The 116,738-nt window shown below is 38.1% G+C and overlaps 3 protein-coding genes across 4 annotated transcripts; 1 reads left to right on the forward strand and 2 right to left on the reverse strand.

Annotated features, from left to right (window-relative positions):
• Nucleotides 1–29,550: 29,550 nt before the first annotated feature.
• PPID (peptidylprolyl isomerase D) lies at nt 29,551–39,160 on the forward strand. The gene is made up of 10 exons (XM_063310488.1): nt 29,551–29,727; nt 31,610–31,750; nt 32,668–32,774; nt 33,623–33,811; nt 34,297–34,419; nt 34,763–34,869; nt 36,227–36,365; nt 38,005–38,091; nt 38,172–38,214; nt 38,689–39,160. The coding sequence occupies exons 1-10, from the start codon at nt 29,643–29,645 to the stop codon at nt 38,775–38,777; spliced, it is 1,110 nt and encodes a 369-aa protein (XP_063166558.1). The 5' UTR covers nt 29,551–29,642; the 3' UTR covers nt 38,778–39,160.
• ETFDH (electron transfer flavoprotein dehydrogenase) lies at nt 37,362–57,496 on the reverse strand. 2 transcript variants are annotated; one of them, XM_063310487.1, is made up of 13 exons: nt 57,228–57,496; nt 50,885–51,031; nt 49,954–50,183; nt 49,440–49,521; nt 48,419–48,537; nt 48,134–48,211; nt 47,499–47,645; nt 44,662–44,802; nt 43,370–43,513; nt 42,784–42,952; nt 41,798–41,899; nt 40,198–40,419; nt 37,362–40,036 (listed from the first exon to the last, which is right to left on the reverse strand). In XM_063310487.1, the coding sequence occupies exons 1-13, from the start codon at nt 57,259–57,261 to the stop codon at nt 39,873–39,875; spliced, it is 1,779 nt and encodes a 592-aa protein (XP_063166557.1). In that variant the 5' UTR covers nt 57,262–57,496; the 3' UTR covers nt 37,362–39,872. The 2 variants fall into 2 exon arrangements, with proteins under 2 accessions (XP_063166557.1, XP_063166556.1); XM_063310486.1 differs by having other exon boundaries at nt 41,717–41,899; nt 57,228–57,483.
• A 2,798-nt stretch (nt 57,497–60,294) lies between these two features.
• RXFP1 (relaxin family peptide receptor 1) lies at nt 60,295–104,445 on the reverse strand. Its single transcript, XM_063309644.1, has 18 exons — nt 104,321–104,445; nt 99,130–99,285; nt 89,631–89,720; nt 86,736–86,841; nt 82,674–82,745; nt 79,330–79,401; nt 78,973–79,044; nt 75,148–75,219; nt 73,384–73,458; nt 72,710–72,781; nt 72,419–72,490; nt 71,562–71,633; nt 69,052–69,123; nt 68,242–68,313; nt 63,802–64,031; nt 62,789–63,199; nt 61,433–61,651; nt 60,295–60,882 (listed from the first exon to the last, which is right to left on the reverse strand). The coding sequence occupies exons 1-18, from the start codon at nt 104,367–104,369 to the stop codon at nt 60,590–60,592; spliced, it is 2,277 nt and encodes a 758-aa protein (XP_063165714.1). The 5' UTR covers nt 104,370–104,445; the 3' UTR covers nt 60,295–60,589.
• Between the last annotated feature and the right edge of the window lie 12,293 nt (nt 104,446–116,738).

The raw sequence follows: 116,738 nt of genomic DNA on the forward strand, positions 1-116,738 counted from the left end.
TAGTTTAGTATACCTGCAGGGTCGTTAGGAATGCTTTAAAGTAGTAGTTTGGCATGCCTGCAGGGCAGTTAGGAATGTTGATTAGAATTGTTTATTAGAACAGGCTGAACCAAGGACAGCTCAAATGGTGCTATCAGCTTGTACTGAAGGATTTGTGACTGGAGGTATAGAAGCTGTGAGAACATTGGGGGTGGGGGCTGGTGTGATAGTGGATAATGTAACTGCCATTTGCCCAGGCTTTTTCTCAGTCTAGTCTTTGCAGTGGAAATGATCATTTGTATTAATAAAGAACTCTTTTATATCCTTTGAGGGCTTGTAGTAAGAGTCTCCGAATTAATAGAGAAAGGATCATGACCATCACAACGCTGTCAAGTGGTAAATAAGGACAGTTGCAATGCTTGCAAATCATTCTGCAGCTTTTGAAAAATAATTGTCCTAACAGTCAGGAACCACGCTGAGACAAGGTATAGGTCTCTAGTGTTTATTACTGCTACATTAGACAGAAAATCCTAACAAACTGAAGAAGCATGGGAAAAACCCAGACAGATAAACCCCAAAGTCAAGGCGGGTCTGATCTGTGTCTCTTTGAATGGCTGCTTAACTCCTCAGTATTACACATGCGTTTTCCCCCCTGGATAGGGGCCCCCTCCTGCTCACCTCCTGCTCACCATTCCCTCCTGGACAGGGCCCCCCTCCTGCTCAATACAAAGAATATGGTTTCCTGAATGATGCACTTCACAATGTGTACCAAGTTTTATGGTACTAGAATTAGCACAGTCTAGTACAGATTGCTGATTTAGTAACTGTCTCATTTAGCAACTGTTTGCAGCTGTGATGGTGATGAAAAAGTAACTTTGCAACCAGTCCACGCATTAACAACCTTCACAGCTCTGTAAAGCAAAGGAAAGCTGAGGTAAGATCATAAACACAGTCACGGTTTCACTTAGTGACTGCTTCACTTAACAATCAAGCTGTCGGTCCCAATTGTTGTTGCTGAATGAGGACTACCTGTATTCATATGACATGCATAACCATACTACAAGACAACTTTAAAACAAAAAATTATTCCAGATACTTGTAGGAAAAAGCTTGTAGGAAGAAACAATTGTGCAGGGAAGCTGCCGAAGAACATGCTTGTCCCAAACTATGTTATGATTAAGGCTAAGTGTGATGTTCAAATGTGCCTTATCAGTTGAATAATTAGATCCTAGGCATATAAATTTAAATCTTTTAAATCTTAAAAGATCTAAATGTCTATTTTTCATCTATTTTCCAAACAATTCAGGAATTAGGCTGCCCATCTCTTTTCTTCTCTCTTCACAGCAACTCCATGAGGTAGGTTAACTACAGAATTAATGACTGTCCTAAGCTCACTGTACAAACTGAGTTATGATTTTTAAACATAGATTTTATCAAACTAAATAGTATAAAATGAAAGAAAATGTATTTACTTTGATAACATTGTGACACAATAAAGTTAAAAGAATAAAAAGAAAAGATGGTATCATAAATGAAACAACTCTAAAAAGTTTGACCAAATTTCTCAAAGATCAATAATCCACAGGCCCTGGAGCAGGGTAGGTTATGTCCCGTATTGTTTTGTTGTTCTTCAGTGTACTGTTAAATATTATGCATTTTTTCTTATGCTGTTGTTCACAAATCTCTATATTTAAATAAATTCCAAATATTGGAGATGAAACTATAAAGAATGTGTGCATTCTGACACTCAAGAAGTGGTGTAAGGCCATTTAACAATCCTAAGGATTGCAGTCCAAAAATAGCAAAATAGGATTTGCCCAGACCATGAGTTACTGTCCCAATTCTTAAATTATATCTAGAATTGATTGACTGATTGATTTATATTTACTATAGCTGCCCACTCCCATAGACTCTGCCATAGTAGCAGGGCAAATATTAAATATTCTCTGAATTATTTATTATATTCAATCTTTTTTTTCAGTAGTATTCTGTATTTTTTTTTATTTTAAGATAAAAAGAGACCAATTATACAGCCCTTAAAACAAAATTCCACTCTGATTTATAAGAACAGGCCATTCAACAATTATGCTAAATAAATAATGAATATCAATTTCACTTAGTTTCTTCTAATACTTGCAAAAATTAATTGCTGGCTTTGTATTCTGTTCTAAGGCTAGAAGCAGCAATTAATAACTTGTAAGCTGAGTATCTAGGGAAGATTCATCAAATGAAAGCTAGGCCTGAAGCTGAAAAACAAAATATACTAGTTCAGCACACCACAGTACTGAGGGCAAGAGATTGAGTTAATGGTACGAGATCACAACAAGCAGGTCCAGGCAATCAAGAAACAGTTTGGACAAAGTTACACACAAATGAACGGAAGACTTCAGTTGTTAGCAAACTGTAATGAGCAAGTCTATATGCTGACACAGAGGTGTTTTCCTAGAGTCCCTACTGTTGCTAATCCAGTTAGAAAATGGGGGAGTTGTTTATCTTGCAAGCCCTATGTTTCAGGTGTCACTCTGTCTTGTCTCTGGCACTCATCTGTTGATGTTCTCTAGGACCTAAAGAGGATAGGCAGAGCTATTTGCTATCCTCTTTTCTGGCCCTGCTTCATTCCAGTCTACCATAAACCTGTCGGTTTCTTTTCAGCTCTGATCAGACTCTGCATCAGTTTCTCTGCAGTGAAATATGACAAACTGAAACTTCATCTGATTCCATCAAAATCTCTAACAGATGTTGAATAATCCAAATAATAAATGTTTAAGTTGAGTAAAAAGAAGCACTGTGACATAAATCAAATTCAATTTTAAATTCTATAAAAGTTTTAAAAACTCCACCAGAACTCAACTGGTCCAAAATATTAATATTACAAGAGGCCCAGTTTACCTCCAAAATAGATTTATTAGCTATTTTTAAACTGGAGTTATTCCATAATATGAGCATCTCATGAATAATGACAGCCAAATAGCTAGATATGTTATAAAATAGGATCCCATTGTCTGCCATGATTTTGATGGTGATCAGGTTTTCAAGGTGAGCCCAGAGAGAAGCTGTGTTCTAAAATGTCTTATCCTAATCAGTAATCTAAATTAAAATAAATGCTTAATTATTATTAGCCTATAAGTATATAAAGTTAAAACTACTTTTCCAACAACTGCAGTGTATGCAATGAAAATCTTGAATAAGGCACCTGCCACAGAATATTATTTAACAGTATATAAAATCACTAGAAATTATGTGAAATAATGTAAATCAAACTTGATGTTAAACTGCGAGTTGAAACAACTTCATGGGAATAAAAGTACCCAAAAAATACTTTCCCAAACTTATCATGAATTAAGGATACAGTATTATATTGTTTCACTGCAGAGAGAACGTTTATATACGTACATTACATTTATATAAACCACATATTAGCGATGATGCATTGAAAAAGTGCATCAGAGGAAGTTTCATGAAAGTGTGTATAATAATACTTATATAAATTGCACAGGACACCATCAGTTGTGAAAAGTATGTAACAAAAGCTGTATAACAATTGTGGATTTTATGAGGTGTTTAAAAACACGATTTGACAAGAAATTAGATAGAATATTATATGCAGTACACAGATTTAAAGATTAGCAGAGCTTTCAGAAATATGTGACTGTTAACAAACAAGCAGTGTTTTAAGTCTTTTGCATCAAAATTAAGGTTTTGTTATTCCTTAAGGACCAACCAATTTATTTATATGTAAGCTTTTGTTAATCTCAGTCTATGATATGTACTGTATCTGATAAAGTGAACTGTAAGAAACAAATGTTTTGGCAGTAATATACTGGCCAGTCTTCAATCCTTAGAAATATGCTATGAATTCTACACGTTAATGAAAACAAATTTATATTTCACTACATACAAAAATTTTGGAATTGTTTTGTTAATATTTTAAAGGTTACATAGCTTCAATAATGTTACTTTTTTTTTATAAACATATGAAGATCTGAGGACACTTAAAAATTTGTCTTCCTTGCCATAACAGCATAGGGTATAGCCACAATACCATTTGTCTTTCTGCATCTTCTTCACATTTCTATAGATACAAAGCTGTTTCAATAGAGCAGATGCCAGTTTCTGAGACAAATGAAGGACCCCATTTCTTTCAGATAATGCCTTATTTCACACAGATAGATGTGGACAGTTTCCAAGAACACAGCACTCAGCAGAATGGATGTCACGATATATCCAACTGAAAGTTCTTTGCCTGTCATTGAAACTGGGCTAGGTTTTGCTGCTCCTGGTTTTACCTTCCCCTCCTTTCACTCCCCAGCCTCTGACCTCAGCTGTGTATTTCAAACAATAATGATTACCTTCTGTGTTGGTCAGATTTTTAAAGGTCCCTCCTGGGACAGTACAATGATGAGTGAAAACATCCTGCATCCCTAACTGCACATTATGCAAATTCCATTTCTGTCCTTCATTACTGGCTGATGTCAGCACCTAATCTCTGTGCTACATCTGGAAGATCACAACTCACTCTTCCGGAACACACCTAGGATTGGCATCCTGAAACATGTGCTTGCTTCCCCTTTCTGGCTTATAGTTCCAGGGAGGAGCACTGAAAATTCATTCCATCGCTGTGTCACAAACATCAGAATAATGGTAATTTCTGTAACAATTCTCTTTAACAAAAATTTGAGTACAATGACCAGCTCAACTGAAATTCTTGTTTCAACTTCCTTCAAGTGACATACTGTAGGTAAAATGTTTTAATTAAAAATAGTCCCAAGCAAACCTTGGTACAAAACTTAACAGAAACTGGGCTGCAATTCAGACAGTATTTCATAACTTTCTCTTTTATTGAGCTGAATTTTTAAACTACTATAATCTACCAAGCAAAAGAATCCAAACAGTGATACTAAGAGATTATGGCTGTGGCTATATTAGATGCTATGAGTGAAAAAAAGGTATTGTATGGTAATTAAGAGAAGAGTAGCCATGGAAATTTAGCCATTAATCAGGACATGTATTTTGTTTCAATCTGTATTATGTCCCTCTGGTGGGAGGAGATGGGCGGTGACAAGTTTGATAGATAGATAGATAGATAGATAGATAGATAGATAGATAGATAGATAGATAGATAGATAGGTAGATAAATACGTTATGGGTTTGCACATGAAGATTGAGTAAAAGGGAAATACCAAGGAATAAAGGTTTATTTTCAGTATCCTTTTGGGGTTCAGAATTGAATATGCTTCAGATCAACTCCACATAACTTGCACAAACCCTTTTTGCTTCTGTTCAAAGAAACAGAACAAAAATGCCAAGCCTCATTTTACACACAGGCTTGCAACATTAAAACACTCTGGAATTGTGTTTACAATCTCAGCTGGCAATGAATGTTCGGAAATCCTGTCTGATGGGAAAGTTAACTTCAACCTGGAATTGGTTCCAGGTTGTTTTCTAGAACTCTTGGTCAAGGCATACAGTATGATTTTCATATTAGATGAGTTCTGATTTCATAATCAGAATGGAAGATATTTTTGAAAATATACTGAGAATGAGTACAGGGAAAAGAAGTTCAACTTAGTCTTGCTGAGAAAATTCTCAAAATAACCAGATAATTATGATTATACTGCGACATTAGTTGGCTAACCTCCAATGATCCAATACAGATTATAAATCATAAAATTAAATTTGAAGGCAAAATGGTGTTATCTTAGAACAATTTTGGGATATTTAGCTAAGGCATTTCTAATGCCTGAACGCTATTCAATTTATGTTCCAAACTGGACATATAAAAAATTACAGGATCTAAAGAACTGTCATAAATAGGAAAACTGCCTCTGGCACTGTTCTGCAAACACTTGTGTTCAAAGAACGTTGTAACAAGTAGATTGTATGACCATTCTCATATTTCTGAATGCCTGAACATAAAGTTCTGTAACCTCTTGCGAAAGATGAGGGTGTAGTTTCACTTTTCTTGCATAATGTTCTAGTGCAAAATCTATGTATTTCTTCTATACAATATTCTTCCTGTATGCAGAAAATGTAACCAACCTATAAGAATAAAAGTTAAACTGCTGGTTTCTTGACCCATAGTAGGTCTCTGCACAAAAATACTCAAGTCTCACCACAGGTTTAATGCTGGAGTTTTTTTAAGTCTCTATAATCCAGTGCAAGGGACGCGGTGGCGCTGCGGGTTAAACCGCTGAGCTGCCGATCGGAAGGTCGGCGGTTCAAAACCGCGCGGCGGGGTGAGCTCCCGTTGCTCGTCCCAGCTCCTGCACACCAAGCAGTTCGAAAACATGCAAATGTGAGTAGATTAATTGGTACCGCTTCGGCGGGAAGGTAACGGCATTCCGTGAGTCATGCCGGCCACATGACCACGGACGGGTCCTTAGGGACAACGCCGGCTCCAAGGCTTAGAAACGGAGATGAGCACCGCCCCCTAGAGTTGGACACGACTGGACTTTACATCAAGGGAAACCTTTACCTTTACCTATAATCCAGTGCAAAAGTGCATGCAGTGAACAATGATTAATACTTCCATCCAAGAATTACAGACTGTTTTTTTAAAAAAAGTAAAATCACGAAGTTTACTCACATCAGGAAGTATAGCACAGTGCTACAGAAATCTTTTTTTTTTTTTTTTACTAATTTCCATTTCTTTGTAAGCCATACTGTAGTACAATCCTAAACACTTCCTAGGAGGCAGCCTGCCTTTACTGAACGTAATAAGCACTGACTTTGAAATAAACACAGATAACCATTGTGTAAAAAAGGAGAAAATACTCTCCACAGCGATAGGGAGACCTATCACAGACCACTGTGATAGTTACATATTAACCCCCCAAATAAATTAAAAACAACTTCCTGAATTGTTGTTGAAATTCAGAGATTTTTAAATTGTTGTTGAAATTCAGAGATTTTTGAGATTCAGAGAAATTGTTGTTGAAATTCAAGAGCCAGTTTGGTCTGGTGGTTAAGGGGCTGGGCTAGAAACCAGGAGGCTGTGAGTTCTGGTCCTGCCTTAGGCATGAAAGCCGGCTGGGTGACCTTGGGCCAGTCCCTCCTGCTCAGCCCAACTCACCTCACAGGGTTGCTGTTGTTGTGGAGAAAATAGGAGGAGGAAGGAATATCAGGTATGTTCCCCGCCTTGAGTTATTTATAAAAATAATAAAGGCAGGTTAATAAATAAATAAATGCAGCTTTAAAGAAAGTACTAACAAGGCCACGTGTTAAATCTTAAGTGACCTAGTCTGAGAGACAGCAACTATAGAATACATCCTGAGTTGTGACAGTATTGTTTGATATGACATGGCTTCTTTCATTATGTTACTACAACAGAATATATTTATCTCATATGGATCTTTCTGCACAAGAGATGTATCATATTAACTACAAAAGATGCACAGTTTCCTATTGAAGTATACAGAAGCAGTTAAGTGAGTCGGAAGAATAGGAGCAGTAGAAAAAGGAAGAAAAAAAATATGCATGTTTCCTTCATATGCAGCATGAAAGATTCAACCACTCTCAGTACAGTGATCCTATTTTTGATAATGTCAGATATTCTAGGCTTCGTAACACAAACCCCATATTAAACTACACATTTCTATTTAGGCAGGTTCTACCTTGAAGTTTATTTCTAGGGAACAATTAGGCTAACTTTTTTCCCAAATGGAATTAGGGACACATAAAGTATCCAGACTGCTTATAACACAATCTAATTCCACGCTCCAATGCGAAATAGAAAATTTCTGAATTTGATGGATGCATATCTTTACCCACTCTCAAGATATGTCAGTCCATTTGCCAACTCGAAGCATCTCCTATTATGAAGCAATGGCAGTGAAACATGTCTCTTTGGGTTTCCTGGCAACTAGTGAGGTACTCAGCCTTCACTTACCTTTTAGTTCCTCAGGTGGTCTCTGGGCATACATGGCACCAAAAGCACTGAGGGGAAAACAAATGGTTGGTTGCTGGAAGCCTGTATTTCATTTCAAAATGTTTTTATCTGATTAGGTTTTAAATCCATTTCAAGTATGAGCAAGAAACATCATGGGCACAGAAAGAGCCACTTCATTGTCTCTTCCAGTCAAAATTGTAGCCATCTAGAGTAGTAAGTCATATGTAGCACACTATTCAGCAACAACTATTACAGTATGTTATCACCAAGCTTAAGACAGCAAAGGATGTCCCCAGGTGCAGTATTTAACAAACACATCTAAGGTGGAAGCAGGATGAGGCTTAGTACGTGCAAGAAGATGTAAATACACAAACTTCCATATAAAACAAGAATCTAGACAAATTTATCTCAACATTAGATGAATGCTGACAGGTTGCTAAGAAACCCCCTACAGAGTGAGTAAAAGTTATGAGCTGGAAAAACAGCAAGAAATGAAGAAGGAAATGTTCCCTCAAAGCCTACAGAATTCTACTAAAGTGTGTTTCTATGGTTACCAGAAAGAGTTCTCTTTTCAAAATCAAATTCTAAGATCTAAAGGTTCTGCTTTAGGGACAATGCTAGTGGCATGGTATGAAATGTATGGTGAAATTGTCCCTGATTTGGAGTGCATGAGTGAGGTTGTCTCTCTAAATGGGACTCTAAAGCACAAAGGTCTCCAATTTTAGAATTTGACTTTTTAAAAAAAGAAAGCTATTTCTAGTAATCACAGACACACACTGTGAGTATAAAACACCCAACTTATACATCTGTCTGTCTGTCTATCATGATTATAATTTATTACAACTTATCTTCCATGTACTCGTACTTCCATTTAAACTCTCTACTGGGGTAATATTTTAAACAGAACACACAATGGAATAGTGACCAGCTGTGCAATGATTTTTGCTTTATATCTTTTATGTTAGATTAGCATTATTTATACATGAATTGTTTATTAACTGAAAGTCAACAATTTAACCATTGGCATGTTACAAACCAAAAGTATCATTGACAAATTGATGTTTCCTTAGATAGAACTCCAAACATAGAAAAAAGTGGCCTCGTACAGAATGAGCTTGCGGCAGCCACAGATCTGAAAAATAAAATGAGTGGCTTGGTTGCAGTATTTTTGATTCAAATTCTCCGAGTAGTTCAAAAATCAAGAAATTCACAATTTTAATTTTCTGTAATACTCTTCCCAGAAAGATACTGTGTTCTTTTTAATTCAAGCATTACAGTAGTATGTTTGGAGTTTGTAAAGGTTAAAAAACATATTTTTCAGAGAAAATATGAGCAAATACCAAACAAGCTCAAGGACGACTTATTTGGGAGTGGACATATTGGTGTTCAATACTCCACTGGTTCCATGATCCCCAAGGGCAGTTCTCATTTCTATCTTGGTAGACATTCAAACATAAATTCTCAGTGAAAATCAGGAACTGTAAATTTAACAAAAGACAGATATCATGATAGAATTTACCAACTCTGTGGCAGCACAGAAGCCTGTATCAGCAGAGAAGGCAACTGACACGTGAAAGAGAATTAATGCTAATCAATACCCTTTCATACATTAAGCAGGAACTAGCATTGTCTTTACTCTTAATGTCTATGTGAACATTTGAAAGGAAGCTGCAGAACATCAGAGAATGATGTTAGCAATAATTGTAGCTTCGGATCATTTCCCTCAATAAATGAATTGATGTCATGAGCACTGATAGTGAGCAGGAGGGGGTCCCTATCCAGGGGGAAAAACGCATGCGTAGTACTGAGGAGTTAAGCAGCCATTCAAAGAGACACAGAGCAGACCCACCTTGACTTTTGGGGTTTATTTGTCTGGGTTTTTCCCATGCTTCTTCAGTTTGTTAGGATTTTCTGTCTAATGTAGCAGTAATAAACACTAGAGACCTATTCCTCGTCTCAGCTTGGTTTCTTGACTGTTAGGACAATGAACAAGTATAATGTTTTTGACTCATTTGTTTAGTTGGGTTCTCTTTATCTAGTTTTAAGACTTGTGTCCAGGGCCACAACTGGGGGGGCAAGCGGGGTATGTGCTCCGGGCGCCGTGCTGGGGAGGCGCCAAAATGACCCCGGGAGGGGGGGCACCAAAATGGGCGCAGAATCCATGTTTGCCACTAGTTGCGGGCCTGCTTGTGTGGAAAATGTATCACATTTTAGGTCATATTTATGCAGACTTACTGAAAACTCAAAAGGGTTCACAAACTTTTAAGCACCACTGTAGATGATAGATAGCTGGAATATAAATATTTCATATTAATAAACTAGCCTTTTGTAATCAAATGCCCTCCAAATATTTTGATTACAGTTCTCATCATCTCCAGCCAGCATGGCAATTGGATGTGGAGTGACAGAAGTACTAATAAAAAACATTTGGAAAGAACCACAGAAATAGGATCAACGCCTATCTATTTATAGTTCAGTCATTAAACAAGCTATAATGACCACAGGATTATGTCCAGTGCACTTTTCTTGGCAGCAATATGGAAATAATTTGCTATTGATTTCTTTCATTTAAAAAAAAAAAATGTCAGTCTAATCTACAGCTCTGGATTTCTCTGATGGTCTTCTGTGCACGTATTAACCAGATAGCCATGCTTATCTTTGGGGGATTGGCTAAGGTTGGCTAGGTGCTACCAACCTGCTCTGGCCTAAGATACATTGATCCTGTGAAGTACACTAAACTGCAGTATAATTAACATTTTGCTTCCCTGTCCTGAAATAACATGTCTAATTCTATGACGTTTTTCAAAATACAAACTCTAATTCAGCCTTATCCAAACTGGTACCCTCAAATGTGATGACTGAGGGGTTATGTAAGTTGAGGTGCAAAAGTGGAGAAGCTGGAGAAGATAGCTCAAAGTCACAACACCCCCTTTATAGCTGCATTTCTAAATGCACTTATGGTGCATTGTGTCACGGAACATATTAGGACTTCCAACTAAAATATCTGTGATTGTGCTGCAAAAAGAGTTAAGATATCCATCAATTTATATAATTTATATCCACACACATAGGAATTTTCTGTGGCCCCAAAAGGACAAGAATATTTCTTTTAGGTTCAAAGTCTATACAGTACTCCCTTAGGACTTATCACCCCATGTGCTATTTCCTCAGATCTGTTAACTCCAATATTCCTCTACAGAAAGCAGACAACACAGGAATAATGCCATATTATACTTGTTAAGGGATTTGTTCTGAACATTTCAGATAATTAACCTCTTGCAACACTCACTTTTACTGGGAAAGGCCAATTCAAAAGTATAACCAGCAGAATCAGAACCCAATATTAAGTCTTCTTTGCTCAGCCCACAGAATTCATTAATACATTTCAAAACAGAACCAAGTCTGTTGATGAGGCTGACCTTACTTATCTTTAGTCATACTGTTTACCCTGGTGATTTTAATTTATCTCCATGATTATACACACTTTTTTTATGTCCACTTGCCCTCAGTCATGTCTTTCTCACAGTATCATTTATCACATTGTGCTCCTTTTCCAATTTTCTGCAAGAAAAAAGAGTTTTACAATTTTCATATCATATTTAGAAAAAAAGTGCTTTATACACAAAATATACCCATCTTAAATACAAGCTGGTTTGTCTAAAGCCATAATGTGTTTAATCATGATTTACACTGTAGGACACATTGGCTACATTGGTTGAAGCTGCATAATATAGTAAGCAAAAACCACATTAAGGTTTAATATGATGTGCAAACCCAGGCTTAGTATTGCCTAAGCCTCAATAAAATTCATTTACAGCTTTCTTTTCTTTTACTGGAAATGGAGTATTGCCAAATACTTAATAAAGTGTTCTCTCACATATGGCTTTATTTTACACTGATAGACTCTCTAAGCACGGCAACATGGTCTGAAGAATGATTTGCAATCAACTGCCAAATGAATGAGCTCATTTACTGAAGCCAGCATTATTGTTAACAGCTAGAGATCCTGAACAGCAGCAATAAAACATCCATTTAACTGAAAATGATACAAAGGAATGAAATATTTAAGCTGAAGTTATTTAGTGCTCTAGCCTATTATGTCTTGAGCTGTTTTTTTATACAATGTTTTATTTTACCAAATTTATTGCAGAATCTTTTAAAAGTATTCTGAGGTTTTACTTACCTTATTTATTTATTATTCAGGCTTAGAAGCCAAACTGCAACCTACCCATATCAAAGACTAAAACAGTAAATAACAAATACGTAACAAAGTTATTAATCCTACTGACCTGAATAATCACAAACTACAAGGAATTACATCTTCTTTACTCCCTGAAGGCTTCTTGGAATAGCCAGGTCTTAATGGCCTTCCTAAATCCTGATAGGGTTGAATCTTCTCTAATCCTGACAGGAATGCTGTTCTATAGGATGAGGCAGCTATGGAGGAGGCTCTCAGATGGTGTCAGCCCTTTGAGGTAGACCAGATCAGGAAACCAACTCCACAGGAAGACTAGAACTATATTTCATTGAAAAAGTCTATAATAACAGAATCTTGAAAATCTGATTGGTTTATAAGGGGGAGGGGAGGAAGAGCACAGTGAGTCAGGAGGAGTTAATGACGGTAATTGGGACCAGAATTTCCATCGCTAAGTGATGCGGTCATAAAGCGCATCACCAGACCGCATAGCTTAGCAATGGCAATCCTGACAGTCCCTGTTACCGTTGTTAAGCAAGGGTTGCAGTTCATTAAGCAGGGACCTCACATGACCATGACTTGCAACTTTCTGCTGGCTTCCCACAGGCAAAGCAATGGGGAAGCCAGCAGGAAGTCGTAAGTCCCAGGCAGTTCACAAGCAGGCCAGCGGGCAGGTGAGTGCTATGGAGTGCAGCCGGGTGGGGGGGTGCTGCAGGGCAAGTGTGGCCGGGAGGTGCTGTGCAATACAGAAGGGCATTTAGGTGGCTGCCGCAGTGCAAGTGTGGCTGGGCAGGGGGTGGGTGTTATGGAGTGCAGGAAGCTGTTGCGAGACAGCACGAGCATGGCCAGGGGGGTTGCAGGCCAGCACGAGCACAGCAAGGCATGCATGCACTACAGAGTGCTGGCAGGGGGATGCTGCAGGCAGGCGTGCACTATGGAGTGCTGGCAGGGGGATCCCTGGGACCTTGTACTCTGTAGCCAGGCTTCTCAGGAGAAAAAGCAGCAGGAGTGGGAGCAACTTACAGGAATGACTTGCAACCTTCCCTGCTAGCTTCCCCATTGACTTTGCTTGTGGGAAGCCAACAGGGAAGGTCATAAATGGCATCCCGTGACCACGAGATGCTGCAACCATCATAAGTGCGAGCTGGTTTCCAAATGCTGAGATCACAATCCCATGACCACGGGGGTGCTGGGACAGTCAGAACTTGTGGTTGTAAGTACCACTTGTTTGGGTCTGTCATAATTTCAAATGGTCACTGAACAAGTAGTCATTAACCGGGAACTATCTGTATCTCCCTTCCCAGAAAAGTTTCTGTCCTTTTTCTTTATGTAACAGTTTCTGAATATTTGCTTCAAGATCAACTCCCTGGCTCTCTACAAACTGTAACACTCTCTCAGAATAGGGACCTGAAGAGAGCACCTCTTCCTGAGAATTGTTGAGATTCGGGTGGCATACAAGTTTAATTCTTCTTCTTCTTCATCGTCATCATCATCATCATCTTGGTTTGGCAGATCCACTGAGAGCAGGCAGTCCTGAAGAGATACTCAGGTCCTAAATCATATAGGTCTTTAATGGTGACAACCAGCTCCTTGATTGCACCTAGAAAATAACTAATACCCAATGCAGCTCTCAAAGTAGTAAAGTTACATGGACAAAATGAGGAGCACCATAGCTACTCAAGCTTCTGTACTCTGATCTAGCTGTAGCTTCTAGATAGTCTAATTGAGAGCCCCAAGTAGAGCACACTGCAATAATCCAACTGAGATGACCAAGACATGAGTGACCTTGACCAGTAAGTTCAGGAAGAGGACTCCCTTCAAACCTCTAGTGGTTCAGAAATGGTCATAATTGGTGCTTAGCTGATTATGCAAAAGTCCTCTTGGCTACAGCTACCTCCTGCTCTTTCAGCAAAAGTTTTAACTGCAAGAAACCCCAGGATTACAAACCAGTCCAGAATGAAATGCAGGACCCTGTCAAGAACCAATAATGGAATATTTCTAGCTTCAGATGGTCTCTGAATCCCAACAAGGCACCATAACAATCATAACAAACTACTGATCCCCAACTCAACCCCATCCTAGTTCAATACTTGAGGGAAGAGTGAGATCTTCACAGCCTTCTGGAAGGATAAAAGGGTAGAGGCCCCCAAAACTCAGGTGGGAAGCTATTCCAAAGGGCCTGGGCTGCTATGGAGAAGAGACTGCCTCCAAAGTCTCACTAGATGACAATATTTGAGAGAAGGGACTGGAATGCCCCCACCCTATCTAACCTAGTGGGATGGACAGATACCCTGATGGAGAGGCAGTCCCACAAATAACCTGGCCCTGTGCCATGTAGGCTTTAAAGGTAATAACCAGACATTGAATTGCACCCAGAAAGAAACCAGAAGTCAATGCACCTCGTGCAAAAGAGGTGTAATACAGGCAAACGGGGGGGGGGGGGGCTCCCAGAACTGCACATGCTGCTGCATTCTGAACTATTTGCAGTTTCCGGTTGGTCTTCAAGGGCAGCCCCATGTACAGTGCGTTGCCACAATCCAATTGGGAAGTGATTATAGTGTGAGTGACTGCAAACAAGGCATCCCAGTCCAAGAATGAGCACAACTGGTGCACAAGATGAATTTGTCCAAAGGCCCACCTGCCATGGCTGCCACTTGTTCCTTCAGCAAAATCTGTGGGTCCAGGAAGACCTCGAATTGCACACCAACTCAGTCTGGGGGACTGCTACCCTGTGAAGAGTCACAGATGTCATCTTTCCTGACCTCAGGTGGCCAAAAAACCCAAAGCCACTCTGTCTTACCAGGGTTGAGTCACAGCCGGTTTATCCCTATCCAGGCCTTTACAGCCTCCACACTCTGGGAAAGCACCTGAACAGCATTACATGCCTGGCATAGAGTAGAGATAATCATTTGGTATCATCAATGTACTGAATTACAAACAGCTCTATGATTATTTATAAATACCCCGGGACAACATTTTTTAGGAGTTTACAAAATCAAAAGTTTAAATGGAGAACTCAGAGATCTACAGCAAATACAAGGAGAGCACATGGCACTTGAGGAAGGAAGCATGGGAAGAGAGTTAGTTATCCTTAAACCAAAAGGCAATACCAGAATGACCTGAATCCTGCTTAAATTCCAAATACAGGACTCAAAACAAGCAAACCATGCAGAAGACAAATGTCCCTTTCCTTTGAGACCCAAAAACTAAGTATCACATTTACAGTCAAACTACTGTATGGAAATAGCTTTTGGACTCAATTTTATCTGGATGATAGCTTGGGTATATGAATGTTCAGGGAAACACAGAACTTCTTTCTCTGAAGAAATGAGTCAAAAGTAGTCCAAAGATAGGGAGAAGATAACATTGGTCCTAGAAATGTAGACTCAGCACCAAACAGAAGCAGTACTAGGAAAAGATATGAAGAACCATCTGGGAAAAGATGAACCTATGTGCTGGCACAATTTAACCCAGGGTTTCTCAACCAAGGTTCTGTGGAACCCTAGAGTTCCATGAGTGATCACTAGGGGTTCCCTGGGTGATCATGATTTATCTAAAAACTTATTTCAAATTCGGGCAACTTCACATTAAAGAGGTACGTTTCATTCTTTATGTTTAGTTTAAGAACACTGTTAATGCATATATTCAGGCCTACACATGAAACAAATATAATAATTTTGTAACTTCTGGCCTATATTTGAGTCTGAATGTGCAGGGGTTCCCCAAAGCCTGAAAAATATTTCAAGGGTTCCTCAAGGGTCAAAAGGTTGAGAAAGACTGATTTAACCTAATGCTAATTCCTCCCATATCAAATAATCTGCACAGAAAAAGCAGATTCTCCTTTATATTGCCACTTCTTCTGACTCTAGTATAAACAAAAACTGAGCCGGCAGACAAGGGCCTATAAAGTTAAAACAAAAACAAAACTCAATTGTGAAAATTTAAATACATAGTAACTAAAATTATGCTTAAAATGAGACTAGTAAATGTCTTCCTTTTTTCATGCAAAATGAAGAAAATTCTCCTTGGTAAAGTGAAACAAGCACAGAAATTCATAAAGTATCCTTATGTCTTCCACATGGGAATAATTGTTCCATATGTATATTTACACTAGGGCAGGAATTCACCATTACATACTGATTGGAGTTCAGCCACTTGAAAGAAATCCAGCAAGTTCCTCATGCTAGTAGTAAAACTGAAAACAATCTTCTAATTTAAATGCAAACAACAGAGTATGTCCAAAAATTAAAACCATTCCAAATGGGTAAGGAAAACTCAAACAGTAGTAGACTCCATTCAACCGCTCAGAATTATGAGACATGTTCTAACTCAGTCCACTGCACTCAACCCTGTTTGGCACGGCTGGCAGAGCTTCTCCATAGTTTTTGATGGGTCTTTCTCTGTTCCATCTCAGTGTTGAAACTGGGATATTTTTACATCAAAGTTAAGTGTTTCAACACTGAATTATAGGTCTTCTCAGCTGAAGGAAGCATGTGTGTATGTGTGTGCGCGCACATACACACACACAGACAAACATACCACACACACACACAAGTAGTCCTCGCTTACCGACCATTCATTCAGCAAACGTTCAAAGTTATGACGGTACTGAAAAAATAACTTTACAGACCATTTATGACCTTCACAGTGGCCCTCAGTCATGTAATCACCATTACAGTCAGTATGCATTGTCTTGTGCCTGACCTGTGTTTTTTTTCTTTTTTTCCCCACTTGCAAAGCAAAGACATTGGAGAGAAGGATTGCAAGAAAGTAAGCTGTTTGCTCTTCTACGCATCTGAAGCAATGTGATCATGCCGGCAGCCTGAGGCTGGGAGCACAGACATGCTACTCAAACAGCATGCAGTACTCTCTTGAAATCTCTTTTTCTCTAATCTCTCTGCTCTGCGGTGGTGCAGGGGGAAAAAAAAGCAAGCTATTTCTATAGGCAATCTCTCCTTTGCAGAGCAGAGAGATTGGAGAGAGAGATTTCAAAAGAGTAAGCTGTTTGCTCTTCTACACCTCAAGAGCAATGAGATTGTGCTGGAAGCAGGAAAGTGTCAGGCAAAGGTGTTATGTAGTTCATAGTTACATAGTCTGTAGTTACGACAGTGATGAAAAAGTAACTTTGTGACCAATCCTAACATTTATGACCTTTGCAGGTCTGTAAGGCAAAGGAAAGCTGAAGTAAGATCATAAACACGGTTGCGGTTTCACTTAGCATCCTCTTCATTTAATGACTAAGTTTATGGTCCTAACTGTGATTGCTAAATGAGGAATACCTGCACTAAGTTGGTTATTCCATTTGGTGGCAGAGCTGTGACTATTCTTGGACTTTATTACAGACAGTCCTTGCTGAATGACCATTTGTTCAGCGACCAAAGTTACAGTGGTGCTGGACTGCCACCTTGCTTGGGGCGAGAAGGGAAGTAATCACTCCTGGAGATGGCTGGTGCCCTAAAATGGCCCTTTAGGTATACATGAGTGGTACCATGACTATCATCGTCATCTGGATTTTATATTATATTTATGCTTACATTATATTTGTATTTGATATTTACTTATACTTATGGTGTTTTAATGTCTCTTATCAAAGAGTCCCCCCTTTGGGGGGGAGATGGGCAGTGTCAAAATTTAATAAATAAATAAAATAAACTCCTACTCCTGCTAGTCAAGTATCTAGGGGGTACCATAATCTACTGCCTGAAACATGGAGGATTTCAAGGAGACTTTCTCAGAGTTCCATTGTGAGCATTGTTGTGAGTTTAAACAGATCTTTTATGATGTCTGTCAAGCTATTCTGCAAGATATTTGGGACATTGCAGAAAATATCAGCTTTAAAATGTGTCATCTGGCTGAGGACGTTGTGGAAGAAGGTGAGGATTTTAACAAAGAAATAGATGTGCCTACTGACAGCGAGCTTGAAGCCTTTGTTGAAATGCGAGGCAACGATTACATTTTGGTGTTGAAGGGGTTAAACGGACAGTCTGAGTTCCAAATTACAAATGGAATTGTTTTTTGGATGGAACGTTATGGGAAATAAGAGGTTCTGTTCTGTGGGAGTTTTTTTGCTGAAAAGTCTGAGTTTCTAAGCGGGGCAGTTGGGCTGTCTGATTTCTGTATGAAAAATACCTTGTGTGTAATATGGAGATATGTAAATGCTCTGGTATATTTTGAAGTGGGGTAAAGAATTAAGAATGTTTATTTGGATTTATATTAAGGCTTGTATGATTCCATTTTAATTCCATAATTTGGGTTAAGACGTACTAGATTGTTTTGAAGGTTTGTTTGATTTTTAAGATTTATAAGATATAATAATAATTCCTTGGGTTTAGGTTTAATAGGGTTAAGATTGTTATAGTATTATTAATTATAAAAGTAGACAATTTAAATGTTTTTATAATATGATTTTTATTATAGAGGACAGAAATATATAGAATAGTGGTAGGAAGGAAATAATTAAATAAATGTTTTTGGGAGGGTTGGAGGCTTATATATTTCTTTTTCTTTTAATATAACGGGAAGGAGCAGTTGTGTTTAGTTATTTTTATAATGTGCCAATGGAATGATTTATAGAAATAATGTGATCTTGGTTTGATATAGAGTAAAGGATTGATTATGGAAATTGCTGTATATTCTTGTTGTTGAAAGTCTAAAGTCACCTCTTTATGTAATCTTCAAAAATTCTTTTATCTTGTGTTTCACACTCTTTTAGTTTTTATAGTTTTTTGCTTTTTTTAGTTTTTATCTTTGTTTCAAACTTAATAAAATTCTTATTAAAAAAAAACAAAGTTACAATGGTGCTGAACGAGGGGGACTTATGACGGGTCCCCGTAGTTGTGGCCGCTGCAGCGTCCCCATGATCACATGATTGTGATTTGGGTACTTGGCAACTGGCTCACAATTACAATGTTGCAGTGTGCCACGGTCACATGATTGCCATTTGCGTCCAATAAGCAAAGTCACTGGGGAAACCGACAGGAGGTCACAAATCATTAGTTGGATGCAGGGTGCTGCACCTGCATGGGATTCATCTAACAACATCACCTGGGACTGCTGCAACTGTCATAAATTGGCATGGTGACGTGACATCAAACTTTATGACCATTTCACTTAACAACAGAGTTGCTGGTCCCAATTACCATTGTTAAGCAAGGACTACCTGTAATTGGTTCTACTTTGTTTGTTTAAATATTTTGATTCCTAGTCTATATATGGTTGAATTATGATGCCTAATTTTTAATTCTGATTGACTTTATTTTGTCTATTTTATCTGCTTTAATCCAAGTTATAGATCTGGGGAATTATATTCTCAGAGTTGGTTGATAGAGTGGTATATAAGTCCCATATATAAATAAATACATGTGCCATGATATTAGAACCAACGAACATCCATTAGAGTGTGCTAAAATTTTTCAAGTGCTCTAATGTGAAATTTTAGGTATTAAAAAATATGTGTTGATTATGACTCACAAAGCTTCTCCTTTATTATTTTCCATCAGTGGTCTACCCATGTAACTTATGTGGTCTTTGAAATTAAATATCTGAGGATTATCAGTTACCATAATGTCATGAAGTCTGGGTTAAAGAAAGCAGAGTTAGCTTGAAGCATTTATATTTTGTATTATCCTCCACACAATATACCTGTAATTGTAAATATATGTTCCTTTTGTCAATCTCTTGATATTAAAGGACATTCCATTTTAATTGAAGACATGAAAACTGTTCATGAAAAACCTAAATAAAATCTGAAATGACAAACTGAAGAATTAAATATTTAATTTGCTAAGTATATTGCATTCGGAGCATATTTGGATCATCTCACTCTGTTTTTGGTATTTTTATAAATACCAGCAAAGAACTACAGTAAAAATAAAATTTGGTTTATGTGCTTTACAACCCTCTAAACCAGCCTTTCTCAACTTTTTGATCCTGGAGGAACCCTTGAAATATTTTTCAGGCCTCGGGGAACCCCTGCACATTCAGGCTCAAATATAGGCCAGAAGTTACAAAATTATTATACTTGTTTCATGTGTAGGCCTGAATATACGCATTAACAGTGTCCTTAAACTGAAAATAAAGAATGAAACTTACCTCTTTCATGTGAAGTTGCCTGAATTTGAAATAAGTTCTTAAATAAATCATGATCACCCAGGGACCACAGAATCCTGGTTGAGAAACCCTGCTCTAAACATATGAAAGTATCAGAAGACAAAATGCCAGACATAAAATAAAACCAATGTGTGTCAATGTTTCTTTTACAGTACAGATAGTCCATACTTTCTAAGTTTTATATCTGATGATCTACACCATAACCAGCTGGACTGGTCTGATTACCAACTTATAAGGAACTAAAGGCATTTATGTTGCTATGCCCTTCCCTTCCTTTCACCATAAGCAGAAAAATATATTAGCTACATGACAATATAGGTACACCAGAAGCAAAAATATACATGACAATATAGGAACCTTCAACGCAAGGTCAAGCCAAACATGTCTCAAGTTGCCATACAGCCCATATAGAATAGGACAAACTGCCTGCATTCAACCTCAGAAGACAGAAAATTTATAAAGAATATAGTATCCCAAATAATGTACATAGCATTTTTGAAGCTGGCTTAAATTCCAGTCTCTCACTTTAGAAACTGGTATTGAGAATCAAAGGAATAGTTTATATAAGTAGTTGTGTATGAAATTATGTCACCACAGTTCAAAAAAGATATTGTAAAGCTACAGTAGATGCAGAAAAGGGCAAACAAAATACTCAGTATGCTCAACTAGCCCTTTACAAAAAATCATATAGCAAAATAGGCTAGTGACAGGACAAAGAGCCCTCCGGACAGAAAGTTGAATAACAACAATAACAAAAGTATTAAAGTCATGCAAGACATAGAAAATGTTTATACTGAGATGTTTTTATCCCTCTATCATAATATTAAAACTTTGAATCATTCATTAAAGCTAAATATGTGGAGATTTAAGATACATAGATGCACTATGCATAGCTAAGTTTGGGACTAGCTATCACCAGATGTGGTGATGGCACTGTAATTTCAACAGTTTAAAAAGGAACTAAGCAAATCTGTAGAGGGGTGTTTATTACCCCTAGAACAAAAGGCAGTATGAACTGCTACATGCTAAAGAGAAAGAGTAAAAGACATTTATCATCCACTTATGAGCATCCCAGATGCATCTTATCCACCACTGCAATATAGAATACACGACCAGACAGACCTTTGGTCTGATCTAACAATGCAATTCTCCATTCTTCTGACAGTCTCACACTAAATGACATAGGAAAAAAGCAATTGTACAGACACTGCAGAAAGAATCCGCTCAACTGACTTAAATAAGAAAGCTGTGAAACTTCAATTATAATCAAGTGGAATCAAATCTAGAATTGTAATGCTCTGGAGGAGCCAGGAGGACAGGGCTTTCCAAAACACGAGGCTGCTGAGCATCAGCAGTGTTAATTCAGGACAATTCAAATTAATAAATAAGAGTAGTGTACAGTGAGTTTCTCTGTTAATCTCCTCTGAGAGCTTATTTGGCTGAAAATATATTTAATAACTCAACAATTAATTTACTAACACTCGAAGGTCATAACTCATCACCCTTTTTTAGAATTATTCAGCATTTCAAAAGGACAGAATCTGGCAAATAGATCACAAGATGTAACGGTCACAATGAATGGAATAGGATGTCATGTGAAAGTGTGCTGTCTACACATGTGATGTCATCACTCTGGCTTTGACCACTTTTTTCACAAAGGAAATGAATAACCAATTTCTGAACCATTTATTCTGCAAATGCAAGAGAAAAGGGAACAGTAAATACAGAGATGTGTGAAAAGTCATAGGTTACGAAAACAACAAGTTTGGTTTGCATGTATAATGAACCAGAATTCTGGCTTCTTATGAACAAGCAAGCCAATGAAAGCAACTAAATAAAGGAGGAAATCCCTATCTATGATTTATTTATCATTATGTCTGAACCAGGAGCCCTGGCTTGTATTCTTTTTTGACAAACCAAGATCATACATCAGAATTTGTTCTTAGCTTACAATTCCAGCCCATTAACAAAGAAACAAATTTAATATCCTGGCTTGTACATAACACCAAACAAACCATGAATGCCATCTTCTTGAATTGTTTATCCATTTCAGTTTGCAAGAAGAACCAAGTAGAACCAGGCTACACTATCTGCAATAACATTCTTGGTTGCTCATTCAAAATGAGCCATAATTCTAATGAATGGTAGTTTACCATGACATGTAAACTGGGCTACAATACAAAAACAATACAGCCAAGGTAATTGTTCAGACTTGTTATGTATGTGAAACCATTCAAAACCAATACAGGATATAGAAACTGCATGTGTTCTGAAAGCAGAAGTACCTCTATAATACTTCGAAGTTATAGTGAAGATTGAGGGTTCCATTCTCCCATTCTTAAAATGCACAAAGCTGTATCACACAAACCTTCAGCATCCAAAAGCTGTTGTATGAACAGTGATGGCCACTAATAGATTCTTGTGTGGATTCCACATGTTGTCCAATGAGCATACATGGTTGGCATTATACCTCAATGTTAGACTATAACTGGTTCATTTAGCTATGCAATTTCAAAAAGAGACAAACTACCTTCCAGATTCTCAAATTTGCTCCTCTTTTTCTTAGACTCCAAAGTACATGCACTTCTAATTAATCAAGAAACAGTCCTCTTACTTTGGTGTTTGGGTTCAGTATTGGAAGCCAATCATTTCAACCAGAAATCCTCAACTGGCTATCCCATGCTTTTTTTTCCAGCAACCTAGTTTAAGTGAAAAAAAAAGTTCCTTTGTTTCTACTACTGTTAAACTACTGGGAACAACATCAAATAGCTCCACTGGTCTACTTTCTGCCTACCTCTGGTTTATGCAGCCCAATAATGTTCATTACTTCGTTCCTAAATCTGATATGAGTTATGTGGGAGCACCTGTAAGGAGAATGTAGACTTATGCCACATATCTTTAATATGGGCTAGAAAACAAAAACTGAATAATGTTGTTTCTTTTTGATATTTGGTATTCTTGATGTGTACATTTGTGTCATGCATGTGTGTGTGCATGCATATACAGAAGGAAAGTATAAATCATTTGCTCTATAAGGCTCTTTAACATGTTAGTTCCCGTAAGTACAGCTTTGCACAAGTGTAATATAAAAATACAGACTTCGTTACTATTATCTAGTGCTACCTATCACTCTTACATGCCATTTTCATCCCACAGCCTTCCCTGTTTTCATTTATTGGTCATAAGACCAATAAAGTCTTCCACAGTGCAACTGCACTTGGATGTCCATGCCTGTAAGAGAGTGCAAACAGGGAGCTATCATGGCTGTAATGTAAATATCTGTAAAACAGGGCAGTAACTGCCAGCCTAATTAAGACATTCTTGAACGGTTCTAGATTGTGCAAATATATCAATAGTCAACTGAATTCAAACTCAATTGATTCAAAACCATCTTACTTTTACACTCAAGTAGCATATAGTAGAAGATAAAAACAGATGATAGAGTTAAAACATCTCAATTTTTAAAAATAATCTTACAATAGAAAACATGCACACATGCATATAAGAAATGAATTAGGAAATACACCTTATCATTTTTTTCAAACGTATATTAAGAACTTTATATAAACCTGCATTTCTCACTATTCACTGAAGCTACACAAGCATAACTGCACAGGAGAACATTCTAGTAACCAAAGTGGGGCATATATTCAGAAACATATATAGGAATGGTTGTACAGTAAAACACAGCAATCATGTAGCAGTACTACCACAAGACCATTATAATCTTATTCCCATACATCTTCTAGGAGTCCATGGGCAGTCACATGTTCTTCCCCTGCTATCCCTCTCCTTTCCTTTCTCACCTCAAGGATGAGCAGAGTTGAATCAGGCCAGCCATTCCCATCCTGGTGTCTTCCAGCTGTACTGAGCTCCTGTTATCCCCAGCACATAATGGAAGTGGTTATCCAGTATTTCTGGGGAGTGGTCCAGCTTGGGGAAAGTTGTATTAGATATTTGTTCCCTGAAGTTCAATGCAGCCCAAACCCAATTTGAAGCACAGTCTTATGTATATCTATTAAGCAATCCTGTTGAATTAAGTAAGACTTCTCAGATATATTTGTAAGACTGTAGTTTAAGCACTTTAAAAGATAGGAGATGCCCTTATGCCAGAAAAGTAATCTGCATTCCAAAGACAGAATCCTGGCTCATCATATTATCCATGAGGACAGGCTATTACAAAACAGTTACTGAACATGTGCAACATGTCTTAACCATTTAGGAGCCGTTAAAAAAACCAAAATCCTAAACCAGCCAGATTTTTCCTGAAGTGTGGTACTGTACTCCCTTAAACCAAAACGACCAGCAGGAAATTATAGCATACAAGATCTCCTTTCTCATCCTTCGACTTTGGGTTAGGATTTAGGCCAGCTTATGCACTTCTAATAATAAAAGTAAGACTCTGAAGATCACGGAGGGACTGCATAGGATACAAAGAACTGGATGTAGATGAATATTCCCCACGCACTCCGGGGTCTCATGTCTTAGGCAGTGGGTGTCCTATCAGAATGACCTGTACACCAAGGAAGACTCAAAAGTAACGACTGCATTTCCTCACCTGAAGGTTGAGCATTCCTTGGACAGTCTAAAAGGGGAAGAGGTCGAGCCGCCACTACTAATACGGCCACCGCCCCTTTTGTTAAACAGCTTCTGGAGCAGCGTCGGAGCCATGCTATTGCTCTTCCTCCTGAGCTAAGCGGAGTATGGGAGTGGAATCAGGGCACGCCAGCGACAGATCACTCAGCCAGCCACGGTCAAGAGTTCCTGTCTCTGCAGCGTCAGTAGTAACCCCCATGCCAGCTGCAAGCTGGACATCCAGACTTGCGCTAAGCAGCGCTTAATTCATTCTCTTTCGGAGCAGGCGCCTCCCTCTTTTCCTAGACTGGCATTAATGGAGCCGACCAGTCATATGACTGGGGGAAAAGCCGAAAGTGTTTGTTCAGTCTCGCGCGTAGCGCACACACAGCGCCCCCCACCTTTCGCCATTGGCTGTGGCTTCGGAGCTCGGCATCTCAATCTGGGAACCGAACGCGCAACGCTCACGCTGCGTTTGCCACTGGGGATTCTAAGCTTCGCTCAAGCTGGGCGCAAAGCTTCGAAAAGCTTCGAGAGCTACTCTTAAAGGAACACGAGCACCTCTGTTGGCTTTTTTTATTGAAAAAAAGTTTCGGAGTACCTCGAAAGGAATTATGCCAAAAATATTTATTTTTGCACTTTTAATATTTTGCAGTAATGAGTCGTTATCATAGCACAACTAGGAGTGAGTCGCTCGAATCTTTCTAGGTGAATACTTTAAAAAAGGACTTAAATGTGTAACAATCCGTTTTATATTGATGCTGATTCCCTTCCTAAGTCCCATCTTGGTTAGGACATATTAGAGCAAGAACTAGTATGTCCATGTGAATTAATGTAAACTGACAAGCATTGATTGTTGTTTTCAGTAAAGTCAATGGAATTTTCAAATAGCTACAAGGGAAGAAGAGAACTGAAGCTGACACAGGGCTATCAGATCTGGGCTGCAAACTTTGATTGTTAGATAGCAGCAGAAAAATCTAATTCTTTGATGGTCAGAATTTCCCCTGTTCCCCCTGGTGGGAGGAGATAGATAGATAGATAGATAGATAGATAGATAGATAGATAGATAGATAGATAGATAGATTTTAGAGCCCAGGTCCGGTAGCTTTAATTTGAAAGAAAAAAAATGAGAGGCCTTTTCTGCAATATGTTTATTGTTAATTTTTCTACTAATATTCTCCAAATATTCTTAAAAATAAAAACAAAAAATCAATCACACTGGTGAGGAAAACTAATTAGAAGTTCCTTAACATAGACTCCAGAGAAAACTGTAGCTTCATTAACACTTTGAGACCCAGTAACCCGTCACTCCTCCACTTAGTTTCCTTTCCCATTCCTTTCATAAACTCTTCCTGTCTGCTGCAATATCTCCTGGGATTTACAGTATTATGCTTCATCCTGTCCTTTCTTAGATAGAACCAACTCTAGGATTAGAAAATACATGAATTCCAAAGATAGACTCATAAACACATATAGAGGACCCCACCCAAAACTGCATAAACATAATACAACATTTAAAGGGTCTTCTAGCACATCTTCATCCTCCAGTTGGCATCTCTTGGGTTAAGTTCACATCAGAACTTTCAGCTTTTTCATTGAACTGCTGTCATGCTATGATGCGGGAGCCTCAGCATTCTGACATGCAGCAGTCATCACATCAGCAGTAGAAGGCACTCCCACCTCACTGTATTCTACTGTATTCCAGTTTCCAGTGGAAACTTTTTGAGATGCTTGGCATTTCTAATTAAAGCAGTACTATTTTTGGTGTTAACTAGTTCAAAGGAAGACTCAGAAATGCTCTGAAGAATAACTTAGTGAACATTTGTACATGTTGGCTGAAGTTTGTCACCAGCCAGATTGTTAGCAACATATACCATCCCCAACTTTAAAGCTCTGCTGTTTTAAGTGTATGTGTGGAATCAGTTACAACTCTATTGAGAGTCAAATATTTCTTTGGAGGTTCACAAATCTAAAACCACTTTGTCTTGGAAGGATTCAATCTGAGTATGTTTCTTCCCATCCAGAACCTGTGGATGGTTGAAGCATAGTTATGGGTTGTATGTGAATTTTTAATACTTGTTAACGCATAAACATCCAAATGTTCTATAGCCCACACACATCCCAAAGATGGATGAATGATGGCCCCTTGGAAGAGTATAGTTATAGAACTAGCAGCAAAGGAAGCATAGACTGGAGCACATCTTCATTAGTTTTAAGCCACTAAACAAAGAACCATCCTGGATGGAATATGGCAAAGTGGAAAAATAAAAACTACTATTCAAAAGTATTTGATCTCAACTTGAGTGACCTAACAGTGAGCTTTGAAACTCATTCTTGATTGTATTAGAACATGATCAAGAGTATTGATAAGGCTGATCAGCCAGATATCTCCCTAGAGCAGCCTTTCTCAACTTTTTGACCCTGGAGGAACCCTTGAAATATTTTTCAAGCCTCAGGGAACCCCTGCACATTCAGGCTCAAATATAGGCCAGAAGTTACAAATTATATTAATTTCATGTGTAGGCCTGCATATCTGCATTAACAGTGTTCTTAAATTAAAAATAAAGTATGAAACTTACCTCTTTAATGTGAAGTTGCCCAAATTTGAAATAAAGTTTTTAAATAAATTGTGATCTCCCAGAGAACCTAGTGACCTTTCACGGAACCCCAGGGTTCTATGGAACCCTAGTTTAGACACCCTGCCCTAGCGGTATGCTTGTCACTGTTGTCACACACAGTTTCAATTTAGGTTAGTTGTTATTTAATTTTAACCCAGAAATAACATACTAACATTTCTTTAGATATATCATGAGAATGAGACTCTTTTCATAAATGACATCTCTTGACTTACTCAGAATGATCATTTCTGATTACCCCTTTCCAGAGTCAGGCTGGAAGAATGTCTTTTTTAAAAAAAAAGATACAGTACAAGTCTCATACTTAAATCCAATTTTAAGTTCCATCTTGAACAGAATATTAATTTCAGAAAGGGAGTACTTTTGCAACAGGGCACTTCCAGGAGACCAGCCATTCTATTGCCCAAATTATCGCATCCCACAATTAAAGCAGCATTTGAGTGTTCCAATATTTAGGGTACAGGAAACAAAAACAATAGGAACGGACATTTTCACTTTCTTATGAGTCTGAAGTATTTGCATATAACCATTACCAACCATAATTTGCCCTTCTTGGCCAGCAAGGAAACACAGAAAAACTTTACCATTCAGTGCTCTACTACTAGCCAATAGAAGGGCCTCATCCTGCCTCTAAATTTCTTGCCAATACATCATCCAAAAGGGGTGTAGGAGGGAAACACAGAGCAAACTGTAAGACCCTTGTCTTCCTGCCATGACTGTTCCAGCAGGTCTAGTTTTGTGTTCCTTCAGATAGTTTTACGTTAAAGTTCCCAAGTAAAATGTAGACTAAAAGATCAGAAGGGGTTGGTAAGTTTAAGCAACACAATTTATTCATATGTTATCAAAACATATGCATAGTTATACATAAATTTTCAAAATAACTTCCACTGAATTCAGTAGGGTGTAACCTGGATAAGCATGCATTGAATTGCATCCTTATTTGTATATCCAGATATCTCTGGTTTGCTTGCAAGCAGGAAAGAGAGACATACCCAAATCCAGCTGTCATTCCCCTATTTCTAGTATTTGGAGGCATGATCTCCCAACTCAGAGATAACATTAAGGCTTCAAGATCATAGCCTTTGTAGATCTGTCTTTCATACATATATCTAACACTGTACAGTAAATTATATTTCTCAAGCTTTTAAACATTCCACTCCTTCCTAAGCATTAGCCTTTATTTAAACTTCTGATCCTAATGTTTGACAGAGGTAAAACAAATCTGCCTCTCTGTCATTAATTATTTTATGCGTTTCAGTGTGATGCCCCCCTTTGCATTTTTTCCAATTCAAAAGTCTTAAACATTATAGCTTTTTCTTCTATAGAAAGTAGTCAACCCTGATTATTTTGGTTGCCCTCTTCTGCACTTTTTTTTCAGTTCTAATATATCCTTTTCAAATATGGCAGCCAGGACTCTATATAGTATTCCAGATGCATTTGTATCATAAATTTGTATAAAAGAATTACAGTGTTAGCAGTTTTATTTTCAATCACTTTCCAAATGATCTATACTATGGAATTTGCCTTTTTCTTAGCTTCAGTACACCAAATACATCTTCGACTTGTCTCCTATGACCCCAAAATGTTTGTCCAGATTGGTTACACCCAACTCACCTCCATCAATGCATCTGTGAGGCCTGATTTTTTTGCCTCAACGTGCATCACTTTACTTTCATCTTGCATCTCAACGTAAGACTTTGAGGGGGGGGAAAAGTCAACCCTGTCATTTCTTGCTCTTGGTGCAGATCAAGGCTTTGGGTCGGTAATGGATGCGTCACACAAACTGCTAGCCTTGGATAAATGAAATAACCTAATTCCCTGGGTTCACCCAACACACAATCCCAAACCAACCAAACACATTGGAGCCGGGTGGGGCTTTGCGAACATCTTTCTTATTTTCTCCCGTCCTCACAAGCTTTGGTGAAGCAATATAGATGCAAGAAAAACACAACTCTGTAATCATTCAGCCAAGATGGCCAGACCTTTGCTGACCGCGGCTGCACTGCTTCCTTTATATAGCCAGCAGCCAGCCCGCCCGGCCCGTTGAAGGGTGGATAACCGAAAGCGTAGTCTGGCAACCTAGCAACACTTGCCTTTGAACCGAAAGAGCGGGCAAAGGGCCGTAGTGCGTCCCGCCCCTCTCCAGGCAGGAAGGCGGAGCCAGGTGACTGAACCCCGCAGCGGAAGGCCGAGCGGCAGAGACAGGGAAGCGGCGCGAAGAGCGGGCCGGCGTTCTGGTTCAGCGGTAGCCGGCAGCAATATGTCTCACGCCTCTCCGCTCTCGAAACCGTCCAACCCAAGCAACCCCCGAGTCTTTTTCGATGTGGACGTTGGGGGCGAACGAGGTGCGGGTGGCAGGAGAGGAGGCGGGGTGGCCACGCGCGTTCGGAGCGGGGGGGGGGCTGGCCGTGGGATGGACCGGGTGCATCGGACCCTCGTGCAGGAGGGACGCCTGCGCCCAAGTCTTCGAGCGAGGTGCGGCTGGCGAGGTGCAGCTTCTGGGCAGAATCTTTGCTAATAGTGGCAAACGAGGGGGGGCTTTTCGGACGGGCCGGGCGCCAAGCAGTGGCCGAGGGTAGAGAGGCCCGGGGAAGGGGGGCGTGCGTGCTGCTGTCCAATGTTCTGCACCGCAGAATAAGTTGGATCGCTGCAGCGCCGCCGGGTTTTCTTTCGTAATGTGTCCCACCCCGCGCGCTCCGTTGCCGTGTCGCGCGCTCTTGCAGAAGTCTCTCTTGCAGAAGTCTCTCGAACCCCACAGCCTTGGAACTCGACGCTGGAGGCCGCTGTGTTCCTTGTGGCAATACCACAGCGGCCAAAGCTTCGAGGTGGTTCACGTAAGATTGCATAGGGTGGCGGCGCGGGTTGGACAGCTTCCCCCCGCGAAAGCCCCTTACATGCACAACTAGAGAGAACCATGTTTGTTTGTTACCCACAACATGAGGGTACTCTATTCTCACCTCTAAAACCTGAAGATTATGGTCAGATAAAGCCTTCGCACTCGGTTTTCACTGTCTAAACTAGCTTTCATCGCAATGAAAAAAGGAATGTGCTGTGATTTCATGGGCTGTGTCCGGACTGGGAAGGGAAAATAACGAAGCTCAATGCACTGCAGAACTAGTGTAAAATATATCTTCCATTGGATCAGTCGATCACTTATAGATCAATCTTGCATGTGTGTACTTGGAAGTAAATCCCACTGAAATCAGGTAGATTCATTCCTGGGTTAGTGTAAGATTGTTGTCTCTTAGCTTAATACTTATATCTGCCCCAATGATTCTAATTCTTGAGCAAATTCATATTGAAATATGACAATAATAAAAGAAAAGCTCCTTAGCCACCCTACCCTTACTTGTTTTGTTAAGCCAAACCTTATAAGACAGTTAAAGGCAAAGGTTTCCCTTGACATTAAGTCCAGATGTGTCCGACTCTAGGGGGCGGTGTTCATCTCCCTTTCAGAGCCAAAGAGCCGGTGTTCATCCATAGACACTTAGGAATGACTAATATGAGCAATTTTAATAAATTTTGCTATTTTCTGCAGAATTCCATAATGCTTCCCATCTTCCTATTATCAAAAAAAAAAAAAAAAAAAAGAATTCCCAACTACACATTTTAAATTAATACCATGAAAGTGCATTATTCCATTGGCATATACCATACTAAATTTTCATAACATGGAATATACTAATTGCAGCCAGTATATCTCACATTATGAATGTACGAAGCCCTATAAATTGCAGTCATCAAGAAACACGGTTTCTGTTTTAACGATATTCAATAAAAATAGCTTATATTTTAAAATGAATGTTAGTTATTATCTGTTCCCCAGTGTACTTGTTAAAACAAGAAACTAAATATTGTTTAAAAAAGTATAACACTTTATGCTGGTCAGATTTTTATCCATAATAGTAATAGAAGTTATCAGCAGTAGACCTTGGTTATTACTGAAATCTAATGGCAACTGAGTGGATTTTAGATTATGTGTATTTGAGTTTAGGTAAAGCTGAGTTAGAGTCTCACATATACTGAAAAGCTGCATTGCTTGGTCTGGAACAATAACTATATATTTGATTGGCAAGTGGAAAACCAGAGTTCAGAATCCTTTATACATTTAAAGCGATCTTGATACTGGCAGAATTCAGTGAATGGATTGAGTCCTGAATTTATTGGAAGAATGGTGGGATACAAGTTTGTTAAAATAAGTACAGCTACAGATTTCTGTCATTCCAGTTGGTCGAATTGTATTAGAACTGTTTGCAGATATTGTACCTAAAACTGCAGAAAATTTCCGTGCGTTGTGTACTGGAGAAAAAGGTATTGGGCCTACAACTGGAAAGCCTCTTCATTATAAAGGATGTCCTTTCCATAGAAGTAAGTATTTGTTCTTGTATGAATGAATGAAAGTTTATTACAGTCAAAGGACCCAAGAACAAACATAACAACAAAGAAAGAAAACAGCATATATTTTGACATTTCATGAGAAACAAGTCATTCAGCAAATAGTTTCTTCCTACATTTAATCACAGCAGCCAAAAATTTGGCTACCACCATAGTCACATTGAGTCTAAAGTCTTGTATTGTCATTTGGGTTTGCTGCAGCACTGTTATTGGTATCCTACTTTAGTTTAAAAGAAAACTGATGGAGTACACTTTTTAAGAAGACAACATGATGATATAAAGTAATATAAACACCAGATGACAGAGACTTGTTTGTATCCATTAAGAGCATTTGGCTACTGAAAAGCACTTAAAAGTTGCACAATGCAAGGCATATAATAACAGTGCTCCCGGTATTATAATACTGCTAAGTGTATCCTATATTGGTTTGGGAGTCCCTTAGCACTCAGGAGTATCTTTAGGGAGATGTGAGATGAACTAAGTTGGAAATCAGCCAAAAACAGAATTTGCTGCCTTTGCATAAAGAGAATTGCTTAGTACAATTGATATAATCCACCCTCAAAACAAAATTATTGGAACATGCATGTTTTGTTTTGAGCTTGGAATAGCTTATTTCAAAGTTGTTCCATATGACCAGAACACTAAAAATGCTGTTTGAAACATAGTGTATTTTGTTCCTATGAGTTTTGTTTCATGCTTGGAACATTTTGCATACCCCTAGTCAATTAATTTAGTTTGCTAAATGATTGTGTTTGTGTGTATAGAGATCAAAAAAGGAAGTAAAACAGCAAGTAATAAAAAAAGGGCAGCTGGTGCTTAGTCTGGGACACTTACATGATGAGATCTTAGAATATTGTTTAAGCTCTTTTTTACTTTGGATTCAATTGTAGTTATCAAGAAATTTATGATCCAGGGTGGAGATTTTTCACACCAGAATGGAACAGGTGGAGAAAGTATATATGGAGAAAAGTTTGAAGATGAAAACTTTCATTATAAGGTAATAAGTTTAATAATTAAAATTTCCTATGGCCACAGTACTAATGAATTTTGGACTTGAAAGCAAACAAAACACCATATTTAAAGCCCTTTAAGGAGACAGAAATCAGGGAGAAGCAGAGCTTTTAGGCTCCCCTACCTTCCCAGCTAGAGGTTGGTGTTTGTTCGTTTGTTTTCCCAACCTACTTTAAGGAGATTTCTTCTATGAAAATGAAAGGAAGAAATAAATAAATACATTCCTTTACACCAAGGGCTAGTATCGGTATGCTTTTGGTTTGGCATAGGGATTAGGAGGGCTCCCTTTTCATTTTCTGCTGAAATGCTACCTTTCCCTTTTATGTAGGGTAACATGGAATTTTTGAGAATGAATCAGAGTGCAAACTCTTATTCTGGAATGAGAAATCCAATGTATAAATGCTTTTATTTCTATCAACAACATACAGCATTGAGTGTACATGTAATGTATGTATACGTATACTCTATAGGATATATAGGACAGGTTCTGCTGAAGAATGAGTTTTAGCTATCTTCATGAAGCAAGGAAAACATTTCAATCTTTTAAGTAAATTTAATTTTATCTCAAGTTCTTACATAAATACTAAATGCTGAAGAGACTTGTCTTTTAAATAAGTCACATCTTAAAATCTCATGATCCTACATTTCACTTTATTTTTATATCTGGGTACACAACATTTTGGCTGGGTGAAAGCTTTTCTTGGCTGTGTGTCTGCTGCAAATATGGCTTGCACAATAATGAATTGCAGATTACCTGTTTAGTAAGTTATCTATGATTTTCAATTTTCCAATGAATGATTCTCATGAGAATAACATTACTGTTTTCTTATATAGCATGATAAACCAGGTTTGCTCAGCATGGCAAATGCAGGATGCAATACGAATGGTTCACAGTTCTTTATCACAACTGTCCCAACCCCTCACCTTGATGGGAAACATGTGGTCTTTGGGCAAGTGATCAAAGGCATGGGTATTGCAAAGCTGCTAGAAAACATTGAAGTAAAAGGGGAGGAACCTGTCAAGGTAAGGTAGAATCCTCAGAAGGTATATTTTTCATATTATGAATTTTAAGAGACTTTACATACGTTTTCATTCCTTTTTAAAAAAAATAGGAATCAAATTATTCAATAATCAAGTTTGCTTGCTTTGATAGTGATTCGTCTTTTGTATTTATATACAATCTTTACTGTGCCCTTCCAGATGTTGCTTAATTTCAACTCCAGCATGCTGAGAACATGTTGGTTAGGGTTGCTGGGATCTGTAGTAAAGCAAGAATTAGGGTGTTATAGATTCTCTATGCCCATCTTAGACAAAACAGTGAATCAGTTTGCAGTTTAGCTGCTAACATTCAAGTAAATTATGATTTTTAAAAAATATATTTTTCAACTAAAGTTTAAAAAGTTAAGTTCAAGGTTTTGAAAACATTTGGGAAAAATGACAGGCATGTTTTCTGAAAACGTAAACAGTTTGCCTTTGAAAAAACCTGCATTTTATTATTTATTTTACAGTTGTGCATTATCACAGAATGTGGTGAGCTAAAGGAAGGAGATAACTGGGGGATCTCTCCCATGGATGGTTCTGGAGATACTCATGCAGACTTTCCTGAAGATTCTGACATAGATTTAAAGGAAGTAAGTGTTTCAGTTCATTCCCTGGGTTAATATTAAAGAAGCTTTGTTAAAAGTTCATTTTAAATTTTATTACTGATCTTTTCTGAAGTAGAAAACAAATAACACAAATTTGTCCTGGTCTTGATTTCTGTCTTGACAGTCTGCAGCTTCCAAAACTTTAAGGCTAGATGGAGTGCACTAATTGTTCTTCTGACATGTTACTTCATTGCATGTCTTGACATGATATGAAGTTATACCCAATAGTGTGTAGCAGACTACTCACAAGCTGTTTTCCCAGAATTCTTTGTAGAACAAAATGAAATGATATGATGTTAAGTTCATTGCATTTGTTTCTTTTTTGCAGGTTGATAAGATTGTGACTGTAGCTGAAGATGTAAAAAATATAGGCAATACTTTCTTCAAATCACAAAATTGGGCAATGGCAGTCAAGAAATACAGCAAGTCCTTGAGGTAAAATTATGTACTGTCTTTAGAAAAATACTCTCTCTAGAACTGTCAGGTCTGAACTGCAAAAATCTGGATGACCATTGGTAGGCAGCAAAGAGATACAGAAAATGTTAGCATTCGCTGTCATCTAGTGGTCAGTCAGATTTTTGCAGCCCAGATTTGGTAGGTTATACTTAGTTGTCCACGTACACTCATTTTTTGATTAGAAAGTGAAATTGTGAATAGAGAAAGTAGTCCTTTTCTCATTTTTAATACATTGGTGGGTAGCACATGGCCCTCATAATCACTGAAATGGCAACATCAAAAAACAATATAATTTTCTGCAAAAAATGTGACAGGAGTGTGTAAGCTGTTGGAAAGGTTTAAAAGAGGTTAAAAAAGCCAAAGGACATCCCCCCAAAATCCAGGCCCCACCTACTTGTATCATTTTACTGCACTTGTTTTGCCCATTGCAGTGTTTGATCACTAGAATAAACACTGTTTATTGCAAGCTTCTTTAATTTCATTTATGTAACTTCGGTGTACTTTATTCAATAAAATGGGGATGAGGAATGGGGAAAGACAGCTATTTGAGTCAAGACTAAATTATTTAAATTTAGGTCCCATTCAAATCATCCTAAGGATTTGCTTCAGTATTTAGTGAGACTTGACTTAATCAGGAGCATGCTTACCCCCAAACTCTAACCAGTTGTGGTTGGTTAATGTGAACATGCATACCACTGTTTTATCTGCACCTACCATGGCTCCTTAATCAGAGTTGATTTCCCCTGGTAAAGCATCTTATCTAGAGCACCAACCATTTCCAGTTAATACTAGCTCATGTTTAAAAGGTTACTGATTTTAAATGCCAGTCTGTACTAATTAGAAATTATGGCTGCTTTAGTTGTCAGCCAGGGAAATACAGGATGTGGGCTAAAATAATACAGCACATGTTCACTAGCTGAGTGGCGTAGCATGTTGTAGTAGTAGTATGTAGTAGTAATAATCTGGCTTAATTTGCAAGCCATTGATTCAATGTTGCTGGTTAGTAAATTGGTTACATAGGTAGTCTTCATTTAGCAACTGCAGGATGTTCTGGTGAAATGGTCACTAAGCAAACCATGTGACAGACAGAGACTGCAAAGATTTCTGGTTGCTGCTGTCTCATTTAGATAAAGTTCTCTCATGCAGTAACACCAGTGTTATTCTTACTCTGGCATGCATTGTCAGGTGCAGAAATTTGGGAGTAAGTGTGCACATTGTTCAGAAAATGATTTTTTTACTACCTTTATTACTGTCATATTTGCAAACAGTCACTATCCGAGGTAGTTACTAAATAAGGACTACCTCTACTGTAAAATCTACAATCTTATTTATACAGGTACATTGAAGCTTCTAAAGCTGTGGCAGAGGAAGAAAGTTCAAAGCTGGATACAGTAGCATTGACATGTTTCCTTAATATTGCTGCATGCAAACTGAAGATATTGGAGTGGCAGGATGCAATTGAAAACTGTGCTAAGGTAAATACTCTTTCCACAAAGTAAGTCTGTAGGTTTCCATGAAATCACAAATGTCTTAATCACCTGCATTCCCCTTTAATATTTAATAAGGCTGTTTTGTAGCAAATGAAAGTAAAACAGCCGATTCAGAGTGCACATGCCATGTTCAATTCAGAGCACACGTGTGTGTGCCCATTTCATATATGTGGGCCACTTCTTTAAAATAGTCACATCTTCTGGCATTATGTGACTGCTGCTGCCTAAGACCAGGAACAGATTCAGGTTTTTAAAGGCGTTCCTGGCAGGTGTGACTTGCTCATACTTCCAGTCAGTTTCTTCTCTTTCAATATGAATTGTTGCACAGCCCCAATAAATTATTCAAGTGTTTGCCTTACATGTTATAACTACTGAGATTATATTCTTAGGATTGCTTTGCCTGTAGCAGATATTATTTCTAAAATCTTTTTTGTATAAATATTCAATAGATGTTTCTTTATGTAAATATTCTATGTGCTATCCCATTCATACCATTGGGACGCGGTGGCGCTGCGGGTTAAACCGCTGAGCTGTCGATCGGAAGGTCGGCGGTTCGAAACCGCGCGGCGGGGTGAGCTCCCGTTGCTCGTCCCAGCTTCTGCACACCAAGCAGTTCGAAAACATGCAAATGTGAGTAGATTAATTGGTACCGCTTCGGCGGGAAGGTAACGGCGTTCCGTGAGTCATGCTGGCCACATGACCCGGAAGTGTCCTATGGACAACACCGGCTCCAAGGCTTTGAAACGGAGATGAGCACCGCCCCCTAGAGTCGGACACGACTGGACTTTACGTCAAGGGAAACCTTTACCTTTACTATCCCATTCATATGGGGTATAATCATGCTGTAGTGTATATTCTCAGGACTTTATGTACCCAGTGATCAATGTATAGTAACAGCATTTTATAAAGGGCTAGATGAGCATGGAATACTTATGCAAATACAGTAAGCCCTCAATTTAGCAGAGTAATAGGGTGGAAAGATTGCCTGTTAAAGCAGAATATTTATTAAATCCAGATGGAAGTTTACATGTGTATAATATGGGAATGGGACTTTGCATGCACAAAGTAGCAAACAAGATTTTAAATCTGCACAGAAGCATACTGTACAGTGTACAGATTTTATCTGTTGCACCTGAAGTCTGCTAAACCAGGATCCATTAAATTTACAGTATATGCTCAATACAGTTAAACCCCAAATTGATTATTTGTGGGAAAGGGTACCTGTTAAATCCAAATGTCATAAATTCAATGTATGCAACTGACATTTTTATAATTATGTAATTTATGTAAGTTGACACAAATGATAGAATTACATCAATTATGTAATTACACCAATGATGTAAATTGCTGCTTTGGAAACAGTGGATTTTGTCTATTATTTGGTCAGTTACATCCAAGTTTGCTTAACAGGAGTCAGAAAATTGGGGTTTTACTGTACAGATGGAAGATGTTTTGGACTTCATTTTCCATTAGTCATATTTTAATTGACAAGACTACAGAACTTCTGGAGAACACCAGGTTTCCTAAATCCTGACTGAATCTGTGTACATCTAAATCAAGCCTTAATAGCTAGAAATGGGTTTTATTGGTGCAACGTATTATAACTAATGTTTTAATTTTACAGGCTCTGGACATAGATCCTACAAATACTAAAGCACTTTACAGAAAGGCCCAAGCTTGGGAAGGAATGAAAGATTATGATAAGGCATTGGTAAGCGTAACCATTTTTAGCATTAATATTGCAGCAAGCATACATTTACATTTTGCTCAATTACATATTTAACTTTTCAGGTTGAGCTTCAGAAGGCTAAAGACATAGCACCTCAGGATAAAGGTAACAGTACCAAATTATCTTCACTAATGAATTGACCTATTGCTGTTGATAACTAAAATTTTCTAGGATATTTAAGCCAGCATTACAATATTCATTTGGTGCAGGAGGTCAGGGAGAGTTATGGAATACATATGCTAGACTATCCAGGGTTATATTTGCCATTCCCAGCTCCTGTTCTGTGGCATTTTGAACTGTTTATAAATAAACTGTGACTGGATTCACACTTCATGCTAAATTGTAATGCATCTTGCATGGTTTTGAATTAGCATAGTGTGGAAATCTATCTTTGGTTAGTAAACCATGATTTATGGAGATATTTTCCCTAGATGTAGGCTGAGGTAACACAACTTTCTGAATATTTGCATTCTTATAATATTACTTACGAAAAATACATAACAGTATATGTGTTGCATATACACATTCACAATGACATTGAATGTATGACTTTAAATGCTTTTTTTTTTATTTCCACAGCCATCCAAATGGAGGTACAGAAAGTCAAGCAGAAGATAAAAAATGAGAAGGAAAAAGAGAGGGCAGCATATGCAAAGATGTTTGCATGAACACGGTTTTCTTCTCCATTTACGGTGATAAAGAGGCAGGATTAGTGTGAGTCATTGTGACAGCATGTTTACGTCTGTCATGTGTTTCATCTGTCATACTGTTTTGTAAGTTTACATTTTGGATTTTTTTAAAAAATACACTTTCAAACCCTTGTTAAGCTCAACAGAAAAGCACTTGTGGTTGTATTTCAGCTTAAACTGTAAGAAACTACAAAATAAAACATCAGAATGATGCTGCAAGGAGCTTATACAAGTTCAGTAACATACTACTTTACATTCTGTAGATTGTTTTTCTTCCACCCTCACTCCCCTAGTAACCTTCATTACTACAGAGTGAAATTTGTTACAGAAGTTGAAGAAATAAACAGAATTTCTAACTCTCATGTAGAGAATACTTAATTTCATTTTAATATAACAAAATGAATTTATACCAGAGGTAGTGTTGTTCTATTCTGTTTCTTGTAAATACTGAAATATTCTCCAGAGTAGTCTTTAAAGATCAATATCTCTGAAACTGGGCTATCAAGAGAAAGATACAATAGTTACAAATATCCTGTATTCTGGATTACATCCATTATTAGTACCACAGTAGAGAACAATTAGGATAAAATCAGACTAGTCTTACCAGGCATTCTCTGAATAGTAAAACTACATTCAAATAAAGCTTTTCTATTTACTGTTTAAGGCACCACCAAGTTCAGGCTGCAGTAGAATACTAACTTCAAAGCTGGTGTGTGCAGTTTTATTCAGCCTGGTTACTATGCAATGCTTTAAAATACTCTGACCAAGATTTGTCCATTGATGATAAAACACCACAGGTTAAATAGTGCTGATATTTTTGCATCCATTTTTTGGGGGGGGATTCTGATTTATAGAAAGTCAAAACAGAATTTTTTCAGATATTTGACTGAAACATTAACGATCATGCATCTGAGAATCATTTTGTTGCTTTGGTAGCATGATCTGAGGACACATGGCCTGTAGATTACTCTGCTTTTCATAGAGAATGGGCCCTTTAGACACAACATTTTACAGTAGCAAATCCTGATCAAATCTAGCAATGCCGATAGATTTAAAAATTTTTTTTGATGAAAACTACATTCCATTATAAGCTGGTCCTCCTCCACCTTCTGGTACAACCCAATTAATATTTTGGCTGGGGTCTTTAATGTCACATGTCTTACAGTGGACACAGTTCTGAGCATTTATCTGTAATCGCAATCCTTCTCCAGTTTCCACAGGAACATACTCATAGACTCCTGCAAAATAGAAAATTAGCTTTAGTTCAAGGGACAATAGAACTCAATCAGAAAAGCCCTTATTAATGAAAAAAAATAACATTCATAATTGGTAAGGACAATTAGAAAGTGGACTAAAGTTGCCTTTTCAGTCCTCTGCTTCTCCCAAAACTGCTAGTTACCTGCAGGGCAGAATCGCTGCTCAGGTCCATCATATATAGCTAGGTTATGGCTGACAGGAATACTATCATCTTTCAGAGTTAAATGAGGAGGTTGGTTATGTTCATGATTTGTACCACTCAAAGCTACTGATGAAAGCAAATCAAAACTGATTTTTCCATCAGGTTTTGGATATTCAATAGGTGCACAATCTTTGGCTGGCTTTAGCTGCTTTGCATCTGTTCCTAAGATAACAATAGCACAGGAGAAAATTGATCAAACAGTTTAGTCCAGTTGGTGACAGTATAACAAAATTAAAGCAAACAGTGAGCTGAAATACCATTTTAAATAGTTTTGCTTTCCTTGAACACTTGGCATATTTGAGATATTCTACATTGCTATAAAGAATAATTTAAATGGCTCAATATAACCACCTTTGTATCAGATAATACGAAGCTATTTTGCATTATGGGAAAATACCTTTCAATTGCATTGGGTTAAATAAATCAAATGCATAAACAATACCTTTTTAATTACCACAAATGTGGCTCAGTTTTCTGTACTAAGATGCTAACTGGCTGTGTCTATAATTTCAGGCTTCAGTTAAATTTAATAATAATCTCCAATAGTGAAGGCAAATTTAGTACTAGGAATTGTTAAGAATTAGTTGAGAATAAAAAAAGATGGCATTATGGGTATCTCTGCTGCAAGTACATTTGGGAGAAGTTGGGGAAAATTTCCTGTGAGAAGGGATAAGGCTTTTTTTTTTCCATTTAGAAAACAGAACTAGAGGTTCATAAAACAATACTTGATTAGAAGTATTTTTCCTATTATGGTACAATTCCTGGCTTACTCAGTTGGAACATTTATATGGCACACAAATGTAGAAACAGGCTGCCCTAATTATACCCAGAGCAGCTCTTTTTGACAACATGCTGGCCACCTTTGCAAGGCTGATAGCCTTCCACTTTCCAGCAGTCTTTTTTCATAGTACATTTTAAAAAGCCAGGGCAGCCTGATTACAGTCAGAGTAATCATAGATAAATGATTATGTTCCCCACACCCCCATGCACAATCACAGAGGGGAAGAAAACCTGGAAATGGATTCTTTGGCAGACTTTCTATTCAGATTTTTAAATTACTATGTTTAGCATGATGCACAAATGCAGCCAATGTTTACATTTTCTTTAATTATTCAGGTAATATTTATGCAAATAATTAACAATTTCTCTTCACATAGTATGTTGATTATTACAAGCATGAATGTCTTCCTATATACAATTAGGCAAAGTTCATGAAAGGGAGATTTATCAATGATTCCCAGTCAATGCACTAGAGAAAACATCTGCACAGGCACCACTTCTCTAATACTTAATGCCCTGTTTATGAATCATAAATGGCTTACACAATCATGGACTATATGGGAGTTGATGGTCCAACCAAACACTTAAGATCCTAGTTATTTAGTTGTTTTTTATATTAATTCTGAAAGAAGCCATCAAATTGTATGTTATAAACAAAGCAAGAGTTCTAAAAATTTACCTGGGTGCTTTAAGGTCCAAGGTTCAAATCCTCTTAGTAACCAATAGAATATACCAGTATAAATCATTCCTCCATATACACCCAAAAGTCCATGACAGGAGGGGCGAATATTCCTGACTCCATAAAGCTCTTTCCACACCCATGATTTTTTCAGATTTTCTTCATATTCAGGCACATGAAGACCTAAGAATAAGCACCTAGTTATTAAAAGGCTTTGCAAGATTAAAAAAAAACCTAGCACCCTAGTTTTTCATAAGGATCAAATTTTTTCATATTAAAACAATTGTTTTCACCCTGGGAATAAGTAAATTTAAACTACACTGGATATTGAAAAAGAATAGGATAATGCTAATGTAACCTGGGACAGGCTCATGGCTGTCATGATGGCAATGAACTCCCAAGCTACCTCTGAACCTGCCCCCAGAGGGGGCAGATTGAAGTCTTCCAGGTCCCTAAGTCTGGGGAACTCCACTGCCAGACCATTCACAGAGTCAAGGAGCTTAGGCAGGGAGGCTGCTGTACAGCAGAGAGGCTGGTACAGTAGCAACAGTCACAACTGAACCCGAGAGCTCAACTTAACAAATAGGGTTTCTCACCCAGCAATTTGTGGGGCAGTGTCCTTGGAACCCTCCCAAGTATCTTGGATAACAACTGGCACCCCACCACCCCTAGTCCCAGGTTGGTTGATGCCACACACAAACCCTAGCTGGGCACATCTCCCCCCTCTGGTTCCAGCCATGGTTCAGTGATACATGCCAGCTCAGCCCTCTCATACATAATCAAATCACAGGCGAGGATGGCCTTATTACAGACTGACCTGGTATTTAGCAGCATCCAAAAGCCCAGGGCTTTTAAAATATTGATATGTCCACATGTGTTTAAAAGCAAAAACTTACATGGGGTGTACTTACTTTTTCACATTATCTGAATTTATTTGCTCTTAAGTGCTCCACTTAATAAATTCTATGCATCTGCAATATGACACTGATTAGGGCAATAAAGTAGTGACAAACAGAGATTTTACTGAGTTGTCAAAAGTTCCTATGTTCCAATCATACCCCTCTTACCTATTGTTTTTGATTGGAGATTTTCATTGATTAGTTGGTTGAAAATGGCTTCTGAAGCTAGCATACCACTTTTCATAGCAGTGTGTGTACCTTTAATCTTGGGAACATTCATGAAACCTGGACTGCATCCAATAAGAACTCCACCAGGAAAGGAAAGTTTGGGTATGGACTAAATATGAAAAGAAATGTTATTAAGAGGACTATTGCAAAGTTTTGGAGCTGAAACAATGGCTTAATTTCTTCTATTTGTAAATTTAAGCAATTGAAATCCTGATCAACTAGTATATTGCCGAGGTGGTTTCCCCAGCCCTCCCAATTCCAAGTAAGTAATTGTCCTAACTGCCAGGAAACACGCTGAGACAAGGAACTGGTCTCTAATGTTTTATTGCTTGTACATAACAGGAATCCTAACAAACTGAAGAAGCGTGGGAAAAACCCAGCTATATAAACCCCAAAGGTTAAGGCGGTCCCGATCTGTGTCTCTTTGAATGGCTACCTAATTCCTCAGTGCTATGCATGCGCTTAACAGTCTGGATGGGAGCCCCCTGCTCGCCATCCTTACTCATGACAAATCTTATGTTATTACCTGATAACCCCCTTCATTAAGAGCTCGGGCACCATAAGCAATCCTTTTTCCTCCTTCGAAGGTAGGCTGAACACTAGGGTGATGCTTCCATCTCTGAAATTCCTTAAATGGGCTCAAAAAAGGGTTCTGATAATCTAAACCAACCTATAAGACATACAAGTAAAATCCAAAATGAACAAACTTGTTTCAGCCAAAACATTACTTGAACACAATCTTTTATTAATTGATAGATATGCATGCCTCACTTTTGGTTACAGGGTTACATTTCGTAGTTATAGAATTATTTCTTGTGATTCTCATGTTGTCCTCTTCTTTTGGTAATTAATACAACTTGGCATATAATGACCCTGTGATGTGTAATTAACCATCAATCCAGCCACTGAAGATCATAGGTATCAGATTTGATGGATCTGATCCATCAAAACATCTCATATATGCAGCTGATTTCAAGGACAAGCTGAACCTTCTGTTTCTGGTCACTTCTCAAAATCTTCTAGGTTAGCATAACATTGTAATGTTTTCTTATTTAAAACATTTCAATACTGCAAGGCATGTTATGCTGTGTATAATTTAACATGCAATAATTGCATATGCAATGCAGTTAAAATACAGCTTATAAATGTTCTCTTTGAGTAGCAAGTATATTGTGATTTTGCTTAGTGTTACCTGAAAGGAAGGCCAATAGGACTGAAATAGTTAACAGGTATCTCCAAAATGGCAACCAAAAGAAAGAAAAACATTTATGAAGGAAAATTAACAATGTTAAAATAACATATTAAGACGTGGTTTACAAATCACAATAGCTAAACCAAAAATCAAACTACATTGTGTCTTAGTGTGTAGTATGAACCAGGTCATCATTTTAAGTCACAGTGATTGGTTGATTTTCATTTGCTATGCTACAGGAACACAGACATTCTGGTTTGTAAACCATGGTTCCTGATTTAGCTTGTATGAATAATTTTCAGCTGGAAACAACCAAAATGTCCATTTAGAAACTGAAATGATTAAAATGAAAGCTATACCTTGGAACTGAACAGTTTTATTGAAGGAAATATATTTCCTTATGTAATAAACATCTCTACTGAACAATAATGAGTCAGAGATACTAAGGTAGGTGTGTGTGTCTGTTTAAAATCCAGAACGCATTTTCATTCTACAGTCCTGAACCGTGAGTTTTATTATGCATCACAGACCTACTGTAGATACTATTAAGCGGAACACCTTGCTTCGGTTTGCTAAGAAACTTGTTTTGTTTAGACATTAACTTACAACAAATATAGAATACTTACTACAAACCCAACAGCTACTAATGGTTCACCCTCATTTAGATGATAAAGAAATGATCCTCCATATGTATGTCTGTCCAAAGGCCAGCCAACAGTGTGCTCCACTCTTCCTGGTTTCCATTTATTTTCATCAATAAGCCATAGCTAGAATAGCAAAAATATATGATCAGAAACTATGCTGCTAAGGATACACCACTGAAAAGTGTTAATACGTGTTCTACTACAGATTAAGGTTACTTAATGATGAGGCATTTGAGAAATTTAAAGGTTTTGTGATATGGGCAAATAGAAAATTCCCTAGGCCTGTATCTGCACTCACATTGGATAGAGGAGGAGAGTACCTTTCTCACAAATTCAAAAGGTTCCTAGTGGAAAAGGGGATAGAACAAATTCTTTCTAACCCTTACACCCCTCAGCAAAATGGTGTTGCTGAAAGAACGGGCAGAACCTTGCAAAATGCGATGGAATGCATGCTTAAAGGTTCACATTTATCTTTTAAGTATTGGGGAGAGGCAATATCTACTGCCTGTTATGTACAAAACAGATTGTATAACTCTGTGATTCAGGACACTCCATTACATTTGTTTTATGGTGTGAAACCAAAGGTAAACCATCTTAGAGTGTTTGGTAGCACTGCTTGGGTTCATATTCCAAAACAACAGAGAAGGAAAGGAGGCCCCACAAAAAGAAAGCCATCCTGTTGGCTATGAACAAAGCCAAAGGAGCTACAGGTTCATAATGGGAGAGAAATTAATAATTAGCAAAAGCGCTTCTTTTGCTGAACAAAACTGGGGGAGATTAAATTCTAGCTCTCCAGTTGATCTGACCACCACAAGAGAACAGCAAGGACTTGCTGATGGTGATCTTTTGCCTGATGAGGACATTAAACCAGAAAAGCAAACTGAAGATCTGTCTGATGAGACAGATGCTTCTCAGGAAAGTGATAGGCGTCAAAATTTAAGCCCTGTATTACCTCGCAGATCTCAGAGGAGTAATAAAGGCGTTCCTCCATCACATTTTCAGGCTGAAACAGTAAAGGCTTTTCACATATTCATAGAACCTGAGTCCTTAGAACAAGTGAATGCTTTACCACCTGAGATTGCACAAAATTGGCATTCTGCCATGCAACAGGAGTTAGCATCCTTGAAAGAAAATAAAACATGGAAACTGGTAAATCTACCTCCCAACGAACGCTGTCTAGGTTGTAGGTGGATTTTCAAACTGAAAAGGGATGCTGATGGCAAAATCCAAAAATATAAAGCAAGGTTAGTTGCAAAAGAGTTCACTCAAAGGAAAGTTTTAAACTTTGACAAGACTTTTGCACCAGTTACTAAAGGTGAATCAATTAGATTACTGTTAAAAATTGCTGCACTCAAAGGAATGTCAGTTCATCACTATGACATTCAAACTGCATTTCTCTATGGTGATGTAGACCACAAATTATATATGCAGCAACCCCATGGCTATGAAAAAAAAGGGAGAATCTGGTCTGTGAACTGCAGAAGTCAATCTATGGGTTAAAACAAGCTGCTAGATCCTGGAATCAAAAATTAGATGAAAAACTGCAAAATTTTGGTTTTAAAAAAGGAAAAGCAGATCCATGTGTATATATGAAGAAAGACAAACAAGGCTGTATGTATCTGTGCATTTATGTTGATGGTTTGCTGCTGTTCACACCAACAGAAAAACAAAGGCTTGATTTTGAAGCCTGCATGAAAAGCCATTTCACATTAAAAAGCCTTGGAACTGTAACAAATTACCTAGGTTTGGAAATACACAGGGAGAAGGATGGTAGCTTTCTGTTCAACCAAAGGGGAGATAATGTTAAAATATTGTGAATGGAAAGACATACAGAGTTGTCAAAGAAAATTGTTTTGCATCTTATTCTGTAGTATAAAAAGGGGAGTGTTAATATGTTTTCCACTACAGATCAAGGTTACTGTCCTAACAGTGAGAAATCACGCTGAGACAAGGAGTAGGTCTCTAGTGTTTATTACTGCTACATAAACAGAATCCTAACAAACTGAATAAGCATGGGAAAAACCCAGACATATAAACCCCAAAAGCTAAGGCGGGCCTGATCTGTGTCTCTTTGAATGGCTGCTTAATTCCTCAGTACTACGCATGCGTTTTATGGCGGGCCCTTCCTGCTCGCCATCAGTACTCATGACAGTTACTATGGTAACTAATCATTTTGGCCAGGTGAAGAGGGTGAATTTAATTGTCCCCTTTTCACGTGTTAATGGTTGCATTGCCTAGGAGAACTTGCCTGGACTTGTTTTAGTTTCAGTTTTCCCTTCTGTGTAGGCTTGCAGAGAATATGCAGCTGAGAGAAATCTCTCCTCTCAGCAAACAGCCTTTAAATATGTTTGTTTTCTGTAAATAAAATTATTTTTATAGAAATGCCTGGTGTGTGACTTTTCTGATCTCTCCTGGGCCAAAGGCTTTCTAGCACTCTGCCAACAAAAAGTGAGTGTACTATTTACAATTTTGCATAATACAGAACTGAACTCAGGTAGTGAAAGCAAAAAACAAAACAACAGCTTGTGTTTCATAAAATTGCAAATAAAAGTTTTGTATTTGAAACCATAATAGCGTACATTCACTTTATAATTCTGAATGAGTAACTGAGCTATCAGATAAGGTTACAGAGATTTGGTAAATGTGCAAGTATAAGCAAGTAGAAAATGTGCAAGCAGGAAATACGGATGTTATTATCAATATATTGCCAACTTGAACTAACAAAGTACTAAACAATTTCACCTAAAGAAAAATATGTCCTTATGTAACATCTACAAGATGAATAGAACCAGAATTACGGTAACTGGTATATAGCATACCTCCTTAAGCCCAATGCCGTAAGTTTGTGGTTGACAATTCTCCCTTAGATTATACTTGTTGTACAATTGTTTTGCAAGATGACCATGACAACCTTCTGCAAACATTGTAATTTTGGCATGCAACTCTAAACCTCTTTCAAAGGTACCCTATAACAATAAAACATATAACATCATTAGATAATACACATTTTAATTTTATGTATAGTCATAAATACACATCTTTGTTCCGCACACTGTTTTCTGTATTGCTCTGGAGAAATCAGTCACAACAGGAAATACATGTATGATCAGAATCAGAATGGAGTGGGTTCCAAAACACTAGCTCAACAAGAATTAAAATATTTTATGAATTAACTGGCATTGACTTGAGACTTGGGTTTTGGCCAAATCAAATTGATACCCTAAAACAACAACCACATAAAATCAGCACTGACCATGATGATCTTAACTCTGGCACTTGAGTTCATGTATTTACTATCTTCTGTTACTTAAATGTCTATGTTAAACTAAAAGACTTAAAGCTGCTCTACAAACTTAGTACTAACTACATAATCACTTTTTTACAATATTCAAGTAGTAACAAACACATCTTGTGATATTCTATTAAGTGTGTTAACAAGAAATTTAACATTTACCTTAGGCGCTCCATCTTTTTGGATGCCAACGTCATTTGTGGCAATCCCTTTCACACTTCCATCATCATTGAAAAGAACCTATAATAATGTCAAATACATATAATTTCAGAATAATTATGATTATGATTACTATTATTGTTGACTTGGTCAGATTCAGCAGAACTCTTTATTCTTCAAATAATATTCTTCAAATAATACAAAACGAACTATTGAGATGTTATATGAAATTTACTGCAAGTTCAACAAATTTCACATATGCACACAAAATAGTGACAGTGTCATTACCTCAGCTGCAGCATAGCCTGGATAGACTTCAACACCAAGTGCTTCTGCTTGTTCACCCAACCAGCTCACAAAATGTCCTAGACGAGCTATATAATTTCCATGATTAACCATGGGAAGGCCTAGTTAAGAGAAAGAAATACATCAGAAATGCTTTTACTACCCAACATAAAACCAAATTAGTTCAAAGTTTATCTTTTGCCATACAATTTCAGATGATGAGTATAGTCATTGTTTATGGTTTAATTATAGTGCTGACTAAACAGTCATGTGCATTAGTTCACAAAACTATCATGCAAAAAGTATGCAAAAAGTATTACAGGCAGTCCTTGTTTAATGACCACTTGTTCAGCAACAGTTCAAAATAACAACGGCACTGAATAAGGGGCACTTACTACTGATTCTTGTAGTTGCAGCTGTTGCAGTGTCCCTGTGATTACGTGATCATAATTTGGGCACTTGGTAACTGGCTCAGTGTTACAACATTGCAGGGTCCCACGGTCACGTGATCGCCACTTCACTGCCAGCTTCCGATAAGCAAAGTCCAGGGGGAAGCCTGCAGGAGGTCCCAAATGGCGATCACATGACCGTGCGGGATTCGCCTAACAATGGGAATTGACGTTCTAACTCAGTGTGGTCACGTGACATTGCACTTTATGACCATGTTTGTTTATTTATTTTTCAAATTTATTATCGCCACCCATCTGCCCCGAAAAGGGGACCCTGTTGCTTAGCGACAGAGTTCCCAGTCCCAATTACTGTTGGTAAGCGAGGACTACCTATACTAAACTGCCTGCTAAGTGTTGTTACCAGAGAAAAATTCTGATATACTAGAAATGTCAAGTAGATTGGTAAATTAAAATATTGTCTTCATTAGTATTTTATAAACTACAGTAATACAACACTCCATTAATATAGACATGTTACTATTTTCTTGAGTAAAGGAATAATTAATGTAAACATTTTATACCTCAATTCAAAATGGCAATTTGCATTAAGGGAATCTCTTATTCAAAAATGCTACCTGGAAGAATGGGAACTGGGATTCTATAGTTCTTTGTTAAGATTCCAAATTTGTCTTCTGTTACAGGAGTATGTAGCGGAGCCTTCGAAAAAGTAAAATGAAATATGGTGGTGTTAATGACGAAACATCCAACTTCTCTTCGCAAATCATTTAAATATTTTGACCATTACAAATGTCCTTTAAATTCGAACATTTAATAGTCTGTTTAAAATATGAAGTTACAGAATACAAAAAGACACCCCCTTTATGAAAAAACATAAACAGGAACATAACAAACTAACATCAAGTCGTTTTTATTCCACTGTAGAGATCCATTACTGAAGGCAGTTAGCTAAAAAAATATTTTTATTTGAATTGCACTGATTATGATGATTGTCCTCAAACACTTACTATTTCATAGTACTCAAAGTATATTAATTTAATAATTAACTTTCAAATCATTAGTCTGTTTTGTAACTAACATTAAGTAGAGACTAATTAGAACAGGTAAAGCCAAACAATGAAATTCTCTTACTCCTCGTTCTTTCCAATCTGGAAAAAGTTCTTCCAATGCACGAGGCTCAAGACAAGCTCCAGAGAGGATATGTGCACCTATCTGAGCAGCCTTCTCCACCAGGCAAACACGGATTTCTTTGCCACGCTCGCTAGCTAGCTGCTTGAGTCGAATAGCTGCAGAAAGCCCTGCAGGACCTGCCCCAACTATAACAACATCAGCTTCTTCTGCAAATCTTTCCATGCTTATCCCTTTAATAGAGGCAAATAAAGCAATCAGATGTGGTGTAGATCTATTAAAATCAGTTGTTCTCACCTTCCTCGATCTCAGACATTAACAGCAAATTCATACAATGAAGTAAAACAAGTTAAATGCATGCCAGAACTTCTGTTTTGTCTTGCTGGAGAATGATTAAGTGGCCACCTACATTAGAATTCTCACCCTCAACTTAGCAAAATTGCAAAGTAGGTTCTAAAACCTTGTTTTTGTTGGATGTGAAAATAAATCCATTATTTTTACAGACCATTAAACATGTTGCTGGAGGGATCCAGGACAATAACTTAAAGGCTATTAGGGTTCATAAACACAGAGTCCACAATGCAACTTCAAACAAAATACATCACAAGCCTATGTTTACTTTCAGAACCACAGTGACACAATAATTACTGCAAATGTTCTCTACCTTATTTCTATTTAGAAAAATGATCATATTGCAGTTTTAATTCTCTATGTCAACAGTAAAGATAAACTATTAATGAAACAATACAAAGTTATTGTTACATACTGCTACATATTTATAGGATATCCTCCCAAAGTATAACTAGCCAATCTGCTCACACTTATCTCTGTAATTTTATTTGTAAAATACAATATACTCTTTTTACCTTTAGACTACTCTTTGGTTATGGAAAAAGGTTTAATATATATATTTGATTTAAACACTGCCACTTACCTTCCCACCGTTTGTCTTTGTCCCGGGGATGAATGGTATAATGGGTGGTGATACGAGGAGCTGGGGAACCAGAAGTCCATCTTACTGCATATAAAGGTAGAAGACTGTCCTTTCTTGCAGACTTCAAGGCACAGAGAAGATGAAGTGCTGGAGTAAAACAACAACGCTTATTTTGTGATCAGATTTTATTTTAATGATTTCGTTTAGACTGGACAAGTGCTTAAACACTCCACCATTATATGAGAAAGTATACAGATAGTCCTCGCTCAGCAACCACAACTGAGACCAGAAACTCCATTGCTAAGCAACATGGTCACTAAGCGAAACATCACGTGATTGCTACAGGCTTATGACTTCACTTCTGCTGCAGTTGTTAAGCAAATCACCGCAGGCTGTTAAGCAAGACTTCATGTGTTTGAGACTTGCAATTTTACTGCCAGCTTCTCCATTGACTCTGTCAGAAGCTGGTTGTGAAGTGTGAAAATGGCAATCATATGACCATGGGACGCTGCAATAGCTGTAAATGTGAGGACTGATCCTAAAGTTACTTTTTCAGCGCCACTGTAACTTTGAACAGTGGCTAAACAGGGTAGTCTACCTGTATCGTATGAGAAACAAATAACAATAGTATATACTTGACACAACATCAAGAGATGTAAAAGTTAATAATGATCTCTTGTCAATGTCATTTTCTTAATGGATACCTAAAGTAAGACTAAAAGCTGATGTTCAAAGAGCTTTGCAGCTTTCCCAAATATCTACTATATTCCATGCATTTTTCATGGAGTACAGCTATGATCCAAAGAGCACACTGGCACGTAAACTTGGCTAATATATTTAATTGGGAGAATGTAATCCAATTTCAAAGGAGTCAAACTGTTTTAATGGCCATGAATTAAACTGTCAAAATAAACTTTTTTTGGAATACACATATGTTCTGTAGCAGGATACACAGGAACATTAATAGCAAATAATTTGCACTGAATTTCAGGACTACTTATTAAAACTGAGAGGAAAAGCCAGAAGAATGATTAATACACATTTTCTACCAAGTTATAAACTATCGCCAAAGGGAAGAAGATCTAATGTTGATTAGTAAACTTAATTCTTCACATCTTGGTTAGTCATTTTTAAACATTTTCTTCACACCTTGTTCTTAATGTAGTATCCTTATAGATATGCCTTTATTTACATTACAAAGCCAGTAGGAGTAGCTAGGTCACAGTATTTAATTGGGAGGAATTACAGAGTGTGGAATGTCTGTATAGCCTTGGAGCTGGACAACTTTAAAAAAGTAAGCTTATACACTAATGTTTGACTATACAAAATATGTACCAGTGTTTGACTACAATCAGATAATAGCTGGTTAAATAATAGTATTATACTGAACAATTAACCTATATCTCATTCTGTAATTTTTAATGATTTCTATTTTCTAATAGACTTCTGGATAACATACATTAAACAATATTCTTAAAAAAGTATACTGCATAGAAAAAAGGACAGCTGCATTGTTTCTTTAGAAAGTTCTGCATTGCTTATGTTGCTTATTACAGTGAACCCCTGGATTTGTTCTTGAGGTCTCTAGTTCTCATCTGGTAATGACTCACAACGTAACCAGCAGGTGGCTGTAGGTGCTATGGTCTGCCGATGGCATCTAGCCCAATCTTTCATTTTTGTTTGTTGTGGGCTAGTTGTTTCACTTCTATTAGTCTGAATCTAAGTTTCGCTAATCTTCCTCATGCTTCAGCCAATTTTCTTTGGAGCTGAATGCTGTACTTTCCAACCAAGAGAACAGGTTTTCCAGATTAATCAATGGGACAATAAAACATATGTGCCCAAATCACCACGTGTGTCCAAACAGTTCTAAGTTTCATAAGGTACCATGGGTTGGTTGCAGCACCATTCTTTGTTTCATTAGTCTTTTATCATTGATTGAAATCCCTACTATTTGACACAGGTATTGCATTTGGAAAACTTTAAACTTCCAAATCATTTTGAAGCAAGGTTGAAGACTCTCCTTTCTTGAAAATTTATATGACCATTGCCTGTTTCCATGAGTTGATATTTCCTCAGGCTACCAGACCATTTGAAGGAATGAGTGGAGCTGACAGTTTAGTGTATGACCACCAGCCTTTAGCACTTCTGCAGTGGCTTAATTTGTTCCAGCAACTTTTTAATTGATGGATAGCAATTGTTATTTCAGAGAATCTGGGGTCACATTTTTCAGTGGTTTCATCTAGAACTACCATCAAGTCGGTAGTCTTACTCAAATATCTTTCAGAAGAGGGCAATTGTAAAGAAGCTGGAACTACTGAAGTCAATGACTCAGCTATTCAATTCCAAAGTATACAAAAGTGCTATCTGTCTTTCTGGTGTTGTCATTTGTTGCTGAAATTTAGGTCTGAAGGAGTATAATGTGGTGTAGAAGCTGCAGTATTTGTGGTGACGTGCAGCTTTTTCAAGTTCTTCTGCAATGCTATTCCAATAGGCATTCTATTCTGCTTTGAGAAGGTATGGACTGACTTACTAAGCTGTCAATATGGTGTCACATCTAGATACTCAAGGGTGGCAGATTGGTTGGTGAGCATCTGCTGGAACTGTTATTTGCAAGTAGGCTCCTGTATTTTCAGCCATTATTTATTTCTCAAATTTATACCACCGCCCATCTCCCCCCACAGAGGGACTCTGAGCGGTTTACAATAAATTAGTCCGTTAAAAATTAAAAACAATAATCATAATAAAACATCATATAATACAATATAAAAATGAAAAGAAAAAAGAAAAAACCAAATGATCGTAAATACAGGGGGAGTGCTCTAAAGTGACAGCCATCCCCAAGAATGACTACCTGCCTTCATCAGCCAGGAGGGGCATGGGTCTAGATGACAAATGGTGGCATTGACAGTCTGGAGGATCCTGTCAACTGCCTCGGGTCCAACAGGATCAAATTGTTCCCAGATAACTGGGCAAGAATGTTCCCTTGGCATCTCCACAGACGCTGCTTCACACTTGGAGTCCAACTTGGATCGGATCTGAGTGATTTTATCCGGCAGATGCTCAGAAAACTCCTCCACATGGCCCTGTAGGTGGGACACTGGGTCCACCTTCCCCAACAGGAAACAAGTGATCTTAAACAGGGCCATCAGACAGCATTCTGCGGAGGCAATAAGAGCAGAGTAATATTGATGTTCTGCCGCTCTTACTGCCAAAGGTAGGCCTTAATAGCGGCTCTACCTTGTGTTCGGTTGGATTCAGTCTTTGTCTTCCTCCAGCAGCGCTCTAGACATCTCTTAACCCTATTCAAAACCCTCAACTCTTCCGTAAACCACAGGGAGTGTCAGGTTGGATGGGGCAAGAGAGGTTGCACAGGTGCAATTCTGACCAAGGCCCCTGCCGCCTCCCTATTCCAGGCTGCGGCCAGGACCTCCGCTGGACCGTGCAGTAGATCCTTGGGTATAACCCCCAGCTCCTTCTGAAAACCCATTGGGTCCATCAGTTGCCGGGGGCGGGCCAGTCGAATGGGTCCTGCCTCCCTGCGGAGGGGGGCAGCATAAGAGAATATCAGGGCCACCAGGGCGTGATCTGAACATGACAATGGGGACAGGTGTAACTCTCCCCTCAGATCACATTGCCACTGCTCCGACAAGAAAACCAAGTCCAGAGTGAGGCCACTGTCTTGAGTTGGGTCCCAAATAATCTGGGACAGGCCCATGGCTGCCATGGTAGCCATAAACTCCCGAGCCACCTCCAAGGCACGCCTCGGGGATGGCAGATTGAAGTCCCCCGAAACCATAAGCCTGGGGAACTCCACTGCCAGCCCCAAGATGGCCTCTAGCAGCTCAGGCAGGGAGGTTGCCACGCAGCATGGAGGCTGGTACAGTAGCAGCACTCCCAACTGTTCTCGGGAACCCAACTTGAAAAACAGGGTCTCACAACTGCCCACTTGTGAAGCAGCACCCCTGAAGGACACCAAAGACTCTCGGATGATAACTGCCACCCCTCCTCCCCTGCCCTGATGTCTCAGCTGGTGCCACACCTGAAATCCAGTTGGGCACATTTCTGAGAGGGCCACCCCTCCCTCTGCACCCAGCCAAGTCTCGGTGATGCATGCCAGGTCTGCCCCCTCCTCTGTGATCAGATCACATATGTGGGGGGCCTTGTTGTTGACTGACCTGGCATTAAGCAGCAGCCAGAGATGCTTGTTTGAGTGTGGCCATAGTATAAGCAGTTTCAATAGGACTCGTAGGACTGCATGTATAAGGTGGTCAGAACCACAGTCAATTTAGGATTAGTTTATTTATTTTATTATTTATTAATAAGATTTATATTCTGCTGGTGAAGGAACTTCCTAGTCTGAAACTATGATTTCCATATAGACCTTAACTGTGTTACTTCTCAGCTACCCACACCTTGGAATGAAAACAGAGAACAGAGGAGAGGAAGAGGCAAAAATACTCCAACAAAGGGAACTTCCAGATGGGAAAGGACATCTGATAAAGCAGAGGTAGACAACTTTTTGGTGGCCAAAATCTGTAATATTTGGGGATGGCTAAGGGCCATAAAGTGGGTGCAGCAACATTACACAAATGACAGAACTGTCATTTGTGTAGAGATGTCTGTTTTTTAATGGTAGTAAGTCTATATAGGGCTTCTATTACAGATTTTATTTGATTCCACACCTTAAAATGGCATGCTGTTTTCAGGCATCATGGTCAAAGGAGGTCCTGGGATTGCAAGATGCAAGAAAGGTGACACACAGGTTGCAAGTAACCCTGGGACTGTACATTGCCCTGCCCTGCAATTAGAACAGTAATATTGACTATGTTCTGTCCCTACCAATCAGAGGATGCTCTAGCTAGTAGCTTGCAAAAGTGATCCTTTACCATGTTTTGTTATTTGGTGGACAGCAAAAAGAGAATGCAGCTGGCCAAATAACTTGGAATCAATTCCTTGCTCTGAGAGGAGCATTTCTATTATCATCAGAGGAGAGCTTTAGTTTGCCTACCTCTTAGTTCCTGTTTCTTTGTTGTGGCTGTGTGTTGGCTTCACTGTGCATGCCAGCATCAGTAAGGGGATAAAAGCAAATTTGAGGAAATGGCACTGAGGAAACAGGGCAGCAGGATAGTGGATAAGGGAGTGACACACAAGGAAATGTGCAGGGAGGGACAATAATAGTCAGTAACTGGCTAGCAGCCAAGCACTGACTAGCTGCCAGTTTTCTTCATTCAGCTGTTGGGCAAAACAGGGCTAGTGATTGGTTAGAGATTCTCTGCATGTCCTAATCTATAATGCTCTGATTTCTAAAAAGATCTGAACTAGTCCAAATACCATCAAGTGGTTTGAATTGAAATCAGGAGAATTTCAGAATAGAAAGGCTGTCATCTTGGAGTCCCCCCAAACAGGTTCTTTTTTCTCACTAGCATGTTCTGATCTCTTGTTTCTTACCATCTATGCAAGTTTCTGTTTTGCAAGTTATTTTTCTCCATCCATCATAATTACACTATTATGAATGCACAGAGCCCTTAAAAGTTTTGTTCCACAATAAGACTGATCTCAGTTCAAACAAAACTACCGCATTTTGTAAGCCAGTAACCTTTGCCCTAATTTTATTTTTGACCAATAGGGGAAAGGAAGAAGAAACCTGAAAGATTTGTGAGAATCCTTCTAGAGAAATCCTTGATTATTGTAATTGTTTTCACCAATTGTTTTATTATCATATTTATTCCCATGACTTTTGGTCTCCCAAGGTCAGAACTCTACCCATTTCCCATATTGTTTCACCACATTTACAAGTCAGAGTATGGCTTGCACATTAATACTTATTCATTTTATACACCTTGTCCCACAGTTGCATCCATCTAGTTATGTATGCATCCCAGTTTGCCTTATTCCACCAACAGCTGTCAAATCTAACTACTTCTCCAGATACTATTTTGGTGATCAGGGCTAGTATCAAACTGGAATCACACACAGATGTAACATCACACATATAAAAACAACACATCTTTTCTGGAGAAAAATGCCTGGGTTTTGTTCACTGCTTCTAGCCTTGCTTCTCACTTTTAGTGGGAGTCCAGAAACTGCACTCTGTAATAGAAAAGAAGATACCAACCGAACTGAGAACTTCCCTTCCTCTTCCATTCTCCCGAGATTTTTAATGCAAAGGTGCCTTTAACAGGCACGATTTTATGTGAATTAAATGATATTCGTTAAGGAGAGAGAAGTGTAGTTTATACACCGCCCTTAATAAAAAAATTGCCAAAGTCACTGCAGGGGGGGAAATTTCAAAAGACAAAACCATCACAACCTATTCAGAAAACAGAACGAAAAGATATTTCACCTTGACGTGAAAGCCCGCAGGTGGGAAAGAGCATGGCGCTCAGTTAGGGAACCTTCAAACAAGCCAGAGAAGCAGGAGCTCTCCCTCTGGGATTTCCAAGAGACTCCTTCCTATAGCTTAAAGGACTTTATCTCGTGTGTGTCCAACGGTTCAAGGAAAAATCACAACTGAAGTTTCATCTTCCTCCAGTTCTTCTCAAGCAACAAACATGCTTGCTCACGCCCACATGCTCACGTCGAAGTCGCGGGGTTCGCATTACAGCTCGGAAAATGGAAGCGCCACATAGAGCAAAGAATATTTTCCTTAAACTATCATTCCCAGCATGGCCCGCAGGACGGGCCTTCCTGGTGTTCACAAGAAAAACTGAGAAGCCGTTCCTGCGAAGAGTAGTTCATACGTAGATCATGGTCACTCAAAACCAACGGACGAGCCACGGCAGGTAGCATAAGGTCGCTTTTTGTTTTTCTTCAGTAAAATAAGAACTAGTTTCCCACTTTAACCTCCACGTTAATACAGAAAGGAACGAAGCGTCTCAGATGTTAGGAGCACATTGTCAGAGCTGCTTGGAATTTTTAACGAGTGATCAGGCCAGGGGACATACTCTACACTTTTTTCTATCTTTAAGGGCGCACTGCGGAAGCTGACTTGAGTGAAAAGGCGGGTGTAAAAATGCTGCAGGAGCGTTGATTGGTTGAAGCGCGCCTCTGAGAGTTGAGTTACCCGTTCTTCGTAATTTTGCGCAGTGTATATCCACTGGGGAGTGTAATTCAATTTCGTTGGCAGATGGACGCTCGGCCCTCCCGCGTCATTGGACACGTTGTTGGGCGACGTCCTCACTAGAGTGGGGGCGTGGCTCTTGAACTGCTGCCCACGTGCGGCTGCTGGCTCGGCAATAGAAAAGCAGCCGTGGACGCGGGAGGGATCGGTGGTATCATTTGAGTCGGGAAGGGACGCTGAGGGGGTGAGATGTTCCCTGGCAGAGTCGTCGCAGTATCTCATGGTAGCGTTGGAGATGCAGCTGGGGGACGTGACCGTATCTCCGTCTCTCTTTAGCCTATCTTTGCCTCCAACGCTGTCAAGGAATCAATCTGTGCTTAGTGTGATGTATCCTGGTCTCTGGTTTAAACACACCTCTTTCAGAAAAAAATTTCTGCTGCAGCATGCTCTCCCACATACTATGTAGGTGTAAACCAGGAGCTATTTTTTATTTTATTTTTCCATTAGAACTTGCATTCATTTTGTAAGTTACAGCATTTTAAGAAATGTAAGCTACATATTTTTGTATTTTGAGCACTCGGTTCAAATGTATCGTGCCAGATTAAAGTCACCCCAAAGGTTCACTTGCATGATAGAACACAGTAGTTTTCTGTATAAAAACTATTTTCTCATTTTTGTGTCCATGTATGATCTTTAATACTTCGTTCATCTCTTAGTTGACTGAAATTTGCGGAAACTATGTTGTAAATGAGTATATAATCCGCTTTATTTTCCATAGAAATTGCATTGAAGTTGTAAGCAAAGAAATCCTGACTCAGGGTGACAAGTCAATTACTGTTTCTAACAGTCAATAATTTAATGCAACTACAGTGTGCTTCTCTGTTATTAAAAGTTACTGGAGTGACTTATGCTTTCTCTAGCAGTTTATATTAAGTAACAATTCACATTGCTTTAAACTAATATATAATTGTGATTTTTGTTGGGAGAGGTGTTCTGAGAGTAGGAAACAAACAAGATGAGCATGAACTCTTAGTAAAGGAAGTCAAACATTTAATAGAGATAATGGTAACATAACTCATGTAACTGAAATATAGCAATTGAAGGATGAAATTTGTTAAAAACTAAGCAAAGGAAAAAAATGCACTGTATGTTAAATATATATATTCCTGCTCAGGAATCAAAATGAATAACTTAGTATTGTGGGCTGTTTGTATGTGGAGAAGGCAGTCCTATAGGTTACCTTGGTGCCAAACCATATAGGGGTACATAGGTTAAAACCAGCACTTTGATGCAAGGACACCCACTACCACAAGCCATGGCCTTGGCCTTCTCCTGTCCATCTAACAATAGCTATAAGTCTGTGAGGAACCCATATCACAGACCTGTTCTTTCATGGTGAGGGGACCACCCTTCAGCGTTATCACCAGACCCAATAGACATCCATCTTCACAAACAGTAAGTCCATCTTGCTTGGGTTCAACTTCAGCTTGTTTCATCCCATCAAGATAGGAATAGCCTCCAAACACCAGTTCAATACTTCACTGGCACTTTTGGCTTAGCCTGGAGTAGAGACTTCCTAGTCTCACCTGCAGCTTAGGTATTCCCTGGAGGTCTTTCGTCAAAAGTATTAATCAGGCTTTTTTTTTTTATTATTATTTCTTTCTTTCTTTCTTTCTTTCTCAGATTTATACTACCGCCCATCTCCTCCCACAGAGGGACTCTGAAGCGGACCTTAGCTTCTGAGCTCATACAAGAATAGCTAGGTGCTGCTGCTTGTTTAGAAAGTCTATGTACAGAAAGTGATGGGTCAGATTAGTCATGACTACCTTGTCTAAGTGGTGTCTACGAGTGTACTATGAGCATGCTCAAGCTTGAATTCTCATAGTATAATGAGACAAGAAAATGAAAAGTAGTATTACATAATTGTATGAAGGCTATACTTTATTTCGCAACTTAAGGATATCTTATCTACAAAATTGTGTATGACATGTTTATAGTCTAGTTCAAGGTATTCCAAAATTCAGTAAAAGTTAAAAAGTATACAACTTTTATTCTTATATAACTTAAGTCGAAGGCATTAATATTTTGCCAATGCAAAATGCAACTGCTATTCCTCTCTGTATAGTACTTCAGTTTATAACCTGTAGCTGACATAATAAAAAGTGTGGGTCTCCTGCATAAAAACATTGAATGGTCACAAGCAATTTTCCTATTTAGTAAAATTTACAATTCTCTTGACTTTTGTTTATAAATATTTAATAATCCTGGCTTTTATATTAATATTTACAGTACAATGGTTGCATAAATATTTTACAGTACAATGCTATTCATTTCTTATTCTCAACTGTAGAAAAATGCTGTATAGACTGAAGTATAATACTGATCGTTCTATCACAAGCTTTGCAACTTAAAAAAATATTCTTTAGAATTGTCAAATTACAATGCCGTTCAATTTTATTTTACTTTCTTTGCTTCATATACAATGTCTACTGAAAAAGCAGCATAAATATTTTTCTTTTAATTTCCTTATTCCTCTGCCAGGCTCATATAGCAGGCTTTCAGAAAGGGCTAATAATTAATGTATTTTTGAACACATACTGTGATTTAAAGCAAAATAGAATGTGAACAAATTATTTTCATAGATATTACTTTATTCTTGCTGAGTCTGTAGTTGTCAGTGCTCCATAGGTCTCTGTATAAAGGGCAGGCTTTTTCAGCTCTGGTGACATATCCTCTTTAGGCCACATTTCTATCCATATAAATGATGGGCTGTATATTTTCTGATTGCTTTTACTTACTGAAGAATTTTTTTGCTTGTAATTCTGCCAAGCTTGACAAATCATTTCTTTGAAAGGTCTGGTGGTTAATGTATAGAGAAGAGGATTCAAAGCACTATTTATAGGTAAAATAAAAATTACAACCCAAGAAGTTATAGAACCTAAAAAGAAAAAAAAATAATGAACCTGTATATACTGTACATAATAAAGTACAAGCTATAGAAGTGGAATTTTATTAGAGTAGTAATTGGTGTGAATTTACATCTAAAAATAAACTCAGACAATAAATAGAGTGCTGATTCTAAAACAACAGTCTCTAAGCAACAAGAAAGGCATCAATATCAGGGAATCTCAAGGTTTGCAGAGGCAGCCTAAAAATTTACACAACGAAAAGGGAGAACGTCTTCCAAAATCGAGGACTCAGTATCCTTGGTACCTACTGCATTTTGAGAATCTAGCAGTTAAAAAAGAAATGCAGAATGAGTTAGATATTGGAAGACTTCTGAGTTCGTTAGAGCATCAAGGTGGTGAGGGAAGGTAGGGCTGTGTGAAAGTCTGAAGAGATACATGTGTTGATTTTGAGGATAATGACAACAATTTCTTGCAGGTCCTGCATTTCTCCTATCCACTCATATTACTTAGGATATTCTAACCACATAGTTCTCACTGCAAGCTGAAAAATAGAATAATTGAAAGGGAAATCAGCAATACCTGGAATTTCTACTTGAAGTAAGGAAAGCAATTTTAGTGTAAATATAGGTATCCAGCATAGTGCATCAGTAAATACAATGAAGAAGAACCGTTTGGCAAGGGTCATCTCTAGCTTTACATGATTCTGGACTTCCACTGAAGTAACAGTTGTTTGATGAATGCTATAAAACATACTTCCGTAGGAAAACACAATGATGATAAACGCTACCAAGTTAATACCTATTGTGGAAGGCAAACTGTGTTTTAATTCCATGTAGGTGGCTGTTGTTGTCACATCACAATGTAAATTTCTTATTGCATCAAATATTGATATGCTAGTGTAAAATATCCAGTAATGAAACCTAAGAACAGTATTTATTTGATATGCATAAGTGATTTTCACTAACAACCAAAGTAATTGCAGTACTATTGAAGCTTGCCTAGCCTCATTAACTTAAAGCACATCATTCCTATTGAAAGAACTTTTAGATTATAAACATTGTATAGAAATATATTTTAACTTATTGATAAACAATCTCTTCACAATTCAGAATTTTAAAATGCAAGTAATATGGTTTTAGATTTCTTTGTGTATCAAACTCTCTTTAATGTATAGAATGGGCATTCAATTGATACCCAATACAGGATTGGACAATATTGGGGCCAAACTTCTCTTTCCCTGTCAACTGTGATCTCATTCATATTTGGCTCCTCGGGTGATGCAATTTGCTATTTAAAAAAAAAAAATCTGCAAGGCAAAATGATCTTGCAGAGAATGGTAGCATTTAAGTTGCTGAATAATGTGATTTCTCTTGATAGTATAATTTTAAAAAAACAAAACAAGATGATGAACAGCCCAAGGCAAAATTGGGCTTGCAAAAATTGCAAAAGAATTGCAAGAATTGAAAAAGTTTAAAAAATCTTAAATGTTCTCATCTGAGCTAAAAAAATCCACTCTATAGGAACTAGCAGCATAATTTGCAAAGACTATTTTGTCAGAATGACAAAAGTTGTGTTGCATTATAAACTCCACCCCTTTGGGGCATGCATGGGATATTATGGCACATGTGAAAAAGAGGCGGAGTTTGTGTCACAATGCCACTATGCTGCTTGCTTTTCTCTGACTAACTTTGCCATCTGTGGACACTGCCAGGAACTAAGTGTGCCTGTTTGGCAAAGCTTTCCACAGGTGAAAATGGCGAAAGACTTGCTCTCTTGTAGTCATTTACCTTTTTCCTTGGGAAATGGAACTGACATAACTTCATTTATGCCATGACTTAAAGTTTACTTAGTGATGATATATCTTACCTGCAATTCATACATAAGGAAACAATTATGATTGTGCAATATACTAGAATGAACATGGAGCTTACTTACCCAAAAAAATGATGACAGAATAAATCTGAGCTCCAATGCTTTCAGATTGTTCAGAGTGAAGAGGGAAACAGACACCATTGGTGCCATAGTAGTTTTGGAAAAAATTCTTATTGCTCAGTGGAATAAACGCAACAATAAATCCTGCAATCCATATGACAATCAAAATGAAAATTGTCTTGTATTTTCCAGGCTTGAAAAATCTGAAAGGGTAAACTATGCAGATGTATTTCTCCAAAGTCAGGTAGGTTAATAAGAAGACTGACACTTCTGTGGATAAAATGGCGACAGACCCCACCAACTGGCAGTGGATACTGCCCATCCATAACTGAGCATGTTTGTTGTACTCCCCACGATATTTGAGATCAAAGGCACCAATCACAAATAAGTATATTCCCATGAGGCAATCTGCACCTGGGGAAAAATGTATGTTAGTGTATCTTCTTTTAATATGTTAATGTGTTAACATCATTTGCATGGTAATCTAGTTCCTGCTGAAGAAGCAGAGATGCTACTCTGATAGCAAATTCGAGCTGTCACTTCTCCCCAAGAAACCTACCTAATTCAATACATGGTGAGTGGGGGTTACAGGTAGTCCTCATTTAGCAATCACAACTGGGACCAAGTCAGTCATTAAGTGAAATAGTCACTAAGTGAAACTGCAACTGTGCTTACAATCTTCAGCTTGCTTTTGCTTTATAGATCTGCGAAGGATTGGTTGCAAAGCTACATTTTCATCGCTGTTTTAACTGTAACTGGTTGCTGTACGAGGCAGTCACTAAATGAGGACTACCTATATACTATTTGCAATATCCTCTTTCTCATTGCATCAAAACCACTGGAAGAAAAAAGTATAAACTGACTGTCCTATTTCCACTTTCTGCAGACCAGCCAATCTGAGTTAGGCTTGACAGTAGTGGTTCTTCTAGTATAGAAATCTTTCCCAATTTCCAGTTTAGGATTGCTGGGTTAAACAACTTTTTTAAACATGCATTTTAGTAGAAAGGGATACTCACAGCAGAGGGACATTATTGATAGGGCATGGAGCTTGTTCTCTGACTGAATATAAGGCCGCATGCAAATAACAAAGATGTTTCCAAAGCAAGTAATAATAGACATAACCCAGATGAATACTCTCTGTATAATGCTGGCTAACAGGTTTTCGAAGGATGAGATGCCATCAGTATTCGGCTTACAGCTACGTACATGAGGAGCAAAGCCACAATACTGAAATTTTTTGAAGTATCTGTGGGAAAAAGGAGACTTCTGTATCAAACTGAAACTTGTGGAATGGAATACTTTATAAAACTATATATTCTATGAGCTTCAGTAGGAGCTTTCTGCTTTCTTTACAATGATGAAAGTGTTAACACTGAAAGCTCTGCATCTTTCATGCATGTGTATGATGTCATGACACATGTACAAAATGGACAGGGCTTGCATTGCACTGCCACAAGGCTGCTTTTGTCACCCTCACCCCACCCCACCCCCAGTCAGTCTCACTCTGTGGATGCCACTGATACTTTATTTGAAGTAGTAAAATCTAAATTAACATTAATTTTCTGGGATAGGTAAATAACATTTTGATGGAACAACTCTGAGAATTACCTATATTTAATGTACATGAATATTCTAGCTACAGGATTTTATACTTCATTGAAAAAAATGGCATTAGCCAAGGCTATAATTACAGCCCTCTGTAAGTATCTGAGGCCCATTCCTACTTCTATATATACAAATGCCTAACCCCCAAAAAACCCTCCCCCCCAAAAAAATGTCAAACGACTTCTGAAATAAAATAAGGTTATCTTTGGTTTATTTTTCCCATGCAAATTTCTAGCAGAAGCTACTAAGAAATTATGGAAGGTCTCCATTTGTTGTTTATTTGTTTAGTCGCTTCCGACTCTTCGTGACTTCATGGACTAGCCCACGCCAGAGCTTCCTGTCGGTCGTCAACACCCCCAGCTCCCCCAGGGACGAGTCCGTCACCTCTAGAATATCATCCATCCATCTTGCCCTTGGTCGGCCCCTCTTCCTTTTGCCCTCCACTCTCCCCAGCATCAGCATCTTCTCCAGGGTGTCCTGTCTTCTCATTATGTGGCCAAAGTATTTCAGTTTTGCCTTTAATATCATTCCCTCAAGTGAGCAGTCTGGCTTTATTTCCTGGAGGATGGACTGGTTTGATCTTCATGCAGTCCAAGGCACTCTCAGAATTTTCCTCCAACACCACAGTTCAAAAGCATCAATCTTCCTTCGCTCAGCCTTCCTTATGGTCCAGCTCTCACAGCCATATGTTACTACAGGGAACACTATTGCTTTAACTATGCGGGCCTTTGTTCTCAGTGTGATGTCTCTGCTCTTAACTATTTCATCGAGATTTGTCATTGCTCTTCTCCCAAGGATTAAGCGTCTTCTGATTTCCTGACTGCAGTCAGCATCTGCAGTAATCTTTGCACCTAGGAATACAAAGTCTTTCACTGCTTCTACATTTTCTCCCTCTATTTGCCAGTTATCAATCAAGCTGGTTGCCATAACCTTGGTTTTTTTGAGGTTTAGCTGCAAACCAGCTTTTGCACTTTCTTCTTTCACCTTCATCATAAGGCTCCTCAGTTCCTCTTCACTTTCAGCCATCAAAGTGGTATCATCTGCATATCTGAGATTGTTAATGTTTCTTCCAGAGATTTTAACTCCAGCCTTGGATTCCTCAAGGCCAGCTTGTCGCATGATGTGTTCTGCATACAAGTTGAATAGGTAGGGTGAGAGTATACAGCCCTGCCGTACTCCTTTCCCAATCTTAAACCAGTCCGTTGTTCCGTGGTCTGTTCTTACTGTTGCTACTTGGTCGTTATACAGATTCTTCAGGAGGCATACAAGATGACTTGGTATCCCCATACCACTAAGAACTTGCCACAATTTGTTATGGTCCACACAGTCAAAGGCTTTAGAATAGTCAATAAAACAGAAATAGATGTCTTTCTGAAACTCCCTGGCTTTTTCCATTATCCAGCGGATATTGGCAATTTGGTCTCTAGTTCCTCTGCCTTTTCTAAACCCAGCTTGTACATCTGGCAATTCTCGCTCCATGAACTGCTGAAGTCTACCTTGCAGGATCTTGAGCATTACCTTACTGGCATGTGAAATGAGTGCCACTGTTCGATAGTTTGAACATTCTTTAGTGTTTCCCTTTTTTGGTATGGGGATATAAGTGGATTTTTTCCAATCTGATGGCCATTCTTGTGTTTTCCAAATTTGCTGGCATATAGCATGCATTACCTTGACAGCATCATCTTGCAAGATTTTGAACAGTTCAGCTGGGATGCCGTCGTCTCCTGCTGCCTTGTTATTAGCAATGCTTCTTAAGGCCCACTCAACCTCACTCTTCAGGATGTCTGGCTCTAGCTCACTGACCACACCGTCAAAGCTATCCCCGATATTGTTATCCTTCCTATACAGGTCTTCTGTATATTCTTGCCACCTTTTCTTGATCTCTTCTTCTTCTGTTAGGTCCTTGCCATCTTTGTTTTTGATCATACCCATTTTTGCCTGGAATTTACCTCCAATGTTTCTAATTTTCTGGAAGAGGTCTCTTGTCCTTCCTATTCTATTGTCTTCTTCCACTTCCGTGCATTGCTTGTTTAAAAATAATTCCTTATCTCTTCTGGCTAACCTCTGGAATTTTGCATTTAATTGGGCATATCTCCCCCTATCACTGTTGCCTTTTGCTTTCCTTCTTTCTTGGGCTACTTCTAGTGTCTCAGCAGACAGCCATTTTGCCTTCTTGGTTTTCTCTTTCTTTGGGATGTATTTTGTTGCCGCCTCCTGAACAATGCTGCCAACTTCTGTCCAGAGTTGTTCCGGGACCCTATCTACTAAGTCCAGTCCCTTAAATCTATTCTTCACCTCCACTGCATATTCCTTAGGAATATTAGTGAGCTCATATCTAGCTGATCTGTGGGTCTTCCCTAATCTCTTGAGTCTGATCCTAAATTGTGCAAGAAGAAGTTCGTGATCTGAACTACAGTCAGCTCCAGGCCTTGTTTTTACCGACTGTACAGATGTCCGCCACCTTTGGCTGCAAAGGATGTAATCAATCTGATTTCGGTGTTGTCCATCTGGTGAAGTCCATGTATAAAGCCGTCTCTTAGGTTGTTGGAAGAGAGTGTTTGTTATGCAGAGTGAATTGTCTTGGCAAAATTCTGTCAGCCTATGTCCTGCTTCGTTTTGTTCTCCCAGGCCATACTTACCTGTAATTCGAGGTGTCATTTGACTGCCCACCTTAGCATTCCAGTCTCCCGTGATGAAAATAACATCTCTTTTAGGCGTGTTGTCCAGTAGGTGCTGCAGATCCTCATAGAACTGCTCTACTTCAGCTTCTTCAGCATTTGTGGTTGGGGCGTATATTTGGATCACTGTGATGTTAGATGGCTTGCCCTGAATTCGAATTGAGATCATTCTGTCGTTTTTTGGATTGTATCCGAGCACTGCTTTAGCCACTTTACTATTAATTATGAAGGCTACTCCATTTCTTCTGTGGTCCTCTTGTCCACAGTAGTAGATCTGGTGGTCATTTGATGTGAAGTGGCCCATTCCAGTCCATTTCAGTTCACTGACGCCCAGAATGTCTATCTTTAATCTTGACATCTCACCAATAACCACATCCAATTTGCCCTGGCTCATAGATCTTACATTCCAGGTTCCAATGGTGTGTCGATCCTTAGAACATCGGATTCGCCGTTCACCACCAGCACCGTCAGCCGCTAGCCGTCCTTTCGGCTTTGAACTAGCTGCGTCATCATGTCTGGGGCTAGTTGAGCTCATCCTCTGTTCCTCCCCAGTAGCATTTTGACCATCTTCCGACCTGGGGGTCTCATCTTCCGATGGTATACCGACATATCTCTGGTTGTACTGATCCATTTAGTTTTCACCGCAAGAATACTGGGGTGGGTTGCCATTACCTTCCCCAGGGATCGCATTTAGTCTGACCTCTCTGTCATGACCTTCCCATCTTGGGTGGCCCTTCACGGTTTAGCTCATGGCATCATTGAGGTGCTCAAGCTCCAGCACCACGACAAGGTAACGATCCTTTGCTGAAGAAGGTCTCCATAAACAGAATTAAAATACTATTCTATCTAACTGAATACTGTCCACCTACTGGCAAAATTATAATCTCCCAAAATTTTAGACTTCAATCTGCATTAGACCCATCCAGCACTGTATGGTATGTTGAGAGTTTTAGTTACCTATAGAGTAATTTTTCAGAATTCACATGGTAGAAGAATTCTTAAAATATATTGTTTTCATATGTTAAATCCTCATTGATATTTAAAAAACAAAGACAACCTTTCATACTTGCATAGCAAGAAAAAGCTTTTTATGTTATGAAAATGCCTAGAATTTTTAGTGATTATATAATCAATTATATTACAGTACAAATATTATGCTTTTGTGATACTTACATATGGGAAAGAGTTCTTAATGGGCTGAACATCCTTCTTTGTATATTTATAATTTCAATACCTACTAGGCTCCTATATATAATAGAAAATTTTACATATATAAAGAAAGAAAAATATGGTTGAATTAACAGGAAAAGAATTAATAATGAATACATTCTTACACTTTCAGTTTATTTTTATGAATCTCTAAAATGCATACCATGAGTGACTTTTAGATAGAAAGAAATGATAACAATGAAGAAGAACCTAAACAAAGCAAGGTCTACTGAAAACCAAAATAAAGCTTAGCCTTTTAGCTCGTAATAACATCTTAAAGATTCTGACATAATTTACCTATAGATCCAGTGAAGGCATTTAGAAAGATAGCAGTTGTTTAAGAATCCTATGCATTTTTAAAAAAGACAATTTTGTTCTTTATTGATTTGCTTAACTATTGAATTTTCTGAATGTTCTAAATAAGCAAAATTCTATATGATTGCTAATGTGTAGTTATTAAAGAAAGAAAATATTTCTAAGTACTTTTAATTATGCAATTCTTTGTATATCTTTTAAGAAATAAGCCACATTGTATAATATTTGACCCACCCAAAGAAAACTGGGCATAGGTTTTCCTCTCTATACAGTAATGCAATCCTAAATGTAATTCTACAGAAGTAAAACCCTCTAAGCATGCATAATACAATTTTATATCACATTTTTGCCAATGAATATGTAATTCAAAATTACCAAAAAATGGCAAAGCATCAAAATACTAAAATGCATTGATTGAACACTGGTTATTTAGTCACTGAGAAGACTATACATACTTACAGTGAGCTGAGTTTCCTGAGATAATCAAATTGATCTAATTGTATTTTGTGAATTGGATTGTATGAAAGATTCCTGTGAAAAGAATATGACACAACATACCTGTTACAGCTACACTGAATTAAAAATCATGTGTAGACTGCTTATTAATATTTATTGTGCAGGGTAGAATTATTAGCCTTGAAAAATGTTGCTGAATTCAGGTAATAACAAATAAAAGATAATAGTTGTCATTGACCGATTATGCATCACCAAGTTAGTGTTGACTTTTAGGGACCACATAGATAGATTGTCCCCAACCTGGTCCTTCAGGTCTTCCAACAGTGCACCCATTGCTGCTTGTAATTGTCCATCTACTTTGTTATTGGGTGTCCTCTGCTGCTCTTTCCTTCCACCTTTCCCAGAATTATAGACTTCTCAAGAGAGTTAGATGTTTGCATTATGTGTCCTAAGTATGATAATTTGAGCCTGGTCATTTTATGATTTGAGTGAGAACTCTGAGTTGATTTATTTGATGATCCATCTCTTTGTTTTCTTTTTGTCCCGCTTCTTGAAAGCCTAATTTTCACTTCCTAGAGTGTCACTGCCTGCATGATTTTATCTTTGTAGGTATAGACACATCGCATCATTTGAATATCTCTTCCAAGACCTTCACTGCTATTCTACCAAGTGTTAATCTGTGGCGTACTTCTTGATTGCTGGTTCCTTTATTATTGATAGTTGAACCTAAAAGACAGAAGCTATCTACCACTTCAGTATCTTCAGTATCAATTCTAAGGCTGGTTGCTATATCTGCTGTTATTAGTTAGGTTTTTATATTTACACTTAATCCCATTTTTTCACTCTGCTACTTGACTTTCATTACAGATTGCAGATTATTTGAATGTTCAGTTATCAGTTGTGTCATCATCACAGAACAAGTTACTGATGTTTCTTCCTCCAATTTTAAAACCACTTTCAACTTCTTCCAATCCAGCTTCAATATATATTCTATATGTAGTTTGAATAAATGGGGGGGGGCAGTATATAGCCTTGTCTCACACCTTTGACAACCTGGAGTCAGTCTGTTTTATCATGTTCCATCATGATCATGGCTTTCTGATCTTTATATAGGTTTTGTATAAGGACAATGAGATGTTCTGGGATTCCCATTTTTTCGAGAACATCCCACAGCTAGACACAATTGAAGGCCTTTCTATAATCAATAAAACAAATATTGACTTCTTCAGGGTATTCTTTGGCTTTTAAATTATCCTGATTGCATCACCAATAATGTCTTTGTTTCTTGGTCTTTTATAAAGCCAGACTGAAAAGCCAGACTGAACATCTGGCATTTCCCTTTCTAAGTAGGTTTCTAATATTCATTGGATGATCCTAAAGATTATTTGTTAGAAAGTGAAATAGTTGTCATAGAAATCTGTATTAAAGTTCCACTTCTAGAATAAACAGATGAATAAAGCCAAAGTAGGGAAAGAATAGCTTTTAAACAGTATTTTGACTAAAAAGAGTATTTCTTTTTATTTCTTTGTTGGGGATATGGATTAGTTCTGAAAACAATTACCACATGTAAACAAGCAAAAAAATCCCTGAATACTCTCTGTGTGTGTGTGTGTAAAAAGTTCTATGCAGTGCGTGCAAAAATATCCATGTAATAGTTTTCCCATTGGTTATCAGTTCTAGCTAAAAACAATCCTTTGGTTTCCTTACCTCCATTTCCCCCCAACATTAAATGATTATATGTGTCAAGGTATACATAAAATTAATCGATCTTCTCATTTGCATATCCCAACTGTTCTCTGTCTCATAAATCCCTCTCTCTCACATACATATTCCATTCCTCATTCCAGCAGAAATAGCAGAAGAAGAGAAGGAAGTGGATGGAGATCGAGGGCAAAGGACAGCTGTGCTTGGAAGGGAAGGGGGGACTAAACCTGGAGGGAGATAAGAAGAGGAAGCTGGACAGGGAAAAAAAGAGTGGCCATCCCTGTTAGATGTGAAATTCAGAAGACAAGCTGTCTTTCTCAAGTCATAGCTAATCTTCGAAAGTATTTAGGCTTTTCAGGTGTCTCCAGCCATACAGTATGTATCCCCTGGCTTCTTTTCAGAACTTCTATTCTTATCAGCAAAGTTAAGACAAATTCCTCAATTCACAGTTAATTATATTGGGGAAATTCCAAATCTTCCTATAATAAATATGATATAAAGTCTCACAGTGGGGCTGACTCATATACAGCTCACACTTGCCATCCTGGAGTGGTGGAGTTTGATAATTCAGATCACTAACCTTAAGAAGTATTAGGACAATTAGCAAAGCTGTGTTATTAAATTCAACATAATAAACATCAGAGCAAGAATTCTATGCGTGGCCCTTTAAAAAAATAAACCTTTTACATATTGTGCAACGTATGTAGGTATACTTTTTCATTATAACATGATTTCACTTTTTTCAAGGCAGGAAAAATAATATTTAATATAAACCATCGTAGATCAATGAAATTATTAGAGACTCTTACAGATGTGAAAGGTCTTTCAGATCCTTAAATATGGTTGGAGAAAGTGATTCAATCCTGTTGTTACCTAGATCTCTATGATGGAAAAACCCACAAACATAGTTAACAGTACATTGATAATTTCACTGTCAGAATTTCCAATTTAAGGAGCATTCAAATGCTGTATTCCTTCATTAAAAATTGTTTCATATATTTCTGTTTTTCTCTCTCAATCATACAACATACTAAGCTATTCAGTTTGTTTGTTAAATGAGCCAGTTATTGTGATTTGTAAAGAATGGCTTAGTGTCTTGTGCAAACAACCAATTCTGGTTTATTTAATAAACCATGGTTAAGGGAATCATGTTGTATTATAATTGTGAATTCATCCATATTGTCAGAGTTATATTTAACATAAATAAATATGACAAAATGTCATATTTATTTCAGATGGGAATAAATGTATCTGTCTGATACTGCATTAGGGAAATGTGTAATTGAACTTTAGTCTTTTTTTTTCTTTAAGGTAGCTACAGTGAAGCCCACCTGGATCAATACTATAATGTGCAACTAGGGCTTTAAAATGCCCTACCCCATCTCCACCCTACATCACTGATCCTTGGCAATTATCTTTCCAAATATGCTATTCTGCCCAGGAAAAAAGCTGTCACTTCTGCCAAGACATCTTTATGCCCAGTGAATATCCTCTCTGAACCATTATTTCAATCCCTACCATGCTTTTCTCTCAGTTATTCTTTTTGTAAAAACAGCTGTGCAAAATGTAACCTACTCCTGTGCTTGTAGCACTGAAACACTTCCTTATAATTTATATAAAATTACAGGATGTTACAAGATTTTAGCTCAAAAAAAAATCTACTTACAATTCAGCTAATCTCTGAAGAGCAGAAAAGCTATTTTCATGGAGAGAACTGATTTTGTTTCTTCTCAGAACACTGAAACAGTAAAAGATATTTTAGTGTATTTTAATAACTCCCAGTATTTGTATTCAATCTGAAGCTGGGACCCTCCAGATGTGCTGAATTTCAGCAGCCACAAACTTCAGGCTTTTGAGGATATTGAAATCCATCACTTCTGGAGTGTACCGGATCTTGATAAATGGTTTAGGATCTTAATGTTCCTTTCTGGCACAACAGAAAATAATTCTTACTTACAGAACTGTTAAACTACTGCAGGAGATGAAAGTAGCATTCCCTAAATTATGGATGTGATTGCCCTCAAAGTCCCTAAAGAATAAAAACAATATTGTTAATTCTTAGCACCATATTTAGAATATTTCTGCCAGCACTGATAATATGAAGATATTATTGTTTTTTCCTCTAAACTAGGGTTTTGCAAAGCATCGAAAGAGATACTTAGCAAAGCACTTTAGTTCAAATAAAGCATATCTCTTTAAAGTGGTAAAACAGCTATGTCTTTTGCAAGGCTCACCTGGCTGTTTCAAAAGTTGTTTTCATTTGGATTGGCATATGTGTACATGCATAGCCACTGAACTCTATTGGCACTCCAAGTAGAAGTATTTTCTGTGCATGCACATGCAAACCACGGGGAGAGGGAAGCTGCTGAAGCCTCAGGGCAAAGCTTGCAAAGCATGGGGCCATTTAATCCTTTGCAGAGAGGTGCCTCACTGCACATACTTGCTTTGTGAAGCACCTTTTTCAAATGTTTTGACCAGCCTTACCTAGAACTATTGTAATTCAAATCACATGTCAAATCTCATTAAATTTGCTAAACCTCCTTTTCTTATCTCATACAAAAATCTTTTTGAGCAAGAAACTAGTTAATATTCAAGTTAATACGTTACTATTGCAGAACAACATTGACTTACAGCCAGTTTAACTTTGGCATATGCTGACAAAGATGTTTATCAGGCAACTGGACAAGAGAATTATTCATCAAAACTCTACAAAAAGAGAGAGAAAGAAAAAAAACAAAGAACATTTTTAAGCAGATGATAATGAACTTGTATTTGCCAGAATTTATCACCGTTTCTAAATTTGCTTTATTTTAGATAATAATCCTTTATGATAATAGAGCATATTTCATTCTCTTCTGAGAATGTTTTAGAGCACAGGACCCTATAAGGAAAAGTAGTTAGTGCAGTCCTTGTATGAGGATGGTACTATTTCATAGTTAGACATGACTTTTGCTCAGCAAATTTCTTTCTTAACCTTGATGATTAGTCAAGACGTATACCTTGTATGTCTATTTTTGTCACATGTGCCCTTATGTAAGCAAAATCTTACTTCGATAACAGCATGAAATTATCTGGAATAATTTTAGAATTGTTTATCTGTATATGTTTGCATGTATTATACTAGTTGAGTAACATGCAAAACAGATTTACAAAGCAAAATAGGGTAAGAATAGAAAGAATATAACCTATGATCAGGAACCAATAATGAACCATAATCTGCATTCACTGATGTAGCAAAAGGTTTTGAAAAATATTCCTTCTTTGGCATGCTGGATGATACTGCGTGAAAGTTAAGCTGAATTATGTACAGGTAGTCCTTGCTTAATGGCCACAATTGAGACCAGAATTTTGGTTGCTAAGTGAAGTAGTCATTAAGCAAATCCAACCCAATTTTATGACTTTTTTTGTGGTGGTCATTTAGCAAATCACTGTGGGTGTTAAGCAAACCATTAGTCGTTAAGTGAATCACAGTTCCCCACTGATTTTGCTTGCCAGAAGCCGGCCGGGAAAGCCAAAAATGGCAATCACGTGACCACTGCAACAGTCATAAATGCGAACTGGTTGCCAAGTGCCCAAATTGTAATCATGTGACTGCAGAGATGCTGCGGCAGTCATAAGTGTGAGGCCTGGCCACATGTCAGTTTTTTCAGCACTGTTGTAAGTCCGAACTGTCACTAAACTAATGGTCATTAAGCAAGGACTACCTGTACTTTAGTTGGCAAGGCAAGGCCACTTTAAAGGACCAAGAGGACACTTTCTTAGGAGCCACTTCTCATCATGCTATGTTTTTCCCTCAGTAGTAAAAAGTGTGGAGTAGCAGACTAGCTGAATCAGAGCCATCATTGCAGGCACTCTGGCTAGCACTTGCACGTGATGCGGATGCTACCCCTGGCTGTATCACACCCTCTTCCCGCAGTCAAGGAAAACTGAAGCACAGCTGTGGTTGCCTGCGATCCAGAGGGCAAGAGGTCTAGAGAACCTCCACACTATATCAAAACATGGAATTAAAAACAGAGCATATGCTTTCTCTAATAAACATTGTCTTTTGTAATGAGCCACCAGCCAATGTTTATTTCAATTTGTTAATAATCTTCAGCTTTGCAAGTTGTCATTCTGTCCCTTAAACTATTTTTTATTTCCTTTAGCATTGAACTCAGAGAAATGTCCATGAAGACTGAAATGTGCCTTAAGTGAGTTCTGAAATGAAAAACACACAATGTATTTATATTGTTATTCTGGCACCTTAAATATAATCCTAGAAATTTATTTGGTTTTTTTTTAGGAACCTTATTAGAGAAATTCAGTATTTGACCTAACTCATTATTCAACATAATTATAAGCTTCCTATGCACAATCTTACATAATAAACACATTTTAAATTAACTTAATACTTGCAAGAGAATTAGCGAGCTGAGTCCATAAAAGGTTAGTGGAGAGATGCATTTCATTGTATTGTTTTCCATTATGCTGTAAACCAAGGAAAGGCATGATTTAGGCTAAAAATATTAGTAAAGTAATCTGCTCTTCAAGATTTTTAACCTCCAATATGCATGGTACTCATTTCAAAAAAGAAACAACCACATGTGGAATCATACAACACTTCTGATGTTTAAATGCAGTATATGCCAGCCAATAAGAATAGACACTTGTTAAATGCTCTACTTTTCTACAACTCAGACTGGATGGGGAAGGAGGGCATAGTTGAAGTAAGCTGGTTCATACAGAATTTGGGATATAAGATCAGCAATTACCCAATACTTTATTTAGAATATTGTTATCTTTTTTATTTAGAAGGCACTCACAGCAGCCTTCTGTTTACAAAACACTCAGACCCATCATCAATAGTATGGTGATCATCTCAGCCAGATTTATTTGTTTGTTTATTAAATTTATATGGCCCCCTATTTTATGCAACTAAAGGTAATCCTCACTTGACGATTGCAATTGGAACGCGTAACTCTTTTGTTAAGCAACATAGTTCTAAAGTGAAACATCATGTGGCCACCCCCAACTTATTCAGTTCTCCCATTAAGCAAATCACCTGCAGTTGTTAAGCACAACATCATGTGACCATGACTTGTGACTTTCTGCTAGCTTTTCCATTGACTTTGCTTGTCGGAAGCTGGCTGTGAAGCTTGCAAATGGCTATAACTTGACTAAGGGATGAGGCAATTGTCATAAAAATGCGCCCATTGCAAGGCACCCAAATGGTGATCACGTGACCACAGGGACGCTGCGACCATCATAAGTTCAAGGACTGGTCGTTAAGCTATTTTTCTGAGTGTCATTGTAAGTTCAGATGGTCACTAAACGGGGCAGTCATTAACCAAGGACTACCTGTAACTCTGGACAGTTCACAATACAAAACAATAAAAACAGCATACATACAAATACAACAAACATACGTACTGTAATACATATGAAATGCAAACTAAAAAGCTGAGGGACCTCACACCTAATCCTCAACCACAAATTTACCAATTTTGGAGTCCGTTAACAACCCCTAATGCCTGTGAGAAAAGCCAAGTTTGACAGCCTTGGAGGAGGCTGTTTCACAGGCAGGTGGCATAAGAGAGAAGGCCCTCAAGTCAGCACTGTTTCACTGAGGGGACCTGGACCAAGTCCACCCTTGTGGATCTGGTGGGACAGGCAGAAACAACTGAAGATAGATAGTACTGCAAGTAACCTGGCCCTGTGCCACACAGGTCTTTAGAGGTGCTAACCAGCCCCTTGAATTGTACCTCGAAGCATGCTGGGAGTCAGTACAGCTTGCACAGCAGAGATGTTACATAGGCAAACCCCAGTGAATCCAACACTGTATGCACCACTGCATTCTGGCCCAGTGGAATGTTTCAAATGCTTTTCAAGGACAGCCCCATATAGAGCATGATGCAGTAACCCAGACAGGAAGTAACTAAGGCATGAGTGACTGTGAGCAGAACAGAATTCTTGATCCAAGAAGGGGTGCAACTGGTGCACAAGATGGATCTGTGCAAAGGCCCTCTAGCCTTGACTTCAGCTGCTCCTTGAACAGGAATTGTGAGTCCAGGAGGACCCCTACATTACACACCAACAATCTCTGGGGGAGTGATACCCCATCCAGAGGTCTCAATAGAACAGCTCTAGAACTAGTCCCCCGCCCCAGAGATACTCAGTCTTGTAAGGATTGAATTGCACTATTCATCCCCATCCAGACCCTCACAGCCTCCAGGTACCAGTAAGCACCTGCACAGCATCACTTGTATGCCCATCAGTTATATTACTCTGTTTTTAAAGGCAGTTTTCTTCTGAAGCATATGTAAGAAAGAGCAATTGGTGTTACTGAGAGTTAAAAAATAGAAAGTGGAGTAAAACAGGCCTTCCTTAATATCTTAGATAATTAGAAGTTGAATGTCCTTGAGTTATTTCAAAATGACAATAGGAACCTTTCTAGAGTTTTTCTATTTTTTTTTAAGTAAGTGCTCAAATCCGAAAGGTTTCTTGTCGATTTTTACACTGATTTGATTAGTACTTTATCACTTAATTATTTTGGAAATGCAACAGATTGCACCATAGATTTGTAAGACACAGCTTCACTTGAAAAGCTTGGCAGCAAAAAAAAAGTCTTTTGATTCTTGATTCTAGTTTCTATTGTTTGCTACAAAGTGATAGCTACCAGTAAAAAAGAATATCTTAAAATAAAAATGTCAATCAACTTAAGATTTCTCATTACAGGCATCAGTCCATATGTGTTCCTTATAAAGAACACTAGAATAGTCCAAGATAGGGTCAAGTTTGAGAAAGGGACAGCTCTATCGAAACCTATCCCTTGCCCAGAAGAAAATTTAGCTGAGATCATTTTCTTCAAGAAACAAAATGTGAATGAACGATTTTTTCTCATAAGGAGGATTCAAGAAAAATCAATGGAGCTGCACAGTATTTTCATAAATATATAGATAGGTAGGTGCACACACATACACGTATACTGAAAAAGGCCATTTCCGGAGAAAAATAGCATCCCCCAGGAGGAAAATGCCTTATCCAATATAAGTTAGTCAGTAACTTAACTGCTGACCTTCCCTGTCAACATAAGTGAGATTGGAATGGGGGGTGGGGGCATAGTATGTATCTCCACTGCCCTCTCACATCCTTTTTATAAAATCTATTTGATTCTCTAAGACGGGTCCCAAATTTAGTTACCCAGGTACTTCTTTGTGCTTATCAGTATGCTGTCCTCAGCATTTTTAGTATTTCAACAGAACAGAATATCTGTAGCTCAAGGTTGAACTGTGGAGTCCTTGGTGCTCTCTGAGCTTGGTTGTTTGCTTGCAGATGTTTCATTACCCAACTAGATAATATTGTCAGCGCTGATTATGTTACCTAGTTGGGTAATGAAATGTCTGCAGGCAAACAACCAAGCTCAGAGAGCACCAAGGACTCCACATTTTTAGTATTGTTTTAATGTTAATATTTTAAACTAAAAATAAAGGAAGCTGGCATGCCAGCTTCCAGTTTTTATTTTGAAGAATGCCTTTCTCAAATGAGCATAAGCATTCTCACAAAAATAAAAAATGATGGATGCATGAAGCTCAGTGCTTTGTTTGGAATTATGGATACCTGGTTAGGAAAGGGACAAAGATACGCAGTGGTATAGAGTACTCTAAAGGTGACTGCGTACCAGGTAGTTCTGCTGCATTGTTGCTTTACAACTGGTTATGCCCATCAAGGTAGCCTTTTGGCAAGAAGATTCACAACATTTCAAGATTGCAAAGAAACCAAAAAGGATGGAAAGAGCTCAGGCCTAAGAAAAAAAATGGACTCAAATGAGCTTTCTGCCTGACTAACAAAAAGTAGTTCTTGTTGAGGATGAATTATCAGTACCTGAAATTATATGTAGTTTGCATATGGTAAGAGGAATGAGAATTATTATACAGTATTGGAAGGGCAAACCTATCCCTGATTGGCAGTTCAAACTTAATCTGTTGGGACTGATTACATATATATTTTTAAGCAGAGAGCCAAGGAAAATACATTTGATTAAATTTCCTAGAGTCTGTATATGATTTACATATTCATGCATTTTAAATTGCACATTATATACTATGTTATTAATTTGTTAATATAGATCATATTGTCATGTAATATGCAAAACATATTCAAATAGATAAGTACATTTTTAATTTATAAAAGATAAGTAATTTTTAAATTGCAGCAATAATCTGAAACAAAGCCAATACATACAGCCATTCGAGTTTATGTAGGTCTTCAAATACACGGTGTTTTAAAAAGGTTATCTTGTTATTATTCAGATATCTGAAACCACACCAATAAAATGCACAGGCAATAAATAGTTTTACAAAATCATTGAGCAGTTCATTAATACAGTATTTCATGCATTCGTTTTTGTATTTAATTGTTCTATCAAACTGTTCAGAATAGATATAGGAAACCCCATGATGGAGCTGACATATATCACACTGTTCTTGTAAACATTCTTATCTTTAGCAGTACAGGAAGCAACAGCAAGGCTAGTGAAATTATTCTAACAATGTTAGTGGATCAATTGTTATAGCACAGAACTATAAAAGAAATACCTACAACTTAGTCAGATTGTAGAGTCCTTTGAAAGCATGTCCTGACACAATGCTTATATTATTATTTTGAAGGTACCTGTGAAGAAAATGGGAATAATAAGTTGCTAAATGTTTGATATAAATATGGTATATATGTGGCTTCAATTTAAAAAAATCCTTCTCAAGAAACCTTTCAAGACTATTTTAATGTTGGAGATAATATTGGTTTTATATTGAGTTGAAAAAGAAAACAGAAGGATGACCGAAGCAAAAATCTTGCACTTCTGATGCTACACTTTTTAAATGAAAAGACAGTATTTTCCTACATAAATTATGTTCATAACTCTGATTTAAAGTTGTGTCCAAAAAAGGATAAAAAATTCAATTATCCAACTTGAATAAACAAACCTGGACAAATAAAATGATAGTAGAACCAGGAAGATTTGAGATTGACATACAGATATAGATATGTATGTATATGTCATCGTACGTGTGTGTGTGTGTGTGTCACTGCACATGTACAGTATCTTAATTACATATATATTAAAATTTATTAATATGGTCAATATTTTTAGAAAGTGTATGGTATTGTGACAATAAACACAACACAAATCTCCCTAAGTGGAACCCAGAGTGTTGGCTATTTTGTTTTGTTTTGTTTTGCTGTAACTGATTTAAAAAGTTGAACAAATTTTCAGTGCAGGTGAGGACAAATTGTACCAGAAAGTCAGAGTTTCATCCTTCTCACAATGATGGTGGTAAACTTGGCTGGCCCTGGTTTCAGTGGTGAACTACTCCGGGTGGAATTCTGGACTAGCTCAAAAGCTAAACAGAAGAAGCCTGGTCTAATTGATTTGCCTTTTCTATAAAACACATAGTTCTTGTAGAATCTTTTGAATTCCAGTTTTGAAAACTTCCATCTCAGACTTCCGGTGGGACATGGTGGACTGAACAGCTGTGCCTGCGGGCTCAGTGGGCAGAACTGACAACGCAGCAGATTTTTCAGGCTCAGGCAGGTTTTTCCTGAAGCTGAGGAGTGTTTTTCCGGATAAGGAAAACACCAGGAATCACCCCATCTGTCCTCCGGACAGCTGCTTGCAGCCAGAAGATTGCAAACAGTGTTCACACTCAACTGGTAAGAGCAACCGGGAGGCTGGGATGTCACCATTTCCAAGCTGCACTGTAGCCTTAAAGGGACACTAAGACTGGCCACCTCATTTCTAAATCAACCAATTTATATTTCTTTTAAGTACACATACCTTAAGAGAGGTACTCTATGGCAAGGAGAAATGGGTTCTCTTGGTGCTTATCGTTATTTTGGGGATTAACTTAATTTTTTTTTTTTAAAGTTTTGGACTTTGTTTTCCATCCAAATATTAAGAAGGATTGAGAGTAAATAATTGTCTCCCTGTTATTATTTTTGTACTGAATTTGAAGATATTAGCATTTTCCTACATGTTGAATTGGCTGTTTTGAACTTTTCAATTTTCTGCTTCTACTTTCCCGATATTCTCATAATTAAAAGTGGGATATGCTGGGGAACTGTCAGCATATCCCACTTTTAATTATGTAAACACATTCCAGAATTCTTTCATATCTTCAATTTTTGCTGGTTAAGCTCCTAGCGGACGCCATAATCTACTGCTTGAGACATGGAGGAGTTTAAGCAGACTTTCTCTGACTTCCACCGAGATTTTAAACAGATTCTTTCTTATTCCTGTGAAGTTTTTATGGAAGGCATTCAGGACATTGTGGAAAATATGAGATTTAAAATGTGTCATCTGGTTGGGAATGTTGTGGAAGGAACTGAGAAATTTAACAGCGACAGAAATGTTTCTTCTAAGAGTGTGATTGGGACTTCTGTTGAAATGCTGGATGAAGATCATATAGAGTTGAAGAAATTAAAGGGGAGATCAAGTTGCAAGCCATAAGTGAAATTGATTTTCTGATGGAATGCCATGGAAAAGAAGGGGTTATTATGTATGGGAGGTCTCTAGAAGAGAAGTTGGAATTTTTGAGCTGGGCAGTTGGTCCGTTTGATTTTTTAAAGAAAAAAGCTCTGTGTGTATTGTGGGGATATGTAAATGCTCTGGTTTATTTTGAAGTGGGATAAGGGTTTAAGAATATTTATCTGGGTTGCTTTTAGGGTTTGACTGATTTCATTTATCTTTAACGATTTGGATTAAGATTATTAAGGTATAATAAAAATAATAAATGTTTGGTTTTGGGTTTAATATGATTAAGATTATTAAAATTGTTGTATTATCAAGTATAATGGCAGACAATTTATACGTTGTTTCGTTTGATCTTTATTATACTAGACAGGAATGTATAGAATAGTAGTAGGAAGGAAATAATTAAATAAATGTTATCTTTTTGGGGGGAGTTGTTTAGGGTGTGTGTGTGTATGCGTGTGTGTGTGTATTTAGACAGCCAGTTTGATCTAGTGGTTAAGGGTCTGGGCTAGAGACCAGGAGACTGAGAGTTCTAGTCCCGCCTTAGGCATGAAAGCTGGCTGGGTGACCTTGGGCCAGTCACTCTCTCTCTCAGCCCAACTAACCTCACAGGGTTGTTGCTGTGGGGAAAATAGGAGGAGGAAGGAATATTTGGTAGGTCAGCTGCCTTGAGTTGTTGTTGTTATTATTATTAATAAAGACGGGATAGAAAATAACATAAATATATAAATATTTTTTTCTTTTAATATAAGGGGAGGGAGCAAGTGTATTTAGTGATTTTTATAATGTGCCAATGGAATGATTTATAGAAATAATGTGATTTTGGTTTAATATAGAGTAAGGGATTGAGTATGGAAAATTGTTGTATATCCTTGCTGTTAAAAGTCGGAAATTACCTCTTTCTGTGATTTTGAAAAATTCTTCTTTGTGTTTCTACGCTTTTTTAGTTTTTTTTTCTTTGTAGTTTTTTTGTTTTTCTGTAGCTTTTATCTTTGCTTAAACTTAATAAAATTCTTATTAAAAAGAAAAAAGAAAGCTTCCATCTCTATTTGCTTAATTTCAGCATGCTTTATATGTATATAAGAGCTTAAGGTATAATTTCAAATGATGAAGCTATACATGTCTATTCAAAGATAAGTCCAGTTGAATTTAATAGGGCTTTCTCCACAGTAAGTAGATATAAAGTGCAGCTTCACCATGTAGCCTTATCCAGTGTTTGTTAATGCTTCTCATCCTTGGAAAACTGTTTAGCAGAAAACAAAAAGATTAGTGATAGCAAGGTCAGACATTCCATTAATAATCAATCTATATTTCTGGTTTTCACATAATAAAACATGTGAACTCACCCTTAATCACTACATTACAAAGCAATGATGTATAATATTTTGATATTTGAAATTAAATAATGTCTTACAAGTATTTAAGATCCTGATATTTTTTGAAACCATTGGCTACAAGTTTTCTCAGCAGATTCCATTGTAGAGATCTGTAATTAAAATAGTATTAATAAGATTAGTGGATAACTGTAAACTACTGACATACAGCTGATCGGTATTTCTATAGATTAAATTAATTCATGGAGATTAAATAAAAGTATATATAAATACAGGCATATCTGTGTTTACATTCACTGATTATTCAAAAGTTTACTCTTTAAATGTTTGTAGTTTCAGCTATGGTCGGCAATCAATAATGCTTGGTATAGATCTATAAAAATGCTTATTTATGTGAAAGTCAGGGATAGAAAGTACGATCTTTTTACATTACATTGTATAGTGATAGAGTAGACTACATGCTTCAACAGATAAGTAGTGTTTACTTGACTTGTTATAAATATATTACAGTAAGAATTACAAGGAATTGTCTATCATTTCCCCAGTTCCACTGATTTCTGTTTGTTTCATACTTAAGGTAGGTATGGTCCTCTAAATAGGTAGTTAAATTACTGTTCACATCTGCTGCACATTTTAATCAATAGCATCATTCAAAGAATACATGATCTACTATGCTGTGAGTGCATTAAGATTATGTTTGCATGAGATACGTTTCTGATTGGGGAGTTACTTAGAATGTCATAATCCAGTCAGATAATCCTCAGAATTAATCCCAGGGTGGTATGGGGCTAAACCAACTACCTTGTCAAGTATGGTTGAGGGAGTTTACAGACCATAAAGACTCCAAAGTTTACAGAAACGCTCCAGAGAAAAGGGAACTTCCTAAGAAATCTTTTTCTGTGTCTGTTTTACGTTTCTCTTCTCCAGTCACCCAGAAGGGGGTGAGGCAGAAAGAGATGGGGATGGGTCAGCCTCCCCTGATTCTGCCAGTAGCTGGTGCCAATACCAATCAGGCCACAACTTTCTAAATGTTTAATTTTTAAAAAAGGGGTGGGGTGGGGGGCTGGAAGGAAGAATGTAACAGCCTTGCAGCTTCTTTTTCAACACCTACTATAACTTTAAAAATCATACAGATGAGAGGGTCATCCACAACCATACCCTGCCAGCATACAGGGTGAGTTCATTGCCGTAAGGAGAAACTTACACCTTCAATCATAATTCACAGGGCATTAACAGTCAGTTAGACATGAACATTTATCTTCAATTTTCATAATGACCATTTACAATATGTACTTTTTATACCCATTGTTTCATTTCCCACTTCTGCTATTCTGGATTGTGGATTTGGGATTGGTCAGAATGGTCTTTTAGGGGGCTCAAAATGTCTTAGCACAAAGAGTTTCAAGATTTCAGTGGGATATAAGATGTTGGAACAATGGGAAAATATGTGGAACAATGGTTTGAAATTTACTTTGAATTATTATTTAAAAGAGAATTTTTATAAAATGATTTACTGTTGGTATCTGACCCTTGATAAGTTGTCAGAAATGTATAATGGTGTAACAAATGTTTGTTGGAAATGTTTACAGGGTGAAGGTACTTTTTATCATCTTTGGTGGACCTGTGAGAAGGCTAAAAGTTTTGGGATCAAATATGTACTATTATTCAAAAGATTCTCAAAGTGAACTTACAAAAAAACCCAGAATTGTTCCTCTTAGGTTTGATGGAGAAGGTCCTTGAGAAAAAATATGGGACTTTGCTTTTATATATGATTACAGCAGCAAGACTTTTATATGCACAACCATGGAAAGACTCACAAATACCCACAGTGGGAAATTGGATTATTAAATTAATGGATTTGGCACAAATGGCTAAACTAATAGCATTAATAAGAGAAAATACTGTTTCTGGATTTATCTCTTCTTGGCAACCACTTTTAGATTACTTGCTTGGGTTAGAAAAAAATGAAGTTTTGATTTTGGGTTTTAGTGTTTAAATGGTTTGGTTTGATAGAAATAATGTTAGTAAGGTTTAATTAATGGTAAGAGATCACATTTGTAAATTTATCTATATCTGTATTGGAGGAAGTCAGAAGTCACTTGCTGTTTCTGTTTTCTATCTATTTATACTTTTATAGTTTTTTCTTTAGTTCTATATTCTAACTTTTCTATACTTCTATTTTGTATGTTAACTATACTTTGAAAACTAATAAAGCTCTTTACAAAAAAAGATTTCAGTGGGAAGCTTCCCCCACTCTAAGAGGTATGTGGCTGGACAGATTTTGCTAAAGCATGTCCTTGGGGAGTTCCTGAACAGGGAAAGGAGTAGCTTACACTACCTTGATGCATTTGGGGGAATTAATGTTGGAATGGTGATTGAAAAGGAAGCAAAGCATTGATTTTTCCTGCTGCAGGTACTCTAATAACACTATGGTTACCCCCAGAAATGTGATGTACAGGAATTAACAGAAGGGTTAATATTGTGAACATTTGCTTGTAATAAGCATGAATATATGCATAAATGACTTGTATCACAGAAATACCATCAAGTCTTCAATGACCTCCTTCCAAGAAACTAAAACCTGGTTAGTGATGGCATTTCTTAAATTTTGAAGAGGGTGCAACATGCGTAAAAACTGCTGAGCACAGACATGTTCAAATTATATACAGTAGATTGTCAACTTTTCAGACTCTATTGAGTGTTAATTAACTTTGCCATTTTCTACACTTGACTGGAGATATAATCATATGCACAGGTGAAATCTCCATTTAATTTCTTAGAAAATTCTTCAAACTTCAAACTTGCTTTTAAAGCCAAGATTTTCTTTGCCTCTTCTGCAGTTAACTGTCATAAACCCTAGAGGTCCTCACTATATAGCAAATAACTTGACTAAGTAGTTTCATAAAATATCCCTTAATTCTCCTGTATGCAGTGATTATTATTTCATGATTGCAATTGGCTTACAGTATATGCTGATTTAAGAAAGCTATTGAAATATTTTTAAAAAAAAATCTAAAGAGAGAATTTAAGTCCCAGTTACATAATTACAGCAATCCAAATAGTTGATTTCATGTAAAACAAACCAATGGATCATTGAACAAGTCAACCCAAAGTTCACACTTGAGGCACAAATGACCTGGCTCAAATTATCCGAATTCAGACACATTATGCAAAGGCCTAGCTCTCTTGAGAAGTCTATAATGCTGGGAAAGAGAAAAGGAAAAAGAAAAAGTTGCCCAGCAATAAGGTGGGTGGACTTAATTACAGCAGTAATGGGTGCACCATTGGAAGATCTGAAGGACCAGGTTGTAGTCAGATTGCTCAGGAGAAAATCTGTCTATGTGATCACTAGTTGCTGACACCAACTTGATGATACATAATCCATCAGGGCCACCATAAAAATCCAGACAACCAATCAGCTGGAGCAAAGTAATATCAATAGCTCTTACCTTTTGCTCCCACTTAATGACCATCTGGATTTTTGCAGATCAGAGAGGATAGCATTATGCATGTCTATGAAGTGCAAAAGTGGGCATTCAGCTTATTAAAACAAAAAACACCTCTGTTCTCCTGGCTCCATCTCCAGGCAAGCAGAGATCAAATGTGAAAAATTTAAAGTGTGAATCTGGATGTCCAATTAGCAGCTACCCATTAGAGACTCAACAGCCTGCTCATCTGTCCTCTATCAGTTAAAGACCAATACTAGTCTTAATAACTAGATGGCAAATAGGGAACCAATCCTGTAAAACTCTTTTACGCTGACTTATTGCTGCCAAAACAAAATCTGTTTGAAAAAAAAATCCTCTTATGGGGAGTAAAGCTTAAGAGTATTTCTTATTGTAATTGTTGTTATTGATTAGAGTCAGTGCACTTCATCTACTCAATAAAAATCTCATTTGATAATGATGGCTTCATTCTAGATGTTTCATTTATATCCACTTTAAAATTACTTTTCAGAATGTTGGTTAGAAGCTGATTAAATAGGTGGGTTAGTTCCTGCTTGTGCTGGCATCTGGAGACTGAGTGTGCTTTTGCAGGTGAGGCACTCAGAAGATCCTCCCCCAAATTGTTCATCTACTGATAATGTTACAACTTATAGAACAGAGACCAAAATACCCAGATATAATTACCTGTTTACTTACATCATAGTTACATTTGGAGAAAGCAAAGGAACAGTGTGCAGGTGGGCATCATTGCATTCAACCTCTAGGCCATGACACACACATTCTGTTGGCACAAAATCTAGCACTGGATAGAGAGAACAGTTGAGAAGAAGAAAAAGTAGTTGCATGTGTGTACACACGTACACACACCTTTATATTCACAAAACAACCATACATTGCTTTCAGTTCCATGTGTATAACCTTGAGATCCACTTCAGAGGCTGTTCCTGGTGCCCCTGCCATGGAATTAGCGGCTATAGGAAGCGGGGAGCTTCTCAGTTTCTCATGTCATAACAATACACTATTCTCAGAGGGACATAGCTGCTATTTTTTTAAAAAATATATTTATATCCCACCTTTCTTCAGAGAGTCCAAGGCAGTGGATGTAGCAGTCTCTTCTCCAATTTTGCTACAGCCACCACCAATCGTCGGCCTGATAAATAACATCTGCCCAAGGTTGCCCAATGAACTCTCATGGTTGAGGATAGAATAGAACTTTAGCCAGTAGAATATGCTATCCCCCTTCCCTTTCAGTCAAGTAAATTTTGTTTTTATGATCCTTTTTAAAGAATATGAGCATGTTTCTTGGCTATATTAACATCTATGGCAATAGTTTTACTCAGTGACTGTATATTTTTATTTTGTATTGTTTTAATTGTTTTATGTTTTTATGATTGTACGCCACCCAGAGTCACTTGTTGAGATGAACGGCTATAGAAACCAAATAAATAACATGTGATTTAATGTTTTTTGACAGAGTTTTGTGTGTGGGTGGTTCTGCTTTTTTGTGCATGACCTAACATTACTGAATGGCCCAATCTAAGTACAGATGAAAAGAGATAGCTATCAAAACTGAAGCTTTCTTTCATCATTCATGTCAATAAAGAACTATGGATTACGTGCAGTGTTAAAAGAAGACAATTGCAATAGATAAATAGTGGGAAAGGTATTTCAGAGAAAAGATAAAAGTATACAAAATGCTAACCAGGCTCTTGTTCCTTTTTTGCTGCCTAAAAAGTTTTTCCCACCAGTGGGTTTCAGGCATCAATCAATTATATCCACTTTCTTCAGCTGTCTTGCACTTTTTTCTCACCAAATTGGTTAGGGTTAGAATTAGGGTTATTTACAGTTATTGATTGACAGTTATCTCTATGAATTTTTGTACCCATGTCCTAATCACAACAAGGATATTCCAGCAACTGGTGATGTTTCTGGCGGGCGAAAAAGGAACAGAGCCACTAACCAGAAGTGATTACAGCAAACAAAAAGTTCCTTCTATCCTGTCTATGGTTTATTTTTTTCCTAATGCTTTATTTGCAGGGCTGTTTTTCTCATTTAAAAAAGGCCAGGTCCAGAGATCAGGAGCATAAGAATTGTCATAGTCCTATTCTTTCAAGAATCTGTAGTATAGTACTTCATCCCACTGCAAGGGACAGCAAAAGGCAGAACATTTCTCTTCCACTCATCAGAAATGGTGTCTGTTTGAAAGTGATAATAGCCCAGCAAAGTGCTCATGTCTAATTATACACTAGCTTGGATATTCCTATGGTTTCTGCTAAGGATCAGGATTACTGTTAAGGTAAAATGAGACAACTGACTCAGGGGACCCATGATGGTGGGGAGACAGCAGTGGCAGATTCCCCATCATTCTCTTTGAGCCCTCAGCTCTTTCTCTTTCTTCTGTGACATTTCTCTGATTTCAGGACCTTCATCATAGTGTTCAAATGATTGGCACAATTTGAACCCAACTTCCAGAAAAATCTGTAGCTGTCACACAGTAAGGCAGTCAGACTTGGACAGGAGCTAAGAACTCCCATATAAAATGGGAAGGAACAGGGTGCCTGCAGGCTGTGGCCAAAAAAAGTCAAGATGGCAGCCATGACAGTACAATTGAAGCTCCGCCCATTGTATATGTAGCACATAAAATGGGTGGAGCTTCATTTGTACCACTGTGGCTGCCATCTTGACTTTTTTTTACCATACCTTGTGGACATCCCTGGAAGGAATTCTGAAGATGGAGGAAAGCAGTCAAGCAGCCACCGCCTGAGAACCCTATTTCACTGGACTTTTCCCCTCCTGAATCATTACCACAAAGGGTTCTGTGTTTGTGATTGATTGTTTTTAAATAAAAGATTTCCTATTTTATTTTTAATCTACAATAATTTACAGTTTTTGTAAGCTGAATAGGAAGGATGTTTATCCTAAAAAGGTATAAAGCATAGTAAAGGTAAAGGTAAAGGTTTCCCTTGACGTAAAGTCCAGTCGAGTCCGACTCTAGGGGGCGGTGCTCATCTCCGTTTCAAAGCCTTGGAGCCGGCGTTGTCCCTAGGGACACTTCCGGGTCATGTGGCCAGCATGACTGCACGGAACGCCGTTACCTTCCCGCCGAAGCGGTACCAATTAATCTACTCACATTTGCATGTTTTCGAACTACTTGGTGTGCAGGAGCTGGGACTAGCAACGGGAGCTCACCCCGCCGCGCGGTTTCGAACCGCCGACCTTCCGATCGGCAGCTCAGCGGTTTAACCCGCAGCGCCACCGCGTCCCACTATAAAGCATAGTAAGTAAGTAATAAATAAATAAAATTTACCACTGTTATTACCTTTCCAATGCCCATTTTTTTTCATCTCAACAGTAACATTTTAAATTAATATTCAGCTTTGTAGATAGAAAGGCTATGCAGCTGGAAAGATTAAACCTGCTTTAAAGAGTTACTGACAGCCACATGTACTCTGAAACATCTTTTTCCTTTGAATAAAAATGCTGCATAGCTCTAATACAAATATAATCAAGAAACCATTCTATTATGGCATCATTTCAGAATTTAATGACTGAAAATTCTCAAATCCACAGATTATTTCTATTACAACTTACAGCACTCTTTGATTTTCTCCCGAAAGGTATATTGGGATATCTGTTTATTATAAAATGCATCCAGCTGCTGAGACCATCCAGTATTATCATCTAAGAAAAATTATAGAGAAAAAATTATAATGAAAAAAATAATATTTGCTACTATTTACAAATACAACAGAAGTATGGTACATACTATACATACTTAATAACAAACAATACCATGAAAAAAGTCACTATGATAAAATAAAGAAATCAAAGCAAAACAAAACAAGTAGCATGGAAACAAACAGATAAACAAATTAGAACAGCATGCCAGTATACAGAAAAATATCCAGGTAATATCCAGGAAAATGCTATGCTGATCTTCACAGCCAGCCAGATAAGACATGTTTCATGTTCAGAAATTGACTGCATAAACAGCTAAATCTTTCTTCAGCTCTGGAAATTGGACAGCATTCTCCAGCATATTTTAGAATCTCTTCTGAGGAGGGGGGATATATCTCACTGACTCAACATCGTCCTCCCTGTTACCTCCCAGCACCTGCCATCTGAGATGACCACCTCATTCTGTCTTATGGTACAGCCAGACCAAAAGACAGGGACAACTATCCCTTTGTCAAAAACTCTTAGGGATCCAATTTCTTTCAGTTATAGGACAAAATACCACATTTGGGTGTCTTTCCAGTTACTTCTTCACTGGATTATATGAAATACTGTATGTTAAAATTATTAATTTTGCATGGACAAGTCAGAGTATGCTGAATATTTCCTTCAATATAGCAAAGCATTTGAGAGTGTTAGCAAATTACTCCTTCCATTACATTCTTTGACAAACAGATTTAGGGTACAATACATCAGGAAGAATGCTGATGTACAGAAGAGATATGCAACAGATTATATGTAGCTGCTACTTCATACTCTAGATATGGACTTAAATTTTCCTGGTACAGTAAGAGACAAAACAAATTTGGCTTTAAATTTCAACCACTTTAAGTCCCAGAAATGTCCAAGAACATAAGATCCATTCTGCAGATAACTACTTCTGAAGGGGAAGCGTTGAATTGGGAACAACATATTGCAGTCATAAATCACCACAGCCCTTTTACAACTAAGATTTGATCATACACTGATTAGAAGTTGTTGATGTTGTTTTCCCAGTACTGCCAAATGTGAATAATGGTAGTCCTGGACTTGTTTTCAGAGAACTAGTAATTCAGATGCCTGAATTTTTGTTTATTTTTAAAACATTCTCCAATTACTGCTTCGAGTTTAGCAGAAAATTGACTGAGTCCATATAAAACAGAATTTGGAGATATTTTTTTTTTTATGGCTTACAAACTATGGTGTGCATACCTTGGTGTCTCCATTATTCTTTGTGATTTTCACCATATTGAGCTAAATAAGAGTTTTTATCCTAATGCCAGATCTATGTCATTTTAAAAACTACACTTTCTCTACAAGTGACTTTGTTGAACTGTTTAAAAAATAAATGGACATCTAATAGTTTTTTTTATGATCAATAATTTTTTATTTCTCATTGGTTGAATTAGGCAAATTACTATTTGTTCTAGATCAGTTACTCTACTCTGCAAATATTGATGAACAGTCTACGTGCAATTTTAATTCATTTTGTGTAAGTGAGCCAGAATAATGTGCAGTGATGGTTTGATTCTTATAAACTTTAAGTCTATGCAGAGGGGCTGTGCAGTACTTGGGATCTGAAGACAAAAAACAGTCAGGAAAAGCAATGCAGCACCTGTCTGGAATTCCTTAAAGAAGCTACACCTTTTCCTGGGATTGTACATCTACCCTTGTCAGATTGCACAGCTAGGAAAGTTATATTTAGTTTAAGGAATTGCAGACAGGTACTAAACTTGCTCCTTCACATGGACCAACCCCTCCCCCCACCTTTGTAAAAACAAGGCCTGGAGCTGACTGTAGTTCAGATCACAAACTTCTTCTTGCACATTTAGGATCAGACTCAAGAGATTAGGGAAGACCCACAGATCAGCTAGATATGTTGTTGTTGTTTATTCGTTTAGTCGCTTCCGACACTTCGTGACTTCATGGACCAGCCCACGCCAGAGCTTCCTGTCGGTCGTCAACATCCCCAGCTCCCCCAGGGACGAGTCCGTCACCTCTAGAATATCATCCATCCATCTTGCCCTTGGTCGACCCCTCTTCCTTTTGCCTTCCACTCTCCCTAGCATCAGCATCTTCTCCAGGGTGTCCTGTCTTCTCATTATGTGGCCAAAGTATTTCAGTTTTGCCTTTAATATCATTCCCTCAAGTGAGCAGTCTGGCTTTATTTCCTGGAGGATGGACTGGTTGGATCTTCTTGCAGTCCAAGGCACTCTCAGAATTTTCCTCCAACACCACAGTTCAAAAGCATCGATCTTCCTTCGCTCAGCCTTCCTTATGGTCCAGCTCTCGCAGCCATATGTTACTACAGGGAACACCATTGCTTTAACTATGTGGGCCTTTGTTGTCAGTGTGATGTCTCTGCTCTTCACTATTTTATCGAGATTTATCATTGCTCTTCTCCCAAGGATTAAGCGTCTTCTGATTTCCTGACTGCAGTCAGCATCTGCAGTAATCTTTGCACCTAGGAATACAAAGTCTTTCACTGCTTCTACATTTTCTCCCTCTATTTGCCAGTTATCAATCAAGCTGGTTGCCATAATCTTGGTTTTTTTGAGGTTTAGCTGCAAACCAGCTTTTGCACTTTCTTCTTTCACCTTCATCATAAGGCTCCTCAGTTCCTCTTCACTTTCAGCCATCAAAGTGGTATCATCTGCATATCTGAGATTGTTAATGTTTCTTCCAGAGATTTTAACTCCAGCCTTGGATTCCTCAAGGCCAGCTTGTCGCATGATGTGTTCTGCATACAAGTTGAATAGGTAGGGTGAGAGTATACAGCCCTGCCGTACTCCTTTCCCAATCTTAAACCAGTCTGTTGTTCCGTGGTCTGTTCTTACTGTTGCTACTTGGTCGTTATACAGATTCTTCAGGAGGCATACAAGATGACTTGGTATCCCCATACCGCTAAGAACTTGCCACAATTTGTGATGGTCCACACAGTCAAAGGCTTTAGAATAGTCAATAAAACAGAAATAGATGTTTTTCTGAAACTCCCTGGCTTTTTCCATTATCCAGCGGATATTGGCAATTTGGTCTCTAGTTCCTCTGCCTTTTCTAAACCCAGCTTGTACATCTGGCAATTCTCGCTCCATGAACTGCTGAAGTCTACCTTGCAGGATCTTGAGCATTACCTTACTGGCATGTGAAATGAGTGCCACTGTTCGATAGTTTGAACATTCTTTAGTGTTCCCCTTTTTTGGTATGGGGATATAAGTTGATTTTTTCCAGTCTGATGGCCATTCTTGTGTTTTCCAAATTTGCTGGCATATAGCATGCATTACCTTGACAGCATCATCTTGCAAGATTTTGAACAGTTCAGCTGGGATGCCGTCGTCTCCTGTTGCCTTGTTATTAGCAATGCTTCTTAAGGCCCACTCAACCTCACTTTTCAGGATGTCTGGCTCTAGCTCACCGACCACACCGTCAAAGCTATCCCCGATATTGTTATCCTTCCTATACAGGTTTTCTGTATATTCTTGCCACCTTTTCTTGATCTCTTCTTCTTCTGTTAGGTCCTTGCCATCTTTGTTTTTGATCATACCCATTTTTGCCTGGAATTTACCTCCAATGTTTCTAATTTTCTGGAAGAGGTCTCTTGTCCTTCCTATTCTATTGTCTTCTTCCACTTCCGCGCATTGCTTGTTTAAAAATAATTCCTTATCTCTTCTGGCTAACCTCTGGAATTTTGCATTTAATTGGGCATATCTCCCCCTATCACTGTTGCCTTTTGCTTTCCTTCTTTCTTGGGCTACTTCTAGTGTCTCAGCAGACAGCCATTTTGCCTTCTTGGTTTTCTCTTTCTTTGGGATGTATTTTGTTGCCGCCTCCTGAACAATGCTGCCAACTTCTGTCCAGAGTTCTTCCGGGACCCTATCTACTAAGTCCAGTCCCTTAAATCGATTCTTCACCTCCACTGCATATTCCTTAGGAATATTAGTGAGCTCATATCTAGCTGATCTGTGGGTCTTCCCTAATCTCTTTAGTCTGATCCTAAATTGTGCAAGAAGAAGTTCGTGATCTGAACTACAGTCAGCTCCAGGCCTTGTTTTTACCGACTGTACAGATGTCCGCCACCTTTGGCTGCAAAGGATGTAATCAATCTGATTTCGGTGTTGTCCATCTGGTGAAGTCCATGTATAAAGCCGTCTCTTAGGTTGTTGGAAGAGAGTGTTTGTTATGCACATTGAGTTGTCTTGGCAAAATTCTATCAGCCTGTGTCCTGCTTCGTTTTGTTCTCCCAGGCCATACTTACCTGTAATTCGAGGTGTCATTTGACTGCCCACCTTAGCATTCCAGTCTCCTGTGATGAAAATAACATCTCTTTTAGGTGTGTTGTCCAGTAGGTGCTGCAGATCCTCATAGAACTGCTCTACTTCAGCTTCTTCAGCATTTGTGGTTGGGGCGTATATTTGGATCACTGTGATGTTAGATGGCTTGCCCTGAATTCGAATTGAGATCATTCTGTCGTTTTTTGGGTTGTATCCAAGCACTGCTTTAGCCACTTTACTATTAATTATGAAGGCTACTCCATTTCTTCTGTGGTCCTCTTGTCTGCAGTAGTAGATCTGGTGGTCATTTGATGTGAAGTGGCCCATTCCAGTCCATTTCAGTTCACTGACGCCCAGAATGTCTATCTTTAATCTTGACATCTCACCAATAACCACATCCAATTTGCCCTGGCTCATAGATCTTACATTCCAGGTTCCGATTGTGTGTTGATCCTTAGAACATCGGATTCGCTGTTCACCACCAGCACCGTCGGCTGCTAGCCGTCCTTTCGGCTTTGAGCTAGCTGCGTCATCACGTCTGGGGCTAGTTGAGCTCATCCTCTGTTCCTCCCCAGTAGCATTTTGACCATCTTCCGACCTGGGGGTCTCATCTTCCGATGGTATACCGACATATCTCTGGTTGTACTGATCCATTTAGTTTTCACGGCAAGAATACTGAGGTGGGTTGCCATTACCTTCCCCAGGGATCGCATTTAGTCTGACCTCTCTGTCATGACCTTCCCGTCTTGGGTGGCCCTTCACGGTTTAGCTCATGGCATCATTGAGGTGCTCAAGCTCCAGCACCACGACAAGGTAACGATCCTTTGCTGAAGAGCTAGATATGAGCTCACTAATATTCCTAAGGAATATGCAGTGGAGGTGAAGAATAGATTTAAGGGACTGGACTTAGTAGATAGGGTCCCGGAAGAACTCTGGACAGAAGTTGGCAGGATTGTTCAGGAGGCAGCAACAAAATACATCCCAAAGAAAGAGAAAACCAAGAAGGCAAAATGGCTGTCTGCTGAGACACTAGAAGTAGCCCAAGAAAGAAGGAAAGCAAAAGGCAACAGTGATAGGGGGAGATATGCCCAATTAAATGCAAAATTCCAGAGGTTAGCCAGAAGAGATAAGGAATTATTTTTAAACAAGCAATGCGCGGAAGTGGAAGAAGACAATAGAACAGGGAGGACAAGAGACCTCTTCCAGAAAATTAGAAACATTGGAGGTAAATTCCAGGCAAAAATGGGTATGATCAAAAACAAAGATGGCAAGGACCTAACAGAAGAAGAAGAGATCAAGAGAAGGTGGCAAGAATATACAGAAGACCTGTATAGGAAGGATAACAATATCGGGGTTAGCTTTGACGGTGTGGTCAGTGAGCTAGAGCCAGACATCCTGAAGAGTGAGGTTGAGTGGGCCTTAAGAAGCATTGCTAATAACAAGGCAGCAGGAGACGACAGCATCCCAGCTGAACTGTTCAAAATCTTGCAAGATGATGCTGTCAAGGTAATGCATGCTATATGCCAGCAAATTTGGAAAACACAAGAATGGCCATCAGATTGGAAAAAATCCACTTATATCCCCATACCAAAAAAGGGAAACACTAAAGAATGTTCAAACTATCAAACAGTGGCACTCATTTCACATGCCAGTAAGGTACTGCTCAAGATCCTGCAAGGTAGGCTTCAGCAGTTCATGGAGCGAGAATTGCCAGATGTACAAGCTGGGTTTAGAAAAGGCAGAGGAACTAGAGACCAAATTGCCACATCCGTTGGATAATGGAAAAAGCCAGGGAGTTTCAGAAAAACATCTATTTCTGTTTTATTGACTATTCTAAAGCCTTTGACTGTGTGGACCATAACAAATTGTGGCAAGTTCTTAGTGGTATGGGGATACCAAGTGATCTTGTATGCCTCCTGAAGAATCTGTATAACGACCAAGTAGCAACAGTAAGAACAGACCACGGAACAACGGACTGGTTTAAGATTGGGAAAGGAGTACGGCAGGGCTGTATACTCTCACCCTACCTATTCAACTTGTATGCAGAACACATCATGCGACATGCTGGGCTTGAGGAATCCAAGGCTGGAGTTAAAATCTCTGGAAGAAATATTAACAATCTCAGATATGCAGATGATACCACTTTGATGGCTGAAAGCGAAGAGGAACTGAGGAGCCTTATGATGAAGGTGAAAGAAGAAAGTGCAAAAGCTGGCTTGCAGCTAAACCTCAAAAAAACCAAGGTTATGGCAACCAGCTTGATTGATAACTGGCAAATAGAGGGAGAAAATGTAGAAGCAGTGAAAGACTTTGTATTCCTAGGTGCAAAGATTACTGCAGATGCTGACTGCAGTCAGGAAATCAGAAGACGCTTAATCCTTGGGAGAAGAGCAATGACAAATCTCGATAAAATAGTTAAGAGCAGAGACATCACACTGACAACAAAGGTTGGTATAGTTAAAGCAATGGTGTTCCCTGTAGTAACATATGGCTGCGAGAGCTGGACCATAAGGAAGGCTGAGCGAAGGAAGATCGATGCTTTTGAACTGTGGTGTTGGAGGAAAATTCTGAGAGTGCCTTGGACTGCAAGAAGATCCAACCAGTCCATCCTCCAGGAAATAAAGCCAGACTGCTCACTTGAGGGAATGATATTAAAGGCAAAACTGAAATACTTTGGCCACATCATGAGAAGACAGGACGCCCTGGAGAAGATGCTGATGCTAGGGAGAGTGGAAGGCAAAAGGAAGAGGGGCCGACCAAGGGCAAGATGGATGGATGATATTCTAGAGGTGACGGACTCGTCCCTGGGGGAGCTGGGGGTGTTGACGACCGACAGGAAGCTCTGGCGTGGGCTGGTCCATGAAGTCACGAAGAGTCGGAAGCGACTAAACGAATAAACAACAACAAGCAACTATATAGCAGCAAAGGAATTTTGCTGTATTTAGAACTTTTTGAAAATTGAAACATTAAGCAATCCATTAAAAAGCAAAAGGCCGTCACTTAAAAACACATAGGATTTTTTTTCTGTGTTTATTTTTTATTTATTCCTCCTTTTATGGGAGGATTGCCTTAAATGATTCTTTCAAGTAAAATATGGTGTAATGTATTTCAATCCCCAAATACATTGTAGCATTACATTGTGAAAATGTATTTTATTTTTTCATAAAATAGCACTAATACAGTTTCTCCTACTTTCTGTTCTTTGGAAACTAGTAAAGTTGGACCTTTTTTGTTCCATTTTTGGCAATATGTTCAAAGGTGAAAGTTTGAAACAAAATGTCTTGGGATGTTTTCAAAGACAAGATGGATAGACTTTTCTTGGGAATATTTGATAGTTGAATCCAACCTGGTAGGAGGTTGGATTTGACAATCTAGATTACACCTTCAGCTCTCTGAGCACAAGCCACACTGCATGTGCATATATTGATTCTATATGAATGCCAGAAATGTTTAGTTTTAGCTCTAAACACACCCAGGCTGGTTTGGCGCTAAGCTAACTCCTTACTACTGTAATTCCTCAGGTTATGCAAACCATCCTTTCCAACATCTGTGACTCTGTTTGCCCCTCTGAAAATGGGGCTCTTGCAGGCACTCAGTCTCTATGATCATTTTAGTTCTTACCCCCCTCCAACAATAAAGAGTATGGAAAAAGGGGAGAAATTGATGGAATGGATATGACTCCTCCCAGCCTTGTCTACAGTGGCACCAATCCTGATTGTCTCACCACAGACATTTTATGTATGTATAAAAATCCCTCCAGACCAACAGCTATTTAAAATGCAGGTAGTAGAAGGCAGTTACAGGCTCCCAGCCTCCTTTGCACTGTCTAGGAGGGTTAAAAAAAAGGGCAGTCTCAAGGCTGACTGATTCATCTGAGATCATGTGCTGCTAGAACACAAAAATGAATCCATTACTTGTAACACTTAGTTCGTCCCCACTGTGAAGAGTTACAGGTGTTGACTCTTTCCTCAAGCCATTACTCAGTGGTAGGAAGCAAACAGGCATAACAATCACTGATATACAAAGCAGGCTGCTTTCCCCCCTTGTTTGGGACAAAAGGTTAAAAAGTGAACTCCCACAAATCTCACAAAGTTTCAGTGAATTTAAACATAGTTTTTAAATTCCTCCTTAATTATAGAAAATGTGAAAGATTCTAATGCAAGAGGCAGGTTATTGTATTCACATGTGTTGGTTTTATTTGGTTCTTCCTTTCTGTTATTATATGTCAATCACAATGGCTAGCTCTGATGTAAAACTAAGGATTAGATCATGCTGCAATATGATAAAATATTATTTTATACTAATATAAGGAAGTTATATCCCATGTACCAGAGATTGCTCACTTCCAAAATTTAGAAAATGAATGAATTGGTTGTGATGGTTATACAGATCATAAAAGTGAATTAAGAATGGTGAAATTCTCTGTAACAGAGTGAGCTGCAAAAGGAGATAGTCCCATAAAAGATTTTAAAAGTGTATGATAGATGAAGATTAAATTCAGTTAACTAAATATTCATATTATTGCCCTAATGTAATTATTTATCTCTAAATTTTAACATACCCACAGCGATGTCTACCCCTTTACCAGTTAATATCCAGCTTCCTTTACCAGTTAATATCCAGCTTTAAAATAAATAGAATAATGTATTAATTTTATTTTAATCCAAGTTTAAAATAAAATAGATTAATCTAAGTAAACCCCTGCCCCACTCCACCTCCCAATAATTTTCTCATATACTTATCTCTAATGATTACACATTAATGAATGTTGCAGACAGAGGAGGTGGGAGACTGAGATAGAAAGAGACGGTGATGTCAGGGACTGATACTAGTAGGCAATACAATCTTGAAGTACTCAGGAGGTACTCTTGATCCTGTGGGGCTGTCTGTGGCCATGAAATCACAAATTATGCACCTGTGCTTTGTAATATTATGTTGACAAAGGGAAGACAATTACGAATTACTTTCAAACTGCTTCTGAGGGCTTAGGGATTGAAAACAGTGACAATAAGGAAGTGCCCTAAGTAATTGGAAGACTTACCTTTGTGTGGTTTTCATGAGTGTGATGGATTTATCACAAGAATCAATGATCCTCTTAGTTAACTTACCACAATTGTCTTCATCTGCATTATTTCCACAGTCATCAATCCCATTGCAGTGAAGAAGCTGAGGCAAACATTTTGTGATATTTCCACAAGGGAAATAGCCAAGAGAGCATGTGACACCAAGTCCAAAGTCATGATTGCTTGAACCAGCATTAAGGACTATTTAAAATAAAAATCAGTAAGAGGCTAGAGTTCATTTAAATTATTTTTCTATTTCAGCATTCAGCATTTCTTTGTTGATGTTCAAACTGTTAAGCGTATCATATTTACCACTGAAACAGTATACATTACTATTTATTTATTATGTTATTTACCATACATTACTTGCAGTGATCCTCCAACTGCAATCTTAGATATATCTGCATGATAATAAGTGTAACTAAGGAAACTTTTTGAAATTTTCTTCTAATTGTTATCGTTTAAAATTGAGTTGTTAGCAACATTTCTGGGTGCATACATGGATTTCCAGAGTTTAGCAATACATGTGCATGCAGATGTACCCACCCACCTCCATGATTTCTGAACAGCCCAGCATTACAACAAAAGTTATGACTGCTAACAGGTAAGGCATATAGACTTCAAAATCTGCATTACAAAACACAAATTAATTGGTTGGCAAATGCTAACTTTCAAGAGAAAAAAGAAAGCCAATGAATATTTATTAAACTAACAAACAGAGGAGAAGCAAGCATGTGCAGAGAGAAAGCTGTACTTTGCCTATGAAATAATAACACTTATAGATAACAAGCATTAAAAAAAATAATCACCAGCCATTTCTTTTAATTTATATATAATTTTTATTTTGGTGCCTTTGAGTCAGTCTTGACTCCTGGCGACTGCCTGGACAAGTCCCTTCAGTTTTCTTCACAAGATTTCAGAAGTATTTTGCCATTGCCTCCTTCCTAGGGTTGAGAGAGAGGGACTGGCTCAAGGTCACCCAGTTGGCTTTGTGCCTAAGCTGGGACTAGAACTCACAGTCTCCTGGTTTCTAGCCTGCTGCCTTAACCACTACACCAAACTGACTCTCTTAATCCACATTTTTTCCCAAGAAAATATTATTCTAAGATAATGCTATTATATAAATTCCACCTTCTTATTGATTTAGCTTAACTAATAAACATTGAATAACTAAATAATTTAAAGGTGCGTTTAGGATAATCTTGCATCTATATGAAAAACATCAGAACTAAGGTTGGAAAGGTATTACTGGAACAGGCAGAATAAAGTCAAGGGGAGGTAGGAAAAAGTGAAATAAAAAGTAATATACATATAATTTATGTATATTATTAATGAGATTAACAAATTTGCAGATATGTCTTCTGCTTCAGTAGAGGAAAGGGCAACAATTGGCTGTTTCTTACTAATCCAACTGATAACTCCTCCTCCATAATAGAACAGTTTATCTCTAGTAGACTTAGGGCATATCTGCACTTACCATTTAAGCTGCTCCTGTTCTGTAAAGATAATAACCACTCTGCTATTTTAGCAGTGCTAGTAAGGGGAGGAATACAGATTGTTAGAATGCATGGTAAGCATTGACTCAGTTGAAGGGGTTGTCTTTCCACTGCAAAATAGGCAATGAACTGCAACAACAGAAGCCTTATATTCCAAACAAACAGGAGGAGATATAGCTACGAGCAATGTATTCTGAAAGTGGAGGAATAAAAAAACCACTCTGAGGTCACTTTGATGGTGAGTGGGAGATTAACCTAACCCATTTCTTCCCTCCAGAAACAGTTGTCGGCCTATTCCAGTTATGGGACAACTGGGCAGTGCAAATAAGAGTTTCACTTGTCTTTGGGATTCATATAGTTACTAATCTAGGATCATCAATTTCACATCAACAATTCCTTTCAGATACCTTCCTAACTCTTTGCCTGTAATTCAAGCTTTCTTTGTTGTCACATTTATTTTTCTGCCCAGTATTTGTACTGCTGCTGAAATATTTGATGTTATTACACTTGAGAAACCAAGAAAGATGAGTTTTCTAATTGCTGTTCTGTACTGACTGTTGCTTTTGCAGAGGCTAACTGGCATTATTGCCTTTAAGAAAAATAATTTCCACTGGATTTCTGCATTGTCACACTGTCTGTCCAAGACACTCTATCAGGCCCATTATCTTCTGCTTCTGGATAAGGAACAGGCTTCCATATTCTTTTGTTTCAGTCTGCATTATGAGATACCTTTCCCAGTGGTTTTACCAGTTTTCTTTTGTTTAAGTGGTTTATAATTCCTTGGTTATACTTTGTATCTTTATCATACAAAATCAGATAAATTCGGATATATGTCAATCATTCACCCTTTCATCTGGAGTATATCTTTTTTCTTATGTGAGAAAATGTCTAAAAAACACATACTTTCATTTTTCAGTACAGGCTCTAGCAGTTTGCATTAAGCCTAAATGCTCTTTTGCAGCTTACACATCAGCACTACTTTTTCATGGTTGTCACATACTTATGTCTTCCTTAATGTCTCCTATGGGAAAACTCTCTTCCCATAGATGTTGAACAGGTTTTTCTTGCTCTAACAACACTGAGGTAATAGTTGCTTCACCATTGATGCAGAGGTATCATCATCATCAACATCATCATCATCATCATATTTTGAGGACTATCCTTTGACAGCTAGTCTGGATTTGCAGTGTTGGATACCCTCTTCCGCATGTTCTTTGATGGTGATGCAGAAGAGGGTATTGAAAGGTCTTTCTCCTTTTGGTAGTTCTATGTTTTGTTTTTGTGAAGAGATTTGTTCTCTCCTCTCACAGCTTGTAGTCATTTTTCTGCTTTAGTGTGTGGCATCCTGCCATGGGAGGGCCCTAGTGTTTCCTCTTTGGGACTAGAAAAGGAAGTCTTTTGGGTAATGGCCCTTTGAAGGCTTTGCTCAAGCATCCTACTTCTGACTCAATTTGTCTCTATTTTATTCAGGTCCTCCACTGCTACTGAAAATCAGAATCTCTTCTTGTGGCTACTGCATGGTCACAGTCTGCTACTGCACTGTTAGTGTGTTTCGTTTTGTTTTTTGCTACTGGGATGTCTTAATTGATTTCGGACATTCCATTAATACTTTTTTTAAAAAAATCATTATAGTATACCATACTATAGAATTTAACTGTAGTAGAATGAAGGATTCTGTATCCTTTGTAACCTAGCTCATAGCTAATAAATACTCCATCACTTCTCCAATCTAGTTTGTCTCTCTTTTCTTTGGGAATATAACCATACATCTTGCATAAAAGCATTTAATGTACTTAACATTTGGTTTAATTTTGCACAAGTTATAATAATAATGACATGATCTAATATTTTCTTTATGCCATGCAAATGAATAATTGAATGACTTCAGAAAAGGGGGAAGACACATGTACAGCAAGCTGACTTGATATTAAAAGCCATGAACAATTAATAAAACTGCAGGATTCATTGCTTTGAACATGAGTTTTGAACATTAAAAGGTATAACCCCAATCTTAGCTAAAGTGGCATTTAGCAGACCTTACTTGAACAAATATGCAATATCATAAATCAAATCTGTACAAAGTTCACCTTAAAGCATAGAAGCAATATATTTTAATCTAAAATGAAGGGGAAGAGGGCCAGTTTGGTGTAGTGGTTAAGGCACCGGGCTAGAAACCAGGAGACTGTGAATTCTAGTCCTGTCTTAGGCACAAAGCCAGCTGGGTGAGCTTGAACCAGTCACTCTCTGTCAGCTCTAGGAAGCAGGCAATGGCAAACCGCTTCCGAAATTTTGCCAAGGAAACTAGTCCAGGGATCAGTTCAGGCAGTCACCAGGAATCAACACTTACCTGAAAGCACTCCCCCCACCCCCAAAATGAAGGGAGGGGGTATGCTGTTATTGGCTAAAATAGGAAGACTTTATGGAAAATCAGCTACAAATATGGCACTAAATTTCAGCCATAACAAATACAAATACATATTTCATACCCTGTGTTTAGAACATGAAGACTATACATCCCATAGATGTGACCAACCATTCAGATATCAAGATATCCAAATTTTGGGTATAGGGACACATGTATAATTTTAAGGACATCTCTTGGGAGCATTTACAATGTGGCTGTCTTTAAATAAATAGCTAGAGAAATAAAGATAGTGCTGGAGACTGGTAGTTTGATTTGTTGCAGACAATCAAATTTTGTTTAAAAACATCTTAAAATCTGATAAGGTAAGTCACCTGCTAGGGTCTATTAATAGCCAAAAGAGGTATCTGCAGGTACCCTGGCACACATGGGCACCATATTCAGGACTCTAGTATTAAACCATTGGAAATCAGAAACCCTTGCTAATCAGCTGCAAATTACAAAGAGATTTTTGCCCACTGTAAACAATTTAGCAGGCTAGCCCCCAAATTATATTTAGATGTCTATGGAGGCTTTCAGTACCTGCAGTACATCCGTATGGATTGCTGAGATAGCTTTAAAGAGGCTGGGAAAGAGGCTGAGGGGGAGACAATTGGATTTTATCTTCTGTTGAGGATAGAAGATCTGAGTACTCCTTGAGATGAAAACAAAATCCAATTGGCTATTATGCAGCTGAAGGAATTTGTTGTCCATTTCTATTTACCAAGCACTACTCTCAAAAAAGATTGGGAATCAGTTACTTGTAAGACCTTCAAAACAATTTCATTTTCCAGCAGAACCTGTACATCTGTTTTCACAGTAGCATAATTTTATAGAAGTCAGTGAAGCTCACACTGACATTTATTACGACTTTCTATAGCAAACTATTTTATTCAAGTATTGACTACAGTACTTCAGCCCCCTGAGCATATATGCTGCTTTGATAGAGAATAATAAGAATAAATGACTAAACAAAGTTCTGCCCAAAAGCAAAAAATTAAATAAAAATCAGTTGAAAGCAAATGAAAGATTTGTAAGAGTTTAAGGAGAACACTGAAATCTGAATGCAGCACTCAGTCAAAAGCTGATTTGAAGGCTGAGGCTGTATTCTTGATTTTGTACTGACTGTACATTTACACAGCAGTTTTGTTGTAAAGATCTTATGTACTTTTGCCATGGAGTAAAAAACTGCTGAACGTGTCTAACATTTAGATTTCTGAAAAATACCTCAAAATACCAGGAATTCAGCAGAGAATAATCAGTCTTGTTTGCTTTAAATTACAAAGAGTAATGAAATTGCAGTTTCTAGAATCAGTAAATAAATGTGGTGCATACTTACCATTTGATCCAGTCATTAATAATATATAGAAAAAGCAGTTAGATGACATTTCTATCTTGCCGCTGAGAAATTAATTCCTCATGTCATCCCAGCAGATTTCACACATGCCTGTAGTTGGTTCTACTTCTAATTAAGCAGCAAACGCAGAAAGCTTCCTTTCCATACTTCGCTCCCTCCCTCATCCTGCGCCTCTGTCTTTCAAACTGCCAGCAGACTGATAGGCAGACACAGATCCAAGGGGATGGAGGTGGGGATGGGAGTGGGAGTGGAAGTATCAAAGGATAGTCTCTTCCTGATTACTTTAAGTTTTTCTTTCTGTGCTTGTGATAGATTAAAAGTTGGAGAGAAAGTACTGAGAAATGGCCACAGTAATTTAATCAAAACTATCAGCATCAAAACTATTAGTCTTTTGTTCAATACAGTTAAGTGTTATTAACTGTTTTAAAATGGGAAATTATGAACTCTTTTAGGTGGGCGTATCCTAAATGAAACAATTATTTAACCTGCATCAGTGTTTCTTTTTTTGCCCCTTTATATAAAAAAATGTAACCTATAATTTAACCAACTTTGTAATAAGAAAACTGTTCATGGCCAAAGCACTCTTACGGGGGAACGTGTGGAAGAAACCCGAGTATAAGAACTGCATTCTTCCAGCTTGTATAGCAGAGCAGAGAGTAGAGTCAGCTTTTTCTCTTTATTTGGCCTGTTACAGCTACTACTTAAGAAAAGTTCCTGCTCCAAAAATGGCCACTTCTAGGGTTTGCATAATTTTTCATGCATTCAAGGGATGTATTTCTGGGAACTGCAGGGCTTTGGATCCTGTGAACCTACTATCTTTTCCAACATGCCCCATCTTTAATCTTCTTTTGTCTTGTCTAATGTTAGAGTTTTTACAGTATATTATAGAAGCCCAACTGGAAAGCCTTATCCTAGCAGCAAGTAGAAAGCTTAGAAGATCTAATGTGTAATTTCCCCAAGGGTGGCCCACCTTCTCCAACCTCACTAGACAGATGAGAAAAATGCCAGAATCCAGGAATGAAATGATTGTATCCTTTATGCATAGAAATGCAGCAAACCTGAACTCATTCCACATAGCACTGCAAGGATTATGTATTTACATCCATAACTACGTTAAGTAGCAGGGAAAAGGAGTGCTTCATTCAGGGCCGCAACTGGGGGGGGGGGCAAGTGGGGCATGTGCCCCGGGCACCGGCTGGGGGGCCGCCAAAACGAGCGCTGGGGGGGCGCCAAAATGGGCACTGAATCCATGTTTGCCCCGGGTGACACAGACCCTAGTTGTGGACCTGGCTTCACTGGCAGAAATATAAAGAGATAGACTATATCCAGAAATGTTACTAACCAATCAGGATTTCCTAAAGTACAAATGCAGCTTTAAACCTTTATTACAGTACTATTGATCACTTAAGCCTCTTAGCTGCCTGCATTTCTAAGAATCTCAGAGTATCGGTAAACACAATTATTAGCTTAATATCCAAAGTTTACTGTATCTTCATTAGTATTTTTGCTGGAGGCCAATATTGTGAATTATAGTTTATGATGTGCAAAATCAGAAGCTGGAATTCCTTTTTCTTTTATGAATGTCATGGGATCAGAATGAGAATTACAACCCTGTATTGAGCTGACTGATCCCACATTTAGAGATCAAGCTGCCTCTCCTCCAGTTTCAGAACCTAGGAGGTCTGACCCTGATTTCATATTCTGTATGGATCCAAACTTCAATGCATACATGAATTTCTTTCAGAAAACAACTACTGTCTGGGATCAATACCAAGGACAATCAATGTACTCCCCAATGATGGTGAATGAAACTCAGCAGTTTTTACTGATGACACCTGCTAAGTCCATCTTGACTTACCCACAAGTACAGGTTGTCAGATCATGGGCTTCATATTGAAGGACAAACAGAACAGTCTTCTTGACTGAGAGAGCTTCTACCTTAGGCTCCCTCTCCCTAATTATCCAGAATATTGCTGGACATCTAATGCAAAAGATCACTCCTTTTACAGTTTAGGTCCAATTGGACATTCTGTTGCTACTAGAAATGTGGGCCAGACATAATTTAGACCTTGATAGATATTATATTAGTTCATGTAAAACAAGCCCAAGTAAGAAAAGAGGAAGGCCAAAAGGGGACATCACTTCTCTTATTAGTACAGAACTTCAGTTTAAAGTTATGTCATTCCCCCAGCCCCTGGATTATTTAGTTTTACCTATTTTATTAAAATGTAAAGGAATTGAATACACACACACACACACACACACATATACACATATTTATACATACATACTGTATATATATACTGTATGTATGTATGTATGTATGTGTATATATATATATATATATATATATATATATATATATATATATATACTGTATGTATGTATGTGTGTTGTGTGTGTGTATATACACACATACATAATTCCCTCTGTGTACCTGGGCCCAAATAAAAGCACAATGGGGCCACCTAGAAATCTATATACAGAATTGTTCCTGTGATTATCTTCTGTGATAATCAGGATTGGAGGAGATCTGAATGCACATTTGAATCCAGATGACTCTGTCCTTTTTTCATCAGTTTAAATGCAACACTTGCCCAAATGAATTGGCAGAACCCTGTTTTCCATTGGAGGCAAAAGATACAGCTTGTAAGTTTGCTGATCTTCGTGTGAGGCAAATGGCTACCCAGTTCGACCTATGCATTCTTAATGGTATGTTGGAATGTGACAGAATAGCCAAATATACCTCCTGGGGAGGAGGTAGGAAGTATCCTGTGGGTTTTTGTTTGGTACCCTGTAATGCTTCTCTTTTTCGTACTAACGTACTGGTAGAATCTTGTTTGGAAAGTGATCACATGGTCATTGCAAGTATGCTTTATTGAAAGATCAGAAACAAAATTTGCCCTGGACGAAGAGAAAGTGAATATTGTGACATATATTAAATGGAATTTAAAAAACTGCAGGATTTTAGCCACATGTTTATTCTATATCCTCATTAGAAATCCGATACAAATAATTGAGACTTGACAGACTCCTGTAGTTTTATATGAACAACTACTCAGTGAACTGAAGCAATGTTTTGTGCTTGCCAAGCTTCACTGTTACTCTAAAGCACCTTACTTTAATCAACATTAGTCCTTGTATGATCAAGCATGTTGACAGCTCAAAAATGAATTCAGGAAAATATATAAAGTCTATCAGCAATATGCTGCTGAAAATAGTTGTCAACTGATCCACAGTATTAAGGAACCCTACAAAATTCTCCTTAAGGAAAAGAAAAACAACACCCCTAAAAATACGTGGACAGCGTTGACTGATGCAGTTAAAAACTTCTCCCCTTCATGGCATATCACAGCTATAGGCCTAAAGAAGCCTATATAGAATCCTATCAATCAAGTCCTGGTTTATACTTAGAAGGAATATTTTAAAATATTATAGACGAAAGGGATCCAAGAATCTGTTCTGAACACCTCTTCTTATAGAATCTCTTAGAGTAAGAAAAGCCCCAGTCTGCAATTGCACCTTACCATGGCTTCTGGTGACTAATTGCTTCTTTATTTATGTTTATCGATCAAACAGAAAATATCCCCAGGCACTGGAAGAAGGTGATGATTATGCCTATTCACAAGAAAGGCATTAAAGGGTATCCATCTCATTACAGACCTAATAGCCTTTGAATGTAATAGACAAATTTTATGCTAGAAACCTGAATCCAAAATTACAGGACTGGCTGAACTCTGAAGGAATCATTGGACTGGAACAAGCAAGATTTTAAATAGGGCACTCAGTGGTGCAACACATTTTAATGTTGCACCACCTGATAAAGAACTGCATCTATAAAATTAAATCTTCCTTTATATGTGTCATTCCCTGATTTTAAATCAGCATTTGATTTGATATCTTGAGTTTTATTATGGGGAAAAACTACAAAACACTAATATTGATAGATGACGGACATGTTTAATTTGAAATATAATATATCGCTCCAACTGAGATACAGTCCCTAAGGAGCATTCATAAAGAGTGTACCAATTATGAATGTGGTGCAACAGGGTTGCATTCTTGCCCTAGCCTTGTTCAATTTCTGTATAAAGCCATGGAGATGACCTTGGGGAAGTTAGGCAGAACAAAAGGCTTAACATACTTTAAGTTTGGGCAAAGTGAAAGAATGAGAAAGAATCTCAGATTGACTTCTCTGTAATTCACTAGAGTATAAGAGGGAAATCTCAGGCAGGCTTTCAAGGTTCTGTTACTATAGCTTGTATCAGTAAAGTATAGTTCCAGTCAGATTTGTGGAGTCTCTTTCTTGACCTAGCCTACCTTGAAGGTGTGACAATTTCTATATTTGTGACACGGAAGGAGCCTTTGACTACTTGGAAGTCCACGCCCCTAACATTGCTGGATGCAGGATCCTTCTGTCCCTTTATGCTGACAATGCAATGATTATTATCTCTTCTATTTTGAATAGACTCAGAAGAGCATTGAAAGCTATTATGTGCTTCTATAAGTTCCATAAGTTGATCATAAACCATCAGAAGTCCAAGATAAAGGTGTATTTGCCCAGAAGCCAAAACAACACAAATGGATTGTGGGTAGAAATAGCACAGAACAAGTCTATTCCTTTAAATACCTTGGAACAACATTCTGTGTCACAGAATCCTAGACAGCTCCTTACAAATACATCAAAAAACAGTATATAAATACTTGATGGTTATCAGAAGATTTTTTTTTTTAGCAGAGGAGGGACACTGCATTTTTTTTTTTTTAGCAGAGGAGGGACATTGTATCTGCAGCCCTTAAACTTCTTGAGGCCAAAACCCAGGCCTAGATTTTATATGTGGCACAGATTAGATTCTAATTTTAAAAAAAAAACCTTAAAAGTTATACAAACTAAATTACTCATGTCCATCCTCTACTTCTAAAGCATCCTTAATACAACTCTTGGGCTTGAGGCAGGATACCTGGAATTGAATATAGGGCGTGGAGGTTAGTAAAGTCCTACTGGCTGGAACTAAATTTTCCCTCATTGGGCCTGGCACTGTGGCCCTTGCAGATGAATCTTCTTCACAATGGGTTACATCAGTGGAAAATAAAATAAATTCTGCCTCCTTAACCTAGAGCTTTAGAATATTCATTATTAGGAATACATGGAAGCTTGCTAAAGAGGTAAGCACATTAACCTCCCCCAGTTTAAGGAGAGTTTTTTTTTCAGTTCAGGCATAATGTCTTGTCCTCAGCCCTTTTAAATGGTAGATATAAGAAGATCCCTGTATATGAGTGCATATGCCTGGGTGATCTGGAGAGGTTGAGCCTGTCCAGCATGTATTTGTCTACTGCAGTGTTTATAGAGATACTTGTAAATTTTATTTAGCACTTACCTTCTAGCGATCCTCAGGAAGAACAGATGACTTACTTCTGTTAGCAGATACCAATCAAAATATAACAAGGACGGTAGCAAAGTATTGTCTGTCTGCAGTGAAAATGCGGTGACTGTTGACTTCAGTGGACTAATACTATTCTTCTATTTTAGTTTATATTTTATTACTGTGCACTTCCTTGAGTGGATGTGGCACATTTGTCTTATTTTCCTGTTGTGTTGTTTCAGATGATTGTCTGATCTTTGATTATATATAAATAAATCAGTAAACTTTAGCATACTTCAGTATACTGCTAACTTCACATTTCCCTGTTAGGCAACTCTGAGAATAAATGAGAATTGCAAGAACTGATTCTGAAAAGCACAGTAATAAAAATATGTGTGCTCATGTGGATGGATGTGGCCCCACTGATCCATGTCCTAAAAGCCTCTGTGTTGGTGGGCTTATGCAAATTTCGTCTACTAATATATAAGAAATAAGAGAGTGAATTCACTGATATGTTTTACTTCTCTCCCTTTTATCCCTTAGTTTACAACATAAAATACGAGAGAACAGAATGTACAAAGTATACATGCAAATTGTTTATTTTCTCACTACCTAGGCTTGATTCAGTCATACAAATCTTAGCCTAAAAAATCAAAATGTGAACAAATGAAATGCACTTATATTCTCTTCTCACAATGACAGTTGCTTCATGTCTTCAATCATAGCTATGTCCAAGGAAGGTAACCATGCTATAAGATTATGAACAGGGGAGGATTTAAAATTAGTTTTAAACCATTATTAAAAATCTTGGATTGAGCTGAATATTATTCCACTTTAGTCAGTTACATTGGGAAATTATAGTTGACTGAAGACTTTTTAGATGAATCAAGGTGCATGAAAAAAGGGAAAAAAACAACCATGTTTCTTAAGGAGATGTACATATTTTCGTAATACCTATCTCCCTGCATGTCTAGATTTTATAAAGAGGTTTGAAGGATCCCTTGGAGTAGAACAGGGATGGATCTGTGGAAGAGTGAGAAAAGAACAGAAGTATATTCAGTTTGGAAAACTAGTCTTATATTTCCTATGTTATTTTACTTTGCCATAGTTTTTTAGCCACTGCAACCAAAAACAAACATTAGAAGTTAAACCATCATTTTATGCCCTAAACTACTTTTTAGAACAAATCAGAATAACATTTTTGTTCCTTTTTTGGGGGGGCCATAGTTGCAGTTTGGCATAAAAGTTTTTGCATAAACATGCAACATTTAATTATTGTGCAAACATATGTTACCCATAATTCCTTTGGTTGCATCACAGACATCTGAGATGAAAATCAGTGCAGAATTTTAAATTCCTGGCTCATTCTCTTGCAAGACACAGCCTAATAATAATTTGCATTTAAATAATGTAGTGCCCTTTAACTTTGACCTGAACAATTTATTTATTGGCTTCATGACATAATTTGCAGTGAGGATAAAGTGTTATTTGGAAAAACAGTCCAGGTAACTGTGCTTGTTGAAAAGATAGTTAATTTGGCTGCTTTTCTTCTAGATGTATTTAAGGAAACAAAAGACTGAATTTGGTCCCAAAACTAATAAAATTAATTAAAAAGGAACAAAATAATCATTAGAATATGCAGGTCAGATGCAAAATATTATGGGGGAGGTAGAGAAATTCTTATGTTAAATAGATAGGATACATGCAATAATATCACAATAACATCAAATTTAATTTGTTCTAGAATGGTGGGTTCCTTTATATGTTGTGGGAATATTGGGCTCTAGATCTACTGCCTTTTGCATGGATTTTGACATCTAGAAGCCATAAATTCATTTGAGTAATACTGCTTCAGCAAAATTTTCTAACAATACCCATGCTCATCCCAAAATGAAAATGTAACCCCATTTTAAGTATTATGTAACCCCCTTTTAAATATTTACATTATCCAAGACCTGATTCTTTGACTGCTACTACATGTCAGGTATATTTAACCCATTGGTGGTGGTGGGGGAACAAGAGAGGATCAATAGCATGAAAAAAAAAGACATCACTATTTTCTAGATGAAAATATTTACCTCCTCCAAGAGTAACAGGGTTGTCCATGGAGATGATGTCAAAAAAGTCAAGATGGTGGTCATGATTGCATGATCAAAGTTCTGCCCTTTTTATGAATTTTGATGTATATAAAAAAGAAGTGAGCCTTTGACATCTCTGACTACCAGGAATATTCACTAATACATTAAAGACATTTAATCTGAAGAAGAAATGAATGTTCATCTCTCTCCATATTTGAGAGGTACAAACTTATAGTTCAAATCTCATACTCCAGTAGTAGGCAAAGTGGTGTCTTCCATATATTTTGGACTTCAAATAGTATCAACCCAGCCAGCATGACCAATGGCAAAGGATTACCAAAGGATTGTGTTCCATCCAAAATATGAAAATGAACATATACTCTGTTTTGAAAAAAGTTAATTAAATAAGCAAGTATAATTTATGCATTTATGTCTTTTTTCTCAGCAGATGGGCACATTTTAAACATAGTACTGGACCATATCTGCTAACGATTTTTACTTTATAAATTGCCTGTGGGACTAAAGCCATCCCAGTGCCATTCTTGTAAATAAAGTAATACTAGAGACTGGCACTTTGCTTTGCCTAATGCCAGCTTCTGATTTATTTGGGGTTTTAATTAAAATGATCATAAATAAAATCAAATGGTGCAGAAAGTTTGGCAGGTACCAGTGGAGGGATTCAGAGGCACCATGTTGCCAACCCCTATCTCAGGCTCTTCAGTAAAGCTGCAAAATCACATTCAGTTTTTGTCTGGCCATCTAATAATTTAGTTGTGACTTCTTACATCATTTGATATTTCAAGTGCATTTGTATTTCATTCTTAAGTATCCAGAAACTGCCATGAAAACCAGAACAATAGTCAGATTATTTTTATTCAGATTCTATTCCTGGGCTATAGTTTCTTTTCCTAATCTTTCAGTAATCACCTACAAACTTTCAGATTCTATATGAGAAATTAAATTTGCCTGTAATGAATATATATTTAAATAACAGCAGTAAAACAATTTCCATGTCTTCTTTTATCCAAATAAATCCATTAATGTATCTGTTTGCTTCTTAACTAAGTGAATGGTTTGGTCAAAATTTTTGCCTTTTTTGTCCCAATCAGCTAGCAAATTTCAGAATCACAATGGATTTTCTATTTGGTTATATTTCTTATATAAAATTGGTAAGCTTACTTCCCATCTTGCAACTTTACATGCCCCCCTCCCCCCCATAATACAACACATGGCGGGATAATACATACTCAGCTGTTATTTGAAATGGCACGGGTACAGTTGTTAAGGTGTTGGACTAGGACCTAGAAGTTTCAGACTCAGGTCTTCCATCACCACTGAAAGATCACTGGGTGACTTTGGGCCAGCCACTATCTTTCAGCCTAACCTGTTCCAGAGGGTTGTTGTAGAGTAAAATAGGGACAACTACGTGCTATGTTTGCCATCTTGAGCTCCTGAAGGAAAGTCAGGCTACAAATCTAATAATCAATTGGTCAGATATTCTGTACTGCCAAACTTTCAACGAATGCCTTCTAAAAAACAGCAATATGGTATACGTTTGGTTTCATTTCTACATTCTGTATTCATCTTTCATGAGTAAACACAGTTTATAACCAACTTTCCCTAATATAAGTTGTTTTGATATGGCTTTTTGTATGCATTACTTCCTAATTTGTATACAAATCACAGATCTAATGTATAAACCTTAAAGAGATGAAACAATAGCACCGTGATGGAGCCAAGGATAAGATCTTATTACCATCTTGAATTTTATATTTTATATTTTCTGTATTTTTATATTTGTATCTGTATTTATATGTATTTATACTTATATTTATATTATATTGTAGTGTTTTTAGTGATTTGTCATTTTATGATCTGTAAGCCACCCAGAGTCGTTGTATGTGAGATGGGTAGTACAGAAATTTAACTAACTAACTAACTAAATATAATGATTTAATTTTTGTGTTAAGTTAGACTATTTAATTCTTTGCTTTGTTGGGTAAAAAGTAAGTCCAAAAATTGCAAAATGGATTTGGAGTAAAAAGAAAGTCCAAAAATTGCAAAAAGTATATCTATATCTATATCTATATCTATATCTATATCTATATCTATATCTATATCTATCTGACAAACTACAAAAGGTTTAATAATAGAAACAGTTATGATGTCTTGGGGAAATGGCTTCTGGCTAATCTAGATAATTTCCTTAGTTTCCTCTTTTAGTTTTACTCCTGCTTATTAGAGTGTGCAATACACAATGTATGCATTTTTATCCAGCTTTGTTTTAATATATCTAATGTTTAAGACAGGTAATGTCTTGCCTCAGTAGTCTGTATTGCTCTAGATTGTACAATATTTTTAAAATGAGTGCAACAGGGCCTAAGAGTACAAGAAACTCAAATGGATGTTGTGACGGTTGCCTCGTTACCCAATAAGGCATGGACTCACTTAGACGGGCTAAGGATTTCCGTTTATTGAATACAGAGTGCATACGTGCAAAAAGCCGGGAATGTGGGCATGGCAGTGGGGTACCCCATTTATACCCACATGGCGGACCTTGTCTCCCTCCACCCCGTATTGTCCCACGAGTTGGATCCAGATCCCTGATGGGCGATCTGGAAGCGATACTGGTCTGCTGATGGGTGATTAGGGTGATCACCGCTGGTTTCTTCTGTCTCTTCTTCCTTATCCATTGCAGGTGCATGCCCCGGGGTAATGTGTGGAAGTTCCGCCGATCTGTTTGATGGCCCTTCTGGTTCTGGCAAAGGTGTACCTCCTTTGTCCCTTGATTGCTTTTGGTGGTTGAGTGCTTAAAGGATTAGGGCTATCCCTTCCTCCTTCCTGAAAGGCATGTTCCCCGTTGTGATGCATGGATGCTTTGCAACGGGGAACATGACATACTGCCCCCCCCAAAAAAAACTCTAGGGTGCCGGTTTGTCAGGGTATGCTTCGTGGAAGCGTTTGACAAGCCGCTGTGCTGATACCTCTCTCGCTTGCACCCACTCCGGGTGGGGGAAATGCTTCCAACGGACGAGGTACTGTAAGGTGCCCCTTAGTCTTCTGGAGTCTAGTACCTCTTTAATTTCGAAATGTTGTTGTCCATCTATCATGATGGGTGGGGGCGGGGGGGCGTTGTGCCACTTTGAAGAGGTGACCGGTTTCAGTAGGGCACAGTGGAACACTGGGTGTATGCGTCTTAAGTTGTGTGGTAGGTCCAATTTGAAAGTCACTGGGTTGATGATTTCCGTGATTGGGAACGGGCCAATGAATTTGGGTGCCAGTTTCTTCGAGGGCTGTGGAGACTTGATGAACTTGGTGGAGAGGTAGACCCTATCTCCCACCTTGAAGTTTGGCTGTGCCGCCCTGTGGTTGTCCACGAACTTTTTGTATGTTGCTTGGGCATCTGAGAGAGCCAGCTGGATGATGGGCCAAACCGTGGCCAGTTGCGCCGCCCAGTCATCTGGGGAACAGGGCAGGGAGTCTGGCTGGGGCAGTTCCAGGACTGGAACAAGGTCTCTACCATATACGACCTTGAAGGGGGTGTGACCTGTGCTCTGGTGCACTGCGTTGTTGTAGGCCACCTTGGCAAAGGGTAGTAGGTCTACCCAGTTGCCCTGTTGATAATTTATAAATGAGCGTAAGAATTGCTCCAGGGTGGAGTTAAGAATCTCCGTAGAGCCATCTGTGTGGGGGTGCCAAGCCGTGGACAGTGCTTGCTTGGTTCCAATTAATTTTAAAAATGCCTTCCAGAATTTGGAAGTGAATTGTGTGCCCCTATCTGTCACCAAACGGGAGGGGGCACTGTGCAATTTATAGATGTGGTTTAAAAAGAGGCGTGCCAGCTGTTGCACGGAGGGAATGGAGGCACAGGGTACAAAGTGCGCCTGTTTGGAGAAATAGTCTTTTACCACCCAGATAACCGTTTTTCTCTGGCTGGGTGGCAAGTCCACAATAAAGTCCATCAATATTTCTTCCCAGGGGCGGGAGGGGCTTGCTACCGGCTGCAACAGTCCCTGGGGCTTCCCCACTTTTCGTTTGGCCATGGCGCATGTGGGGCAAGCAGCGACATATTCCTTTACATTCCGCCTAAGAGTGGGCCACCAGAATTGTCGTCTGACTAGATGCAGTGTTTTTACGAACCCGAAGTGCCCAGCTGTTTTATCGTTGTGTGAGTGGCTCAAAACCTCCGCTCGCAATTGCTCTGGCACGTACAAGCCAGACCGTTTGTGAAAGATACATTGTGTTGGTTGGTTTGCAACCATGTATCTGTTTTGAGGGCTTGACTGAACTGTTGTTGCAAGCTAGGTGAAATTGACATGCGTTTCCCTCCCCCTGCGGGTGGCTGCGCTGGAGTGCGCTGTGTCCCAGTTTGGCTGCGCGTGATGGCTTGGCAGCCCAGCTGTGTGTCGGTCCACACAGTGCCTACAATGTCGGATGCCTGACTGGCATCTTGGGGCCGCCTGGAGAGAGCGTCGGCTAGGAAATTCTTCCTCCCTGGTATGAATTTTAGTTTAAAGTCAAATCGGCTGAAGAACACCCAGTGAACCTGTTTGGGGCTGAGGCGTTTTGGAGTGCTGAGAGCCTCTAGGTTTTTGTGGTCCGTCCATACCTCGAAGGGGCAGGTGGCCCCTTCCAGGAGGTGCCTCCATGCCTCTAGGGCAGCTTTGACGGCGAACGCCCCCTTTTCCCAAACGTGCCATCTCCGTTCCGTCTCGGAGAACTTGCGGGAAAGGTACGCGCATGGCTTCAGCTGATTGTCAGAATCCCGCTGAAGCAGGAGTGCCCCAATGGAAAAGTCAGAAGCGTCGACTTGTACAATGAAAGGCTTGGTGGGGTCAGGGTGTTGCAGCACTGGCTCTGCTGTAAAGAGGCTTTTGAGGTGCTCAAAAGCCCTTTGACAGTCAGCAGTCCAGTTCAGGAGCGCTCCTGGGTTCCGTGACTTTCGCGTGTCTCCCAAGC

The sequence above is a fragment of the Candoia aspera genome, chromosome 8 (genome assembly GCF_035149785.1).
Source record: "Candoia aspera isolate rCanAsp1 chromosome 8, rCanAsp1.hap2, whole genome shotgun sequence".
In the NCBI taxonomy this organism is placed as follows: Eukaryota; Metazoa; Chordata; class Lepidosauria; order Squamata; family Boidae; genus Candoia; species Candoia aspera.

Coding starts and splice junctions, on each gene's coding strand:
- ETFDH (XM_063310486.1), bottom strand. CDS start 57,261: ATGCTCTTTCCCACCTGCGGGCTTTCACGTCAAG. Junction 43,514..44,661: donor TAGTAGCTGTTGGGTTTGTA/GTAAGTATTCTA, acceptor TATGTCTTATAG/GTTGGTTTAGATTATCAGAA. Junction 40,420..41,716: donor TTGGACCTTAAAGCACCCAG/GTAAATTTTTAG, acceptor TTGTTATCTTAG/GAACAGATGCAAAGCAGCTA.
- PPID (XM_063310488.1), top strand. CDS start 29,643: ATGTCTCACGCCTCTCCGCTCTCGAAACCGTCCAACCCAAGCAACCCC. Junction 34,870..36,226: donor AAATACAGCAAGTCCTTGAG/GTAAAATTATGT, acceptor TTATTTATACAG/GTACATTGAAGCTTCTAAAG. Junction 38,215..38,688: donor CATAGCACCTCAGGATAAAG/GTAACAGTACCA, acceptor TTATTTCCACAG/CCATCCAAATGGAGGTACAG.
- RXFP1 (XM_063309644.1), bottom strand. CDS start 104,369: ATGTCATCTAACTGCTTTTTCTATATATTATTAATGACTGGATCAAAT. Junction 82,746..86,735: donor TCTCCAAATGTAACTATGAT/GTAAGTAAACAG, acceptor TTTTAATTACAG/ATCTCTACAATGGAATCTGC. Junction 61,652..62,788: donor TTCTGTCATCATTTTTTTGG/GTAAGTAAGCTC, acceptor CTTCCACAATAG/GTATTAACTTGGTAGCGTTT.